The sequence below is a fragment of the Natrix helvetica genome, assembly GCF_964273705.1.
Source record: "Natrix helvetica genome assembly, chromosome: 3".
Lineage (NCBI taxonomy): Eukaryota > Metazoa > Chordata > Lepidosauria > Squamata > Natricidae > Natrix > Natrix helvetica.
Window position 1 is genome coordinate 149393516 of NC_138549.1, and position 130769 is coordinate 149524284.

The 130769-nt window shown below is 39.3% G+C and overlaps 1 protein-coding gene and 1 long non-coding RNA gene across 2 annotated transcripts; one reads left to right on the forward strand and one right to left on the reverse strand.

Annotated features, from left to right (window-relative positions):
• Nucleotides 1–43911: 43911 nt before the first annotated feature.
• LOC309389792 lies at nt 43912–57021 on the reverse strand. The gene is made up of 3 exons (XR_014175006.1): nt 56625–57021; nt 48742–48778; nt 43912–44635 (listed from the first exon to the last, which is right to left on the reverse strand). It is a non-coding gene; the product is annotated as an uncharacterized lncRNA (long non-coding RNA).
• Nucleotides 57022–57150: 129 nt separating this feature from the next.
• TOP1 (DNA topoisomerase I) lies at nt 57151–121562 on the forward strand. Its single transcript, XM_081948606.1, has 21 exons — nt 57151–57319; nt 58149–58173; nt 86251–86347; nt 89270–89405; nt 90429–90487; nt 91259–91336; nt 91900–91975; nt 92973–93073; nt 98193–98308; nt 102718–102839; nt 103548–103670; nt 105199–105386; nt 107532–107676; nt 109317–109460; nt 110039–110224; nt 111253–111321; nt 112594–112708; nt 112938–113065; nt 116142–116236; nt 118657–118806; nt 120151–121562. The coding sequence occupies exons 1-21, from the start codon at nt 57287–57289 to the stop codon at nt 120251–120253; spliced, it is 2289 nt and encodes a 762-aa protein (XP_081804732.1). The 5' UTR covers nt 57151–57286; the 3' UTR covers nt 120254–121562.
• The last annotated feature ends 9207 nt before the right edge of the window (nt 121563–130769 follow it).

The window sequence follows — 130769 nt, forward strand, 5'->3', positions numbered from 1 at the left end:
ACATTTAATTAAAAAACCCCTCAACGTGCGCTTCCTCCACCTCTCTGGGTTAATGAACCCGTCCTCAAGGTGGGCCCTCGAAAGGGCAGGAGGCCATAGCTGCGAGAGGGGGGACTCTCGTAGCTGTAGTAGGTCTAGCCTCGTGTATGACATAATTAGACAGGGCCAAGTTCATCAAGTGGGAGCTGTAGATGTTAATATGTATCAGCAGACGCAGTTCCCACTAAGGGGATGGTCCTGGCAAGAGGATAGTCCAGGCAAGGGGATAGGCTGATGAAAATAGTCCATATCTGGATGGAAATGATGGCTGGTGGAAATATGGTAAAGTAGCCAGCTGGTGGATAAAAGATTGCAGCTAAGAAGTAGTTCGTAATAGATGGTAAGTCATAATAGGCGGTAGGGCAGATAGCCCGTAGTAAGTAGGTGGTAAATGAGTGGGGGGGGTAGTTGTGAGCACAGCAAAGCACTGGGTCTGACCTTCTACATGGGCCTCTGATGTTCCAGGCCTCCGTTCCATGGCCTGCCTTAGTTGAAAATAGTCCTCTGTCCATTTGGCAACCCATAGGCGTTGTTATTGGGCCCGGGAGGGCTGCATCGGCCTCCCTGCAGCCTCCCTGCAGCCCTTCCATCATTCTTTCAACTCTCTACTTCCTCCGGCGCCTCAGGCCTCACTCTCCTTCCTTTCTTCCCTTCGGCGCCTTGGATCTCTCGGGCCTCTCTCGGGTCTTACATTCCTTCCCACAATCGCCAGCCAGTTTAGAGCTCAGTGATCCATAGCTCGTAATTTGGGCCGCTCGGCTCTCCTGGGTTGCCACCATCTCTCTAATGTCTCAGGCCAAAATTCCTCCCAGTCACACAGTCACGCAGACCACACAGACCACCGCCGCTGTCCTCCGGCCTTCTCGCCCCCTCCAATCAAGTCTTTACCGCCACGCTGCTCCGCTGCTCCGCTGGTGCTGGCGCTCCATTGCTCTGCCACTCCGACTCCGACTCAGAGAACGCCAGCCGCCATGCTGGTTTAAAACGCCAGCCGCCATGCCGCGACCGACTGGCATGCTATCTTCCTCCTGTCCGGCTGCCCGGCCGACCCAACGGGCCAGCTTGGAGCCGGGCAGGGTGCCAGGATATTCGGCGCCAATAATCCCCGACCCTCAGGGTGGAAATGAGGGTCGGCAGCGTCCCGCCCGTCAAAAAGCCCTCCGCATTTAGCGGAGCTCAGAGGCAGTCCTCCATTCCCTCCGGAAGCTCCTCCTCCCTTCGCTTAAAGGTAATTCTTAAATGGCTTTTACTGATAAGGAAAAAATAAGGCTTTTGAATTTTGTTTATAATTAAGAAATGAGATATGGGAAGCATTTGTTGTATTTTAAGATAAGATGATAAGTTACTAGAAAATTTTTACTTGTGACAAAGGGGAAGGTTTTGTTTTATCAGCTACTGGGAAACAATCACTGTTAAAAAAAACTTCCCTTGTATTACTTGATCCCAATTTACTTTTTAAAAAAAATATAGAACATAGAACAGAGTTGGAAGTGACCTTGGAGGTCTTCTAGTCCAACCCCCTGCTTAGGTAGGAAAACCTATACCATTTCAGACAAATGTTATCTAATCTCTTCTTTAAAACTTCCAATGATGGAGCATTTACAACTTCTGGAGACAAGTTCTTCCATTGATTAATCGTTCTCACTGTCAGGAAATTTCTCCTCAGTTCTAAGTTGCTTCTCTCCTTGATTAGTTTCCACCCATTGCTTGTTGTTCTACACTCAGGTGCCTTGGAGAATAGTTTGACTCCCTCTTCTTTGTGGCAACCCCTGACATATTGGAACACTGCTATCATGTCTCCCCTAGTCCTTCTTTTTATTAAACTAAACATACCCAGTTCCTGCAACTGTTGTTTATATGTTTTAGCCTCCAGTCCCCTAATCATCTTCGTTGTTCTTCTCTGCACTCTTTCTAGAGTCTCAACAAAAGAGCTGAACAATCATATCTCTGCTTATGAATAAGAGCCCAATATCTGACTGGTGGCCACTGTTGGACTAGATGGCATTTTGATTTGCTCCAGCAGGGTACCTCTTTCTTAAAACAGGACTCTTAGCTTGATTTTCACCATAATGGTTGTTGATGAAGTTGAGATCTGTGCATATGGATAAGCTGGCACCTCTTTGATTGTCACACAGATGTGGGCCTTTCTTTCGATAGTGCTGCACATACATATGAACTGGAGTGACAGTTGGGGAGAGGAGAGGAAAGTGCCCACAAACACTTGAGACTGATTTACAGCTGCAGCTTTCAGGCTAGGCCCCTGGCTGTGATTATTTCTCCAGCTGACTTGCAAGCCAATCGTTTCAGGAAGTAAAAACACTCTTCAAAATTGATGAGGGAAATGACAGCTTGTTGAATACATGATGTTGTGCAATGTACTTATACATTAACTTAAGAGGCACTTATGGGGGCACTATTCATCGTTCCTGTATTATAGCAAGTATAACAGCAAAGGACGCTATGTCAGCAGGATATTAGATCTGACAGTTACACCGTACATGGAAAGCAAGAGCGGCAGGTATGACAAAGAACAATATGGCAGAGGGTTGGGTTTGGGTGGGAGAGAAACTGTAGCAGATCCTCATCTAACTTACCAGTAATGCCCCTTTGAAGGCTATTATACCATACAGCAAGTTTCATCCATCTACTGATATCTGGGTTCCTATTTCTTCTTTCATAATTGCAAGCAATGTTTCTGTATTATAAGTGTAGATATTTGTGCTGGAAATAATTTAAATCCCATATTTTCCCCTATAAATATTCTCTCTCTCTCTCTCTCACTGTCTCTCTCTCTCTCTCTCTGTGTACATGTGTGCGTGTGCATATGTGTGACTCATGCAAATCAAAGATATTGTAAGTAAGTAAAACTGAATAAAACATATCTGCAGAGTACGGATAGGGGTAGGTGTGTGGGTATGTGGGTGTATGCAACATCAGCTTGACCAAGAGACGAGTAATTTTGCATCAAATAGTCCTCGAATAAACTTCATTTGAGCTATTGCAACCCAGGGCTTGAAATCAAACACGCATCTACTGGCTTGTCAAGAAAGAAAGAAAAATCATTCAGACAGCACCAAAGAGAACTGAAAGAAAAAGCTGCTGGGTGGACATGAAGGAAGAGAAGCATGACATACGAGTCCCATTAGATTGAGGGGAAATTAAAAGGATTTATTGATATCAATTATCTAAAACAATTTGTTGCAGTGCAGATGACATGCGATTCACCCTCCCTTGCTAGATTTTGAGCTTACCAGATTTTAAGCCAATCTCAGAGGTTTACAGTAACAATATGATGCTGATTTATCTCTCCTTAATAAAAAAGTGATCAGGAAAAACCTGCATCCATCATTCTATTTATCACTCACGGTGATTTATTAACTAATTATACTTACAGTGGGTCTTTTTCTATAAGTACGGATAATAGAGTGATGTAGTAGCGATCCGAGCAATAAATAATACCAGAGTACAGTATGTTTAATACTTAGTCAGAGATGTTGCCCATAATACAATGCTTTGATTAAGGTAGCCAGATGGTTTTGTTTGTCATGATTTTTTCCAGCGTGTGTGTGTGTGCATGTGTATTTTTCCTATCATGTAATAGCCTAGTTTTTCCATCTAGAAAAAATTACAGATTTTTGTGAAGCGTCTTACAACAAACAATAGTCTAGAACAGGGGTCGCCAACTCCTGGGGGGCCACAGCCCACTACTGGGGCTTGAGCTATTCAGAACCGGGCCACGGATGTGGCAGGCGAGCTCATGCATGCACATCCCCGCTTGTGTGAGCAGCAGGCAAGCACATGCATGTTCCAGTTGCACGAGCATGTGCACTTGCCTACTGCTTACGTGCAACCATCCCCTCTCCACCCCCACCAGTTGGTAAAGCCAGAAATGTTGGGGAAGGTCTGGGCTAGAAGGTAAGATTCTTGTGAGTAAGAATAAGCAGATTCATCACAAGGCAAAGGGGAAGGGGGGATTAGATTGCTGGGATACTGGCTGTGTGTGCAAAGGTCCTCATTTATCAAGACCAGGGGTGAAATTCAGCAGGTTCTGACAGGTTCTGGAGAACCAGTAGCGGAAATTTTGAGTAGTTTGGAGAACCAGCAAATACCATCTCTGGCTGGCCCCAGAGTGGGGTGGCAATGGAGATTTTGCAATATCCTTCCCCCAGGAGTGGGGAGGGAACTGAGATTTGCAGTATCCTTCCTCTGCCATGCTCACCAAGCCACGCTCACAGAATTGGTAGTAAAAAAAATTGAATTTCACCACTGATCAAGACCTTACTACCTTAGATCAGTTTTATTTTGGAATCCCGATTTAATGAGGAAGATACTAGTCCTTATATATGATTGTTGTTGTTAGTTGCAAAGTCGCATCTGACACATCACGACCCCATGGACAATGTTCCTCCAAGCTTCCTCTCCTCTACCACTCTCTGGAGTCCACTTAAGCTCACGCCTGCTGCTTCAGTGACTCCATCCAGCCACCTCATTCTCTGTCGTCCCTTTCTTCTTTCCCAGAATTAGGCTCTTCTCCAGTGACTCCTTCCTTCTGATTAGGTGGCCAAAGTATTTGAGTTTCCTCTTCAGGATCTGGCCTTCTAAGGAGCAGTCAGGGTTGAACTCCTCTAGGACTGATCGGTTTGATCGCCTTGCAGTCCAAGGGACTCACAGGACTCTCCTCCATTCTCTCATATTATATATGATACATGTAAACATATATGTTTTAATTGCTAAAAAAACTTTTTTCATGTTTCAAAATAACACAAGTGTAATAAGACCATAATCAGCCTAAATACGTATTTAGCTGAGATCAGGTTATTGTTTATTTTAATACCCTAGTCACAAGATCAGATCAAGATTATCATTATTATTAATATATATCCAACCCTTGGTGCATAGGCAGCAGCTAGTTACCCTTCAGGTGCTCATTTTTGATAGCTAATTTTGTAACCTGAGCAAAGGCTTAGTCCATCTGCTCCTTTCTTTCCTGTTGATTGCGTGTGCCTTTGAATATCATTCACATCTACATTTCAAGAGTTCTCTTAATGAACTGCAATTAGATACTTGGGCTTTAAAAATATATTATTAGGCCATCTTTTTATCATTTTTAATTATTAATCATCATCATGATTATCATTGTCTCTGTTTCTTGGCTAAATATTCAAAACAATCTAAAAGCAAGCGGCTAGAGTGATGAGCAGAGAGACTATTAAGAACAAGTTGAATAAATTTTCAGATGCTAATTTCCCTGTCTTCTCTTCCTCTTGGTATATGTAGGATAAATTGCTGTGATTCGGACATCTAATTGTATTCTACAATTCTCTCTCTCTCATCTACCAGTTTTATGTATCCAAAACAAGAATAGGACAGATAGTTAGCTTTTATCTGATAAAAATAGCAGTGTTGGTTCGTTATTTCACGGTTTCAGAAATTGTTTCTAAGATTTTCTTAGCAGGAAATAAGAAACATGTCTACCAAAAATTTGCAATCAGAGCTGACCAGTGGTGGGATTCAAATTTTTTACTACCAGTTCAGTGGGCATGGCTTGGTGGGCATGGCGTGGCTTGATGGGCAAGGCTTGGTGAGAGTGGCAAGGGAATTATACTGTAAAATCTCCATTCTCTCTCCACTCCAGGAGAAGATTACTGCAAAATCCTCATTTCCTCCAGATCAGCTAGGACTTGGGAAGCAGAGAATAGATGAGGGTGCGGCCAGTCAGAGGTTCTCCGAACTACTCAAAATTTATGCTACCGGTTCTTCTCAACTGGTCAGAACCTGCTGAATACCACCTCTGGAGCTGACCCTATCAGGAGATGCCTCGACAGCCTCTTTAATAATACATCCTTTTCTTTGTATCTTCAATTGAAACTTTGCTTTCAAATGTCTCCATAGCCCTTTTAATAACTGCCTCCTCTCTTCATGGGGGAATCCTACCAGGAGTGAAATGCTACCAGTTCAAACAGGTTCACCCGAACCAGTAGTAAAAAATTGCTACCGGTTTGGGAGAACTGGTATTTCCAACAATCAGCTGTTTTATATTAGCTAGACTCATCAGATTTCCTGCTTTCAAGCTAATCTAAATTGTGTGGCACAGTGGATTCCCGCCCCACCCCCTGTTCTATTTACCTTTGCAGGCATGCTTGGTAGCAGGCTCCGCCCATGCTCTGCGCATGCACGGAAGGTCCGCTCACATTTGTGAACTGGTAGCGTAGGTACAGTAAGTTGATTTCACCCTTGGATCCTACTCTAAACAGATATGATCAGTGGTAAGCTATACATTTCACTTATACTGGCTGAAAACATACAGGTCAGATAGCTTCAGTATGCATGTCGGCATTACTAGGAACTGGGGAAAGTAAGATTGGAGGGCTATTCCAGATTTTACTGCACAATTCTGATGTGTTTTCTGGCTCAAAATTAGGAGTTTGCTGCACAGGTAGCCCTATAGCCATAATTGTGTAGATCTTAGGTGAGGTCATATTTTGGGTTCATCTCTGAATCCAATCTTTATTTGCTTTAGGGTGGGCATGTGAAAGAGATCAGGCACTTTCAGTGAAGATGCCAAATGAAAGAAAATTCTCTTGGAAAGCTTCATTGGCCCCTTCTCTTTCCACATTTAAACAAGTAAGCAGGCTGTAGTTCCTTGCTCTTTGATCAGCTCGCTCCTTTGTCGCTGTGAATGTTAGAGTTGTCATTCTTTAGGTTTAAGTGTTTCATTTATCACCTGCATTTCCCTTTTGTACAAGATTTCTAATATCTATGTGTTGTCTCACAGTTCCATTTTATAGAAAGGCATGGTTAAAATAAATCAGCAGATTGAACAAATGTCCACTGGAAAAAAAAAAGAAAATAAATAGACATAGGTTTTTTTTTCATTTCTCTGTGAGGAAATCCTTCCTCTATACCCAGCTGTCCCTATTTATTTTATTTATTTACTTGTTAAATTTATCAGTTCCATATCTTAAGCATAGCTCCTGCTGGCTGGGAAAAGCAAAGTAAGGATAAAGCAAAAGAGCTGTTTGAGTGCCGAAAGATGTTGTGTGAAATGCCCTGAAGTAGGGTCAAGTGCCGTTGCCAAAATGTGTTGGCATAAGGTACCCATAGTGATTGGTATGTGGCAAGGTTGCCTGTTCTCTGTTCCCATTTCACTGACATTTTCTTGCTTGCAGCTGTAAAAAAAGGCAAGCCAGTCACAAGGGAGAATATTCCCTATCTTCCAGAATTGACCAAATGAAAACAAAGACAGGTCCAATACAATCTGATTCTCAAAACAGCCATAGCTCTACCATGATTAAAAATGATTGCATATTCCTTTATTTGCCAATATCTATTGTATTTTTCACTGGTTAAATATGCAGGAAATGTAAATGCTCTGCAGCTAAAGCATATTCCAGAAGGTTCTTGGATTTAAGATATTAATCCTGCTGTTCATGATTACCATTTCAGAATGAATTTTAACAGCCTGTAAAAGGATCATATACTATTGCTGAGTTTGATTTTGTTTGGTTTCTGGTTTTTCTAAGTCAACATTTTTTTTATTAAATTATAAAGTATTATAAAGTACAAAATACAAAGGAAATAGAAAAGCAGTGGGAGGAAAGGAAAGAAGTGAGAAAAGATAAGAAATTGAAAAAGAAGCAATGACTTCTGACTCTCTCTGTTACAGTAAAGTAAGGCATCAACATCAAATCACAACTTTTTTGCTTTTTTATAATAATAAAAACCAGCTATAAAGCTCTATCAGTCTAATTGGTAAAACCCAAAGTCAAATTTTCATTCGTTTCCGCATCAAGCACGAAGTTCAGAGGTGATCTCCATGTAGAAACAAAAGTCCTTATGTTCTTTTCTTTAATCAATGAACTCAATTTTGCCATTTCAGCCAACTCCATTGGTTTCTAGTTTTTCTGATCATAATTGATTCAGTCCAGAATCTGGAAAGAGCCTGAATATGCCTATCTCAACACCAGGAGTTGATCTTAATTAAACGGCATCTGTATCTTTATGTATTAATATATGTACCTTCTTCTCAGTAAATTGCCTTTATAGATGTTATAGGCTTTGTTCCTAATCTCAACATCTTTTGCAAACAATAATTCCCTAATAATGCATACACTCCCTCATATGCACACAATTCTCCCAATACATGCATTTTGGTATGAGGGGAGAGAGCTGTTGTTTTGAGTAATAAACTGCACCACAAACATCCGGGGGGGGGGGGCGGGAATCAGCTAGTAAGAAACTATTAGATTACGGTTGATATACGGCAGGGGTGTCCAAACTTGGCAACTTTAAGACTTGTGGACTTCAACTCCCAGAATTCCCCAGCCAGCTGGCTGGGGAATTCTGGGAGTTGAAGTCCACAAGTCTTAAATTTGCCAAGTTTGGACACCCCTGATATACGGGTTATGAAAATGTCAGATTATGTTAGTTCACATTAAAAGGTGAATTTTAATCTGTGCATTGCCCTGACCATATCGAACATTTCTAGGCATATAAATACATGGGGATTTTGTGCATTCCTAAAAGTGGAAGACAAATTGCTGGAATGGGCTTGTCAGTTGAGGTTCACCTTTATAGAATTGTGAGTTTTCCATGCCGATAACTAACAAAAGAAATTCATAATGAAACCTTCCTTCTTTCTCTTCCTCCCTTCCTTCCTCCCTCTCTTCTTTTAATATAACTTGCCAATTTTGACATAATATTATCCTATCATTTGTTCTGATATTCACATAACAACAGGGCAAACTATATTCCCTCATTTTTCTCAAAGCATGCTTTCTTGCAGCAGTAACGATGTATGAAATTCATGATAGTCAGATAAGTTAACAGAAGATTAATGAATCTCAGCATAATCATAAACCTGTGATTCTCTCAATAGCAGCATTAATTTTATTCCAGAATGTTACCATTCCTTTAAAAAAAAGTGGGATTTTTTGCATGGTTATTTTAAAATATGGCTCTATGAGAATAATATACTTTTCTGTTAAGAAAGTTTGAAGATGTTTAAGGAATTGTAATTCCACAGAGGCATTTCCCTTTTGTGTAAGATATACAAGTGAGGCATGTAATCCACCCTGTCCTATACAATTTTCATTATTCTGTACATCCTGGTGGTGAATGTTTAAAGACAACATCTATCCATCAAGGAGGCTTTACCCACGTTTCTAAAATTTTGCAATAGCCTTTTGGGACAGAGTCGTCATTCTTCTTTCATGTGTATTATAAATTATAAATCACTTTTCTGGCTTCACCAACATGAAGATCATGATTTTGCTTTATTTCTGCTCTCTGCCACAACACAACATATAAGTTTTGTCCATGACAAAGATTAGAAACTAACAGCCATGTTCGATAGGACAACTCTAAGTCCTATTTCTGAATATTAGGGGTAAACCTGATTGCTGAGAATTTGCTACATTCAGTCTTCACTTCCATGCTGACTTGACTTTTAGCTGTGGAATTCATAGCTGAAACAATTGGCTTTCTTGATTCTTTCCTCACACAGACACAGTCACACGTACCACACATACATTTTTTCAAACATCTTGCCTGATGAAGATTTTTGGAGTACTCAGACGTTTTCACACTCTTTTGTGCTAGTTTAATTGGCCTTAATAAAAGCATTGCCTGACTGTGCATTTTGGTCTGTCATGTCTATTATTAGTTTTTAAGAGAATTTTGCCTCAGGTAAACCCCTTATGAAATGAAAAAGGCAAGTAGCTTGAATTGTAGAATTTATCCCCTCCAGCACTAAACAGACCTTTCAGTCAGAATACAACAATCCCATGACAGGCTTGGTAAAAATGCAGCTTCTGCTGGCCCAGCTTGTGCAAGATGTATATTGTGTATTTCACTCAGTCATAGGCCAATGCAAATCATAAATAAATCGCCATGGATATTATGGTGGGAGAACAGGACACTCAGCTGGTAAATTAAGTAGCAGCCAATTTCTAAATGGCTCTGGGATAAGAAGATAGCAATAGTGACTCCATTACCACTGCCAAGACCTGGAGGTATTGACAGGCATTGGTTTATAGGTAAAGGGCAACTTTTGGGAGGAGGATTTGAACCAATCTCCTTCCTCCAAAGAAGCAAAATAATCAACCAACCAGTGAAAATCTGAACAGAGTTTCCAAAGAGAGTATCTGTGGAGTAATCCTGGAAATAGGAGTACTTGAGTAAGAAGAGGCCTAACACACCCCAATGCAAACTGGTAGGATACCGGAGGATTAATATGGGCCAAAGTACTTATATTAATCCCAAGGGCTTCCACAAGTATGGATGAAGAGGTACTTGAGATAACTTGGGATTCATTAATTCTCCAAAGGTAAGTATAGTAAATAACTGTTGGCTTTATCAGTCTGTTGTTTGGGAAATGAGGCATAGATTTCTAGAACCATCAACCAGGATGATTGGAGACTAAAACATATGAAGAACAGTTACAGGAACTGGGCATGGCTAGTCTAGTGAAGAGGAGGACCAGGGGAGACATGATAGCAGTGTTCCAATATTTGAGGGGCTGCCACAGAGAAGAAGGGATCAAGCTGTTTTCCAAGGCACCTGAAGGCCAGACAAGGAATAATGGATGGAAACTAATCAAGGGGAGATTCAACCTAAAAATAAGGAGAAATGTTCTCCTTAGTGAGAACAATCAACCCATGGAACAGCTTGCCTTGGGAAGTTGTGGGAACTTCATCACTGGAGGCTTTCAAGAAGAGATTGGACTGCCATTTGTTGGAAATGTGTAGGGTCTCCTGCTTGGGAAGGGGGTTGGACTAGATGACCTACAAAGTTCCTTCCAACTCTGCTAATCTGTCATCTGTAAACCACCGGAAGAAGCAAAGCCAGCAGAAGGGCCACAGGATGGTCAGCCAAGAGCCTTTAGAGCTTGGGCTAGAGGAGATTGTGGGAGTCACTGGGTGGAAGAGGTTATGGAAAACAGGGAGGGAGATATTTCTGACCTGAATGTGATGATACTGTCTTCAGTTCTGATTTTTCTCTGATATTTAACTGTGGATGGCACAGCATCTTACATGCCCAGAAAGAGCACACTATCCACTAATAATTTTTCTCTGCCCTTGATTATAGTAACGTCCAAGACAGGATCAGACACAAATTCAATTCAGCAGTTCGTAAGAGGTTTGTGTAGCTGGTTGCAAAGCATTGGATGCTTCCCAAACTCCAAAGAAGAGTCTGTTAAGAGATGAAAGTGCCAAGCTTCACCTTTCTCTTGTTTAATAAATATAAATTTTCAAGAAATCTAGACACTTTCGCTATTTGGGGAATCTAAATCGCAGAGTCTGACAGAACACGCAGCTATTATTTATCACAACACTGAGAAGAAAGTAACTTTCAAATTCCTCTTTTGTTGTTGTTGTTATTGTTTTGCAGAGCAACAGTGCCACCTAATGGAAACATGACCAACCTTATCCTTCTTTCAGCAGTGAGGTGATATACCCAGCTCATCAGACTGGTAATTACGCATAAAGAATGCTCATTTGTAGCTAGCACTGCACAAGGGAGTGATGTGACCATAGCTATATTTGTCAACCTTTTGATTGCCCCCGTGAATGCACTGCCTTAGTCGGATGCTTACTGAAAATAGTCAGTCAGGGGAATAGAAATGCTATGTAATGTATCTTGCTATATCCAATAGCAAAGGAAAGCTTTTAAAAATAATTGTATATCCCTTCCATCCCAAACATAAAGGGGCTTTTACAATGGGGAGGAACACTATCACTATCTAAGGTCTGTTTAAAGCAGAGTATCTCAACCTTAACAACTTTTAAGATGAGTGGACGTCAACTCTCAACCAGCTGTGATGCCATGCTGGGGAATTCTGGGAGTTGAAGTCCACTCGTTTTAGTTGCTAAGGTTGAGAAACACTGGTTTAACCACCTAAGTAGGACTATACTGGGTAAAAGTTTCCACTAACCCTGCATTACGCTCTTCCCGTAGCCATCCAGATGCCTCAGAGAGCCCAAAAAGCAGCAGAGAACTCCAATATTATCCTCACAGCCATATATTTCTGAGGAACTAAGACTGAGAATCAAGCCACCTTTGATAGTGGAGGAAACATACAGATACCAGGACTAGAAGTCATTGATGGGCTTATCTGCTACAAATTTGTCTAATCCAGAGATGGTATTCAGCAATTTCTGACCAGTTCTGGAAAACCGGTAGTGGAAATTTTGAGTAGTTCAGAGAACCGATAAATACAACCTCTGACTGGCTCCGCCCGCATCTATTCTCTGCCTCCCAAGTCCCAGCTGATTGGGAGGGAATGGGGATTTTGCAGTAACCTTCCCCTGCCACTGCCCACCAAGCTATGCCCATAGAACCAGCAGTAAAAAAATTTGAATCCCACAATTGATCCAATCCCCCTTTAAAGCAACCATGTGTTTTAAGAAAGACAGAAGATAAGTTAAAAGAAAAAAAAAGACCAAACAAGAGGCCTACAACCATTGCTTTTCATAGTTTAAATCCTTTTAAAATATAGTGCATTTCATCCAATTATTATATAGTAAGGTGCTTTACATACATTTGTATCTGAGCCCAAAGAAGCTCTTATCCTATGAAGCAGTGGTAGGATTCAAATTTTTTTTACTACCGGTTCTGTGGGCATGACTTGGTGGGCATGGCAGGGGAAGGATATTGCCAACTCTCCATTTCCTCACCACTCCAGGGAAGGTTATTGCAAAATCTCAATTTCCTCCCGATCAGCTGGGATTTGGAAGGCAGAGAATAGATGGGAGCAGGGTCAGTCAGAGGTGGTATTTACCAGTTCTCCGAACTACTCAAAATTTCCGCTACTGGTTCTCCAGAACTGGTCAGAACCTGCTGAATACCACCTCTGTTGTGAAGCGAATATGCCTTCGTTCAAGCTGTGTGCTCTCTGCAGCCTCTTCTGCAGCATACAAAATGTATGGACACATTTTTCACCAGGCAAGTCAGTTCGGAAATGACTCCTGAAATTAGAAAATCTGAAAACTTGTTAATCTAAGACACAAAGATCAAAGAAAACAGAAGATCTGGTGTAAGGAATAAAATATTTCATGATTTCAGTTCCCAGAAAACCCAGCTGGAAGGACAATACAGATGGATGGAACAATAATTAATAAAGCAATGATTTCTACAAGCAAGTTAAAAGAAAAAGCATTTGTAACCATTTTTCAGTAGACCAGTTGCAGCTAATAACGCCATTGGCAAGATTTCTGAATCATGGGTTTTTCTCATGAGTTAGCAAAAAAAAGCAATGTTGGCTGTTCACGATTTACAGTCTTGTCATCAATTACATTTTAAGACTAGAGTTTTGTATCATCAGTAAAGGCACATTTTATTTTTATATAGCATCTGTAATACACACTTAAGGAGAATGATAGTGTTGTCAAAGAACATTGGGATGATGGAAAGGATGTGGGTAGTGTAGCTCAGAAGGAGTTTAATCTGCAAGGTCTTTGTGGTTCATTGCACAACAAAAACAAAACTATTTTTACTTACATAACAGTAATGCAGTAATGCATGCATTACTATTACTATCTATCTACATACAAAAGGCTGTGTGTGTGTATGTTCCAGTATAACTCTGGAACGCCTCAAGTAATTTCAGTCAAACTTCGTACACAGATGACTTACTCTCTGGAAACAAATACTGTGGGGGTAAGACATCCCTAACACCCCTAGGGGTGTGTGTGTGTGTTTGGTTAAGATACAGCCTGTTGTGCCTTAAAATGGCTTCTACTGTACTGCCTTAAAATGGGTTCTACTGCACAGCACAGTGGAGTTGCTATGGTAACGGCTTCACAGTACTCCACAAGGGAGCTCCCTCTGGTAAAAGGGAAAAACCAACATTAGAAATTACATTTGGTTCGGACATTTGTGAATGTCTAATACAGGTTTGGGATAAAGAAATACCCAGGCAACGCTGGGTTAACAGCTAGTCTTTTCTAACGATGACTCACAAATCCAAATGAAAGTTAGGAAGTACTTCTCAACCATTAGGAATCATTCTTGACTGAAACCAAGTTTAATAGGGACTCCCCTTCTTCTCTGAGGAGCAATTAATGTTTTACTTCAGTGAAGAAAAAGAAACTCCCTTCCCCCCCCAAAAAAAAATGTTTTTCACTGTTAAAATTTTTAATTTTAGGAGCTCTCAAAGCATATCAGCAATCATTCCATTGTAGCCTATGTTAAACTCATGCTGGGTTGTAGTTTGATTAACAATAAATGTTGGCAGGGAAGGACGGGGGTGTGGAAGCACTTTGCTTCAGCTGCCGCCATTTTTGCGGTGGGCTCTTTTTGCGCGGGAGGGAAGGACGGGGGGGGGTGAAGCACTTTGCTTCACCTGCCGCTGTTTTTGCAGCGGGCTGTCTTTTTGCCCCTCAAGCTGTACTGGTGGGTGGTACACTGGTAATGGCGGGGACCGTTTGCGCATGCACGCAAATAGTTGGGGGGGTGGGCTTATTTTCAGGGGAAGGCTTATTATGGCACATGCTCTGAAAAGCCCGATTGGGCTTATTAGCAGGGCATGTCTTATTTTCGGGGAAACATGATATTATTAATATTCCTTCACCTACTACTTCTTGTCTTAGCTTCTTTTTAGTGTTTTTAATGTTCCTTAATAATGATGATGATAATTACTTTAAGTACTTCTTATTTTAGCTTTGTTGTATGTCACCCAGAATTACTTGTTTCATGAGATGGGCAACTATATATAGTGGATAAATACATAAATAAAAATGCTAGGAAATTAAGGAGGATATATTTTGGTCCTCCATTCTCCCACTAATATTCCCCTGTGCCCTTTTAGCCCTTCCAGGAGCATATTGAACAATGCAGGCAGCTAAAATGGAGGCTGTTTATAACTTGAATCACAGTCTTTGCTCCTTTTATGAGTAGATTTAGAGTAGTGGAAAACTCAGAAGCCATTTTTTATTTTATTTTGATTGCTGTGTATATACTGCAGATCTTTCTCATTGACCAACAGAGATGTGTTTGCTTTTGCTTCTTTACTTATCTTATTTTTTTAAGAAAAGTCATATTATTAGACAATAATAAGAACACAGGATTTGATCCTGCGAGTCCTTTGGACTGCAAGGCGATCAAATTGGTCAGTCCTAGAGGAGATCAACCCTGGCTCTTTAGAAGGCCAGAGCCTGAAGATGAAACTAAAATACTTTGGCCACCGAATGAGAAGGAAGGACTCACTGGAGAAGGGCCTAATGCTGGGAAAGATTTAGGGCAAAAGAAGAATGGGATGACAGAGAATGAGGTGGCTGGATGGAGTAACTGAAGCAGTAGGCATGAGCTTAAATGGACTCAAGAGGATGGTAGAGGACAGGAAGGCCTGGAGGAACGTTGTCCATGGGGTCGCGATGGGCGGACACAACTTTGCAACTAACAACAACAAAGAACACAGGATTGCTTTGTTTTAAGTTCCCCTAAAAAGGAGTTCAACTGAAATATAATGAACCGAATAATGCCCTAATTTAATGATCCTTCATGGGTTTCTCTCTTCTGCCTCTGGAACTTTTATTTGCCAAATCCCTTATGCTGTTGAAAGAAACAATAGAATTTTTTTTAGGTCTCATCTGGAATATCTTGGAAACCTTCACAATGCTTATTTTTATATGGGCTAATAATTGACTGGAGCAGTGTGCCCCTGTGCAAGTAAACACCACTGACCATTTTATGAGGAGAAAAATGTGCATCACTGTTTCAAGGTATCCTCTGAAACTGCGTCTAGTGCTAGGTTTGTAGGTCCTTCCTCCCTCTCATTTTTCCCTCCCTCCCTTTCTTTCTTTCTTTCTTTTTTTTCCCTACCCTCCCTTTTTTTTCTCCCATCCAATCCCTCCCTTCTTCCCTTTCTTTCTTTCTTTCTTTCTTTCTTTCTCCTTTCCCTCCCTTTTTTCTCCCATCCCTCCCTCTTTCTTTCTTTCGCAGCAACCCTACCCCCTGCGTTTGGCCTAACAGGCCTCAGGGAAGCCTCCTGGGAGCAAAAATGGATCCCCACCCCCCATTTTTGGGCTAGCAGGCCTCAGGGAAGCCTCCTGGGAGCAAAAACGGACCCCAAATGCTTTTAAAAAGTTCCTACCATGGTGCAGCGCAGCTGATTGTGGAAATCTTTTTTTAACTTTGTTAAGCATTTTTTTTACTACCGGTTTGGGCAAAACAGCCCAAACCGGTAGCATTTCATCCCCGCATTCACCCTTGCAGACACCCCTGTCCTGTTGCATACAATAGAAATTATTAAGGCAGCTGGGATGGGGGAGGAAAGAAAACCAAGTGTTCTCCATTTCCATCCAGAGGAAATTGGAGCTCAAAGGGAGAAAGACTCTTGCTCACTTCCCCCGTGCTGGTAACCTCAATATTTACTGGGGCAGCAACTCCTGGAACTTCTATGTGGCACTGTTGTATTCAATAGGTTGTAGTCCCAACAGAACTGTAGGATTGGAGAAGACTGTCAAAGGTGGTAAGGAGCCCTGCTCAGCTGTCAGAGAAGTTGCACAAACCCCCCACAAAATCTAAGATGTAAGTCCCAGAACTCACTGTAACAGCATTGCCAAAAAGGCATTAAGAGTTGTTAACCTAATTTTCTGATGCTTCTTCTTTGGTAACATTGTACTGCAAACTACGGCATACAACATTTTGCCAGGCCAATTCTCAAATATAGCTTGTCTGCCTGGAACCCAAACTGTATTTTGGACATTAATATAATTGAGCAAGTCCAGAGGTATTTCATGAGAAGAGTACTCCACTCCTCTATTCACAACAGAATCCCTTATGCCAACAGAACAATGCCGACTAGGGTCTGGCCTAAGCATAGTACACAAAATGATCTGCTACAACGTCCTACCTGTCAACGACTACTTCAGCTTCAACCGCAATAATACACAGGCAACCAATAGATACAAACTCAAGGTAAACCACTCCAAACTCGATTGCAGAAAATATGACTTTGGCAACAGAGTGGTCAATTCCTGGAATGCTCTACCAGACTCCGTTGTTACATCCTCAAACTCTCACAGCTTCAACTTTAAACTGTCTAGCATGGACCTCACCCCTTTCCTAAGAGGTCTGTAAGGGGGCGTGCATAAGTGCACCAGCGTGCCCATCATCCCTGTCCTATTGTCCCCATTTATTTTTACCTAGTTCCTGTGTCCATGTCCATGTTTATACTTACACCTGTTATTTTGTACATGTTTGACAAACTAACTAACTAAAATAAATTAATATAAATTAATATAAATTAATCCAATGTGTAATATTTCTCTTCCCAACTGAAAGGCTCTGACTCTTTGCAGATAGAGGAATAACTTGTAGGCATCTTTAAAACAGTAGTTCTGATAATCATTTTTGTTTCACTGAAGCTTTGATGAAGGAGCGGGAGACCTGTCAATTCATTGGACTTGCCATCTTTTATGATTTATTGATTTTATTGTAATTTCTTATTTGATTGTTGCAAGCCCCTCATAGCCATTGAGAGTTGGGTGAGAGATAAAGGAGGAGGAGGAGGAGGAGGAGGAGGAGGAGGAGGAGGAGGAGGAGGAGGAGGAGGAGGAGAAAAGAAGAAGGGGAGAAGGAGAGGAAGGGAGGAGAAGGAGGAAGAGCTGATTTACAGGCTTTCTAAATGTGCTGTATAATTCACTGCAGTTTCTGTTTATGCCCACTAGATGTCTCTTGCTGCTCAAGAAAGTCGAGAACTATTCTTTCTTTGCAGTCAGGAAAAAAAAATGATGAGAGATTGTTGACATTTTTATACTGGCAGATTTTGTGATTATTATTTTTTAACAGCTCTCACCCTGTCTGGAGTGCATTCTTCCTGAACAGAATAAATATTCTGCTTATTTTTCAAAAAGGAGAAAGTACTTCTCAACAAGTGCAAATTATTTTGATAGGGAAGTCTTCTGACAGTTCTTTTAAATATTAGTGAAAGAAAATCGTTTTTGTACATATTTAGAGTTCCATCTTATAATGGATGTAAACTTCCCTTTAATTTTTTTTCTAAATTAGCTGCATATTCTACAATGCAAAATAAACAATAGCCTTACTTCATTCCCTCATTGCCAAAGCCCTCAGTTTGAAAAAGTTTCCGAGTCAGTAGGGCTTACAACTCCAGGACAGTCATAAAAAATGGCTGCAGTTTACTATGTGATTATCACTCAAAAGGAATTCACTTTGCACCATAAATGCATGGAGAGCCAACAATAATGCAAAGAGAATGAATCTGAAGTTCAACTTATCCCAACATTCAACTTCTAACAATAACAAAGCCAAATGCTTACTATTTTAAATCCTCAATATGGTCCTGTTAGTTTACATATAAGGCTAGAGAAATCATTTATTTACCACAGCTAATAAGTATTTATACCTGAATATACCCTGAAAATAAGAGAGGGTCTTATTTTCTTTTGACCCCCAAAATAAGCGCTTGGCCTTATTTTCAGGGAGGTCTTATTATTTTTGAGGTGCAGGGGGCAGCGAGCGTGGTCACCTCATGGCTGCTGCTGTGTTGCAATATTTTCGGGGAGGGCTTATTTTAGCACATGCGCTCAAAAGCCTGATTGGGCTTATTATCCAGGAAGGTCTTATTTTCAGGGAAACAGGGTAGACCTATCTTAACTTTATTTGTCATTTCTGAAAAAATTAAGCAGTGTTTAAATTATGGCTGAGTTTTTGGAGCAAATGAAGCCATGCTTTGCTGAGTCCTGATTTACTCAGTAAGCCACAGCCATAGCATTCTAGTGGATAAGTTCATTCCAAAACAACATTCTAAAACCAACCCAAAGAAATCATATTACAGGTTAGCAAGATCTGTGAACCGAGTCTATGATACTCTGAGAATGTCATCTGACTTTCTGTATGCCTGCAAAGCCTGATGAAAAATTCCGAAGGGAAAAATAATCCAGAACTGTTGTTATATTTGGGTTGCTTCTACAATGCTGGATTTGGAATATGGGTTTTTTTTCCCCTCATGGACTAATAAAACTACCATGCTTTTTTATCAATGATAAGAACATCATTATCATTCTTCTCTGGGGCAGTCTCTTAAGGCTGGAGATCTCAACAGCTACATCACGAAAATTCAAGTTGGGTGAAAACAAGAGAAACGGCAAAATTAAATTATCTTTATCTGTCTTCAGAGCCATCTGTCAGCTGGTGAAAATCTGTGGAGATGTGTCATTACAGAATTAGTTGAATATCTGGCTACACAATGCAATTCTGAGTCCCAAAATTACCTACTGAGGCGACGTAAAGGTTATTTTACTGATTCTTATGAAAAGTACACTTAGAAGTCAAAACACACATAGGCATGGGACATTAATGCAATTTTCTGAAGGAAAAATACCTTCTATTTAATGGTGGGCTCACCAGTATTATTTTTCCAGTGACCTCATAAGCTGCTAAGCTGGCAAAAATGCAGCAGGCAAAGCATTTTGAACATTTTAAGAAAAGCTATTCCGAATAGCTTGGCTGAATTTTTGGCTGGTCAGGAAGGTTTTTTTTAAAGGCACTTTGGAGAGCTAGAAAAGGGAATGTCAGTAGCTATATTTAATAGACAAAAGCAACTCAAGAAAGAAACTGATCCATTTATACAGAGGTATCTTCATGAGAGGTGAAAAATGAGGCAAATTGCCCCCTCCCTTTCTGACTTTTGGAAAAATATTAAAACCAAATTATTTGAGAGGGTTTTCTCTTATATTTATAGTTGATGCCATCTTTTTTCATGTTTCCTCTCCTCCCCATTCTCTTCTTTCTGTGTGTACATACATACATACAGAATGGGTTTTGTCTCATTGTTATTATTATTATTTTCTGGAATTGAGGTTAAGATGTTTTGGACATAGTTTACTTAGACATACATATACATACATACAGAATGGGTTTTATCTCGTTGTTGTTATTATTATTTTCTGGAATTGAGGTTAAGATGCTTTGGACATAGTTTACTTAGACTTCAGCAAGGCGTTCAACAAAGTAGACCACAACCTACTTCTTGGTAAACTAGAAAAACATGGGATGGACAGCTTCACCACCAGATGGATTTGTAACTGGCTGACAAACTAGTAGTTCTTAATGGTACTTATGTTTACATGGAGGAAAGTAAGTAGTGGGGTACCACAAGGTTCCCTCTTAGGTCTGGTACTCTTCAATATCTTCATAAATGAATTAGATGAGGGAATAGAAGGGGAACTCATCAAATTTGCAGATGACACTAAGCTGGTAGGAATAGCCAACATCCTAGGATCCAAAACGATCTTGACAGACTTGAAGAATGGGTCCTATCCAACAACATGAAATTAAATGTGTAGAAAAGCAAAGTTTTACACCTAGGCAGGAAAAACCAAATGTACAAGTACAGATTAGGCGAACCCTATCTCAAAATCAGTAACTGTGAGAGGACCCCTGGAGTCCTAGTAGGCAATCACTTAAACATGAACTAGCAGTGTGTGTTAGCAACCAAAAAAGCTAATATAATCCTTGATGGTATAAAGAGGCATAGAATCAAAATCATGTGAAGTATTAGTACTGCTTTATAAAGCCTTAGTAAAACCATACCTGGAATACTGCATCCAGTCTGGTATAGTGAAATGGTATAGAGTCTGCAGGGTGTTGGACCAGAAGACCTCCAAGGTCCCTTCCAGCTCTATTCTGATTGATTGATTTTTAATTTGACTGTGAACATTTTAATTCCTCCTTGATATAAATCACAAAAGTCATTCAATTGCAGTGTGGTAGAAATCTGCTGAATAAATAAATTAGGAAAGCATCATTGCATCATTGCATGTACAAAAGAGATGGTGCAATGCTGCTTTCGTCCTTTTGATGACAGTACTAGTTCCTGTTATTCCTGAATTCATGCCAGTTTGAATCTCTGTCCTCACCTGATTTCTTTCCTACTTTTGTTAAAAATATCTTCAAAGGCAATTCTCTGCCCAGGTAAATGGCAACACCCAGCCAATCTGGGCCATCTGAAGAAGGTAAGCAGAGTTCAACCTGGTTAACTCTTAAATTCTACCTACACCTATAAATGAGTCAGGGAAGTCAGAAAGACATCCTAGAAGAGATCGACAAGTATTCTGATGCGGTTGCCAAGAAAACAAGATGTGTCCGTATAGCCACGAGGGGCTGAGCTCATCTCAAAGGAAATTTTATTTTAAGTCATTACAAGGGATTTGCCAAGGAAGCCAAGAATTGCTATCTAGCTGAGGGAAAAGAGGATAATGTCTTTCTTAGGGCCTCTTAGTGACTTCCCATTGACTACTTTTGAAACCAAAACAGCACAATGGGGCATTTGAGGGTTCTTGGTTTTTTTAAAAAATAGCTGTGAAGGGCTTTATCTAGATGTTCATGATTTTTTAATTGAAAGAACCCCCAATCTGTTGTTTATTGTGCAAATAAGGAAGAAAACATTACCTCTGACCACTAAATGAGCATGTTTAAGATTTCAGCTGGGGAAAATTATATGGCAGAAAGTTTTAACCTGTTCCCAAACTCTTCTCCCCAAATTGGCAGCTGTCTGCATAGAGGACTTTAAAAAAAAGTCAGAAATCAAATCACAGATGTCCTGCATAATATTCAGTTTGGCCATTTAATAATTAGATTAAAGTAAAGGTAAAGGTTCCCCGTCGCACATATGTGCTAGTCATTCCCGACTCTAGGGAGTGGTGCTCATCTCTGTTTCAAAGCCAAACAGCCAGCTGTGTCCGAAGATGTCTCCGTGGTCATGTGGCCGGCATGACTAAATGCCGAAGGAGCACGGAATGCTGTTATCTTCCCACCAAAGGTGGTTCCTATTTTTCTACTTGCATTTTTACATGCTTTTGAACTGCTAGGTTGGCAGAAGCTGGGACAAGTAATAAGAGCTCACTCTGTTATGTGGCGCTAGGGATTCGAACTGCCAAACTGTCGACCTTTCTGACTGACAAGCTCAGTGTCTTAGCCACTGAGCCACCGCGTCCCAAAATAACTAGATTACAGAAGCTCAAAACTTTTCTCCATCTACCCACCATCACTTAATGGACCTGAGATTCTGCCACTTGAAACATACATAGTGAGAAAATTCCGTTCAAAACTTCATGGGAACTTTATTTTTTAATACCTACTTTAGAATAAGCATGCAAGAGTTCCAGGGAAAAAATTGCAACCTGAAGGTGGCTCCACTAAAAGCAAAGTCAACAATCACTGCAGAATGCAGAGCTGGCAAATAGACTGGCTCTTCATAATTCCTCTCCAGACAAGGAGAGAATTTGAGATTTGAGTTCTGTGATGATGGGGAAGTTTCAAAGCATCAGGTGGAGATGACCACTGACTGTTGTAAGTCAGAAACCTGCAGATAGGCAGCCTTTGGACAAGTAGTCATTCATCTCAGTACCTAGGGCCATAGAGAGGTCCAACAGCATCCAAGGTGACTGGGAAGTATTTTTTAGGATTGCCCCCACTCTTGCTTGAGAGATGAGATTATCAAAAGTTGGGCATCAAGAAAAATTTAAAAAACCCTAATCATAGGAGCCTAAAATATCTGCATATTGATGGATAGAGACAAGATGTCAAGGCCTGAAAGATGAACAGTACTCAGAGTAGTCAAAACTCACCATTGTAGTTAGTATTGACATTGCTGCAGTTACTAGTACCAGGTTTGCAGATGAGGATTCATGCAAGTGGATATATGTTCTTTTGGAAATGAAAACTACAGACTGACAATAGCAGTAGTTTTGCAATCAAAACTACTCTGCTAAGAACATATCTATTCTACCCACTGGAATAAATCAATGCATTATGAAGTTTTATTTTCCTCTCAGCTAGTTGTTACATCACTATCTTCAGCATCTACACATAGATTCTCACATCTCCAGAGGAAGACAAGGAAGCTTTATATTATTCAAACAACCTCCACCAGTAACATCATTCTGGGTAACCTTAATGCTGGGGTGGGACAGACAGCTGGTCAGAGTTTTGGGAGACATAGTGCGTGGTGCACACAACCTGTACATTCACGAACATCATGTTCAGATTTGCAAACTGGATTCTTCCCAGGTCCAAACACTGGCACTACCCAACTATGTCATAGTACATCAGGATGACCTTAAAAGATATTGCCATCACTTCAGCCATGGGAGGTGCTGAATGCTGGGCAAATCACAGGCTGGTGCAGTCACGCCTCAACCTGAATACAGTCTCTTTACACCAGAGATGTCAAATTCAATTTAATCAGGACTATGGTTGACCTTGGGGGGGGGGGATGCATGTGTCCGTGGCCAACTGGGTGGGTGTGGCCAATTGGGTGGATGTGGCCAGCTTGATGTCAAGTTCCAGTTTGGCAAACAAGGAATAAACAAACCAACATGTAGATTGTATTGTTCTCCTTGATGCACCGGCACATTCTAACCATCACCCAGGAAAACACCAGAGTGAATTGAATTCAAAGCTATTGCTGAATGCTCCCCACAATTTAAGTGTTACTGCAGCTCCTCCCCACTTCTTTGGCACACCCCAACAGCTCCTGCAGCTTAATTTGAATGTAGATTGGCACAACCCTAACAGCTCCTGCAGGCTTCATTGGAATGTAGACTTGTCCCACGCACAGATGCTGAGAGCAGCTCAGTTCGCATGTTCTGAATCCGAACAACAGTTCAAGCTATCAGCTGGGAGTCAGGTATCTGGTGTGGTGGTAGAACAATCCCCTCCTGCATGCAGTCTCCTGTCAGGCCCGAGTGAATGGCAGCCCAGATGGAATGGTGCAGCGGGCTGACATGCTGCCCCCCTACCAGGGAGACAGCGTCTGGAAAAGAATATTCACAATAAGACAGGTGCAGCCTGGTGGATTCCCCCCCCCCCCCAGTTTGGTCAGGTTCTTTCGGTTCTTTCATGCTGACCCATTGTTTCCTCTTCATATTGGGTAGACGGGGCTGCAGCAACACAGGCCATCCCCTTCCATTTTCTAGGATGGCCCCACAGGCCAGATCTGACCACATCGCCTTGTGTTTGACATCCCTACTTTTCACCATAAGCAACCAAAGATTATTGGAATAATATTCAACATTGGCAGACTGCAAGATCCAGGCAAATGTTTCAAGATGTACTTAGTGAAAAACTCTCTGGCAATTTACCACTTGTAGGAACCTGCTCTGAAAAGTGGTAGATGAGGTTTAGAGGTGCAGACTGCAACAACTGTACTTGGACTGAAAACTTTGGCAATCAATACTTTTTTGATGAAAACCACAAGACCATTTAAGCAGCCCTCCATGTCAAGAACCAGGCCTTTACATCATCTGTCTCAAAGAAAGAAAAAGAAAAGAAAAAGACAAGTTTGGACTTGTAGTCCTAAGTAGAGGTGAAACTGCAGGAAATTCAGGATGAGTAGTGGCAAAGAAAGGCTGAGAAAGTAGAATGGAGGCCTCTTCTGTGTCATAAAGGCAATTTATGGTCATTCAAATTTAGGATGGTCTCCTTTGCTGACTTATTATAAGTCGAGGCTAATCAAAGACAAGGAAGGACTGAAAAACCAGTGGGCTGAACACTTTTACAACCTACTCAATAGGCTGTCCATAGTTGATCCTGATGTTTTATAGGGGTTTTCTAATCTGCCAGTCTTGGAAGCCCTAGACCTGCCTCTCTCTACCAATGAGACCAAGAAAGCAGCCTCACAGATGAACTCAATTAAAGCAACAGGGTAGGGTGGCATTCTTGCTGAGATCTGCACAGCACTAAGCCCAAACACCTTAAAGTCATTCTAAGACATCTTGACTCACAGAGTAAATACATGATGACTTGTTCAATGTCCTCTTTGTAGCTGTATATAAAAACAAGGGAAGCAAATCTGATTGTGGAAACTACAGGGGTACCTCACAGCTGCCCATTGGAGGCAAGAATTTCGCCTGCATTTTCCTGAACAGACTTGTCACAATCTTCAAAAAAAAAACTTCCCAGAGGCACAATGTGGATTTCAGCCAGAACAGAATACAGCACACATGATTTGCCAGAAGACAACTCCAGGAAAAGTGCATCAAGTAGAACAAACCTCTTTACTCTGTCTTCATTGACCTGACAGGCATTTGATACTGTAAACAGGGAGGCTCTCTGGGCTATCCTGAGACATTACGGATGCCCAAGGAAATTCATGTAGTTGATTCAGCTACTCCATAACAGAATGACAGGACATGTTCTTTACAATGGGAATACATTAGCTGCATGTGCCATTTCCAATGAAGCAAAGCAGAATTGTGTGTGCTCGGCCCCATCCTGTTCAATCTGTTCATTGCTTGCAGTTGTCAAATGTGGTGCAGGGTCTGAAGGAGGAGTGTATATCAAGTACCAATTGGATGGCTGTCTCTTTGATCTTTGCTGCTTGAATGCAGGGATGAAGTGCTTCCATCCAGTCGTTCAAGAAACTCTCCTTGCTGATGAACGTACACTCCCGGCACACAAAGACAGTGACCTACAGTTTGTGTTGAACAAATTCTCAGATGCTGCTATGCTCTTCCACCTGACTAACAGCCTGAACAAAATCAAAGTACTTTATCAGCCCAAACCAATTTTAGAGCAAACAACCTCTGTTGAAGACACCCAGCTGGCAATTCTAAACAGCTTAAAATATTTGGAAAGCATCATCTCAAGTAATGCTTATTTTGACAATAACTTGAGGATCAGCAACACCAGCTCTGGGGCATAGAACGCTCAATCAACACAATGTCTGTGTCTTTACAAAGCTGAAAGTTTACCCAGCTCGTGTTACCTTTTCTTTCTTATATGGATGTGACTCTGTACTGACAACACATCAACAAATCCATGCAGCTCCACTCTGTTGGCATTCCGTAAAATTTGAAGCCTTGGTTATTCTCTCAGGCCTCGGGATGAGATGGATGGGGCTTTTGGGTTATATGTAGTTATGGTTTTCGGTCCGTACAGTATATTTCACTAGGTTCTGCTCTGCATTGTTTCTTTTATTATTTGTAAATCACCCAGAGTCAGCTGATGTTGGACAGTGTTCAAACTGAATTAATAACCATACCCATCGTGCTTAACTCCCCCCCCCTTTTTTTTCCAATCAGCCAAGGCTAGCTAGATGTCATCTGAATTGGAAGGGGCAAACATTTATACTGGGAATCAGCATCTGTGTGGCATATTCTTGAGGTAGTATTTCTTTTACAACAATAATCTTTCCTCATAGGATCACTGGGATTTTTAAATATGTCTTTAAATCAATAGTGAGATAAAACTGTTTGAAATATTGGTACCTACGATACACTTTTCTTGGAATAATGATTTCAAGATCATGAACAGAGGTAAATGAACAGAGGTAAATGCAGCCCTAATTCGTATGGATTTCTATAGATGCATTAGAGTGTATAGGAAGCGTATGCAACTTACTTTAATTAGTTGAGAACGTGATATGTCATAAAGCTGTTGTATTGTACGAATAATATTTAGCATAAATGTTCATAATTATCAATGGGACATAAAATATCAATTCCAGCAGTTTTTATGCTCTGCCTGGCCTTCAGTTATCTGACAAGGCAGGATGGTGGTTCTGACATCAAATTAAATTTGATAACTTGTACAAGACATCTTGATAGGTGAAAAATAATAATTTCTGAAATACACCTCACCGAAGGATTAGAACATCACATTTTAATCCAATCAATTTTTAAAAGACTACATTTGACCAAAATTTGCTTTCAAAAATTTGAAATGCATCATAGCAAAGTCTTTTTGACATCCAATGAGGCCATCACTGTCAATTCCAAAGTATCGGAATATGTAGCATAAATGTCAGTAATCTAATATTATACAATGCTTGTCATATATTTTATCAACCCAGACTTTGCAAGATGAACGGTCAAAAGTAATATATGTATCAGAGTCACTGTCAAAATTTTGCTATCAACGTTTAACAAGGTTAAATGGTTTTCAATGGCTGGCTTGCACTATCAGCAGAATCTTTACCAGCTTTCAAAATTAAGTTACATGAACCTCATTAAAGGAAGTTGGAAAAATGTTATTCAGAAAAGTACCATTATAAACCTCAAACATTATAAGAGCAAATCAATATGTATCCGATCCCACCCAATAGGATATCCATCAGGACAGGAACTTTTCCTGCTTCCATAGATTCATTTGTATCTGTTATTTCCTGAGGAAATAAAGAAGCAGCTAAATAAACTGCTTGGCTATATGTAATCTTTGGAACAGGTAGATAACTTAAAATGAATAATTACTTCCTCAGTAACTTCTGATACAATATTATAATGTTGAATGTTAATGTTAAATGTTATAATATTAAAAATAAGTATTAAAAATTAGTTGGATATATTAGGTCACAGTTTTTAATATACTTTGCTCTGAGAACTTTTAATATAAGAACTGAATATTTTGCGTAATAATTTCAAAAGAGAGGCCCCTAATTTCACAGCTCTTTTCTCCTTGATTCCAACATGTTTGAGATTTATGTGGTTAATTGAACATTCTGTATCAAATGCATAAAGGAAATTGTGTTCCAATTTTACAGAGATAAAACCTTTAGATATTTCCATACCTTGCGTATGTATTCAAAATTTCCTTAACTAATTTCTAATTTTCCTGATTTATTTATTTTTATTTTTCATGATACGTAAGTAATCATATGACCACAACTTTAAAAGTGTCCCAAATACCTATTACATTCATCAGTGTTTATTTTTACAAAATTCTTCTTCAAAAAGCTGTAAGTAATTCATTTTCGTGAAAGAGTCAAGTCTGTTATGTACGTAAGCACAAACTTTCCTATAATCAATGAAGAGAATAGCCTCCTCATCAGTTCATCAGAAGGCTGTTAGAAAGAGAATCTGTGCCTTAATTGTACATTAAGGGTGTTTTTGTTCTGAACTGAAGACATTCCGTTGTTGTAATTCTTGTAACAGAATGCTTCCATTTCAATAAATCTTATTCAAGAGAATTCTATGAGACTCATGTTTGGAAAAGAAACATTTCCATTTTGGATAAATACTAATCTATTTATAAAATATAAATCTATTAGGAATAATGTATTTAAGAACTACCTTGGGGAAAATGACTTTGTTTATAGTTATTGATGGAATAATATCATTAAATTCTGCAGTATAATCCATACTGCAACTGAACATAGGTGGAGCTGAACCATGGAGTCCTTGTTGCTCTCCGAGATTGGTTGTTCACTGGCAAACATTTTGTTACTAGACTAGGTGACAATTTTAAGGCATCAAGTACAGCAAAGGCTATATTACAGTTTTCTATCTGAATAATTAAGAAGTGAGATACTAAGAAAAAATCCAGTTGGAAACATGCCTGATATGAAACTGGAAAAAAAGGATAACCTTGCTGTCTCCACATAGCTACCAAATTAAATTCCATAAAAGATCTTTCTCATGTGGAAGGATACGTGTTTCCTATGAAAACAACCATAAAAATGATTTAAATGACTTAAGTTTAGTATCAGTCTCTTCTTTGCTCATCTAAGGACTTTTACCTCCCAGAAAACAATAAAAGACAACAACATTAGATACCGTAGATCACAGGTGTCAAACTCGCCACGTCATGTTGCCGTCACGTGACATTTTTCCCCTTTGCGGAGCTGGGGTGGCCTGAAAGGCCCATGGGCCACCAGTTTGACACTCCTGCTGTAGATGGATGGATGAATGGATGGATGGATGGATGGATGGACAGATCAATTGACAGACAGACAATAGAGACAGACAGAGAGACAAAAAAGTAACTTTAAATTAAAAAAACATAAGTCACAGTAATTTAAAATATAAAACATTTGACAACAACATTATTTTAACAAGTTTTTGTTCTGGTTTGTTTTTGCTTGTTTAAACCAAAAAAGTTCCCTGAAAACATGTCATAGACTTGCATTTTAAAACACCTGAAAACATGCTAAAATATGTGATATCGACATCTCTTTTGTGGCACTCAGAACAGGAAAAATGTTACTTCTGGTGTATACATGTCAGTATGTAATGTTTGTATACATCTTTGTATTGCAAACATAAACAAATAACAGCGGATTCACAAATCAGCCCATTATAGGCCTCTGAAAAACATACAATTGCACTTTAAGCGTACAGCCTCAATGGAATTATACTGTAATGTCTTCCAAATTGCACAATGGAAAGAGTAATATTAAAAGATCTTATGTCTTCTATCTAATGAACTTGCCTTTGCCATTTTGAACCAATTATGTACAAACTTTGAGATTCCGAAACAGGCATACAATATTTATCATCTCACAATATGTTCTTTTGAAAACTGTTACATAATGCATTCTCCGATATGAACAATTTTAGATTATTAATGGAATTGCTAGGAAATCACTGTGGCTGTTACAAGATGTTTTTGATTTACATGTTGTCCAATGGGGGTACTTAAATTCAAATACTATCCGATTACCAGCTCAATTACTTAAGTACTCATTTCAAGGATATATGATACACCCTCTGTCAGAAATGGCTAGGCCTAATTGTTACCGTCTGGTTTCATTAATTGGTTTTATTCTTATTTTAATCTGCTGCTTTTCATTACAGCTAGCGGTTGAAAGAAATATAACTAAACTGACACATATGACTATAATGATATTTGCTTTGATTTAGGAGTTTGGTATGCATTCCCTTCCTTGATATAGTGTTATTCAAGCCTGCTGAAGCAACATATTCCCAAGAATTGAATTTCACCAGATTTTTTTTTTTTACAAAAACATTATTCACTTTCACTTGAAGTCAAAGGAAAAAAAAATTCATGGTGCTCTCTGAATGTTGCCATATTACATTAATTACTTCTCAAAAGAGCTGTTTGCATCACTACAAGCATGTAGTTGATCATTAAAAACCAAGGACATGGTCACCTCCAGACAAATGGTTAGAAACTGTTCTTTGCTATAAAATACCAGAGATAAGCCGGTTCACCCTTAAAATTCAGACCCATAAGTGGTGACCAACCATCACCATGCCGGGTCTGAGGGAAGAGATGCAGACACCTAATTTGGTTGGGAAACATAAACTGAACAAAATATGGGGTTAATAGACAGTGATTGGCTAAGTATATTAAGCCTAGTATCTTTCAGACTTTTATTATTGTTTGTTTGTTTGTTTATTTGGATTTACATGCTGCCCTTCTCCAAAAGGACTCAGGGCGGCGTACAACATTAAAAAACATACATCCCAAAAGTTAAAAAAAATTTAAATCCATATCCAAAAAAACAAACCGAATTTAAAAGACAATACATTTAAAATATGTTCTGCTCCTACCTCTCCAACCGGACGCAATGCGTGTTGGCAGGGGAGCAGAGGTCGACCCTGAGGCCACTCACTTGTGGGGTGCCGCAGGGGTCGGTCCTCTCGCCACTCCTGTTCAACACATATATGAAGCCACTGGGGGAGATCATCCGTGGTTTTGGGGTCGGATACCATCTGTACGCTGATGATACGCAGCTGTACATCTCCACCCCAAACCACCCCAACGAGGCCGTCGAAATGATGTCCCGGTGCTTGGAAGCCGTTCGGGTCTGGATGGGGGACAACAGACTCAGGCTCAACCCCTCCAAGACGGAGTGGCTGTGGCTACCGGCGCCCCGGTTCAACCAGTGGACACCATCGCTGGCCATTGGGGGCGAGCAACTGGCCCCCGTGGAGCGGGCGCGCAATTTGGGCGTCCTCCTAGATGCCCGGCTGTCAATGGATGACCATGTGGCAGCCGTGGCGAGGGGGGCGTTCCACCAGGTTCGCCTGGTGCGCCAATTGCGCCCCCTATTGGACCGGGACGCCCTTCGCACAGTCACTCATGCACTGGTGACGTCCCGTCTGGACTACTGCAATGCCCTCTACATGGGGCTCCCCTTGAGATGCACCTGAAGACTGCAGCTGGTCCAGAATGCGGCCACGTGGGCAATCATGGGGAGTACTAGATACTCCCACATAACACCTCTCCTGCGCGAGCTGCACTGGCTACCTGTGGTTTTTTGGGTTCGTTTCAAGGTGCTGATTACCATCTTTAAAGCACTCCATGGCACTGGACCTAGTTACCTGCGGGATCGCATCCTACCCCATACATCCCTGCGACCAATTTGCTCTCACGGGGAGGGACTCCTCCGGGTACCGTCCACTAAGCAATGCCAACGGGCGGTGCCCAGGAGTAGGGCCTTCTCTGTGATGGGCCCAGCCCTCTGGAATGACCTCCCCCTCGATATCAGAACCACTACTGACCTCCGCTCCTTCTGTAAGAAACTCAAGACCCACCTGTTCCAATTAGCTGGCCTAGCCCATTTATAGTCCCATCCTTATCCTCCTGGCAGTTATTTTAATTCTGGGGTAGTTTTTAGGGGTAGATTTTAAACGTTGTTTTTAATTTTAATTATTATTGTACACTTTGTATGTCGCCTCCTCTATTTATATTTATATGTATTTATATCGTGTTTTTATTATGACTGTACACCGCCCCGAGTCCCTTCAGGGAGAGGGAGCGGTTTATAAATTTAAATAAATAAATAAATAAATAAATAAATAAATAAATAAATAAATAAATAAATAAATAAATAAAATAAGTTAAAAATTAACAGGCCAGGCCGACTTGCTGGAAAAGCCAACTTTTTAGGGCGTGTCGGAAGGACCGGAGGTCAGGGATTATGCGGAGCTCTGGGGGCAGCTCATTCCAGAGGGAAGGTGCTCCCACAGAGAAGGCTCTCCCCCTGGGGGTCACCAGCCGACACTGCCTGGCCGACGGCACCCTGAGGAGGCCAACTTTGTGGGATCGTACTGGACGGTGGGAGGCTACTGGTGGCAGTAGGTGGTCTCGCAGGTACCCTGGGCCTAAGCCATGGAGTGCTTTAAAGGTCATAATTAATACCTTGAATCGCACCCTGAAAACAACCGGCAACCAGTGCAGGCCGCTTAAAAGGGATGTAACATGGGAACACCTAGGTACCCCCATGACAACCCGCGCGGCCGCATTCTGGACCAGCTGAAGCCTCCGGGTGCTCTTCAAGGGCAGCCCCAAGTAGAGAGCACTGCAGTAGTCCAGGCGAGAAAGGACGAGGGCATGAGTGACTGTGCACAGAGCATCCCGATCCAGAAAGGGGCGCAACTGACATACCAGGTGAACCTGGTAAAAGGCCCCCCTGGTCATGGCCATCAGGTGTTCTTCTAAACTAAGCCGCGTATCCAGGAGGACTCCCAGATTGCGAGCCTTCTCTGAGGGGCTAAAATTTCTCTCACTATTGTCAAAGATGGAACAGGATGTACAAATTGGGATGACGGAAACCACAGCCACTCAGTCTTGGAGAGATTGAGCTTGAGCCTGTTCCTCCCTATCCAGATCCGCACAGCCTCCAGGCATCGGGACATCACGTCGAGGGCATCGTTTGGGTGGTTTGGGGTAGAGATGAAAAGTTGGGTATCATAAGCATATTGATGATACCGTATCCCAAAACCACAGATGATCTCGCCCAGCAGTTTCATGTATATGTTGAACAGGAGGGGTGAGAGAACCGACCCCTGGGGCACCCCACAAGTGACACGCCTGGGGGTCGATCTCTGCCTTCCAGTCAACACAAACTGCGACTGATCCGACAGGTAGGAGGAGAACCACCGTAAAACGGTGCCCCCCACTCCCAACCCCCCGAGTCATTGCAGTAGGATACCATGGTCGTTGGTATCGAAAGCCACCAAGAGGCCTAATAGGACCAGGACAGAGGAACAGCCCCTGTCCCGGGCCCGCCAGAGATCATCAACCAATGCGACCAATGCCATCTCCGTGCTGTACCCGGGCCTGAAACCCGACTGAAATGGATCCAGGTAGACAGCTTCATCCAGGTACTGGGGAAGCTGATGTGCTACCACACTCTTGACAACCTTTGCTACAAAGCGAAGGTTGGAGACCGGACGATAGTTGGCTAAAGAAGCTGGGTCCAGGGAAGGCTTCTTGAGGAGGGGCCTCACCACCCCCTCCTTCAAGGAGATGGGAAAGAACCCCTCTCTCAATGAAGCATTGGTAATCGCCTGGAGCCAGCTTCGTGTCACCTCCCGGGAAGCCGAAACTAACCAAGAGGGACACGGGTCCAGCACACAAGTGGCCGCACTGAGTGTCCCCATAATCCTGTCCATGCCTTCGGGGGTCACAGGGTCAAACCCATCCCAGATTGTCTCTTCAAGATTCATCCCCGTCGGCTCGCCCAAATCTACCCAGTCAGAGTCCAAGCCTGTCCGGATCTGAGCGAATTTATCCTGCAGATACTGAACAAATTCTTCAGCCCTACCCTGCAAGGGGTCTTCCCCAGTTCCTTGGTTAAGTAAGGAGCGGGTCACCCTAGACAGGGCGGCTGGGCGGTTATCTGCGGACGCGATAAGAGCGGAAAAATATTGCCATTTTGCCGCTTCTATCGCCACTATGTCGGTGCAACAGGATACCATGGTCGATGGTATCAAAAGCCGCCGAGAGGTCTAATAGGACCAGGATAGAGGAACAGCCCCTAACTCTGGCCCTCCAGAGATCATCTACCAACGCGACCAAGGCCGTCTCTGTGCTGTGCCCGGGGCGAAAGCCGGACTGGTGCGGGTCTAGATAATCATACGTCCTTGTTATATGTATGTCCTGTCCAGATTTGTATTGTATTGTATTGTATTGTACTTTGTATTTTATTTGTTTTATTGTACGCCGCCCCGAGTCCTTCGGGAGAGGGTGCGGCTTAGAAATAAATATTCTATTCTATTCTATTCTATTCTATGTACCACGGACCTGGCATTAAGCAACACCAGCCGGAGACCAGGGTCCTGTAATCCCAAGCACCCGGGGGTGGGAGAAGGGCGATGAGGGTTGGAACGCGCGATCGCTCTTAAACAGCAAACCCGCGTCCTCCGAACATCATTTGGCCCTCGGCCCCCACCATATCTGCCTCTCCCACAAACAGTAGAGATGGTGAACCCCCCAATGGAATGGCTTAATGTCTCCCCCGGAATCCCAACCCTTCCCAGCCCTCCCATCTCTGTTATCCTTAAGATAAAAGAAAGCATAAAAGCATCTTTTGGACAACCATGACTTGGAGATTGAGAATCTCCATAGACCAGGGGTGTCAAACTCAAGGCTGGATCCAGCTTGTGGGGTGCTTAAATCTGGCCCGCAGAGCCATCCTGGAAAGGACTGGCCTACTATGCCTCTGGCAACCAAAATGGGGCGTGAGGTGCCCACACGCAGCTCCTCTATGCCCAATTTTGGCCAGCAGGGTGCTGCAGGAGGCATCCATCTCTTCTCTTCCCCCACTCCCCGGCCTGCAGAGGGGAACTACAATGCTGATCTGCCCTCAAAGAAATTCACCTTGACACCCCTGTCATAGACAGTTATCCTCAAGACTTTTTCCATTTTTTCAAGACCTTCACAATAATGTCCTCCCCCCCCCAACACCCCCCCCAATCCACAAATCTGGATTTCCCCCTATTGGGGCAAAGGACTGCAATTCCAAATTGCCAGAGTTGAGCTCGGTAGGAGGAGGGGTGAAGATAATAAATCTGGCATCAGTGGGCATCCGTGAATGGGGGCGGGGAGAGAAAGGGGAGGCAACATGAGAGTTCAATTGTGGGCTGATTGTGATTTGTATTTATTTAATTTATTTAAATAATTATATGGCTGCCCAACTGAAAATGAGATTATGGGCAGTATGCAAAGATTAAAAACCCATCAGATAAAAAAAAACCTTATCCAAGGTAAGGATGCTTTCTAACCATCAATAGAGCTGACTAATTTCTTGGTCTAAACACGTGCGGAAACAGCCAGGTCTTCAGAGCTTTACAAAAATCAAAGAGGGTCAGGGCCATTTAGAGCTAAACTAGCAGTTGTCAAAGCAATGAACAAAGGCAGGGCGCCTGCCTTGACAAAGGGGCAGCCAGAAGGCCTTCTTCCCTCTGTATAGCCTCTCCATTGTAAACCTTCAGTTCTCCTGATTTAATTAACTATATATAGAAACTCATTTGAAATTAAGGCACACGGTGGAGTTGTTGTGCTGCAGTCTTATCCTTCTTTCTAATAATTATCACACTCTGGATTCTTGTTTCTTGAATGACCTGTTTCCTCCTAAAGTAGCAGGAGAGAAGTCTGATAAGCTAGTAACATTGCACACATTGTGACCTCAATGCATTTATATCCATTTCCTTGGAAGTAACTCCCATTGCAATTAGTTCTCAGTAAATTTGAATAGGATAGTACTTCAACGTTACTGGCAGTGTTGTACTGTGTACTTAATGGTTTATATTTTACACTGTTAGAGCTACAAAAGCCCTTCTTAGTTTTCCATGCTGGCTGCCCAATAATTAGATTAATTGGGGAGCTCTGATCTACAGTATTAAATCAATACAGGCTTTGCATTATCTCTTTTTAGGCTTGAATTTCAAGAACATGATGTGCCATAATCCAGAAACCACAATATTTGGTTTACATGCTATGCTAACCTATACCAAATAAAACAGTTTATGATACACCATACTGCATGTACCCCAATCATATTTTCTCTTAATCTCCAGCAAATGGATACAGGCAAATTGAGAGTGTAACATCTCAATAGACAAAAAGGATTGTCTTCCCTAAAATCATCAGACTTCACTGTTGCAATCAGAAGCCCTGCTCTTGAACTAAAATATACTGCTACTTACCATTTTGCTAAAGCAAAGCAAAGCAAAGAAACACCATCTCTGTTCTAATTCCCACATTATTACTTTGGAAAACCCATTTCCCAGGTAGATTCTCAACATTTTAAATAGTATGAATCTGTTCCCTGTCTTTGAATATAGAATGATCAGAACAAAGTAATCCCATTCGCCATTCAGTTACAGATTTGGTAACTGAGTTTCTAGATGCTCTCGTTTTCATATAAGCCAGATCTATCCCACCTGTTATTTTCATATGTGAGCACTATCTAATTCCTTGTAACTTAGGCTACAGATCTGCAATACAGTAGCCAAAAGTTCATAGGGCTACCTTGTCATATACAATGAAATTGAGCAGAAAGGAGAAGTGAAACTAGCAGATGTCAGAGGCTCATTACAATTTGGGTAATCGTTATGCACTGCACAAAAACAAGTGATTATCACAAACGAACCTATCAAGAGAGATAAAGACCTAACCCTAGCAGGACAGTTTTGCTGCTTAAGCCAATAGTTCAAAATTCTATGCATCTTGACTTTTGTTCATTTAATAGTAGAGTTGGAGAGCAATTAAACATCTTATTTTTAATATGTGCTTTGCAGATACAGCATCAAACCATGACATTCTTTGGTTCTCATGTTTTTGTATTGTTAGACCCTAGTCACTGCAGCTTGCTCCGCAAGTCATAGTTAAAACAAACCATGGATTAATATGGAGTTTTAACATGGTGCTGTTAAAATTTGTTGATTAAGCAACAATTGACAGGCATGTCAAATTATTAAGAGGCATGTTAACTGTAGTTTAAAAATCATAGTAGATAGATTTCTACAATGCGTTATATTAAAATACAGTAAATAAATCACAATGCCCATCCAATGAATGTTTCCTTTTAGTTCAGCAGGGCTACCATGGGACTTTCAAACATTGAGACCTATGCTTTCTTTCTTGTTTTTATCTCTTGGTGAATTTTCATGCCTCATTTTTAAGGATGTTTAGCATTCTATAACAGAAAGATAATAAATCAGTGTTGATTATGGTAGTTCCAAGAATTTAACCAGGTTATCCCAAAAAGCAGGGCTGTTTTGTGCTAAGGCAGACAAGTGGTAGTTTTAAACCATGCAACAGGAAATACCTCTTTGGTTAGACTTCCCTGTTTTGTGATCTTGCTCAGTGCACTTTTGGACATTAAAAGCATCCTAGAAAATGATACCATCCAACCCTGATGCAAAGGAAAAGATGAATCAAACTCTTTCAACCAAGTGTCAGAGATGTAGTTTGTACTCTACAATGCTATTTTCAGTGGGTAGGAAAAAACAGATTTCCATTTTCTTATAATTGAAAGATAAAAGCTGTGGGGATGGCTCATTTCCTTGTGATGAATTGAGAGCAAATGATTAAAACTCATTTTGGGGTTTCATGTGCGGGGTTTTTTAAATGTAGATTAAATAAAAATAAATATGGAAAAAGAATATAAACTTTCCCCAAAAGATCTCTCTTTGGAAGCCAGTTGGTTGCGTAGCACTTTGTAACACCAATTTTCTTTGAAACTGGGGAATAGGGAAAAAAAAGTGTTAATTTCCTTTCTATACACATACTGAACTGATTAAAATCAGAAACTACTTGTTTGATTGCTAGGTTTGGGCACAGGGCTTACCAACATTGCCAACTTCCTAGGAGGAGTCCAACTCCTAGAATTCTTATGAATGGCAATGAGGAACTTTGAGACTAATAATCCGAACACCTGGAAACTGCCAAAGTTGGGAAATAGCGCTGTGGCAGCAGGTCCTTCATGCATAGGGAAGGAAAGTTTCATTCATCTTTCCTCAGTTGCTTTAAAATGAAAACGTCTCCCATAAATTGTGGCTGGAATAGGTGCCTTCCTATTACGTGACTGGCTTCCGTAAAATGGGTCTTTACAAGGGAGATATGATTGAATGAAAGCTTCAGTGGTTCAAATGATTAGTAAAAGGTCAGTGCCCTGGAAAAAGACTCATCATAAAGTTGATGACAAGTAGACACTCTGAAAGCTATGTGTTTAGAGGCTGGGTGAGCCAAGGAAGAAGAGCAGAACAAAGAACATTAGGAGGTAAAACGGAAGGATTTGATATTAAAATGGGTGTCAGAGATAGGAAATAATTTCAGGAAGTTCCAAAAAGAGAGGAGCTAGAAGAAAACTTCCCTGAAGACTTAGGGAAAGATGAGACATACAGCTACAACCGAAGTGGATAGGACAGAAAGGAGAGAATGGCACAGGACCTAGGTATTTGCGGGATCGTATCCTACCCCATACATCCCTTCGGCCGATCCGCTCACACAGAGAGGGACTTCTCCGGGTGCCGTCCACTAGGCTGTGCCAGCGGGCGACGCCCAGGGGAAGGGCCTTCTCTGTGATGGGCCCGACCCTCTGGAATGACCTTCCCCCTGATATCAGAACAACTACAGACCTCTGCTCCTTCCGTAAGAAGCTTAAAACCCACCTGTTCAATTTAGCCGGCCTGGCCTAATCCCAGCTTACCCACCTCAAGTCTGCATTTTTAAATTCTATGGGTTGGTTTTAGACCGAGTTTTAATTTTTATCAATTTGTACAGGGTTTAAGGTTTAATTTGATTTTAAGGGTATTTATTATGTATATGGTTTTTTAATGTGGTACCTGTACACCGCCCCAAGTCCCTTCGGGGAGAGGGGGCGGTCTAGAAATCAAATAAAATTGAAATTGAAATAGAAAGGGGAATGGATCTCCATGATCCAATGTTAAGGTAATATAATGGGTTTTTTGTGTCAGACATACCTATAAAGCTAACTGAAAAGTGCTTCTGAGTTGGAAGGATTTGCCAATGACAACACTGTTGTCCAGGGAATGCCCAATTACCAAAAATAATGTAGTATTTGATGTCTCCCAGTATATTGAATAAGTCATAATAACCTGGGTTCTTAAAAAAAGCAAACCACCTACTTGTGGTGATGTTGAATTTAGTCAATAAGGAAAAAGATATAATAAGTTTAATATTTCCTACCAGTTCAAAGTATGTTATTTCTTGTTCTCCCTGTAAGAAAAGTCTTCACCAGAAAGTTTTAGAACTCATCCTGAAGACTCTGTTTATTGCATTGATATTCCATTTTCTTTGACATTTAGTCAAGCCAAAATTCACGGTTTTCTTTGTATTTATTCTGACAACAACCCTGCAATATAGATTCAACTACCACGGAACCAATCATCTAAAATCACATAGTAGGTGGACAGTTATTGTATCTATGTCTTCAGAGTCTTAATTTTACATTTTAACTTGTTTTTATCTACCATGCCACCTACTTGCTACCCGATTATGAATGGTCAGGTGAGATTTATGCATGTGAACAATGCATGATAAGTACTATTACATGAGAACAAGTCAAATATCTGTCTTTATACTCCTCCCTGAGATTAATGATACTTCAACAGTCTGATTCATTTATAAAGAAGCAGATAGCAAAAAGTTTTATACAGTCCAAGCCGGCAGTGTTAGCTACTTATCTCAAGGTTATAATTACATGGGATTATACTATGTGCCAGTAATTAAATAATACCTCTTAGGTTCACTTAAAATCATAGAACCATGAAAAAGCTTGACCATACAATTACCTTGTCTTCAAGTAGCTGGAATATTATACTCTGGATTGTATTGTGCATCTTGAAGTTGATATCAAATGTAACCAGAAATGTACCCAGAGCAATCTAATCCCTTGGCTCCAAACAAATATTTCATTTCAAAGCAAATTTTCCAATTCACATATTACATAAATTTACATATTTTGTATATACTGTATAAATTTCAAGTGTTTACACTGTACAAATGATCTCAGGTTTAAGCCTATCTAAAATTCATGGAAGCCCAAACATTGCAATCAATAGATTCCCAAACTATATTAATCCATTAATTGTGAACCCAGAAATGACTTGTTTCATACAACACACTAAACCATAAAAAATATTACAGATTAAACAATGACACACTAAACTACAGACAATACTACCTGTCCAACTACATCACATCCATGATTACATATACACAATTTGTGTACGTACACAATACACAATTTTCCCAGAGTAATTCTGTTTGTGACAAGCATGTAAGACTGAAAATTTCTCATTCAAATTCCATATCAGCCATTCATTCATAAAGTAAACTGGCATACCCTCCCTGCTGCCTGATTTGTAATATTCAGATTAGACATATCTAATTTGCTGTTGGGGATAGGTAGGTGTGCTGAAAGAATATATAAACCTGTGTTTAGATCTACTGATTAAAAGCTCTAATTTAACCAAACTACATTTGATGAGTAATAACAAAGTAGGACAATCATTATTTCCATGAACAGGCAGCCAAAGAATCTCAAACAGGTCTCTATCAGATGGATCTGAAAAATGCATTCAGAAGGAGATCCTAATTACAAATAGTTTCATTTGAAAGAATTTTTGAATTCTTACACCCAAGAGATTTAGGCTGAAAATTATATACAGTAGCTCATACGTTAGCTATATCTGCATCAGGTTCAGAGGTGGGTTGCTCCCGGTTCGGCCCAGATTGGGCGAACCAGTAGTAGCGGTGGCAGGAGGCTCTGCCCACCCACTCAGTCTCTTCTGCGCATGCGCAGAAGCATTGCAAGCCCAGGTGCACCCAAACCGGTAGTAAAAAAATTGGCAACCCACCACTGATCAGGTTGTACGATTAATTGCTTTCACACAAACAAGCGGAGTCCTCATATAAAATCCATCTGTTGAAATCAAAACTCTTCCCATTTTAGGAGACAAATAATAGAATGACTAGACAGACCATGCCAACAACTTGAAATAATAAGTAGAATTAATCTATAACATATGGTAGTTGTCTCCTGTTTAGATGGCTCAGGAGGGCTCGATACATTTAGAAAGACAAATCCATCATAGAATCATATGTTTGGAAGGAAACCTGGAGGTTTCCTTCTAACCCAAACCCCTGCCAAAGCCCAAATTCTCCTATCATTCAAAACAAATGGCCATTTTTCCCCACAACTTAAAAGGGCACACAGTTCCACTTTTAATAACTCTCAGTCAGGAAGTCTGGATCTCTCATTGTAAAGCTGCCACCTATTGGTTTTTGTCTTATCTTTGAATGCTATAAAACAGTGTTTCTCAACTGTGGCTAGTTTTAAGATGTGTGGACTTCAACTCTCAGACTTCCCCAAGCTATAGAAACACTGTAGAAAATAAACCCAAATCCTCTGCCCCATGACATCCCTTCATGTATTGAAAGACTGCTATCATGTCTCCTCTACCTTATCTTCTTTAGAATAAACATCTTGAGATTCTTTAACTTTAGGATTAGGCCTCCAAAACTTCTACCATTTTGTCACTCTTCTCTGCACTGTTTCGACTGTTTAGGAATTTCCCCCCGTCAAATAGTTACTCTAAAGATTAGTAGTGATTGGACTAGATGGACTTTTGATCTGGACAGAGTTCATCTTGTGATCTTACATTCAATGCTTTTAATACACTTTGAATCAGATTTTTTTAAATGGGAAGGCTAATACAGTAATATTCAGAAATAAAGAAATATGGAACAAGATCATTTTCAGGAAATTTGGAGACTTCTATGATCACTGTATGATAATCTTTTAGGATCAGGAGCTAGTTCATCTCAACTCATTAGGAAAATATCAATTTGGAGAAGCCAGGGTTAGAATACTGTATATGTGGTGGTTTTTTTTTCAAAACAGCAAAAGTGGCATTAGAGACTCTCAATTATGCAGCATTGCTGATGATAAGAATGCTAGCAGATCTATTTTTGCTGTGTCAGAAGTAAAGGTTTCTTAATTCAGGTTTATGTCACAGAATTCTCCCCAAATCAATAAATATTTATAAACAGAATAAACAAAGATAAGGATGAGGGTGTTCTTTCAATACGGTTAATGTAGGATAGATAGAAGACACTGAATATTCAGCATAATTGCAAAGATCTACTGCAGGACAGGGTGACCCAGATTCAAGGCTACATTCCACTGACGTGGATAACTGGACTATCTCTTGGCTCAAACTCATGAAGTTGTTGTTATGGGAATAAAATTGAAAGAGTGGGTTATTGGAAAAAGATGGATCTAAATAGGAATTAAATCTAAGAAATGAATAAAATGCATCATGAAAGATTACTTTTCAGGATTACACCCTATTCATTAAAATATTTCTATTCCCCGCTCTTTCAGCTGCCAATGAATTGGGGGTGGGGGTGGGGAGATTATTTCCAATCCTATCGATATTTCCCTCCTATAGATTTATACCTATGAAAATTATAGGGTTCCCCAGTCTGAGTTGATATTTCTCTCTCCTTATGCTTAGATTGTGCAATGTTGGCATACAATGGACTGATAATGTTGTTAGATAATATTCAAGTTATTTGTATCCATGTGGTTTTTGAATAATTTGAATCCGTCTAACTATGCAAGAATAGCAGGGGTGGGTTGCTGCCAGTTTGCTTCGTGTGTTCTTCGCATGCGCAGTTGATTGTAAATTGTTCTGTGCATGTGCAGAACATGAAAAAAATATTAAAAACTATGCCAGCAACAGCTGCGGCGACTGAAGAACCAGTTTGGGGGCGTGGCCAGCCTGGGTTGCTGCGGTTCTGTGACCAAGGCCAATATGACTACCAGTTCACCCAAACCAGTGCGAACACCTCTGAAGAACAGTAAAAAAAAATGTATCACAAGACATATCCATGATTATTGAATATGCAAATCAAGATCAGTTTCTGTATGTTAGTGCACAGAGGCTATGCACACATGCAAGGATGCAAAATGTGTGAGACCAAATCAAAGCATGCAGATAGGGGTGAGCCATGGAACTTGATCCTGAACATTTATATCCTTTCAAGCATTCATGACACAAGCCATTTGAAACCAATGTGCAACTGGAAAATTGGAATTAGATATGTTTCTCTTCTTACCAACATCATAGTAAATAAAACATAATTGCATAAGTATCTAATCTATTGGTGTAATAGCATTAGCAATAGCATTTAGACTTATATACCGCTTCACAGTGCTTTACATCCCTCTCTAAGAAGTTTAGAGTCAGTGTATTGCCCCCAAAAATCTGGATCCTCATTTTACCGACCTCGGAAGGATGGAAGGATGAGTCAACCTCGAGCCTGGTAAGATTCAAACTGCCAAATTGCAGTAGTTGACAGTCAGCAGAAGTAGCCTGCAGTACTGCCTTCTAACCACTGCGCCACCAGGGCTCCCTAACTATTATGGAAGACATGTTCAGGCTGGAAATAGTTAGCATCAGTGTTAGGGATTAAAAGGTAAAAGCTTCCCTTTCACTAGTGTCTAACTATATACAGTTAGACACCAGTGAAAGTCTTAGCCAAGAAAGTCAGTATTGTCCGAAGACATTTTCTGTGTTCAAAAGGCCAGAACGATTACCTTCCCACTGAAATGATACCTATTAATCTACTCACATTTGCATGCTTTCAAACTTCTGGGTGGGCAAGAGCTGAGGCAGGAACGGGAGCTCACCTCGTTGTGCGGCACTAAGGTCTCAAACCTGGGCTGTCTATTTTCTAGCTGACAAGCTCAGTGTCTTTAACTGCTAAACCATCTTTGTCCCCTCATTAGGTTGCCCCCTAATTAGGCATTCTCTAATTATTAGAGAAATGCTTTCCTGTCATTTTTACAGTAATTCTTTTTTATAGTTCTTGTTGGTCATAATTACATGTTCAATATACTGGCTCTACTATTAATATTCTATTTCTACACTTTACTTGTAGATATGTGGGATTAAATAATACTCATACTAATATATATCATACAGATTTTCACTAATCCCATGATTCACTAAAAGACTTAAAGCATGGGCCAAACTTTAACTGTCAAGTTATTGTTGAAATGTTTTGCCAAGATGCCTAGGATTACTGGTTCAGCAAAAGTTAGAAGGCTATTGATTACTACCCTGGTTTAAAACAATAAATTGTTGCCTGACTTTTAAAGCCTATATTTATAACACACACACAGATAGATAGATAGATAGATAGATAGATAGATAGATAGATAGATAGATAGATAGATAGATAGATAGATATATATACACACAATAATCTCACTGCAGATCTATACCTGGTGAAACAAAATATTTTCTCATGCAGTCACACAACTGGCAGAGAACATAGAGTGCACTGTGATAATTGAATTCCGTGAAGAGAAACATTTAGATATGTGTCCAAAAGTAATGTAGTTTAATATTTTAAAAATAGTTGCCTGTTAAAAAAAAACCCTGAACAAAATTAAACAGAACTTGCACCATCAACTTTAATAATCATCAAAAGTCTACATTCATCATTAAATACAAATATGAAAAAGTATAAGGACTTCCTGCCTTCTGTATCTATTGAGTCAGAATTGCTGAAAGCTGGCACTGATGTTCCAGGAATGCAGAAAATACAGACCAGGATTGAAAAAACTGTAAGGAGGCAGACTAGAGGCATTCTGCTGACATCCTGCACTCTTTGCTGTCTGTCCGCATACTGTTTATTTAGAAAAGTGATGAGAAGGGCTCTTAGTATAAGATGTGAGTTGCTGCAAACATAACTGGGAAGAAAGGGAGGGAGGGAGGGAGGGAGGGAGGGAGGGAGGGAGGGAAGGCAGGCAGGCAGGCAGGAAGGCAGGCAGGCAGGCAGGAAGGAAGGTAGGCAGGCAGGCAGGCTGGCTTGATGCAAACATAATTAGACTTTTCAAATTGTCCAAGGCTGCTTCATAAACAGATAAAAAACTCACTGGGAACAAGCAAGGTTAACTCAAGATTTTTATGAAATAGATTAAACTTGTAGTTCCATTTTTTAACAGTAATAGAGTAACAGGAGGGCAGAAAGCAAGTTTACAGGATAATGCAGGCTGCAAGGAACACCTAGCATTGTGTTCTAATATTTCATTTCTGTTTCCAATCCCCAGCATCTAAAATGACAAAAAAAGAGAATGTGGATTACTAAAATTAGGCAAAAGGATACCATTGAACAGAAAATTTGCACAGGCATATGAATACATATAAAAACAAATATATATATAAAGCCACTGTACCGGAAACAGCACTCAGCTATAGTGTCTGCATTACTGCTGATCTGTGGGAAATTACTAAATAGACTGAGTAGGGCTTGTTTTACCCTTTTAATGATTGCTTTATCTTTACATTAGACTAGACCCGTGATGGCGAACCTATGGCATGCGTGCCACAGGTGGCACGCAGAGGTCTCTCTGCCGGCAGGCAAACCCTAGCTGAGCTCCACCAAGCATATGCCGCTGGCCAGCTGATTTTCTTGTCTCTGCAAAACACTATACAAGCCATCAATATACATCCAACAGGAATAGGAAGTGACTCACAGGAGCAAATAGAGGTAAATCCTAAAGAGGCAGGAAATGCATCACTGAACAATGGAGATGAATGCTGGAGGAATAAAGCTGCACACAAGGGCAACATAACTCCTGTAACAGCGTAGGGGGGGGATGCACCGGGGGGAAGCGGTGTGTGTGTGTGTGTGCCCCCTGCGCCACATTTTTGGTCCCAGGTGGCTTCAGAGAGGCCTAGCAGGCCAAAATGGGGCGTGTGGGTACAGTTCCCCCCACACCCCTTTTTTGATCCCAGGAGGATTCAGGGAGGCCTGCTAGACCCAAAATGGGGTATGGGAGGGTCGCACGCACATGCAAGGGGGGCACGCGCACATTATATTACGGGTGGGGGAATATGCGCATGCACTTTCAGCACACAAAAACAAAAAGGTTAGCTATCACTGGACTAGACAGTCTATCATATAAAGATGGTCTTTTGTAACATAGCACTCCTATGAGACCATGACACCATACCTCTTAGAGCAAAAGACAACAAAATAGTTCTGTAACACCTTAAAACTAATAATATCCATTTTTACTGTTTACATAGTCCTTTTCAGGACTATGGTTTTTTAAATTTTTTATCAATTTCTTTATCAAATGTATAAGCCACTCATTTCACAGTGTGCAGCAACCCTGAATGCCTTACAACAAAACCTATGGAAATAAAAACAATTATAAAATATAAAAACAGTTTGAAATTACAGATTAAAAACAGGTTAATAAAAACCATGGGTTTCAAGCAGAGAGATGGTGGAAACTTCTCTGTTGCTATACTAGCTACTTCCAGCCAACAACTTCTCTCTTAAGGCCTAGCCAGGTTTCAAAGCATCTCCTGAAGGCCAGAAGAGTGGGGACAGATCTCATTTCTTACTGTGGCAAGATATTCCAAAGGGGAGGGACTCAGGGAGGGAGAGCGGGGAGAGGAAGAGAGAGAGGGAGAGGGGGAATGAGAGAGAGGGGCGGAGAGAGAGAGAGAGAGGGGGAAGGGAGGGCTCTTCTGAATCCTGCCAACTAAAATTCCTTGGGATCTGCATTAGCCTTTTTCTGCCAATATGAGTATATTTCACTTGATGTATTTATTATCCTCAGCCCCCACTTGTTGTCTGGCATTCAGAGAATGGCATTCTTGAGCAATACTTCCAATGCTATGCACATCAATAACTGCATCCATGTTGTCTAACTTTCTGTTTGAGAACTACTTGTTTTGTTCTTGGGCTAACAAGTCAACTTTGACTTCTGGTGATTGCACTAACAAGGCCATGCAAGGTTCTTGCCATTTGATATGTCCTCCTAGGGAAGAGATTCTAGGCTGGGATGTCATATGGCTTTGGACTAATGTATTTTTTTTAAAAAAAATCATTCACTTTAGATTCAATTATGTTAAGTGTAGTTAATATGGCGATCTCCACTCATATATTTAATGATTCTTCCAGTATGGTAAAAATTAGAACTTGTAACACCAACTTTTGGACGTTTGGGGATTGTGTTCAAGTTTTATGGGAAACAGATATGCCCCAGGTGCTTTGGGTTGTAGATCTCTGTTCTAGATAGTTTCTACAGCAGACTTTTGTTCCATGAAAAAAATTCTACTGAGAATTCTACTTCTGTTGTTTGTTGGTACACTAATATTATTGTGAATATTTATATTTACTTTATGCTCTTCAACAGTTGCAAGCCACTCGGAAGATTTTAAATCAAGTGCAGTACCAACATGCTTTTAAATAAAGGTGTTTTTTTTTAATTGCAGTAAAAAAAATGCTGCCAGATGGCATTATAGGATGAACAAATGGCTGCACACACCATATAACAGAGAGAGAAAGGGAGGGAGGGAGAGAAAGGATGCCTCAATATTGGTAGCTGCATCATAATAAATTTTGTTTACCTGAATGCAGCTTTCTCATTATCTTAATTTATCTATATTTTTCCCATATCATTTGGACCAATAATACATAGTACAAAAATAAACATTAGAAAAAACAACAACTCATGCTTGTGAATACCTTATGCTGTTCTGTATTTTGGTTATATAGTATAAAATGTTGTGCCTGTTCTGCAAACGCTTTTTAAAATGCAACCTTCTCTTTGTCCAAGTAATGGGCCTGTCTACATTAGTGCAGGCAGAGCCTTTCGAACTATACATCCACACTGGAAATCCATATTGTTGAAGCTGATTGTAAATGAGATTTATTTCATTTCTAACTTGAGTTAGGAAGAGCACAGGATAGCAAAACCTGACCCAATTTTAAACAGAGTAAATCAGAATTTGATTCATTTGGTTTTCATTTAATAACCTGTATTTTTATTGTGATTTTATACGTGTGTGTGTGTGTGTGCTTATTTTGATGTTGTAAATTGCCCAGAGTCTCCTTGCAGTGAGAGAGGTGGCTAAATAAATAAATAAATGTTGGTGTGTTCCATGAACCCAGTCAACTGTGATTTTTTTTTTAGTAAATCATGATTAAATAAAATCAATCACTGCTGGATTTATACTTAACCAGGACCTGTTGAATAAAACATAATTCATTTGGTTTGTACAATGTACTAAGTTAAAAAAAAACCAAGGAAATCCTGATGTGGCTTGCCAGTTACCATACCTACTTGCTCTCCATCTAGTATCAATCCCTACAATTGCCCAGAAAAAGCAGATATGGGCAAACAGTAGCACCTGTAATGGCCAAAGAAGAAGGAAAGGCAAATAGAGGAGTAACCTAAGCAATAAGTCACCTAATGAATACGTTGGCTGGCATCCAACTACAACAGGTTAGTCATATCTCCAAAAAGTAGATTGGAAATAGTAACAGACATTTTATACTGCAGTCTTGTTATGCAGGGGTGTCAAATTGGTGGCCCACAGGCCACGCCTACCCAAGCTCCGCAAAGGGAAAAACATTGTGAAACGTCATGTGACGGGCCTTGTTTGACACCCGTGTTATAGAGAATAAAAAGCACTCCACTCAGAACCTCATTTCAGATGGGATGTGGGATGTGGGATGTGTGTGTGCGTGCATGTGTGTAGGATTGAATTTCAGTGCTAAGTCAAAATATTAGTCTCCCGAAGTTCAAAGTTCAGTCCCTTATGATTTACTGGCACTTGATTTTGGAGTTACTATGGTGTGAAGCCATAGTATGTAATGAATGTACATTAACATATTCTTTAAGGGTCATGTCTTACATGGTTAAAACATCACATCTACATACATGCAGAAGAAGCATCACTGTTTGATTTACATTTTGATTTACATTACATTACATTTAAATATTTTTTTAAAAAACAGAATAATTAATAATTATTTGAGCAAGTTGGTTGGCAGGAATGTTAATTGGCGATTGGGATGCAGGGATTCAAATAATTTTAAAAAATGGATGGAGAAGAGAGTAAAACAGAAAACATGGCTTATTAGCTGAATTACTCAACAAGAGGACAACATGCTACATCACTACGTTGCACTTCCCACTGGAGATATTTGCTCTTGACTATAATTTGCCCTGACAGGCTTGTTTGGCTATTATGCCATCCAGGATGTTATTAGCTTCCCTGCCCTGGATTTTTTATTTTTAATTAGATTTGTGAGCCATTGCAGGAGGATATTTGTTTTGCTGTCTTTGTGTCTGTCAGGAGAAAGGTCTCAATAGTCTTCAGTTGATAGTCTGATGAAATGGAATGTTGGTCCTACCTGAACATTTTTCTCAACACCATCAGCTGGAGAACGACTAGAGAGAGAGAATGATAAAGGAAGAAATAATAAGAAAATATACTCTGGCCAGAACCATCATCACACTCTACCACTCAAGAGTCTGGTTTTCCCGCTGGAGATAGTATGATCAGAGAAGCATTTTACCTAATGTCCCTGTATTATTTAAAACCCTACTGAAGTTCTAATTTGGCAGGGTGCCTACAAATAAAACAGGATCTCTTCTTCTGGAGACATTCTTCCATAGTGGGAGGACAAGAATGGCATGACCAGTCAGGCTGCAAGGAAGGAGGCAGGGCTACTGAACGCATAGAGCTCCATTTTCCTCTATGCAGTATAATGCAAGCATAGCCTTAATCATTTGATGGAAACCAGAGGTGCTATTCAGAAGGTTCTGATCAATTCTGGAGAACTGGTAGCGGAAATTTTGAGTAGTTTGGAGAACTGGTAAATACCACCTCTGACTGGCCTCGCCCCCATCTATTCTCTGCCTCCCCCAGCTGATCGGGAGGGAATGGGGTTTTTGCATAACCTTCCCCTGAAGTGGGGTGGGAATGGAGATTTTACAGTATCCTTCCCCTGCCATGCCCACCAAGCCACACCCACCAAGTCACGCCACGCCCACAGAACTGGTAGCAAAAAATTTTGACTCCCACCACTGATGGAAACACATCTGAAATGAACTCTCTAGATATGTTTAACTATCCTGTCCCAGACAAAGACATGATCAGATGGCATTATGCATGTGAGAAAGCCTCACACAACACCATGAATGCCATTGATGCTTCCCATTTATGCTCTGACAAGTAAGCAACATTAGAAATGCAGACGAATAGCAGATATAAGCTGTGCCAATTAACTCCCCCACCCCCACCCATTATGTTGGCCTAAAGAAGCTAGCGGATAATGGACAGGAGAAAAAGGATATCTAGGTCGGGAGCTGGGATACCTCTATTTGAATATACAATAAATGTATTAATAATAGTGATAATAGCAATATAGCAAGCTCTATCACAATATTAAAGCAATAGTAACAAGCTAGAAGCCTTTATAAATGTTAACAAATGAAAATAGTAAAAATATTGTTAGCAATACTGTGGTACCATTTGAAATGTATTTCTTGGCTGAAAATAATCTCTGAAATTGATTTACCTGTCTCTACAAACACACACACACACACACACACACACACACACACACACACACACACATAAGCAGACAGACATAAACAAAATTCTATCTCTATACAAAGGAAATGAGGAAATGTCAAATGCTGGATCATTAAAGAGATCCCATGGTCACTGATTCATACTGATACTAGTACCTAGAGAGGTTTCATGATCATTTAACAGCAAAGTCAGCCTTTTTAAAATCAATAATTACTTTATTGTGATGAGTCTGCATGGTTAATGTAGTAATAGTCTCACACTGACAAGCAACTTGTACTTTTACTGTGCTGGATATTGTTGCACTAAATACTATGCAGTAGAACAGCTCTTGCATGAAATCAGAGAAATGAAGTGAAACAACCCAGCTCAGATTAGATGTCACATTTTGGAGAAACAGTCCTGAAAATAACACAATGGGAAGCTAACAGTTTGAAATATAGATGTTGCTATTATTTATACTATGCTGTAACAGTGCTTGGGGCAGTATTCAAAGGGAAATCTATCACACTAAGTGTTTGTTATATGAAACTATCGAAGAGCAAATGAATGCATTTTGAAATGACTGTCACAGAGACTTTACTTTAGATAGGAATCTTAAGATACGTTTATATAAATGTATACAAATAAGAAATATGTAGGGGTGTTTATACAATGCACTAAAGCATGATTAACCAATCATATTGGTGTATATTTAATAATCCTACTGCACAAAGACAAGAACAACTTGAGTTTCTTGTAGCCCACTAACCCCATGGTGTCATGTTTATATAGCACCTTCTCTTTGCTAAAGAGAAAAATGTTACTTACTCCATAAGTTAATGATGGAGCAAATGAAGTCCTTACTCTGCATATAATGCTACTTGATGGGTTTAGAGAAATCTGCACAGAACATCTACAAGTAAGTTTAGAGTAGAGTTTGGTGGTATTTGAAATCATGTTAGCCAACATATGTAAAAATTAACCTGTACTGACATTACTATTAAAAGGGAATTGTGCCTATAAGTGTGTATTTTCTATATCTAAACATTATGTGAAAGCTTCAATTGATCAAGGCTATAACAAGTGGCAGGTCAAGATCTAATATCATATAAGAAATAGTGACTTGGATTCAAAGAGGAATGAATGACAAAATAATGAAATAAATAATAAGTAAGTTAAATAAATATGCTGCATGTCTGTGAAACCAAGAGACAGTGCAAAGACATTTTTAATTTGAATGAAGGTGGTTTAATCTTATAGAAATGGTAAAATACAAATGAAGGTATAAAATTCTAATCTATAAGATTAAAATCCATAGGTTGTGATGGTCATATTACACTCTGGTGAATGTTTGTAATGGAAGAACCAGAATAAGAAATATATATTTGGCAAACATAGGCATTAGATAAATGGGTTTATGCTTGGATTATATACAATGTTCTACTTTTTATTGGAAAGAAAATACATTTCCTGTATTCAAACTGGATAATCAAACACTGATGTGACTCAGATCAAATCTGGTGAATTTTCTGAGTCCTATTTTTGGTGAGTGCTTTACACAGCAAAGTGAGTGACTATTAGCGCCAGTAAAATGTGGAAATTATGTCCAACATGTCTCCCAATCTAAGTCTCTTGATCTGGTTTATCTAACGGTATCTGGTTCACTGAACTCTATGGAGGAAAAAAAAGTAGAGTACAAACAAACTTAAACGTTTCTTTTCATTACAGCCAATCTTAATAAAATTAGTTTTAGCCATCCTGTAGGTTGATCTGAACTATCTAGTGGGCTGTCACAAGATGAGAATGTATGGGAAAAAATGTCAGGCCATTTTTGGAGATGGAAGAATGGGTAAGAATAGTGACTGGTCATTATTTGTTCAGGAGCAAGTCTCTTTGAAATCATAAATTTATTCATAGATATGTCTGGCAAAGAAAGGACTTTAAAAATATGATTTGACTGGAAAGAATTATGCAAAAAGAATTAGCAAATGATACAAGAATCCAAGCGGCCTTGAATGTGGATTAGTGGAAGTAAAGTAGGGGATTTAGAACCTGCTTGGAACAGAACAAAAAGAATTGTTACACATTGCCACAGAAAGCTATGATGTTACGTTATGCTTGTATAAGAAGCTTAAGGAAGGCTACTTGATGGAATGATGAACTGTGAGGAGTTTGAAATGGAATAAAGAGTTTTGTAATCAAAAACTATTTGAAGAGCCAAGTGTCAGGAAAGATCTAAAAGCAGTTTGTAGCAAAAGAGCAGAGGGAAACAGCTCAGAATTTAAATCCAGGGATATGCATAGAAACACCATTAGATTCTTCACGTAATAGCATCACTTTATTTTTCTATAGCTCCTTGATTCTATAATAAAAGTATCATCTCAACTCCAGACTTTTGGTGAGTGCCAATCTCCAGAAAAGGAATAGTCTAAGAGACCACTATCTAACAGTGCAAGCATACAAAAAAAGTATTGGTACAAAAGATAAAGGAATAAAGGCAGAGATAGTTACAAAGAATCTTATCAAAGAAAACCTGGAACAATGACATTTGTAGATATAAACACATGTATAACTTTGATGTTATGTTGTTGTTGGTGAATGTTGTATAGGCTATAATATTAATTTTTAAATGTACTTTTTGAATGTTTTAAAATTTGTTTTTATGGTTATTTTGCATACTGCCAAATTTTACACTGCCATATATGAGATGGGTAGCCATATAAATATGATCAATAAATAAAACCTATGTTTTGCATTAATTGTTAGAGAAAACAAGTGATTTCATGAGGAGTATAGATATGAAAACAAATTAACTCAAGAATTGTTTTTGAAGGGAAAATAAAATGAATAATCGTATTAATACATAAAGGAGAATGACAGCAAGTAAATGAAAGCAGTAGAATGTTTTCCACGTTAAAGATGGAAACATGGGTAGACCAATTTTAATCAGTGCTGGGGAATAGTAATGACTTGTAAGGAATTAGAATTTGTCAAAGGAAACTAAAATATTAGGTATGTATTGTTTATCAGAAATATTGAATGAGCAGGAATGGGGTATCAAGGAAAGACAGGACGGTTAAGAAAGTTTATTGAGTGAACTTTCAATAAATGAAATGCAATTAAGTATAAAGGCGTGTGACTTTATATAAAAAATCTTGAGATGTTTTGGTTATAGAATGAATGAAGATTCATTCTAGGAAGCAAATGAAGCAAAGCAAATATATACAGAAAAAGTGAATTGATTTAGAGGATGATGAAGAATCAGAAATTGCTAAATGTAGTTTATGAGATTCTCCAAACAAGAGGTGAGAAAGATATTGTAAGCATCAGTGTATCAATATAGTAGAAGTAACTGCAAATGTGGAAAGGGATAAAAAATATATTGAATGAGTTTACTATAAACTAATTTTAGCTGATTCTTTTTCTCATCTTCATGCATTTCTTTAGCTTACTAGTTCTTACTCCATTTCTTGCTTTGTACACCACTAAAAAGGATATATATGACATATTTATTTGGAGACTGAGCATCAATATGAGCACAGAATGGGATATTCTCTTCAATTAGATCAGTTTTCCTGGTTGCAGAACTAAGCAAATTTTCTTTGCATAGAAGACACCACTTTCTTTGGCTTTGCAATACAAATCAGCTGCTAGACAGCTTGGATAATATGAGCTATTATTCTGTGCCTGGTAGGTTTAATTTTAAAACAATTATCTTATTTCATAGACTCTTGTGGTTCCATACCTGGCACAGAATAACAGCAAATCAGTGGTGAAATTCATTTTTTTTTACTACTGGTTCTGTGGGCATGGCTTGGTTGGCATGGAAAGGGAAGGATACTGCAAAATCTCTATTCCCACCCCACTCTGGGGCCAGCCAGAGGTGGTATTTGCCGGTCGTCCAAACTACTCAAAATTTCCGCTACTGGTTCTCCAGAACATGTCAGAACCTGATGAATTTCGCCCCTGCGGCAAATATAATTACTTTAAAACAACTAGATCACTTCTTACCATAACAAACAACACAACAAGGTGATCTAAGAAAGCCATTATGTCTTTCCTTTTTGTGGTATTATGTACACAAAAGTATTTGAACACTTAGTGTAAAATCACAGTAGCAACGTAGCATGCCATCTTCCCTAGCATTACATAAACATTTAGTTGTAGAGCATTAGAACTTTGAGAGCTACTTCACTTCAGTGGCTAATTGCACTAAACTAGAAACCAGGAGACTGAATTCTAGTTCTTCCTTAGCTGGGTGATTTTTAGCCATTCACTCATTCTCAACCCTAGGAAAAGGGCGTTGGTACTTACCTGATACGCCTCTTCTCATAGTGGGGGAGGAGTATCCAGGATGGGTTAACTCATTGATTGGACTGAGTCAGAAAAGCTCTTTAGACCACGCCCTAGTCACCAGGTAATACGCAGTTTCGACGAAGAACTCTATCAGACTCGATGTGTCATCCACTCTTAGACACTGATGTAGTTTCAAACCTTTATTTAGTCATGTATTTCTTTACACTCCAGATGTACAACAAAAAACCAACATTTCCAAACCATCATACTCAGGGAGGGGCTGGGTACTCCTCCCCCACTATGAGAAGAGGTGTATCAGGTAAGTACCAATGCCCTTTCTCCACAGTGAGGGGAGGAGTATCCAGGATGGGACGTACCAAAGCCCACACGTCCCTAGGGAGGGTTAACACTTGGAGCATACCTTGAAACCAACCTATGCTCAACCCTATGCCTGGTGAGATGCCTCCCCTTCTCTGTGTACTGCCTGCAGTACCCTACGTTTGAAGGCTGCCTCCGCCGAAGCGAAGAAGTCTAATTTGTAGTTCCTCAAGAATGGTGAGGGAGAAGACCAGGTGGAGATATCTCTCTTTTCCCCCCCTGCTCTCGGTGCTCGTTCTCCAGCTCCTCCATCCCCCTCCTGTGTCTTAGAATAAGCGCGGGTGCTCTGCGATGTTCCAACGCTGCGGTTCGTCGCTCGACCCTTGAGGGGAGCGGCAGAGCACTCTGGCGCTGTTTGGGTTTTTTTTCCCCTTGCTGCTGTTTAAAGGAGCGGCGAGCCCGCACCTCGTGAGGCTTTTCTCCTTCTCATGGGCTTTAAAAGGCTGAGAGTGGCTGCAGGATTATTCCTAGTGGCCGAATCTGTTCGCCACCTTTGCAGGCTAGTGGCAATAGGCACTACCCCCGCCGGGGTTTTTGCTGGCCACCAAAGTACTCAGGCCTCAGAGGAATAGCAATTTGCGCTTTAATTCAGTCTTTCTTTCTTTCTTGCAATTTTTCAAGGAAATCAGGATGACAGCCATCCAGTTGGGGACTGAGTCGATAACTGGGTATTACCTGGTGACTAGGACATGGTCTAAAGAGCTTATCGGACTCAGTCCAATCAACGAGGACGAAGTTAACCCATCCTGGATACTCCTCCCCTCAATATGGAGAAAAGGCAGTAGCAAACCACCTCTGAAAATATTGCAAGCAATCCAGGAAGTCACCAGAAGTCAACTCAAAGGGTAGTGTGTGTGTGTGTGCGTGTGTGTGTGTTTAGAATTTGAGGGAACTTTTGATATCAATTCCAAGATTGGAAAGTTGGGATACATTAAATAGCAACATCGTTGACCATATTGGCAGCAAAGGAAAAAGAACTCACTTTGTTCTTAGACAGCTTGTTTAATCATGCAGTACTTAAGGTTAAGAAATTTATTCTAATTTAATATGGGTATTTCCCTTCTATTATGTCTTCTTCTAATTAAGAATATTTGGCTTTTTTCTATTTTCATCAAAGAATCTGATTTCTTGAATGTGTTCTTCTGCATATCAGACTCTCAATTGCTTAACACTTGTTAAAACTTGGCACCCAGGACTGTCTAGAATGAGGAAATGTTTTGTGAAAATATACATAAGATTGTACCACACTTGCAATTATATGCATATAGGTAGTCCTCAACCTATGACCACAATTGAGCCCAAATTTTCTGTTGTTAAGTGAAACATTTGTTATGACATTTTTTGCCACAGTTAAGTGAATTAACTGCAGTGGATACATTAATAACGTGGTTAAATGAATCTGACTTAGCTTGTCAGATCACAAAGGGGGTTCACAGGACCCCAGGACATTGCAATGGTCATAAGTATGAACCAGTTGCCAAGCATTTGAATTTTGATCACACGATCATGGAGCTGCTACAAAGGTTAAGTGTGAAAAACAGTCATCACTTTTTTCAGTGCCACTGTCTTTGAACGGTCACTAAATGAACCGTCGTAAGTCAAGGACTACCTGTACTTATAAGCCATATTTGATCATTAGTGGACTTTTCTACTACTGACACAGTAATTCTTCACGTTTAAAATAATAACACAATCTGAAGTTAAATATAATATTTTGTTCGTGTTTCTTTAAATATTTTTATGAGTTTGAATCAACTCTCCACCAGTAGCTTGTCTGAAAACAGCACATTTCCAGCACTGATAACATTTGTTCAGAAAGAAATTCTAGTGCAGCATGAACCTTTGCACATTTATATAAAAGAGTTCATAAAGCTGGGTGTCATTCAAATAATCAAATCAGTTTAAATTTAGCCAGACTCCAAACCCGACTTTATATATTAATAAGGTCCACATATCCAGACTTTATTTTTGTAACTGCGACAGGAACAAAACAAGAAATAAGCACCGAAATAACAAGATAGTCCTTCTACGTCGTTTCCATACCTATCTCGAGATCTCCTAACAGTAAATGTCGCACGTTGAGAACTCAGCTTTTCTTAAAAGTACGTCTCCAAAAGGAAAAACGCGCATGCGTGGCGCACTCGTGCTACAGCTCGTACAAATGTGCCGCAAGAAAATATCTCCCTCATATAGCAATAAGAGGAAGAGGCTTGCAATTTTTTCATTCCAAGACCTCCTCTTATTGCTTATTGGCGGCGAGTGAAGGGGCGTGACCGGATATGTAAATAATAACCCGGCTTTTGCAGACGGAAGCAAGGGAAGGGGGCAAATACAACCGGCATTTTTCGTAAATGGCGGAGAAGGAAGAGGCGTGGCTAGGTAGGAAGAGGCGGGCCAACCAAGAAATGGCGGGCGTGGCCTACATGCAAATCTAAGCATAGATATTATTAATTGAAGGAGAGGCAGATGATAGGCTGGGTTATGGAAAGGAGGGCGTTCTTATCTCGGGATCTGTTGTCTCGCCTCCGAAGCTTCATTTAGCTCCGCCCCACCGTTTAAAAGTCGCGGCGCCTGCGCAGTGGATGGAAATGAGGACTTAGTCTGTTACACAACTGACTGGGCTGTTTAGGGAGCTGTGGTTTCCCTTTGGCTTCACGTCCTCCCCTGTCCCCCGGTTTTTTTTTGCATACGACCGTGGTGTAGGCATGAGTGGGGATCAGCTGCATAACGACTCCCAGGTAAGGGCCTCTCCTTTTTGCAGTAGTTAATGTGGGGGGAGGGGGAGAAAGAAAAGGCTGTGGACATTGAGGCCTTTTCCCTCTCCCCTTTGAGGGGGGGGGAAGCAGAGGAATTCTGATGGTGGAAAAGAAGAAAGGTTTATGCCCATAATTGAAGCCGTTCCTCAGAAAGACTGATGATAATATTTTACTATTAATATTTTCAGGCCGGATACAATCTTGCTAGGTACTTGGGGGGACCGGGGTGCTACTCCCGGGTTTTCTTTTTGTGAAGGGGGGGGGGAGTCACGTTTCCTTGGGTCCTTAATCGTATTCCGAGCCTTTTGGCCTCTTCTCTGTCCCCTCCGAGGTTGCCTTTAGGTTGCGTATTATTCCAATAAGCCCTGATTAAACTGGCTTCCATTCCCTGAAAGGGGGGAAAAAGGGGGTCCTTAAGGTGGCCAGTTCTCTATCTTTGCCGGACATGGCGGGACGGGGACTCATAAAAGAAGGCTGGGGGTGGGGGAGGAAGGTAGGGAGGTCTGAGGAAACCTGGGAATTGAGACCTACGCACGAGGAGGAGGGCAATTAAAACTGGAAGGCAAAACTTCGGTGGGGGGTGAGGGTGGGGGAAGGGAGGCGGTGTTAAAAATCGCAATTCGGTCGCTTCCCCCCCCCTTTAAAAAAATCGTGTTATTGATGTACAAGTCCTTTCGGAATGATTTCTTCCCCATTACCCAGGCTAGCTCGTTTAAAAATTCAGGTAGGTTGTGTTGTGTGAAATCATTCCTTGGTCCTGGGATGCCTTTTAAAACGTATTTTTCCCGTTTCTTTCCTTTTTCAATAATAGATTGATCCAGGTTTCCGAGCGAATGGTGAGTGCCTTTTCCCTAACCTTGTAAAAGTGGGGGAGTGGGATCGAAGGTTTTCTTTCCCTGCCCCCGCTTTCTCTCTTTCTCCCTTCTCATTGCTAAGGATAGTAAAGGACAGACATGGCGTCCCAGAGACTAAGTCCCGTCTCCTCGCTCACCGGCCCCATTGTTCCTATCGAGGTTCCTAATTCTCCGAAATCTTAAGACCCTCGGCCGTTCTGACACAGTTTCTCCGTAGTGAGGGCAATTGAGACCCCGGATCAGTCTTCCTTTGTTTTTTAAAAATCTCTCCTGGGCCTCTGTTCGCCCCGGAAAGTCGCCTTGTCGACGGTCGGGACTTAGTCTCTGCGCCATTTTCTTTTTCTCTCTCTTCCCTGTGTGTGTCTTTCTCCTTCTCCTCCTCCCTCGAGCTGCCTAGAAGGAGCCTTCCGCAGTAAAAACATACGATTTAATCGATGACCATGTTTTAAGATAGCCTTTCTGAAAAGGGGGAAACATCGCTTGGTTTTGGTTTTCATTTTTAAAAGCCTGACTTTGTCGCTGGGTTGTCTTTTTTAAAAAATTCATATCTCTTCCCCAGTTCCTTCTCCCCCAGGTCTGTTTCTTTCAGTCCATTCCGTTTGCTTCCCTTCCCCCTATAACAAAAGGTGGTTGCAACATGTTGCTCTTGAACAGAGTCTCTATCTTTTTGAGTAAGGAACCTATTTAAAATCTAAATGCAGAAACTGATTGGGTGGGGTTTCTGTGTTAATCTACCCGAAATAAAATGCTATAAAACTCCGTGGGTGGTTTCAGAATAGTATCCCACATCACTTTGGTAAAGTTTAATAGTTGATAGAGGATTTTCTTTTGTCTTCAAGGGAGGGATAATACATATATTGTGATTTAAAAAAAAAACAAACCTGTTTATGGTATGTGAATGGGTGGAGGAAGTCATTATTATCTTATGAAGGCTTTGTCACTTTGGATAGCAAGCTTTCCCAGCTCCTTTGAAAGAAGAAAATGAGACACAAAGTTGAAATGGCATATTTTGTCAAAAATGCCATGATGGTTTGCTCCACCTTTTAAAAAGGTGGTTTTGCCTTAGAATGCAGCTCTCAGATGCTGTATGGTACTGGGTATTTTGCTTTCATAAAACATTGCCATATTCTAGGTAACATACTTTAACATTAGTTACTAGTGGACTCTGTCACCTACATTTCTGCTGTTGTGTAAGACATTATTTCTAATAGAAAAACAGTATATTAAAGTATGCAGATATGATTTCTTCCTTTATACAGATATATTTAATTGGAGCGATTTAAAATTTTAAAAGAATATCTTTGATCCCAAAATGAAGTTCATAGAACTGCTTGAATTTAAGCATGAAGGAATTGTTAAAGGGAAGATAATCCTGCACATGAATTACATATTAATACATATGTTTAAAATTTGACTTGAAAGTGTTTCCAGTGCTCTGGCTACCCTTTTTTTAGTGGAATAATTCAATTGAAACTATGTTGAGTCTTTCAGTTTCTGGTTTAATTTAAACCGTATATTGGGGGATCTAACTGATGTATTTTGTTCAGGCACATAATTATCATACTAGCTCTTTTATCTCAACATAGAATTGACACCTAATAATTTGTATCTTGTTCTTGGAGGTTATTATGGTTTATTTCTATTGGCTATTTCAATCAGAAAGGGGTACACATGTTATTTTTCTTCCTATTATAGACCCAATCTTTCCCCTCAACTGTTTTATCATTGTAATTAATAGAGCCACAAGTTTTAATATTGTTCAAGTAATAAAAGTGGCAATAGTCATGTCCTCTGGACCTTGCCGCTAAGACAATTCATGTTATTTTCTACTAACCTATAGTATACACTGTATGTGTGCTATATTATATATTGCTCCTGATTTCTCCATCTATAATTGCCTACTGCTGTTAGTGTTTTCAATATCCAATTTAATGTGCCCTGGTGTTTTACCTAAAAGTAATTTTTACCTACGTATTTGACTTATGTGTGCCAAGATGTTACATATTTTTTATTTTGCTAATTATAAACTGATTTGCTAGTTTTATGCTGCCAAAAACCTAGTAATGAATACTTTTAAATTAGTTTAATTTTCATCATTCTAGAATGTTTATGGAGTTCTCTATTTCCATTTCTTTATTCTCTCTGTTGATAGTTTCTTCAGTTCTAAAATTGCAAAATGTTTTTAAAACTAAAAATTGGCAAGTTATTGTCTTTTTAGTTACATTTATTGAAAATAGCTACTGATTAAAACAGCATTCCTTATTTTTTCAACATACATTAGCTATTCATATGCAATTACAGTATCTGTATGGATGTGATGAATGCTCAATTGATATAGTGTAATGTGCCAGCTTATATACATAGTTTCAGATTTTATAAGCTAAGGAGCTAGAATTTTGTTGTTGTTGATGGGAGATATCCAGGGAATTGGACTGGTATTTGCGGTTTTCTCTGCAAATAAAATGAAACATTTATAGTGGCTTCAGAAACAAAATGATTTTAAATGTTCTGACTCATATAAATTGACTATCAATATCTTAAAGAAATTATCAGTATTCAGGTAGTTTCCTAAAATGCAATTTATGTGATTTTTATTAGATATTCTGTTTTTTAACTTAAGATTCTTCTGTATACTCTTAAGCATTAATATTTATACTTATAAATATCTAATATTTATTTTGGTTATTTAGAGGAGTCTTTCTCACTCCACAGATCCATGTTTGTATCAACCACTTAAGAAATTTTATTAAACATTTGAGTAAAGCACCAAAAAAATCTGTTTAGATCTTGACCATTTTAGGATAAAGAAAGATTTGCTAATTTAGTTCCTTATCTTCTTCCCATTTAACATATATTCACAACCAGCGTTGCCATTTTGAAAGCTAATATACATGTTTAACTACATATAGAGTGTTGTTATCTCGTAGATTACCTCGGCTATATTCTGTCAGTGCAGTTCTGAAAGCACTTTAGCCATCTGCTCATGTTGTGGAACCATAGAATTCAAAGGACTAGAGGTCAACTAGTTCAGTCTGCTGCTCAGTGCAGGAGCCGTAGAACATTTCTGACAGATGACAATGCAGCCTCTATTTGAAGGACTCCTAACTTTGTTTTTGCAGCCTATTCCACAGATGCAGGATGTTACATTTCTCCTTTTTAAAAATCCATCTTATTTATTTCAAGCCTGTTTACATCTTTTTGAATTTTCTCTTTCATCAAAATATTACTGCTACCTATTGTGTCATCTACAAACAACTTTCCTCATCTAAATTACTGATTAAAAATGGTCACCAGGATAGGGCCATGAGGCATTCTATTGAATAGTTCTCTCAAGATGAATCGGTGCCTTTGAGTACTGAATCATCCAACAGTATCATCTTTTAATCCTTATTTTACTATTTTGTAGAGGAGAATTTAAGCAAGACTTTTGAAGGCTTTGCTGAGGTCCAGGTACACTTTGTCTGCGGCATTCCCTTGACCTACCTACTCTGAAATAACAGATTAACTATATGTCAGGCAAACTTGTGCTGGATCTTGTTAATGCTAACAATAAGATTTACTCCAATGTAGATGTCAGATTGACAGGTCTCTAGATCTGTGCCTTCCAGGTTGTCTTCCTTTCTCTTTTTAACAATGGGGTGACATTTACTCTCTTCCAGTCTCCTGGGACTTTACCAATCCCCAGAATAAGTAGATTACACTAGTAAAATAGATCCATTACAAACTTAAAATTTATCATTCAGTTTTTAATTGGCTTTTATAAGAACACGTTCAGTATTTTATTCCAATATCTTTATTCTCTCTTGGAAAACCTGGAAACATTATCCAGTTATGGTACACCATTTGATTCCAGGATTTACATCTTCTTTCAGGATGTAATTGGTTAGAGGACTAAGTAATGTTAGGATTTTAAAATCATTACATGGTGAGCATTTGGAAGTAAATGACTCCTGTTGTAATAGTTGCATGGAAATTACTCCTTTGCAACATGAATTTGCATGTCAAGCCAAGGAAAAATTTTGAAATTATTTCAGCAGTTTTTTCTCCAGCTAACAAGGGTATATGTGTTTGAATTCCTCTTGCCCTTCAATATCTGCATTGTTTGCAAAACATGGCTGTTTTTTTCATTTTACAAATAAAGATTTGGAGCTGTTAAAAGGCAGTAAGCCTGATTTTTGGAATAACTTTTTTTGTAGTGCGTAAGACTTTGTGTGTGTTTCTTAAGGGAATAGTAAATTTCAATTAACTTCCAATGCATTCTCAATAAACATTGAGTGTGATCTGATTTTACAAGATATTATCTGAATGATACCAGTACATAATTTTCTGAGGTTTGAAGGAACCATCTAAACCAACTTTTTAGAAGTTCATATTTGTAAGCACTTTTCACTGAAGTATATATGCAATATAATTTGAACCATTTACTTGGAAATAAGTTCTAATTATAGCAGGATCCATTTCTTTCTAAGTGTTGTAGAGGTCAGCAATTTTGACAGCTTTAAAGAGGGAGTAGATTGACTGTCAATGTTACTACTCAAGAAGATGATAAAGTAATTTCAGAATTAATAGCAATGCAAATTGCAGGCAAATGTAAGGAGTATATTGCTGCACATGTCCTATTTGTAAACTTGCAGCATTTTGTCTAGAAAATTATAATTATAGCACTTTATTACTCAATATATGTAGACCTAACAAATAAGGTCTTATATAAAATATATTAATCTTAGTGGTATTTAATAAGATGGCTAAATTATTCATTTGTAAATAGTGATACATAGTGTAAAGATATTACAGATGATATAGATCGCTTAAATTTGTGTCCAAACTTAATATTCAAACAGGAATATCTGTATTTAATATTCTTAGGAAATGAATTTGTTTGCAGTTTCCTAAATCAGCTAATGTTTAAAAAACCCAATTCTTTTTAAAGCAAAGCATGTGAAAACCTGGTGCAGCAAATCAAATAATACATACTGCAGTTTTGCTTTGCCATCTATAAGCATAGCCCAGGGGTGGGTTCCTACATGAACCGGTACTGGTTCGCTCGCTCGCGCATTTTGTATGCACAATTCACTGTTAATAGTTGTGCGCATATGTAAAGGGCATTAAAAGCTAATAAGATGCCAGCAACAGAGACTGGGGAACCGGTTCGGGGGTGTGGTCAGCCTGGGTCGCTGCCAGTTCTGCAACCCAGGCCAGATTACCACTACCGGTTCAGCCAAACCGGGAGCAACCCACCTCTGGCATAGCCTCTGTAGTGTCCTTTTATATGGCTTTTTAGCTAAGATTGTATGTGACATTTAGCAAGCTGCTAAGGGTTTTATCTCAGTTCTTCACATTTCAATGCAAATAACCTTAAATATAATATCTGATTGAGTCAAAATACTGAAAGTGCTCTATGGTTGAGCTCATTAGCTAAATTGGATTGTTTATTAACTCTGGTGTCAGGGCAAAAGACTAGGGCCACACATGAAGATCCAATTAAAATGATTTATTGCTAAAAATCTAAGCTCAGGAATCTTCCAACTAATGGTCAGCACCTGCTTGGAGTTAGATACGGGCCAACTGAATTCAAGGGGAGCAGTTGGACTTTGTTTGTGGCTATGTGGGAATTCTAAGCTTATCCCTTTTTAACTCCACCCTCACATTCTGCTACTTCTCCTATAGCTGCCTGTGCCAGAGGTGGCACACAGAGCCCTCTCTGTGGGCATGCGCGCCAGCTGGTCTTCGGGTTTCCGAGGCATGCATGCACGCCAGCCAGCTGGTTGTCAGGTTTCCGGCGCTCTGGTGCACAAGCATGCACACCTTTCGGTTTGGATACTCTGTGCCTAAAATGTTTGCCATCACTGGCCTTGTATAACAGAAAGATTCTGTCTTTAAAGATAAATACAGTCCTTTATTTAGGACCACCCCTTCTGGTTTGCAGCATCCCACAGTCTTATAACCACAATTTATGACATTTTTGCTGAAAATTACTGTTTATTTCTGGTGTTCAGCAAAAACACCTCATAGTGAATAATGGGTTTCCTTAACAACTATAGATTCACTTAGTGACTGGTGATTTGCTTAATGGCCATTTCAAAATCATAAAATTGTGTTGGTTGGGGTTGGTCACGCAACTAAGCTGCTTTACAAACATCACGATTCACAACTAATGAACAGACTCCATTACAATTGTAAGTCGAGGATCTGCATGAAAGTTTCATGATTTAAAATTGTGTATATTTGATTCTTTAACCTGTCATTGTTAATATTTCAGAGTCTGGTTTGGATAAAGAATACCCCAAATATGCAATAGGTATTACTCTAGGAGTTTAAGATGCCCCTTGCCTAGTATTTCAAGCATAAGTTTAAGGAGCCCTGGATTTAGCAAAGCCATATGTATCAAATAACATGTGTGTCAGGCCTGGAAGCCATCTTGTGTGTTGTGCCTTCAGGCCTGCAACATTTATTGCTGTGGGAAACTGGGAGGGGCATTATATGGAATGGGATAGATATAGTCAAAATAACATTCCTTTCTCAGAGAGTCAAGGTCATTTTGCCCTGCACCTGGAGTGGCATGAGTAGGAGGCATCTCCAGTTGGGATGATGCTTGATTGGACCATGTAATAGACATGTGGGTGCTGGGCAGGGACTTGAACTTTCATTTGGGTGGGGAAAACCTGGAAACTCAGATTCGGGTTTTCCCAGATGTGCCAATATGATATCTCTAATAAAACGGAACTTTGAGGAATTTCAAGCCTTGGAGTCGTCTTTTATTAGGGTTGTTACTTGGAAACCTGACAATGTGCAAGTGGTGCTTTTGAAAATTTATGTTGGGTTTCTCATTCCATCTTAGATTCATTCTGTTGATAATATATTCTTGTGCTACTTATTACAGGTAAAGGTAACTACTTTGCAGCAATGTAGGTTGTTGCATAACTTACTTTTCTGTATGAACCAATTAACAGCAACTGAAATATTATTGATAAATATAATTATTTTAGGATAAGTTTGCTTCTAATGACATTGAATAATACTGATTTGTCATGTTAATTTGTTGAAGGAAACATTGGATTCATGTTCAAAGTAAACTATACATACTTTTCATGAAAAAAACATTTCTGTTCCTAGTTAGTATTATGACTGGTATGCAAAAGCATATTACTAGATTTTCAAACCTTACTTCACAGGAGGAAATGAAAATTAGGACCATGTGTGGACAAAGTAGAAAAATATTGTGTTCAGTATAATAAGATTAAATATTTTCCCTCTAAGCTTACCCTACTTTAATTTGATTACTGTTTTTTTAATTTTACTAACCAGTGTCACAGTGTAATTCCTTTCAAAGTATTTCAGAAATGTAAAGACTCACCCATTGTGATCAAAAAAGTGATAACTACACAGATTTCATTGCAATTTATTGTTTATATATTGCTGCTTCCCTCAGCCTTTTCTCCTGGCTACTGTCAGGACAAGTTCATGCAGTTTTCTTGACAGCATTTTCAAAAGTAGTTTGCCATTGCCTTCTTCCTAGAGCTGAAAGACAGTAATTGAACCAAAGTTACCCAGCTGGCTTCTATGCCTAAGGCAGAACTAGAACTCATAGCCTCCTGGTTTCTAGCTGAGGGTTTTTAACTTCTGTGCCAAAATAAAAACAAAATCTTGGAAACTGATATAAATTTTCTAGGCTTACTTATAGAGTTTCTTTGCATGTTTTAGAATGCTTCTTTTTAAATTTCTCTTTACCTGGGCTAAGTTTTGTTTATGAATAAATGGTCATCTGATTTCCCCATTATTTTGTGATATGTCTGATTTGCCTACTGTTTATGGATGTTTTCTCTTCCTTTCCTTTTCTGGACTCTTTATCATCTTTTGCAAAGAAGATAGCAAAGACTTATCTTTATAGGCATACTGGATTCTTGAAATACTCCAAACCCAGCATGATTTCAGATTGCTAATACATCCTTGAAAAGAAGCAATGGTTTTATAGGTGGCAGCAAGCTGTAATTTGTGGCCTCCTGATGTGGAGAAAAAATTTCTGAACCTTTTAGAATTATCCATAATTTTCGAGCAGTGTGACTACAATGTGATCAGACTTTTGTCTAAGCTCTGTTAGTAGAAAAATACATCTTTTTAAAAAACATACACGCAAACAGTATATTGTGCCATGATACATAAAGTGTTATATGCAGGGTGAGATCAGCACCAATTTTGTTGGCACTCAGGAAAGTCATCAAGACCTGGTAGTTCTGGAAAGCCTTTAGGGTCTATTGCTATAGTTAGGTTTTCTCTTTGCAATAGCTAGGGCTGTTTATTGCTAGAATTGTTTTCCTATGAAGTTGAATATCACAGTTGTTGAATTTGGTTATTACTTCTTTTAATTCTTTCTATTTTATTTTTGGTAAGCTGCTCAGAACCTCAATGAACTGAGAAGCATCTATATTCCAGTAACAAAATCAATGTCTTTACTGAAGACATTAATTCAATGTCTTTGTTGGAAATGGGTGATGAAGCCCTAGGATAATCAGTCCTGTTAAGTAGATAAGTTGGGTCAGATGTTATTCAATGAGATGTTAATAAGGTGTGAATTTGAGTAGCTGCTGCCTATTAAAAACATGCACACATTGATTGACACCATTAGAGTCTGCTGTTGATGATACAGATTTATAGACATGAATAATATGCCTATCGCATGATTGTGTTAATCAGAAAAGAGACTTGCAAGACTGGGAAAAATTACAAAATTGTTGCAGAAAACTTTTACCTTCCATCATCCACACATGATGAAGAAATGGAGAAAATGCAGCACCATTGTTTCTTTTTCCCAGAGAAGATGTCCATCAAAAATAATTCCAACAGCATAATGTATAATCTGGGAAGTCACAAACAATCCTGATCTGATAACAAAGGATCTGCAGCATTGTCTGACATTAATGTTCAAGAAGAAAAGCACTGGAGAAAAGTGATGTGCATGGGAAGTTAGGAAAGGTGAAACTCCTGTCTACAAAGCACACCACTTCACATCTCAGGAAAGGCTAACTGGATGTTCCACGTGCTGATGGAACAGTCTGTTCTTTTGGACAGATGTAATGAAGTGGAATTGTTTTGAAAATGGAACGCTACATTTCAACAAAAGAGCCACATCCTGACTATGAAGTATAATGGTAGAAGCATAATGGTTTCAGGCTGCTTTGCAGCCTCAGGACCTGGACAGCTCACAATCATTTACAAAACAATGGATTGTACCAAAATCTCCTTCAGAATGTCAGGGTACCTGTCCATGAGCTGCAACATGACAGTGATCACAAATGCACAAGTAAATTCACAACAGAAACAGAAGAAATGGTCTAGTCAAAGCCCTGACCTTAATTTTGTTGCAGAGTTGTAGCTTGTCTTGAAGCAAACAGTTCATGAAAAACTATACAAAAATAAGTTGAAAGCAGTTCTGGAAAAGGGTAATGTGCAAAAACATTTCCAAGCAGTATGATGCAAGTATAGAACCTATTGATATTTATTATATCCTGCCCTTATTTTTATAAACTCAAGGAGGAGAACATGTATATTGATATAATTGTAAGTTAACAATGACATTCTTTACCATTACCCCTTTTTTTGGAGTATAAGATGCACTGGAGTATAAGACGCACCAAGGTTTTGAAGAGGCATTTTAAAAAAAAAGTAGGTAGGTAGATAGAGGGAGAGAGAGAGAGAGAAATACAGTAGGTAGATAGGGAGAGAGAGAGAGAGTAGTTAAGTAGGTAGATAAAGGGAGAAAGAGGGAGAGAGAAATAGAGAGAGAGAGAGTGATAGAGAAATACAGTAGGGAGGGAGAGAGGGGGAGTGTAGGTAGGTAGGTAGAGGGATAGAGAGAGAAATAGAAAGAGAGAGAGATACAGTAGGTAGAGAGGGAGAGAGAGAGAGAAATACAGTAGGTAGAGAGGGAGAGTGTAGGTAGGTAGGTACATGTTTCCAGTTGTATTTATCCACGTGCTGGAGAAGGAAATCACTGACAATCTCCAGCACCTAACTTTGTTCCTGCTGGCACAGCACTTGATCAATGTAATTCTCATCAATCAGTTAAAGAGCTTTCCAAAAGGGGGGAAAAAGTTTTTGTACTCTGCAAACCTCCCAAAAAGGGCCCGATTTTCATGAAAAAGGGCCCTTTTTTTTAAAAAAAAAGGCATGAATAGCCTTGGAGGGGGGGGCTTCCAGAGTGCTTCTGGGGTGTGAGGGGCCAAAAACGAGCAAAAAATCCAGCCCGTTTTTTTGCAAAAACAGGCCCTTTTTGTCAAAAAAGTTGCATGCATAGCCTTATGGAGGCTTATAGAATGCTGCTGGGGACTGGGGGGAGCAAAAAACCCGTTCAGCTCTCTGAAAGCCTCCATAAGGTTTATGCACGGCCATTTTGGTGAAGGGGCGGGGCTTTGGGAGGCAAAAATGCTGTATTCGATGTAGACGACACACCCAGATTTTCTGCCTCTTTTTTGAGGAAAAAAGGTGTGTCTTATACTCCGAAAAATACTGTAGTTTTCTGGAGGAATTTTGCAAGATTAGCCAGGATTGGGTATTGTGATGTCCAGTTGGCCTCGAGACAGAGTTAAAATTGAAGCCACGCCTCTGTGCTCCTTGCTTCTGGTTCCCAGTTTCAACTCTGTCTGGCCGAAGAAAGACGAGTTGCTTTTGATTCCTGATTCTTCCAAAAACAATCCAGTGCCATCCTGCAATTTCCTCCTCCCTGCCTTCTTTCCATTGCCTCCATCTGATACCCAGAAGCCTCCCCTTGGTGTGGCTCACTCCTGGCTGCCGGTAAGGGCTTTAAAAGTTGCTTCTTGGGGCTATAGAGGCAGGATGCCATTACAGTGGCCATTTTGGGGCCTCAAATTCCTGCGGGCCGCATGGGCTGGGGCAGAAGCTACTACGGAGCCTTGTTTTCATCCCTGCCTGCCTTGGGTGGCCATCCCTTCTAGGGTGGTGGCGGTGGCAAGGCCCTGCGGGCCTCAATTGACACCAGGAGGCCCGGAGCGGCGGGGGGCAGCGAGGACCACGTGGTGCTGCTGGCATATGCGCATCTTGCAAAAGGGGGCAGAAAGGTCTACCAGATGCTGATTCCGTCGCATAGAGGTCGTGAGTGATTGGGGAAGCTGTTTTTTGGTCGCTGCTGTTTCTGGTGGAGCCCTGACCTGGTGCCATGGCAGATGCAGAGGAGAGGCCGGATTCCCCCCCCCCATGGCAGATGCAGAGGAGAGACCGGATTCCCCCCCCCATTGTCCCCTGGGGAGAGGACCTCCAATGGGACCCGAGTGAGGCCCACAGCCTCTGTGAGACTGCGAAAAACTCCAGCAGCTGGAAAATCTTCCAAGGCCTTGCAGAAGGATGAGGAAAGGAGGCACAGGGCCCTGGAAAAGCAGGTGTCCAGGGCTGAACAGAGGGGTAGGCCTAGTTCTCCCTTGAGGTCTAGATCGCCCATTAGATCCAGGTCTAGGTCTCTTCACAGGGGGGAATTCCCTAGTGTATCTCAGAGACATTTCACCTTACCCCCCACTCTCCATGCTGGAACAGGGCCCCTATCTAAGGGATCATTTTCAGTGCAAGGGGACCAGGGGGGCTAGTCCCATCAGGCCATCATTGGCTACACAGTCTGAAGACTGTGCCCAAGAGGACAATTTCTCCTATTTGGGTAGGCACTATCAGTATAGGGCCCTACCATTTGGCTTGGCTTCGGCGTCTCAGATCTTCACCAAGGTCCTAGCCACGGTAGCGGCTTCCCTCCGTGAGCGCTCTGTCAGGGTCCAGTGCTATCTTGATGACATCTTAGTCCAAGCAGCATTGTTTGAGCGGGTGAGGGAGGATATTTCGTTGGTGGTATTCACACTATAGCAGTTAGGTTTTTCAGTTAACCTGGATAAGAGTTCCCTCGTTCCCTCCACCACGATTCCTCACCTGGGGACCATCATAGATTCCAGGCTTGAAAAGTTGTTCCTGTCCCACAACCGTAAAGTTAGTTTGTTAGCCTTAGTTAGACAAGTTAGAAGTCAACGTTTTGTTCCTGTAGTGGTGCTCTCCAGCTTGCTGGGGAAATTCATTTCCTGCATAGACGTGGTGCCTTGGGCTCATCTACATGCAAGGCCGCTCCAGTGGCGTCTCCTGCCGCATCAGAGGTCCAACTCCAGCAATTCCAAGGAAAAGGTTCCAGTGACACCACAGGTGCAGCTGTCACTGAGGTGGTGGCTCTCCCCAGTGCTACACGAGGGCTGCGAGTTCAGGGAGCTGGAGCGCCTCATCCTGACAACGGACGCCAGCTTGTACGGGTGGGGAGCTCTCATGGAGTCCCGGATGGTGCAGTGGCATTTGACCTGGCTGGACCTCCAACACAATATAAATTGGCTGGAACTGCAAGCGATTCACTTGGCATTGCGGCACTTCAAGTACCATGTTCGGGATCGAGATGTCTTGGTGCTGACCGACAACGTGGCAGTGAAGGCCCACGTCAACCAACAGGACGGCACACACTCCAGGGCTCTTCAAACCGAGGCGATTGCACTTGGTGCCTGGGTGAAGAGGCATCTTCGATCGCTCAGGGCGGAGCACATCACAGGAGTGAACAACCATCAAGCCGACTGGCTCAGTCGGGCTACGGTCGACCACTGGGAGTGGAGCCTTTCTCCGAAACTGTTCCAGGCCATCTGCTCCAGGTTTGACCATCCAGAGGTGGACCTATTTGCCACACCGCAGAATGCTCAGGTGGATCGCTTCTTCTCTCGGTTCCTGGCTCGGGCAGAGGGAGTCGACACGCTTCGGATTCCGTGGCTGTAGGGCCTACTCTTTGCCTTCCCTCCTCTTCCCCTTCTCCTTGGGAAAGTTCAGAAAATGATATCAGAGAGGGCGGAGCTTAACTTAGTGGCACCCTACTGGCCGCGCCAGGCGTGGTTTGCGGACCTAGTGTGCCTGTCAGTGTCACACCCGTGGAGGATCCCTGGGAGGGATGTGGACCTCAGGCAGGGGAACCTGGTGCATCCTGAGCCACAGTGGCTGCAGTTAGCCATTTGGAGATTGAGCGGGAGCGCCTAAGGGCCACCCAGCATTCACAAGGGGTGATCTCCACAATTGAGGCTTCACGCAAGGGTTCCACCACTAGGATTTATGATTCTACCTGGTGGGTCTTTGCAGAGTGGTGCCGGGTCTCGGGAGCAAATCCCTGCGAGGCTTCGGTACCGCACGTCTTGGAGTTCCTTCAAGATGGATTGGATAGGGGGTTCTCACATGGCACCTCAGGAGTCAGGTGGCGGCCCTCTCCACGATCATTCGAGGAGAGGGGCTCCTTCCACTTTCCCAGGTTCCGCTAATTAAGAGGTTCCTGAAGGGTGTGGGGAATCTCCGTCCCCCGGTAGTTCACAGTTTTCCAACATGGAGCCTCACTACGGTTCTCCAAGCTATGACAGGAGCACCACTCGAACCTCTGAGGACGGTTGACCTGAAGTTCATAACCCTTAAGGTAGTGTTCCTTGTGGCGGTTACCTCAGCCCGTCGCATCTCCGAACTGGGGGTGTTGTCCTCCAGGTCGGATCTTTGTACTTTCCACAATAATCGGGTCGTCCTGTGACTGGATTCGACCTTTATTCCCAAGGTTAATTCCCTTTTCCACAGATCATAGGAGGTGGTATTACTGGATTTTTGTCCGGAATGTCTCATGATAGGGAGCGCCTTTGGCACTGGCTGGATGTCAGGTGTGCCTTACGCATTTACCTGAGGCGCACGGAGAGACTCAGGAAATCTGAGGCTCTCGTCGTTTCCTTTTATCCGTCTTCCCTGGGGAAGAGGATGTCCTTGGCTATAGGGAGGTGGATCAAACTGGCCATTGCATTGGCCTATGCGGTTCAGCATCTTCCGGTGCCCCAGGTCATCACAGCACACTCCACCAGGAGTGTGGCTACCTCATTGACCTGGGCCACACAGGCGCCTATCGTGGAGATTTGCAGGGCTGCCACATCGGCATCTCCGTCTCCCTTTATCAGACACTACAGGTTAGACGCGTTTGCATCGGCTGATGCGGCGTTTAGTCGTAGGGTATTACAACAGGTAGTAGCGCATGAGGAGCCCACGAACAATAGTGCCCCCCCCCCGAGGGACGTTAGCTTGGATATGTCCCAATCCTGGCTAATCCTGCAAAATTCCTCCATAAAATGACAGTTGGTCTTACCTGAACTGTTGTTTTAGGAGGTTGATCCCGGGGTTAGGGAATTCAGGGGATAGGGTGTTTTCCCTTATGACTTGTTTTTAGGTGTTCGAAGTAGTCTTGACTCGTTGAAACTGGGAACCAGAAGCAAGGAGCACAGAGGTGTGGCTTCAATTTTAAATCTGTCTCGAGGCTAATTGGACATCACAATACCCAATCCTGGCTAATCCTGAAAAACCTCCTAAAACAACAGTTCAGGTAAGACCAACTGTCAGTCCAAAATAGGATAATGTTATAGAAAAACATTAAACATTTCCTTTAATTTTAGACATAAATTTAGGGCTTATTAAGGAGAACGTAAGGTACGCGGTAGCTCAGTGGTTAAGACGCTGAGTTTGTCGATCAGAAAGATCGGCAGTTTGGTGATTTGAATCCCTAGTGCTGCATAATGGAATGCGCTCCTGTTACTTGTCCCAGCTTCTGCCAACTTAGCAGTTCAAAACCATGTAAAAATGCAAGTAGAAAAATAGGGACCAACTTTGGTGGGAAGCTAACAGTGTTCCATGCGCTTTCGGCGTTTAGTCATGCTGGCCACATGACCATGGAGATGTCTTTGGACAGCGCTGGCTCTATGTAATATTATTGACTATATCAGATTGTTACAGTTGTAGTACACAAATCATTGTGAAATGTAACTGTCATATGTAAGATAACATTTCTTTTCCTCTTTAGGGGACACTGGCATTACTGGAAGAAAACATATTTTTTTCCCTCATGACTTTAATTTTTTTTGTAAATTTACATTTCTGTTTATATGTTATTTTGGGGCACAAAATGTGTGCCAAGCCATCTGTCACCTGCCACAACACAATGATGCATAGTAGACTAATTAGGGCAGTATATGGAGATGCTTATTGCTGTCCACTTTCTACTCCAACTAGTGTAGAAATGTCTGTGATCAGGACAAGAATTCTTTCTTATATTTAGAGGAGTTAACAAAGCATCACCTTTGTGGCTTCAACAATCCAGATGTATTTCCTCTTTTTCTGTACTGCTCTGCCATGAAAAGAAATACAATGGGGTTGTTTGGTTCTTCTTCAGGGAAGTTGTAGTATTATTATATGCATGTAACATATTCATTACATGATTTCTGAATAGACGGAGATCACGATGGAGATTACAAAACAAGCTTTGAAGTACAATACAGAAGTCAGGACAAAACTAGTTTTAAAAATGTAGTATTCTTCATCTCGTTGACCCTTCACAAGTTTGGCATTTGTTGTCATATCCTAAGCTAAAACATTTATTTATGTAGTGACAAGCTTTTTCAAAAGATGAAAGTTGTCCTGGTGTCTCATGATTTCATGATGGAGTAAATGGTAGAGTAATCTGTCTTTCATTTATGCTTCATGACATTGGAATAATCAACAATTTCTTAAGCACATCTGTAGATGAGATTGAACATTTTAAGAACACTGATACAATACTGAGGAACTATCTGAGCATAAATATCTCAGTATCCTGAACTGCACTTATTCCAGATATGGGATTGCTTTCCATCTATTAAATGAGAACTTCATGCCTAAAATGTAGTTTAAAAGGTCTCAGTTTCAAGGAGTGCCTTTAATTCAACACACACAAATATATACACATATATTTAAGTGTTTATATTAGAGAAAGATTTCCAGTGAAGCCTCAGAAGTTTCTTTAATAGCTCTCTAGATTTTAGTCATTTTCTTGGTGCATTGTCAGCACAAAATGTGAAAATTGCAATGAATGTGCAACATGATTCACAATTTTTCTGTTTGATTTTATTTTAGAATAATTGTGCTGATAAATCTTGGCAGATTTACTGTGCTGTTGGCCTCCAAAAATTCTCCTTATTTTAGTGAGAAGAAAAACATTACATAGAGTATATGAAAAAGAGTGATAATATCATTCTATTGCACGTACAGTTGCAAAACAGTTCACTCAGAAATTAGCTACATTAAGTGCTGAAATGCATTCTTGAAGATGTGTATACTCAATCCTATGCATATGTTTTCATTATGCAAACTAGTAGTTTATAAAATTACTATAGTGAGAGCTGTTCTTTTCACTAAATGCTTGGAGTGGAAAGGGAAACCTGAAACATTGTACCAGGTTTTGGAATCAGCACCATTACAAACTTCTAGTTTCCAAAATGTTCTTTGTTAAGAATGAATACATGCAATTCTGACTAATGAATTCCAGAATACATGAAAAGATCTGAACAGCTGCAGTACTCACCAAACTACTTGAAAATGTATGCAAGGAATGTTTTTTTGTATTACTGTAAGATCAAGGCACTATTGTGTATTACGCATACAAAATATTTTATTCCAGATATGACTTGTTTTGACTGTAACGGCTCTGTTTTAATAGAATGAATTAAGATACCAAATTCTGGTTAAGTTGTACTATATCTTAATCTTAAAGTTGCTTCATCCTGTTCCCTGATAACATTTCGCTGTGGCAAGATCTGTCTTGGGCTTACACATAGCAAAAGGAGATGTCTGGATGTGATTCTTGTGGAATGAACTAGCAGTCTTATCTAAGCAAGCCCTTTGTATCCATTACGATGGGAGAATTTTTCTTGGAGATAAAGTTATTGTTAAGGGGTAAAAGGACTGATAAAAATTACTGACATCAATGGAATTATAAGATTCTTTTGAAATATTTTGGCAAGCTACATTTAAGGGCAAATAAAGTTTTCTGGGCTGCTCTACCCATTTTCATTTTAATCTGAATTATAAAACAACACTTTTTATCCATTGAAATGTACATTAAGTCAAGGATTGAAATTCTACCCATTTTTTGATTTGTTTAATAGATTATAAATTTTGATTATCATACTTGTTTTCCGGTGGACTCGAGGGAGGGGTCACGTGAGGGTATTGTCACAGCCTGATTGGTCCATAGACTGAGGGAAACTTCTTAAATATTCCTTCTTTCCCATTGGCTCCCAGTTTTCTCTCAGTCTTTTGGTCCAAGCACTGCTTTGGCTGTTAGGTAGGAAATAATTGTTTGCAACTGTGATAATTGTGTAAATTTCATCCATTGGATATTCCAAATTCTAAATTAGTTTGGCTGCAGCCCAAGACTCAGTCTTTTCTGCCTCTTGCAGTGAGGGAGAGCCCCGTGGGGCGAGCCTTCTCCCTCTCCGCGGGCCAGGAGCTCTGTCCATATTCCCGGGCTTGCAGGGGTGACGAGCTTCAGAGGGCAGCCTGGGAGTTAGCCGGGTCACTTTTAAGAGGCGTGCTTGCCGGCGCTCACTTCTAACAAGTGCGAAGCCTCCCGCCGCCACCAGGCTCTCTACATAGCGGTCTGCCGCACCGTCCCAATTTCAAAGGGACCGAGTGGCCCGAAAGCGGAGAATTTGTCAGAGACGTGCAATTTGGAGCAGGGAGAGTGAGTGCGAGCCATGGCACCTAAAATCAAGCCGCGGCCGCATTTTTCAGCCGGCATGGAAAAAAAGGAAATCGAAAGCGGAGGCCCGGCGGCCATTTTGGAAGCCTCCACGTGGCGACAGGCTCCAGCTGCCACGTAGTCGATCTCTGAGGCCCAGTCAGAGAACAAAGTGCAGACCGGCTACCAAGGCTACAGACACAGCTCCCACAGGCCCAGGCACCGGTGGAACTTACAAAGGCCTGTTATGAATCATGTGAGTGAGGGCAATGGCTGCAAGATCTGATTCCTAGGCCCTCTATGGAGGAAAGTGGGGAGCTGGCTGATAGGCCCCGAACCAGGGCTGCAACATCCAAGCCCTTAGCTACCCAACGCCCTTCCAGGGCCACTTCAAGGGACAAATTGAGGCGGCAGAAGGCCTTGGAGGAGACCTTTACCAGGGCAGAGAGGCAGGCTCAGACCACCAGGCCTAGTTCAGAAAGCAGATCCAAATCCCCAACCAGGCCCCAATAATTCAGGCTCCCCTTCAAGGGGATTCAGTCCTTCCTCTCCTTCTGTCTCCCCCTCCAGATCTAACAGGTACTCCAGGCAGGAGGTGTCTCCTTCCCCCCGGCCTCTCCAGGGCCCATGGGTGGGGAGGGGGCAGACCCTCTGGAGGGTCCATCCGGGACCTACCAATCCCCAAGGAGATTAGCCCCGCAGAGGCCACCTCCATATCAGGATGATCTGGTTGATTTGGATTTATTGCCAGAAAGCATGAAGAGGCGCATCTCTGCAGCCATCTCTCGGGGCATTGCCTGGGTACCTCACTCTAGCAGGGCCCCAAGTAGTCATAGGCACCACCACTCCAGAGCCTCATCTCCCTCTATGGTCAGCGTGGGTTCCACTCAAGGAGAAGATAACCACAATGATTGGGGGTTTTCAGAGGATGAGGATTCCGCTCCTCCTGATTCCCCCTCTTCTGCTGGGGTTTTCCCCTCAGCTATGTTCAAACCTCTTCTACATAAAGCTAGAAAACCACTAAGATTGGAACTGAGGACCCTACGGTCCCTCAACGTAGAGACCCCGATATGGCAATGTTCTCTAATATGGCAACGAACAAGGAGGAGATCCCTGCTCCACCTTTGTTTATGGAGATGGTAAAGAACCAGTGGGCTTGCCTGTCTAACTTTTCAAACCTGGGCAGTAAGGATCGATGGTTCTACCATGTAGAGCAGATGTTCGCTCAGGCCCTTCAATTGCCAGCTATAGACACACCGATTGTGGCCTTAGTCTCCTCCTCCCCTGTAGTTTCTGGGGATGCGGCCGACAAGATGAAACCGGAGGACAAAAGGGCGGAGCTTACCTTACGTAAAAATTAACGCCTCGGCCTGGGCAATCAAGGCGGCCTCTTTAACTGCACGATTGTAATGTGGCTCCGTCAACTCCAGGATCGCATTCTGATCCAGGATGAGCGCCTCCACCAGGATCTAACAAAGATCCTGGCTGCCTCCCAATTTTCTGCTGACGCAACTCTGGACACAGTAAAATTCGCATCCAGTGCCTTGGCCACGTCGGTTGCCTCCTGTCACCTCCTGTGGCTACGCAGTTGGCAGATGGACAACAAGGCCAAATGGAACCTGGTGGCGGCCTCCTACACTGGGCCCAATCTTTTTGGGGAGACCCGAGAACCCATTTTGGTTGAGAATAAGGATAAGAAAAAGGTTCTCCCTTCCAACTCTAAAAAGTCTGATTCCCGGACTCATCCATACCATACCATACCATACCATACCATACCATACCATACCATACCATACCATACAGGAATAATAATCTGTATCCTACATTATTATGCCACATGTGGACATTGTGGGAAAAAGCCAAAGACAATTGTTTTGTAGAATATTAAATTTATAACGTTTGTAGTTTTATCTTTTCCTTTTATTGTTTACCTAATATGTATAATGGGATACAGACACACATATTTCTGTAATAGAGCAACAAACAAATTAACAAAAATGTGATTGGGTGAAAGCAGGGATCTGCAACCTTAAAACACTCAAAGAGCCATTTGGGCCCATTTCCCACAAAAAAGAAAACACGGTGGGCCACAAAACATGGGTGGGCATGGCCAACTCAATATCACTCACTCCCACCCAGTTACATGACACCTCCCCACAGCCATGTCTACCCAGGTTTTGTGGCTCCCTGTGTTTTCTTTTCTATGGGAAATAGGTATCTCCCTCTCTGTGTCCTCCCTGTCATACCTTTCTCTTTTTCTCATCTCCCTTCCTCACATCTTTCTCTCATTGCTATCTTTCTTTTTATCTCTATCTCCCAATCCCTCTCTCATTTCTCTTTCTCTCTGTGTCTCTCTTTTTCTCTGTCTCCCCTTCCCTCCTTCTTATCTCTCTCTCTCTTTCTCTCCATCTCCCTCTCATCCCCCTCTCCCTCACCTCTTTCTCTCTCTCTTTCTCCCCCGCCCCCCCCCTTTCTCTGTGGCTCGCTCCCTCGCTCCCTGTCTCTTCTCACTCTCTCGGAAAGCCCTGTGTGCTCTCCTTGGGGCTTTTCACTACCCATTTTTCTTTCTTCCTGGGCTAGCTGAAGAATGAGCACAACTGTGGTGAAGGCTTCCCTACCCCCCTACCCCTCCATTGCGCAACCTCCCCGCCACAGCCAGCCAGGAGGTCTTGAACCCCAAGGAAAGCATACAGGGCTTTCCGAGAGAGTGAGAAGAGACGCAGAGACAGGGAATGAGGGAGATATAGACACACACACACAGAGGAAGACTGACTGATGGGTGATGTCTTTAGCGAGGGCCAAATCTGTCTCCCCCCCCCCTTTCTCTTTCGCTGCCTGACTGGTGGGAAATGGCAGGTGGCTACTTCCTGGTTTGTTGGTGCTGGACACACAACCTGCTCTCCGCCCCAGGAGAGAGAGTGTTGCCAGGGGTGAGTGGGGCAGGGAATGGTCTCCAGGAGGAGGAGGGGATCCAGTCTCCCAGATTGTAAAGCACACTTTTGCTATGCTGCGCAAGAGCAGTAGGTGGACCATGGAGGGGGATTAGATCTTCCCCACACCAAAGGAAGACCAGCCAGGCTTCTCCTACCCTTCCCCCTGTTCTCTTCCCCCCACTCAATCCTACTTCGGGACAAAGAAGCGTGCGCTGGAAATGGGTGTGTCTTCTGACCCTCTGGCACTTACCCGCAACTCTCAGCGCTCGAGACCCGGCTTGCTGAGGGAGGGATCAGCCCTGACGCCTTTGCTCCCCCCCCCAATTATTCCAGCCATCGCTGCCTGGGGAAGGCACAGGAAACAGAAAGTGGTGTGTTTCAAAGGCGACAAACAGCGTTCCACTGCACGAACCATGCCATGCCTCTCCGCTGTCCAACTCTCACCAATGGGGGAGTTTTTGACGGCCCATTTCCCCCCCCCACTTCGCTGGGCTGTTGTGCTAGGCACTTGACAGGGGGGAGCGCTTCCCCACGCCGCCCCCTTCTTTCTGCTAGCCCTGCCCACAAGGGAGGAGGAAGGCCAGGCTTGGGGGATGGCTGAGCCAACTTCCCTTGTATTACTTGATCCTAATCTACTTTTAAAAAAATATAGAACATAGAACAGTGATGGCAAACCCTTTTCCCCTTGGGTGCCAAAAGCACGAGCATGTGCACTATGGCACACCCTCGCATGCCCACCCTTTAACCTGTTTTCCGACTTCTGATAGGTCCGCTTTTTGCCCTCCACAGGCTCCAGAGGCTTTCTAAGGCAAAACCTGCCTCCCCCACGGCCCTCTGGAGGTCAGAAATTGCCCGTTTTCTGGCTTCCGGTTTGCATGTTGGAACGTTTTTCCCCTCCAGAGGCTTCAAGGAAGCCTCCTAAAGCCTTGGAGGCAAAAAACGCCCCATACCACAAACCGGAATTTCAGGAACGGACTTCCAGGTTGCCCATAGGGCTATTTTTCGCCCTCCGAAGGCTTCTCTGTGGGACACAGAGCCCTCTCTCTGGGCATGTGCGCCGTCACAAGCTGCTCTTCTAGTTTCTGGCATGTGCACTGGCCAGGTACTCTCCGCATGTGCCGGAGCCCTGGAAACCCGAAGAACAGTTAACCGGCACGCATGCATGTGCTGGAAACCAAAAGTCCAGGTATTCGAGTTTCTGGGGCTCCGGCACACACAAAAGACCAGCTGGCCGCCACCCATGCATGCACCAGAAACCAAAAGACCAAGTGGTCTTTAAGTTTCGGGCTCTGGCATACACAAAGATGAGCACGTGTGTTCCGGTTTGGGTACTTGGTGCCAAAAAGTGCCATCACTGCCCTATAGCATTTCAGACAAATGGTTGTCCAATCTCTTAAGAACTCCCAGTGTTCGAGCATTCATAACTTCTGGAGGCAAGTTGTTCCACTGATTAATTGTTCTGTCTGTCAGGAAATTTCTTCTTAGTTCTAGGTTGTTTCCCTCCTGGTTTAGTTTCCATCCATTACTCCTTGTCCTTCCCTTGAGTGCTTTGGAGAATAGCTTGACTCTTTCTTTGTGGCAACACCTAAGATACTGGAACACTGCTGTCATGTAACCCCTACTCCTTCTTTTCATTATACTCGACATACCCAATTTCAGGAACCGCTGTTTATATGTTTTAGCCTCCAGTCCTCTAATCATTTTGTTGCTCTCCTTTGCACTCTTTCTAGAGTCTCCACATATTTTTTTACAATGTGGTGACCAAAACTGGATGCAGTATTCCAATGGTGGCTTTAGAGGACTACCAGTACTTCCTAGCTTTAGAAGATAATGAATTATTGTCTATTGACTACTGACTATGTGTATTCTTCTCCAGAAGAACTAGCAGTATGAAATTAGTGTTTTTATTCTTGAATGCTAAACTCTGTATTAAACAAACCTAGAGTCATTCCCATACCTTACCAAGTGTAGGTTTAAGAGAGATGTAGGGAGGCATATATAAGACATTGTTGCATATCTGGCTATTCCTGAGCTAAGAAAGGCTGAAAGCCAACCATCTCTCAATAATATTGTAAGCATACAAATCTTTACAGAGATAATTTAAGCAGATATATGCTGGCATCACTTTGATGTTCCAAATCAGTTACCTCTGGAGAATAATAATTTGAAGACTCTAAATGGATTGTTTCTGAAGCTATAAAATTAATTGTACCATCCCTAAAACCCTGGCTAGCAATTGAGTCTTTGAATCATTTGTTTTAAATAGTAACTTACATAGGACATTTTTTAAAAAAATGTTCTCTCCCACCCTCTATCTATCTATCATCTGTCTATAAAAAGAATGCTTTATGAAGTGTAAATTTGATTTCTAATAAGTAGATGATGATACTCATAGCTGTAGCTTCCAACAAGGTAAGTGTATAAAAGGATAGATAGCAGGTGTGTTCTAAATTATCAGCTGGCCCAAAAGAAGAGCTCTCTTGAATACTTTATGGATCATTTATCTGGAACAAAAGAGAAATGAAAATTACACACAGGCTGAAGGTTGATGGAACATTTCTTTATAATTGTAATGCGACTTTGAGGATTGGTTGGGAAAAAAAACCCAGAAAATGTAGCTACATTTCAGTTTAACACTAAATCATGATATTGACTCCAATTGTTCCCATCCAGACTCCCAGAGATTTTAAATAGGGAACAGTAGCAGAAAATATCTGAAAGGGGCCAGCATGCCTACTTTCTTCCTAAAATAGTATTTAGCAGCATGAGAAAAAAAAAAACCTGATCCCACTCATCTTTTCTTCCACAGTTAAATCAATGGCTTGTTTAGTCTAAAAGGGAATTGTGTGTTCATTTGTGAGTCTTCAAATCAAAGTTGACTCCTGCAGAGTATCTGGATAAGTCCCTGCAGTTTTCTTGGCAAGATTTCAGAACTGATTTGCCCTTGCCTCCTTCCTCGGATTTTAAGAATGTGACTGGCCCAAGGTCACCCCATTCATTTTGTGCCTAAGGCAGGAATAGAACTGTCTCCAAGTTTCTAGCCTGTCTTAACTACTACACCAGATTGATTCTCAAAAGGAAATTGTGATCACCTGTAATTAGGTTGAAGAAATAACTTTTATGTGGTCACAGGAAGTGATTAAATAAGTCTGCTAAATTGTGTTAAGTAAAACCTAGTAGAAGATAAATGGGATCTTGATCCCCTTTTTCATTCTTAACTATTCATGTATTCCTGTGTTCCTTCAAATTCATTTGCTATCAAAAATCCAATGAGTTTTATCTTTGTGCAAATATTTTCACAGAATAGGAAAGACTACTTTTTCCATTGTCTTCCAAAGGGAAAACACCAATTATGAAGCAATATTGAAATTAGTACAGGTATATTTTTATTACCATATTTTTAGAGTATAAGATGCACCAGAGTATAAGATGCACCAAGGTTTTGAAGAGGCAAATTAAAAAAAGTAGGTAGGTAGGTAGATAGACGGATAGAGAGGGAGAGAAAGAAAGAGAAATACAGTAGGTAAGTAGGGAGAGAGGGAGAGAGAGAAAGAGAAATAGAGATATACAGTAGATAGATAGGAAGAGAGTGTGTGTAGGGAGGTAGATAGGTAGAGGGATAGAGAAAGAGAAAGAGAAAGAGGGAGAGAAATACAGTAAATAGGGAGAGAGAGGGTAGGTAGGTAGATAGAGGGAGAGAGAGGGGGGAGGGAGGAATACAGTAGGTAGGGAGAGAGAGAAAGTGTAGGTAGATAGGTAGAGGGATAGAGAGAGGGGGGAGGGAGAAATACAGTAGGTAGGTAGGGAGAGAGAGAGTAGATAGGTAGATAAAGGGAGGGTGAGAGAGAGAAATACAGTAGGTAGAGAGAGAGAGGGTAGGTAGGTAAATGTTTCCAGGTGTATTTATCCATGTGCTGGAGAAGGAAATCTCTGACAATCTCCAGCACCTAACTTTGTTTCTGCTGGCACAGCACTTGATCAATGTAATTCTCATCAATCTGTTAAAGAGCTTTCCAAAAGGGGGAAAAAACCTCCCCAAAACATTTTTTTTCAAATAAAAGGAATGAATAGCCTGGGGGGGGGGGGGGGGGCAAAAACAAGCAAAAAACCGCATTTTTTGTCAAAGAAAAACCCTGCATGCATAGCCATATGGAGACTTACAGAGTGCTGCGGGAGGCTGGGGGGGGGGGGGACAGCCCATTTTTTGCTTATTTCTGCCCTCCCCAGCCCCCAGGAGCTCTCTAAAAGCCTTCATAAGGCTATGCACGGCCATTTTGGTAGAACCAGATTCTAACCATCTTCCTCATGGACTATATGGTTGGGACCGACTATACATCCAGGAAAAATATCATTCCAAAAGGCAGATTTCCCATAGAGAAGGCATACTGGGTCTCATAAATATGTCCTCCTTGTCAGGATGTGCAAAACAGCAGATACCTTTCAATCAAAGATTTTGTCCTGTGCTCACCAAAGCGAATGTTGTAGGTGAACACCAGCACTTTAAATTGCACTTGTAAGTCTGTTGGGAGGCATTGTACCAGAGTAGAAATGGGGGAGCTGGGAGGAAGTGTCTGTCCATCCACCTGGATTCTGTAGTGCCTTCCTGTGCACTCCTGTGCTCCATATCACCTGCTTGTGGCACCCTCCCACCTGCCTGCCTGCCTACTTTTCACAGTGCCTATCCATGGCACCTGCCCATCTAACTACAGCTTTTTCCAGCCTACTTGCCTGGGATTCTTCCCATGTCATGGTCCTCGTAAAATGATTCACAGTCCCAGAGTTACAGTGACAGCCAGGATCACTGGGATTGCCATCATTCAGCAATGTGGTCATGTGACATCACACTTCATGATTGTATTGTTTAGCATATCCAATCACAACAGGGACATTTGAATTGACTAAGTATTTTACCTACATTTTGTACAAAGAACTTTTAGAAAAGTGGTTTTGGGTAATGAAGGAAAAAGTTTTTCCAATTCTTAAGGTGTTTATTTTAATTTTTAAAAAACTTAAAAGCAAATATTCTTATATAGACGCTAGAAAATTAGCTTTAATTATCTGTGATATATAAATGTATTTCATTGCCCTCCAGTTAACAACACAATCCTATACATGTTCTTTGAAAAGTTAAATTCTAATGGTTTCCCGGGTTGTGTTCTCTGGAAAATGTATAAAATTGCCTTCTAATTACAGACTTATCTTAGCTAAGCCTGTAGCTAAGCATAGAGTATAAAAATTAAATCATTGCTTATTCTTTTCATATCTACCCACCTCCACCTCATTTTACTCTAAATCTTATATGGCTCAATTGCAATAATAGAAATAAATCCTAGGTTTTTATCTTGTGCTGTAAAGATTACTATATAATTACATTCCTAGTTTATTAATTCAAACAAGGGAATGGAATAGAGATGCTAGTATATTTAGGAAACCAAGCAAAGTGGCTTAGTGAAAACAAATTTGCTACATTAACAGAAGATTTAAAAAGTCATGTTGAACACCAATACTTCCTTATGCCTCCTTATGACTAAAGTAACAATGTGTTAGAAATTATTCTGCTAAACGATCTAGCCTTCCCTATTTCACCATACTTGATTGGGTGGTGATTCCAAAGTAAGTTTCATCTGGAGTGTTTTGATTCATTGGAAAAATCAACTAGTCAAATGGATCTAGCATGAATAATGCTCAAAATTGTAGCATAGTTAGATTTCATATCCCCCTCCCCATCTGCATATACAAAATAGATTAGGAAGCAGTTGCTAAGAGAATAGTGGGATGCTGAGGATAACAGTTTCCTAGCCCCAGGCTTATGGGAGATCAGTTTTCATTAAGGTCATGTGGTACTCTTGAGAAAGTCAGAATTTCATTTTAATCTGTTTGGCAGAGCAATTGCAATGTCAAAAAGAGAAAAATGCTTTGAATTCCAATGAAAGTTATAATTATTTAAAACATTAAAGAGAACATCTAAAAAGAAATATTGGTCAAAGGAATGTTAATAATAACAGAGATACTTAATTCTCCAATCCCCAGGACTTGAAGTGAAGCTGGCTTCATCACTTTGCCAAAGGACCCTCAAGACATTCAAAGGTCCTTTGAATGTCTTGAGGGTCCTTTGGAAAATCAAAAGCTTCACTTTTGCCACCTAGAGCCTACCAAATGTAGCTCTCTAGCCGATGAAACCCATAGCATGTTTTTTCTACTATTTCTGGTGGTACAGGCAGATATAATTGAGGAGAAGCAGTTCCTCAGATAACTGGTCGTATACTATGTAGGATTTTAAAACTCAAAACCAGCATCTTGAATTGACCTGGAAACAGACTGGTAACCAATTCAGTCTCTTGTCCCTATGCAGAATAAAAAATGCTGACTTACACACTACTAGGTATAGCCGGAGAGAAAGAGACAGTTTACCAGAGTTGAAGATTGGACAAGGCATATCTAAGTGCCAAGCTATTAATTATTTTATAGATTAAGGCAGTGATGGCGAACCTATGGCATGCGCGCACTGGCCAGCTGAGTTCACCATTTTTAAAAGCCATTTTTTCGCCCTCCCCAGGCTCCAGAGGCTTTATAGGAGCCTGGGGATGTCGAAAAGAGAGCCCCCCCCCCCCCGAGGCCCTCTGGAGGCTTCCCTGAACACTTAAAATGACCCTCCGAGCAAACCGGAAATGACTTCCGGTTTGCTCGGAGGGTTCTTTTGAGGGCTCCAAAGGCGTCAGGGAAGCCTCCGGACAGTCCCTGAAGCCTTCGGAGGGCCTCCAGGGGGGCGAGGTAGGCTCTTTTCGCCCTCCCCAGGCTCCTATAAAGCCTCTGGAGCCTGGGGAGGGTGAAAAAATGGGGGGGTCGCGCCTGTTGTGCGTGCATGCGCACTGGGGGATCGCGCATTGCATTATGGATGCAGCACGCCCGCACACTACCCCCCTGCACTCTCCCCACTTGTGGCACGCGAGCAAAAAAAGGTTCGCTATCGCTGGATTAAGGGCTGTACTTTAATTGTACCCAGAACTGAATTGGGAGCCAGTGCAGGACCCTTGGTGTTACATGTTCCCAGTTAATACATGAGGTGCTGCATTTTTGACAAGTTTCAATTTCTAGTCTTTTAAGGCACACTTATGTAAATCAATTGCAAGACATGAGTTACTGTAGCTAGGACGTCCTAGATCAGGTAAGGCCAAAAATTACATACCATAGTTTGGCAAAGGCCCTCACTAACCACACAGTCTCTGGCTGCTTTAAACAGGAACAAAGAATACTAAAGGGCTTCCAAATTGTAAACCTGCTCTATCACAGGGCTTCTTGAGAGACAAATCTGGTGTCAGTGAAAAAACCCTGATGTGCAAATAGCAACTCTGTGTTGTTTTTCTTTAAATTTACCTTTTCTCCCATGAAGACCTTTACAATCTCTAGCCACCAAGACAAAATTGATAGTATGTGTCTCAGAGCCTGGGGCGCCAATGTCTAATTAGTAGCATCATAGAAATTTAGACAGCTGCTTTATTTCTTTGTTTTATTTCTTAATTCCTTTCTTTGCTGTTCTGTTCACAGATTCGCACAAACATAAAGATAAACACAAAGACCGAGAACATCGACACAAAGAGCACAAGAAGGATAAAGACAGAGAAAAATCCAAGTACAGTAATAGGTAAGGTCAAGTGTAAGAAAGAAAAAGAAGGCAACCCGTACAAGTAAAAAAAAATGAAGAAAAATAGAAAAGAAAAAAAAAGATGCAAAGAAGTGACTTCAATATTCACAGCGGTTATAAATGCAATTATATTTTAACCTTTAAAGTTATATCATAGTACCCTTCTTTCTATAACTTCTGACTCCAATCTTAGTGTAGAATTTGCAAAGATACAATCAGTCCTCATTTACTAACTGCAATTGGGATTGGCAACTCTGTTAAGTGTTAAGTGCAACACCATGTGATTGCACCAACTGATGACATCAGTTCTGGCTGCAGTTAAGCGACTCAGTATAGGTCGTTAAGCACAATGTCACATGATTGTGACTTGCAATTTCCTGCCAACTTCCCCATTGACATGCTTGCTGTAAGCTGGCTGTGAAGATCACAAATGACAATTACATGACTGCAGGGATACTGTGATGGCTGCAATGAATTGAAGATGGGTCATATTGTACTTGAATGGTCACTGAACAAGTAGCGAGGACTACCTGCACTTGATTTTGGTCTCTAGACATTAGAATTTTGAAGTTTACAATATTGTTAGATTATTTGGGCCACTAAAGATATACTATATTGGTAATTATGATTGATGGAGGAATACGCAATACTGTTAGATTATTTGGGCCACTAAAGATATACTATATTGGTAATTATGATTGATGGAGGAATACGCAATACTTTTAGATTATTTGGGCCACTAAAGATATACTATATTGGTAATTATGATTGATGGAGGAATACGCAATACTGTTAGATTATTTGGGTCACTAAAGATGTAGTATGTTGCTAATTATATATTGGACACTCTTACGTGTTCCTCCATCAATCATACGTAATTAGACTTTAGGACTGGTCAACCTATATACAGTATAACTACTAGTATTCCAGAAATCATAACCAATAACTTTATAGGTAGCCCCAACATATTTTAAAGACATCAGGTAGGTAAGATTTGGCCTCCTATCTTTTTAATGTTTTATGCTTATGAAAGAGGGCATTTCAAAATATAGTTGGAAAGAGCCTGAATGATAATTAGGCTTAAAAGAAAGCCATATAGCCTTCATGGCATTCTTGATTTTTTTTTCATTTTTAAATCACAAATTGAAAAGAAAATATATCTTTGGCAAAGGCATTAAAGTAATATATATCTTTTTCCATAATTCCTAAAGTTCAATAGAAATAAATACTTTCAGAAGAAATATCTATATGTCCATTTATAAATTTGTGTGTGTGTGTGTTAGATATCTATTAAAGAATAAATATTCAGAATACTTGCCTTCCTATGAATCAACACATAGCGTGCCTTTTGGAGCAGAAATGTGGGAATCTTTAGCTTTCATTTTCATTTAAACTCTGTGCTTTCATAAATCACAGGGGAAACATAGCTTACTGACCTGTGCCCTCCACTGTTGCATTTATTTCAGAATACTGTACTAAAACGTCTGTTAAAAACTACAGAAGCAAAATTTGTCTTTCATAGAATAGAAACTAATTGAACATGTTTTTAATATAGTTTAGTTATAAAATGTTAGATAATACAGTATTTCCTCACAGTTAATATGTTTTTATATAATGTTTATGTAATCACCTATTTTAGTTTTTTTTTGGGGGGGGGGGTTCAAAATATTAGCATATGCTTTACTTGTGAGTAATTGAATATTTGTTGGAGTCAGGATAATCCAGGGCTGTCAAACCCCCGGCCCATGGGCCGGATGCATCACATGCTGGCCACACCCACGCCCAGTTTAGTAAAAATGGGGGGTCCTGATACGTCACGTGACGCCACCATGATGTGAATTTGACACCCCTGGTCTAATCAGTTTTAAAAGAGGCTCAAAAGGAGGCAATCCTCTTAAAATGCAAGTTTGTCTTTGTGCTTATGAAGTGTCTGCTTTCTCCATGAGGTCATAATATATTAATATATATGACTGATAACAGCTGAACATTATAGAACATTTTTTTCTGTACTGTGAAGTTTACTTCTGGATAGGCTATCCAAGAGCTTAGACTTGGCCTTTTCTGGATCTTAATTCAACCATCATATTTCCATGGTTTGGAAAGCATAGTCAGTTTAACTATGAATTGGGGTGTGACTTACTAATTTGTCTTCTCCATAAGCATAATTTTGTACATATTGAACATTGTATTGCTGCTACTAAAATTATGTATGAAAGATTTAAAAAATGAAAGGGAAAATAAAAAGCTCCAGGAGTATAAAGTATCCTAAAAGAATCAGCAGTATTTAAGTAGCATCTAATTTAAATATTAGTGGGAAATGCTATTTTGGCGGTGTGAGAACTCAGTAAAATAGTTGCTGAGAGAATTCCTCTGGAGAAAAGACTGGGGTGCCTTTACTCTCTCTGCACACATTTACTGGGTTTCCCTGGTGTGTAATTAAACAAAGATGTGTTACTGAAATGTTTGTACCTCTATTTTTCTTTAAAGAGAAAGTATTGAGTAATTTAAAGAAACTGAATGCACTTGTAGTGTTATAATTGCATTGTTTTCTTTAACTTGACATGCTCCTCACTGAGCTGGGATTACACCATTGAGAATTCCAGTTAGTGTTGTATTGAAGATAATTTAAATTGAGTTACATTAAACAAAGCACACACATGCCTGCAATTATGTCAGAGAAATGCAGTTACTTGTGAATTTTATTGATTTCTCTTAAGCAGACATGGCTTTACTGTTACTAGAGAAGAAATAGAAAGATTAAGCTAATGACAACCAGTATTCCTTCCTCTATAAGTATAAACCATCGCAATAAATTTTTGAAACTTTGGCTTTAGATGCTGATAAGACTATTTGGATACTGATAATGTGTCATTTTTTTCCAGTTGCCTCTTCTCTGACTGAAACTATTCTTAAATCTTACAGTGAACACAAAGAGTTTTCAGAGAAGAAACACAAAGAAAAGGAGAAAACCAAACATAAAGATGGTAGTTCAGAAAAACATGACAAACACAAAGACAAACACAAAGATAGAGAGAAGGAGAAGCGAAAGGAAGAAAAGGTACAGTACTATGATGGGGATATTATTCTTTGGATTGTACTTTTGTCAAGGATAAAGCCTCTCTCTGTTTTCAGGTTCTAAGGTATCTGATCTGCAGCTCTGGATGCCAAGAAAAAGTTAAGGTCCTGAAGATAAGAAAATGAAATTAAAAATTATGTACAACAACATTGTAGTTGAATATTGTGCTTGTTTGTTTAAAATGTCAGAAGGGGAGAGAATAAAGATAATTATGATAAAAATACATTGTCAAAGAAAAGAAAAAATATATAGAAAGTACTTTTTTAAAAGGTGAAAAAATGGAACAACGAAAAAATATTTTAACAGTAAATACTTACAATTCTATTTATACTTATCTAATGTGATTATTCAAGTACATCTGTATTTTTAATACAATCATATAATTGTGCTTATTTTACCTGCTGCATTTTGTATATATAAGTGCCTTATTTCATAACATTTCTCCATACAAAGTCTACATCAATAGGAGATCCGCTCATGATTGGCAAGTGCAACTAGATATTCAATCCATTAAGTGAAAGGGGCCAAACATTTACCTTTCCAATACTGTAATATTAATTGTTTGGCCATAGTAAGGCCATGGAGAATCCAAATGTATTGTCTAGTTTTCAAATTCCAAGTGCTACATATGTAGTTCAAGAGAATATTTTTGTCGAAAAATTTAACTTTTGTCTCACAATTATATTAATGTCATCCACTACTTTCTCCCAAAACTTTGTAAGTTTAGAACATTGTAAAAACGTGTTTTATTGTCACAAACCTAAGACATTTAAAAATAAAAACAAGCATTTACATTGTATTTGAATGTCTTAAGTTTATTAAAATAAATGCCATAGAAAATAGAAAAGATGCAATGTTTGGAATTAGTCTCACAGATCGAAAAGTTTCTCAGCACATGAAGATGCAAAAGCTTCTGGTGCAAGGTCTTTTGTCAGTCCCATAGGAAGAAAATCTGATGTGGTTTTTTAAAAGCGTAATGACCCAGTTCTCATTTATGTCTTTTAGAGTAAATCATCATCTGGTGAAATGAAAATAAAGAAAGAAAAAGAAAATGGCTTCTCCTGGTAAGCCAAGTAACAACTTTGCATGAACATGCTTTCTAAATTTTTCTTCTTGTCTGAAAAGAATAAAATACGTTTCAACAAGAAATTCTGCTCTATATTATTTGCAAATTAGTACAGCTTTTCACATCAGGTGACATGCACAACCCTACTAGTATGCTAAATTGGATATAGCCTATTATATCCTGAATCAGAGCATGAGAAAGCTGATAGATGGCAAAGAACTAATGAAAGGACCTGTTCTAAAAAATATTGAAATAGTGTATCAGATTACCTGAGCTCTGCAACTGGGAGAAGCTCCCATTACTTGCCCCAGCTCCTGCCCACACTTAGCAGTTCGAAAGCATGCAAATGCAAGTGGAATACATTGCATTTCAGAGGGGAGGTAACAGCTTTCTGTGCACCTTTGGTGAATAGCCATGCTGGCCACATGACCACGGAAATTGTCTTCCGACAACAGTGGCGCTCTCGGTCAAGAAACATAAGCACCTTGCCCTAGAGTTGAACACGACTGAAGGGAAACTTTTACCCTTTGCTTATGCTCAGAGGCGTATGTTTTATTGTTGAGAGGTTTTGTTCTTTGTCATGAAATTCTTGCAGGACTTTATGTTTCCATTTTAACATTGAATATTGGAAGCGCTTTATTCCAGAGTAGATAGGAATGCAACAATAATGAGTCAGTTCTTGTTGCAAGTAAAATTAGTGAAGAAGGTCAGCTTCCAGATGATGTTTTAATGATTATTTTTTTTGTAAACGTGTTCCTTCCACATATAGCCCACCATGTATAAAGGAAGAAATAGATGACGATGGCTATTATAAAGAAGATTACAAAAGACCCCGAGAGGATGATGAGTGAGTGTTAAAGGCAGCTGTCTTCCCAGTTCTGAAACTTGATCACTGAGCTAATTAGCTATATCTCTTTTGATAAGATCAGAACACAAATTTATACCTGATCTACAATTCAGAGTACATCAGAGAGTTTTCCAGTTGGTGCATTATCATATTATTTTGCAGAAGTTCTCTAGAAGTAAGTTGACCAATATAAGGAGCAGTGAGGAACAGTAGTCTGAATCAAGCATGAAATGTATGCTGTTTCACAGATGTAGCATAGATACTTCATATTTATTGTCAGATGCTGGGATAATTTTTATAGTCTTGAAAAAGGCATCTAAAACAACCAATTATTAAACCAACAGTTTAATGACAACCTTATTTAAGAATGTTTACTTCTCAGAGCTGTTTGGTGAGATGGACAGCCATACATTTTGAAGGAAGATAGATGGATTGGAGGGTCAGACAGACAAAAAAGTAACTTTTTGAAATTGAGGCAGGGTAATTTTTTCAAGCACTAATATTCAAATAGAACTAATAGAGCTAAAAAGAAATGATTTTTTGCAATTATTTTGCAATTTCAGTATTGACTACAAACCTAAGAAGATTAAAACTGAAGATGTAAAAAAATCAAAAAAACGAAAACAGGAAGATGAAGAGGTATTGTTTACATTTTATTTTATCTTATGGACTGCCAACAATTAATGACAGCCAATCAATGTTAATCCCAGCATAGATTTAAATGTTGGTCTCTCTCTGTCTCTCTCTCTCTATATATATATATATGTATTTATTTATTTATTTATTTATTTATTTATTTATTTATTTATTTATTTGTGTTACAACCCCTGGTATGCCCAAATATGGGAGGAGTTCACTACTCCCCCTTTCTGTCCTTCGGCTCATTACAGAAGACCATGCAGGCAGAAAACCATATTTTTATTTTTAATGTTGCCTTTTTATATTTGTGTTGTATTTGTGCTGATAAATAAATAAAGGGAGACTAGTATAGATCTATTTCAACCTATTTAGGTCTCATCAGCTAGCCATACCTTTACTGGGAATCGAACCAGGGCTGTATTGCATTCATCGGCCTAATATTCAATACAGCCCTGGTTTGATTCCCAGTAAGGGTATGGCTAGCTGATGAGACCTAAATAGGTTGAAATAGATCTATACTAGTCTCCCTTTATTTATCAGCACAAATACAGCATGTGTGTGTGTGTGTGTGTGTGTGTGTATGTATGTATGTATGTATGTATATGTATATATCCTATATTTAGCCTGATCTATGGAGATAATTAAACAAATTTGTAGATGATGCAATATCAATATAGCATATTTACTTTATACACTTTCTCATTTATACGTATAGCATATAAGGGTTTACAGAAAATCAAATTTTACTTTGAGCAGTGTTGATAATGTTGCTCAGACCTATTACATCCACTTAAAAATATTGTTTTCATAATAATCCTGACATATTAATTTTGATGAAACTTTCTCATAGTCCCAGTGTATAAAACAGCTGATATACTTGCATGCTACTTCCTTTTCTATTAAGAATATTTCAGATGTATCTCATTTTACACTAATTTTTAAAATATAAAATAATCTTATGTTGCTATATGGTACATTTTCATTTATCTCTTTTTAGGAGATTAAACCGAAGAAAATAAAGAGCAAAGATAGGAAGCCCCCAGAAGGAGAAATGAAAAAGAAAAAAACAAAAAAAGAAGAGGAACAAAAATGGAAATGGTAACACCTACATACATTTTTATACATGTCCATAAATTTCTTTCTTTAATAATAATATTATGCACAGCATGGAAAAGAAGTAAGAAATAATAAACAGTATGAGACTAGAAAAAGGAAAGGAAATATAGCTAACTTTCTTTTATACCATTCACCTTACATTTCTGTCTTTGCAAACTACCTAACAATAACATTGTTAAAGTCCAGTTTGTCTGCATTTAGGTTACCGGTAGGTAACTCCAGTATGAAGTAACCAAATAAATATGTCATCAGATATTCAGGGAACTCTCACAGAAACATGGGAGAGAACCATTGGCCAATGGCTGGGCCTAGGATTCAAGTGATTACAGCCTGACTTTACCGTTCTAACCCTAACACTGCTCTTGCTTGTCCTAATGTGTACAGTGAGTTTTTGTGGTCAAGAGCACTATCTTGATAACTCGCATTTTCTCCCTCCTCTTCTCTTTTTCTGTCTTTTGAAGATGTGAAGCTATTCCGCTTCCCTTTCATCTTCTATCTTCCTTTAATAGGACTTGTTTTTCATCTTTAAAGCTATGAGCTCATTAATGGCCTTCTCTAAAGAGCCTGTTATTAGCTTCAATCCCGGTTATGAAGTTTGGAGAACTAGAAGCTGTCTCAGTGAGATGAAATCAGTGTGTTATTCCCCATTATTTTATGAAATCCCTTTATTTTTGATTTACAGAATGTAACACCTTTAAAACAATACAACCAACCCCATCTCTAACTATAATTGAGACACTAAGAGCATTAGTTGGTTAAGAATACTTAACTTATTTATTATCTGATTAAATTAAGAATGAAAAACTAAATTTGCACACCACCCATTTTCACATACTGAATACTTTAATGTGTGTTTGTTCTTTTTCATTTTTATTTCCTGTTACAAAATAACTTTAGTGTTTGTTTTTAATTGTTTCAGCTAACCCGCTCTGAGTGTTTAGAAATAAAATTCCCCAATGAGAGGATTATCAAATGATAAGCAGGTGATAACTTTAAAGAGATTATTTAAACATATTAGAATATAAAACTATCAGTTTAATTTTCATTGAGCTTTTTTTTATTTCAAAAATAATAGCAACTCAAGAACAATGTGTTAGCATTATATTCACGTACCTCGTAGTTATACAATACGATACAATAGTAGAGTTGGAAGAGACCTTGGAGGTCTTCTAGTCCAACCCCCTGCCTAGGCAGGAAACCCTATACCGTTTCAGATAAATGGCTATCCAACATCTTCTTAAAGACTTCCAGTGTTGGGGCATTCACAACTTCTGGAGGCAAACTGTTCCACTGATTAATTGTTCTAACTGTCAGGAAGTTTCTCCTCAGTTCTAAGTTGCTTCTCCTTGATTAGTTTCCACCCATTGCTTCTTGTTCTGCCCTCAGGTGCCTTGGAAAATAGTTTGACTCCCTCTTCTTTGTGGCAACCCCTGAGATATTGGAACAACCCCTGCTATCATGTCTCCCCTAGTCCTTCTTTCTATTAAACTAGACATACCCAGTTCCTGCAACTGTTCTTCATATGTTTTAGTCTCCAGTCCCCTAATCATCTTTGTTGCTCTTCTCTGCACTCTTTCTAGAGCCTCCACATCTTTTCTACATCATGGTGACCAAAACTGAATGCAAATATTCCAAGTGTGGCCTTACCAAGGCCTTATAAAGTGGTATTAACCCTTCACGTGATCTTGATTCTATCCCTCTATTTATGCAGCCTAGAACTGTGTTGGCTTTTTTGGCAGCTGCTGCACACTGCTGGCTCATATTTAAATGGTTGTCCACTAGGACTCCAAGATCCCTTTCAAGTTACTACTGTTGAGCAAGGTACCACCTATACTGTACCTGTGCACTTCGTTTTTGTTGCCTAAATGTAGAACCTTACTCGTTTCACCATTGAATTTCATTTTGTTAGATAGTGCCCAATGTTCAAGTTTGTCAAGATCCTTCTGTATCTTTAGCCTATCTTCTGGAGTGTTGGCTATTCCTGCCAGCTTGGTGTCATCTGCAAATTTGATGAGTTCCCCATTTATTCCCTCATCCAAATCATTGATGAAGATGTTGAAGAGTACTGGGCCCAAAACAGAGCCTTGGGGTACTCCACTGCATACCTCCCTCCATGTAGATGCAGTTCCATTGAGGACTACACGTTGGATGCGGTTGGTCTGGTCTAACCCACATTCTTCTACTTTATCTAGTAGTAGGTTATGGTCTACCTTATCAAATGCCTTACTGAAGTCCAAGTAAACTATAATGACGGCATTCCCCTGGTCCACTAATTTTGTCACATTATCAAAGAATGCAATAAGATTAGTCTGGCATGATCTGTTTTTGACAAACCCATGTTGGCTTTTGGCTATTTGTTTGCTTCTAGGTGTTCGCTAATTCGTTGCTTGATTATCTTTTCCAGAATCTTTCCTGGTATTGAGGTCAGGCTGATAGGTCTGTAGTTTCCTGGATCTGTTTTTTCCCCTTTTTTGAAGATGGGAACCACATCAGCTCTTTTCCAGTCCTCTGGTAGTTCCCCGGTGCTCCAGGATCTCTGAAAGATATAGTTCAGTGGTTCTGAGATCTCGTCTGCCAGTTCCTTCAGAACCCTGGGGTGTAATCCATCCGGTCCTGGTGATTTGACCTCGTCTAGGGTAGACAGGTGCTCACTTACCATTTTCTTCCCTATTTCAACTTGTGTTCCTAATTTGATTTTTGTGGTGCTGTTTTTGATAGGTTGGACTTTTTATCCCTTCATGTAAAGACAGATGCAAAACATGAGTTAAATAGTTCTGCTTTCTCCCTGTTGCTTGTCACCTTCTTGCCACTTTCTCCCAGCAATGGACCAATTATTTCCTTAACTTTTTTTTTTGTTGGAAGAAGCTTTTTTTGTTATTTTTTACTTTTGTGGCAAGCCTTTCTTCATTGTGAGCCTTAGCTTTCCTCACTTCATCTTTACATGCTCAATCAGAAGCTTGAAGGTTTCCTATTTAGGAGTTAAGTAAAAACTTAGCTTAATGGCCTTTTAAAAAATGGGTTACTAAAGTTATCTTTGGTAAGATCGGTGGAATACAAGTTTGATAAATAAATAAATAAATGATAAATAAATATTTGTAGCACAATTTGTGTATGGAATGAATATGATATTATCCCTGCACACTATCAGTCCACTGTATTTTTTCTTTGCTTTTTTAGTACTTTAACATAAAACACAGAAGAAAAGGTCAGAAATTAAAAAGAAGAAAACTATAAAGGCAGAAAGAGAAAAAAAACCAAGAATACAATCAGAAACAACAAAAACATATTTTTTGAATGAAGAAATCATTCATCTGAATTTTTAATGACATGATTAAACTTTGACCATATGGCCATATCGATAGTCTTTCAATTATATCAGCAGTCAGTTTACAAGATTGAAATAAAATTATAAATCTGGGATCTCACAGTCTTTCCAACACTGAAGATTACTTTTTTTCCACTCCCCCCAATGCTCAATAAATCCATTATTTTATATATGAATTATATTTGCATATAATTATAACTTCTAATTTTTTGGTATAAAATTTTAAAGTACATTCATGTCCTAAACAATTCTGATATTTGTCATTATACTAATACATGTGTAAAGCAAGATGGGGCAGTAATGGAACAATAAACATGAATAAGTTTTCAGTAAACATAACAAATATATTTTATTGAGTTAGTCTCAGCATTGGAAATGTTTCTTTAAAATCCTGAGCCATTGATGGATTCATATGGGATATTCGAACTCTTATTCTAGATTTCTTGCAAATAACTAATATCCACCTTTGTAATATTCTTAATTTGTTAAAAAAATACACTTTCAACATGATATCATCTGATTGTGGCTTGTAGCCTTTTAATGAATGAAATGCAGCTATAGTAACAATGGAGTCAGTTCCCTGCTAAAATCTAAAAATGTAGAAATTTTCTAATTGTGCCCAGAAAAGCATTTTGACTTGATCACTCGCATTCCTTAGAGAAATTGCAAACAAAATGCTAAAAATCAGGAAAGTTACCCCTCTCTTGTTTATTAATGCACTGTTATTTTCCTGGACATTATATTTGTGGAATAAGTTTTCTTGAATCAGCTGAAGGCTTTCCTTTAAAGTAGCAAACAAAACAGCATTTCTAGAATATTGGAACATATACAGGTAGACCTCAACTTATGATCACAATTGGGGCGAGAATTTCTATTGTAAATTGGTGCAGTGAGTCATCACGTGATTGAAGCTGATTTTATGGCCATTTTAACCACAGTTGTTAAGTGAATTGTGGGATCAATTGTTAAGCAAACCCGATTGGCTTTTTTTTGGAAACCAGCTGGAAGAATGTAAATTGCAATTGTGTTGTCGCAGGATGCTAGAACAAGCTATAAACACAAGCTGGTTGCATTACTTTTATACATATTCTAATGTGATCTAAAAATTGATTATCAGTTTCATTCTGGGCATATAAATTCAGATACTTGGTCTTGAAATTCCTTGGTCAGACATCAAAGTATGTAACTGTTTACACCCCCCTACCCATTTTATATACTTCTCAAAAATGCTAATTTGGGGTAATTCATTGGATGTTTCCTGAGATGTTTCACTTTACATTTTAATGCAGAAATATAGCAAATTTATATTAATATAGGATTTTATATTAATATAAATTATATGTTACTATAGGTTTGTAAGTTCTAAGTGCTATTTTATGTAACTTAGGAGTATTAGCAAGAATGAATTCAGCTTTGTTCTATTATCCTCATTTACCCGTTTTATACTTTTCATATAGTAAAGATCATTGATTTATTGCCTATTATCTTTGAAATTCTTTATTTTATAAAATATCGACTATAAGTAATTTTAACATTGGTAGAGAAAAAAGTTAATAATGTGACATAAAGGCAAATCAATAAATTAAGTGAAGGACATTAACTAATATAAATATATGTTTTTAAGCACAACAGAACAATGGAAGACTCTTTGATTGAGTTGACCAATTTAGATATTCAAATAGAATGCCGTGATACTGCTTTGTATATTCTGGATTTATGTGCAGTAGCTGGATAGATACTAGTCTTACTTATTTCATCTCTTTCTCTGTTTTAAAGGTGGGAAGAAGAACGCTATCCTGAAGGTATTAAATGGAAATTCTTGGAGCACAAGGGTCCTGTGTTTGCTCCCGCATATGAACCGTTGCCTGAAAATGTCAAATTCTACTATGATGGTAAGTTATAAAAACTGGTGCTTTGTAGAAGAGCAGAATTAACAGCTATTTATCATCCTAAAGCTATGAATTTTCATGGGCAGAAATGGTAATGGTTTTGCTTGCAACTGATCAGTATTTATCTAGATTTTATAATAGTAAGGAAAGGGACCAAAATTGCATTATAGGCTGTGTTGTTTTGGGGCTTAAATAGGTACACTACAGAAGAAAACATGGGTACCAGGATTCTAAGTTCTATGATGCTCATATATACTTCAGCCTATTAAATTGGTGGCACAGTGTTTAAAGTGCAATATTGCAGGGAAACTCTGCCCACAGCCTGGAATTTGATCCTGATGGGGCTCATCCTTCCATCCTTCCGAGGTTGATAAAATGAGGACCCAGATTGTTGAGGGCAGTATGCAAAATAATGCTTCTGTATTGTAAATCATCCAGAGAGTACTATAATGCACTATAAGGTGGTATATAAGCCTAAATGCTATTGTTATTCTATTACTATTGTTAAATTAATTTATATATCAAGTTACTGTGGGTAGGGAGGAAAGAAATAGTTGAATGTCTTTTACATTTTCTTTACTTTCCATTTACTTCATTAAATCCTTTTTTATTGTAGCTGCTAACATGCGTTACTACTTCTGAAACTGTCAGCATTTTAGTAATTCTTTTAGCTGTTTTTAATCATTACTTACTGTTCTGGTTTCATTACAATAGTGTGCTCTTGCTGCTCTATAAAACCACCGCTCCCAATCACATTAGAGGTGGTTGTTGAATTAAGAGGCAATCCCACCTCCCACTCCCTCCTACAACCTGTTCCTTCCCTCCCCATCTTTTAATTACCATATTTTTTGGACTATAAGACGCTTCGGACTATAAGATGCACATTAGCTTTAAAGGAGGAAAACAAGAAAAATAAATTGGCCCGTTTGCCGCCATGGCCCATTTGTCGCCGCCCATCGATCGGCGGCGATAGGCAGCAGCAGCAATCCCTGCCATCTAGAACAGCTGATTGGCACCACACCAACACACTCCCACCCAAAAAAATTTCCACCCACCTTTGGGGGGGGTACATCTTATAGTCTAAAATATACAGTATATTTTACCTTGATTAGGAATTCTATTTTTATTCTTTAAAAGATATTTATCTGTTAGGATTTTAATGTTTTACTGCTGGAAGCTGCCCAGAGTCATTTGCAATAAGATGGGCAACAAATCCAATAAATAACTATTTTGTTAATAATTAAATTGGGTTTTTTTCAAACTATACTTTGTTTAATATATAAGTGATATTTAATCTGACAAAAATGTATCACCAAGATTATTATTTTTAATAAATTCTCATTTGACTTGAAGAATTGTCATTCAATTGCTGTCTCTTTATGTGCTGAAAAAGAGTTTTAAAGTGTGGGTTGTGCTTTTTGTGTGTAGGCCCTAGCAAATATTCTAGAGCCATGACAGATATACTAGTATGCTAATCCAAGCCTTTTCCAGGTGATTTTTCAGTGACATAGTCTGTCTACCTACCTGTTTGCCCTATACACTAACTACTCCCCACTTTTGAGATATGAGAATCTCTATTTAGGGTCTATATATCCTTCCATTGTTTAGGGGAATCTGAAAGTTGCAACTGCTTCATGGGCAAGGCAGTGTTTTACCTGTATCCTCTTGTAGTTCATGGGCAAAACTTTTGACCTGTTCTTAATCTATAGATGTGTTCAATATTGTTATTGGAGGTAAAAGCTGGGTACAGTGTTCTTATACACATAGAATACATTTTCAATCAAAAATCAAATTAGATTATAGCAAATGGATGTGTTTTAATGCCTGTAATTTTGTTATTCTTGAGATATTAAACAATATTTTTAAACTTTAAATTAACATTGTTCTTCTAGGTCTTGAAGGCAGATTATTTACGGAGATCTGGTTAGGTTTGATTTGGCATTTGTTTTTCTAGCAATTATATTCTTTTATATGTTGCTTTTTTATTTGTAAGCCACGTGGAGTTGTTTAGAAATCGGATGGTCTATAAATAAATCAATGGGTAGAGGTTGATGGAAAGATAAGTAAGATTATTGAATGACATGAAAGTAGTACCTGAAAATGAATTTGCAAGTCTGTCACAAGAGTTTTGTCTCAGCCAGTTCTGCCTTTATGTTAATGTTCTGCCTTTAACAAAGATTTTTAGTGTCCTGGGTCACTTGTTTCTGGCCTTGCAGGATTCTAAGGAGAGGTAGAAGAGGATAGTTTTAGTTGCTTTTATTTATTCTCAAATAAAACAGAGTTAGCTTTTGCCTTGTATTCCATGCACTGATATCTGTGTGCTTCTAATGTAGCCTGAAAGGACACTTGCTTTTTAAATAGAAACCACCTCCTCTTTTTCTGACTATTTATGTATATTTGGGGGGAAAAACATACCCTCACTTTTCTGTCCTTCAGTATCTATAATAGAGAACAACACACATTAACAACAATAGCTGCTATGTTACTAAATTATCTTTGAATTCATTTGAAAGATACCGTAGGAGCCTAAACCAAAGGTGGCAAGGCATTTTCATCAAACTTGTGAAAACTCTCAGCTGCTTCCCCTAGTATGACTAATATTCTTAAAACTTTCAGAGGAAATTCTTCCTTCCTCCTGCCAAACATATCCAAGAGGATTTAATGTTTTCTTTCTCCCCGTCTCATAATTACACAAGTAGAAGTACTATACTTGTGTAACTGGATTTCTCAAGAATCACATATTTAAAAATGACCTAAAGTATTTGTTTTTTCTTTTGCTATTTCTGTGGAATACTGACAAATTATGCAGCCTGAGTCTGTGTTAGGCATATTGGATAGGAAAAAGACATCGGAGGTACTGTATATTAGTGCAACAATTGCTTACCCTTTTAGCTATAGATATATATATAGAAGCTGCCTTTCCACATATCTATGATTTCATGATGAGCTTCTATTATATTCTTGAGTGAAGGGGAAATGGTTCAGTAACAAATTGCTGAAATGTGAAGAAGACAGCCCTTAAACAACACGTTCTTCGCGGGTGAATTTAGAAATACCAATATTCTTCTGTTTGACACGTCCTTAGTCTAGTGTGATGCTCTAAAGTAGTTATGAATATACAGCCCATTTCTTACTCTCATATTTTTCTGGAATGAAAGCATTCCAATAATCCAGAATAGGAAAAACTGATAAATTTCCTCATGTTGGATTGTATCTTTTATTATTTATTTTTTACTTATTACATCTATATGATGGGCCACTTACAATGCATTAAAATAATAAATATAAAATGATTAAAATTAACAAGGATTAGAAAAAAACTAAAAAGTAGAGGGAAGGGGAGGACAAGAAGCAATGGGTGGAAACTAATCAAGGAGAGAAGCAACTAGAACTAAGGAGAAATTTCATGACAATTAATCAGTGGAACAACTTGCCTCCAGAAGTTGTGAATTTTCCAACACTGGAAGTCTTTAAGAAGATGTTGGATAACCATTTGTCTGAAGTGGTATAGGGTTTTCTGCCTAAGCAGGGGGTTGGACTAGAAGACTTCCAACATCCCTTCCAACTCTGTTATTCTATTCTAAGAACCAAGAACACAAGTGGTATCAAGTAGTTAAAAGTAGAGGTGAGAAGTTTGTACTTTCAGCCTTACAAGATTCTGTTAATGTAGCCTTACATTCGTGTCTCTTGTCTAGCTTACCTGGGAGAGCTGACATCAATCTTGCAAATCTGAAAATACAAACTTCCCACTTTTAACAAATTGATTTGTTATGGTGGGTCCTTCCTAAGTTTCTTTCTCTGATTGTTAACCACTGGGGGCTCCTGCCTCTCTCATCTGATTGTTTCCTAGGCAGCATCTCTTTTCTTCTGCCCCAAGGTCATCCACACATTCTATTACAGCTTGACAGCTTTCTCTAAAACAAAAAAAGGAAGGTTGAAGATCGATAATTATCCAGTACAGGGTGGTCAAGGGACGGCTTCTCTTTCATAGCCAATGGAATCAACCCCCTTTCCAAGAATACGTGAATTACTATTTTCAACTAGCCTCCAATGCCACCTTGCTGGCTTTCACCAAGCCAGCGGGGCAGTGATGCAGCTAATCTCACAAAGAATTCTGTGCACTTCAAATCAATCCCAGATCACCTCACAATATGTTTTTTCTGCTTCTCAGCTGGACTTGACTAACTAGTGACCCATTCTGAGGTCACACCAACCATTATAGAATTGGGAATAAAACTGAAGACATTTGTCATTTTCCTTTGAAACAAAATAGCTTGTTTTCAGGGTGGTTATTCTGCTTGCACTGTTTATCTGCTGGTAAGTGTGCCTCTGGATCTTTTCTAAGAGTAGCTGGAAGCTTGAATATCGTTAGAATGTTGCCTTGTTATTTCATGCCTACTTTCTTTGTGCAGGTAAAGTCATGAAACTCAGTCCCAAAGCAGAAGAGGTTGCAACTTTCTTTGCAAAAATGCTTGATCATGAGTACACTACAAAGGATATCTTCAGGAAAAACTTCTTTAAAGACTGGAGAAAGGTATGAATGTTCAGCCTTTTAGGAAAAGATAGTTTGTGCTGGGCTTCTTTGTCCCTTTAAAAATACGAACATTTACAAACGTCTCTCCCTTGATAAATCAAAAATTCTCTCTAACGCAGGGGTGCCCAACCCCCTGGCCACAGCCCACTACCAGACTTTGAGCCATTGGGAACAGGGCCATGGAAGTGGCAGGTGAACATGTGTGTCCACCCCCCCACTACCACAAGCAGTGGGCATACGCACATTTCATTTTGCTCACAGCTCATGCAGAACCATCCCCTCCCACCCCACCTGCCGGTCCATAAAGCCGGAAAGTTTGAGGAACTCTGCTCCAATAGAACCTTAAAGTATGGGATCCAGCTTCATTTATATGTTTATAAAACTTACATTTATAAAAGCTAAAACACTGGTTTCACATGTCTTTTAGTAGTGTAGTTCAATTTAGAAGGAATCTAGGTGCTTTTTACTGACAGCAAAATTGTTTCTTGTTAGCTTTCTTAAAAAGTTTTGGCTATTAAAATTAACATGATTTTTAGAAATATCCAAAGCGATGTTGGTTTTTATTATTATATGCCTACTTCTATTTTGACATTCAAGTCAGAGTTTCGTTCATGGAGGAAAGACAAGATATAAATATAATAAACCACTACATTCGTTTGTTTTATTTATTTCATTTAACTAATAATACTTCTGTTTTTCTTCTTGCAGGAAATGACTTCAGAAGAAAAGGGAACCATTACTAGCCTCAGCAAATGTGACTTTGGTCATATGAGTCAGTATTTCAAAGCCCAAACAGAAGCTAGAAAGCAAATGACCAAGGAAGAAAAGCAGGTATCTTTACTTAGGATTAGGCTCTAAAAATAGAAGTCAAAATTGGAATGCTCTTCAGCTACACTGCATGTTCTCAGTATATCAGATTTTATAAGTGTCTTTATTCCATTATACTTAGTTCTTGGTGGGGTTGCACTACACCAGATAGAAATCATGCACAATTTGTAGGTCCTCCTAGACTCACAGGTCTTGTTTAAGGAATAGATGGTAATTATGTCCCCAAAGGCTTTTGTGCATATTGGTCTTGTGACTTGTTTTGAACCAGGAAACATTCCATTGCTTATGCCTTGCTGTAATGCACTGTACATTAAGGAGCTGTCCTTAAAAACCACTTGGCATACCACAATATGCCTGTGTTACATGATTCCATGAATTGTCTGGCACTCAATAAGTTTCTGGTAAACCTGAAGGTGCTTTTTTATCACTTAAAAAACCATTCATGTCATTGGTCCAGGTTATTTGTGAGACTACCTTTCCCCAATTGTTTCTGCACAGCCCATTAGACCTGGAAGGGTAGGAATGCTTTTAGACCATCTGTCAAGCAGTGCCATCTAGAAAGACCCAGGAGGTAGGCCTCCTTAGCATCATCTGCTTTTTGGAATAACATATCCCCTGAGATTCATTTGGCCATGATCTTGTGGACATTTCATAAATCTTTGGAAGATCTGGATGTTTCCCCAGGTGTAGAACCTGTCGGTTGGATAAGCCCATCATTGTAGTTTTGTCTGACATGATTGATTATGTGTTTAGCCTCATGTGCTACTGCACTGTTATTTTGGTGTTTTTTAGTATTTACCTTTTTCTTTTGTTCATCTTTATCCAGTATTTTCTGTCCAGAAATATGGTTGCAAGACAGACACTACATAAACTGATACTTTAAAAAGCACACTATCTGAAATAGCTGGTTCTATATTATATATAAAAGGATAAGCCCTTCTTACGGATTGATGATTGAATCATATATTATCTTGTTAGGAATAAAAGGTATCTTGTTACGAATAAAAGGGATGCTAAGGAGAGTCAAGGATAAAGATATGGGATATGGGTCCTTTACCTGTAGTTTGAACAATTTTTTCAGAGCCACCTGTGATGCACTATGCAGAGCACTTCTTGTTTTGAACAAGGAAACCTGAAACTTTCTGGCAAGAGTGAGGGAAATTTATTTTAGATGATGCTAAATTTATGTTCATTCAGGTTTAGCCCTAGATTAGTATATGAGGGCACACTATGAGCTACTTATCTGAACAAACCTACTGAACTAAATGTGATTCACTTATTAGTAGATCTGTATGCAATTTCCTGAGGTAAGTGTACATACTATGGTCATAAAGCACTCAAATGATCTTGCTGATCAACTTTCATGCCCTTTCTATAATATATAGACCAAATGGCATTCTTGTACTGCACATACACTAAGAGTCCTGTGCCTGAGAATCCACTAAACAACAGCTAATTTATTTGATCTGAATAACTGATATAGCGGCTTTAGATATGTTATAATTTTTCATCTTTGTATGTGTTCCTCTAGAGAATTAAAGAAGAGAATGAGCGGTTATTAAAAGAATATGGTTATTGTGTCATGGATAACCATAAGGAAAGAATTGCCAACTTTAAGATTGAGCCTCCAGGTCTCTTCAGAGGGCGTGGTAACCACCCCAAAATGGGCATGCTGAAGCGACGAATAATGCCTGAAGACATCATCATCAATTGTAGCAAGTGAGGATGGGAGATATTGCATATTTCTAGAAAGGGTTCTGATTAGAGAGAACAGCAGCTAAATAGCAGCTTTTCACTCAAATAGCATCTCTCTCAAGTTGGTTCTATCTATAACCTCTGCTAGAAGAGGAAAACCAGTACATTTTATCAGGCAATGCCAATTGTTCAAAATACACAAAACAATACGTCATTAGTATGTAAGGATAGTTTTCCTTTAATATAATGTGAAGTGTTAAAGTACTGTATTTTTCGGAGTATAAGACGCACCTTTTTCCCTCAAAAAAGAGGCTGAAAATCTGTGTCTTATACACTGAATACAGCATTTTTTGCCTCCCGAAACCCTGCCCTTCACCAAAATGGCTGTGCATAGCTTGTAGGAGGCTTTCAGAGAGCTCCTGGGGACGGGAGGGCAGAAATGATTTTTGCACCACCACCACCACCCAGCACTCTACAAGCCTCCTAAGGGCTATTTATGCCCTTTTTGAAAAAAAATGGGCCCGTTTTGGGGAGGTTTGCAGAGTGCAAAAACTTTTTTTTTTTAATTTGCCTCTTCAAAACCTTGCTGCGTCTTATACTCCCAAAAATACGGTAAGTCATGCTCAGGTCAGCTTTGTAAATGGCAATTGCAAGTGGCTATATTTATATCTTTTTTCCTGTAGAAAATTTAGATCAGCTTATATTTGGACACAACACATAGGAAGTTATTGTTCTAATATGCAAACTGCCTTTCTGCTGCTATATACAAAGCTTATAAAAATACCCAAAAATAAAAAAATCTATACAATTAAAATAAGCACTAAAATCAAGACAAAATTAGTATAATTCATCAAAAGGGACACAGTTTTGCCTTTTTCGTAAATATTGGGAAAGTGGGAGCCAGTCATATTTTCCCAAGATAGACATTTTTCCTAGGCCATGTAGATAGCATGACAAGCCCAAATTAAATTTCTGTATTAGCATAAAAATATGATTTTTTCATACTCAAGATACTGACAGGGTTTGATCTGTTGGAAACTTTGATTCAAGACCTAATGCAGTCTAAGGCCGAACAACAGCCTAGCCACAATGCAGAAAAACTTTGGAAAAATCATTGGCAGGTTTATGTCTGAGGAGCAGCATTTTATCCAGAATTTAACAAATTTAAAGGATTGGAGGATAGGAATGGGTAGCATTGGGCATGGAGCAAAACAAGGCATAATAGAGGACAAAGTCATTGTGAACCTGACTTCAACATCATTTGATTTACTGTCTTCGAAACATCATAGTGTAATGTACTATTTAACATCTGAGGGTTTTTAAATTTATAATTCAATCTTACTGAGGGAAATAATGATAGTTAGGCAAAGAAGGACAAAGTGATCTATCTTCTTATCCTTTTTTATTGGCTTGTTGAACAAGTGACCAGATTTACTTAGAGAGTTGCCATAATGGATAAATCCACATGTCACAGGAAAGCAAAAACAAATTGACCACATTAGTGGCTTTGTGCTATTTATAAGCCCTGCCTGTCAGTTTTGCTCAGAATACATTCTCATTTATAAAATCTAGTCATGAACGTATAAAATTGAGATTCACAGTTCAAGCTTGTCTGATTATTAGACATTAAAGTCTACAAATGATGTTATTCATCTAGAGTTGCGAGTGGCAACCAAAAAAATTGAATGAAATACTCATAACAATAGTATTAATAATCAGGCAACAATATCTGCCCATCCTAGGTCCTTGGAAAGGACTCTAAAAGGAGATAAAAATGTCAACTCTGTGACTACCCATAATAATAAGCCAGTTTGGTCTAATGGTTAAGGCACCAGGCTGGAAACTAAGAGACCCTGAGTTTTAAGCCCCCTTAGGCATTAAAGCGAGTTAGGTGACTTTGGGCCAGTCACTGTGTCAGCCTAGCTACTTCGCAGGGTTGTTGGTTGTGTGGAAAATAGGAGGAAGTATTAGGCATGTTACTGACATAAAAATAATAAAAGCAGGGCATAAATAAATAAAATGTCATAAATAGTGTATCATTCTGTAGTTGTTGTTATGATGCCACTATTCATTGCCTGAATTTTCTGAATAATTAATTTGCTTGCTGATATCTATGGCTTCCTTATGAATTTTCCTGTTTTGAAACGTCTTTGTGTTTTTCCTGCCTAGGGATTCTAAAATCCCTCCACCTCCTGCTGGTCATAAATGGAAAGAGGTTCGGTATGATAACAAAGTAACCTGGCTGGTATCATGGACTGAGAATATTCAAGGATCTATTAAGTACATCATGTTGAACCCCAGCTCTAGAATCAAGGTAATTTTTTTTGTCTAGACTATTTCTGTCATGACTAATATGCTTTTGGGGAAAGATATACTGCATATCTGAAGATCTAAACCGGACTTCTTTATTTATTCATTTTTTTAAAAAAATCTTAAATGGTGTTTTAAATTGCTTTTCCCTTCTAAAATCAGAAGTGTCAATCTAGCTTGGAAGGTTTTAACAATATTAAGCATAGATTCACAATAAAGTTTTATTTTCACTTTTCTCTGGTTAAAGATATACTTCAAAGGGACATCTGTATGCTTTTCTTCTTATCACTCTCTATAAACAAGCAGTGAGACCTTGGAGTGTCAAGCCAGGATAATCAGTGAGAAAAGTAAGAGTGTTTCGTTTCCAATACACAAACCTCCAGCCTCCAAGTAGCAGTGTTATTGTTGCAATTTTCTTTGTTTCTTTTTGTATCTTTTTTGTATTTCAAGTTTAAAAAAAAGTCCGATTCTTGAATGAGTTAGAAGAACATCCACAGTAATGAAAGGAGAATTTTAGTCTATAGGTTACAAAGAATAATAAAAGAAAAAAAATAGAAGAAAACTTAATCCATTCATTTTAAAAGACTTGCATAAATTCCATCTATGAACATAGCATTTAAAAAGTAGGATAACCCACTGTCCAAAACCATTCCAAACTTAATTCCGCCGCTTATTTCTTCTGTTCTCCAATTTAAATTAATTTTAAGTTTTTTATAGGCAGTCTCTTTTAAAACTGTAAAAAATCCTCACCAGCTGGAAACACTTTCTCTTTCTGTATCCTTCCGTTTTGGAGCCACCCTGAACTTCATCAGCCTAATGGCTGGATTTTTTGTCGCTGGCTTGAAAACTTCTCTTCGATCGATCAGGGACTTTGCGATGTACTTGAGATCAGCAAGACATATTCTTCCTGTTCACCGTCTCTGCGGGACGGTTTAGGTCCGATTGGACCACCTAGTGGCAAAAGTATCGGCTGCGGTCTGGGAGCATCGAGACTGCACGTCCGTATCGTCCCGACTTTGGCTCCTCCTACATACATACATACATACATACATACATACATACACTTCGTTATAATGATAACGTGTATATATATATGTATGGGTACATCATAAGGAAACTGGATGTCAATTGTAAACAGTGATTTGGAAAGGAGGATTAGAAAATTTTGTTATTAAATATTATGGATGTTTAGCTAGAATAGGACATAAGGATTCAGCGTTATTGGAGGATTTTGGAAATAGTAAATGAAATGCCAGTATGTGGTTATGTATTAAATCTTGGTATATTTTATGATGAAGGACGTTTAAACAATTATAGTCAAATGAAAATGGAGGTGGTATGATGGTAACATGTATAAATATCTGAGTTAAAATACTTGAGTTAATATGAATTATGCTTGATGACTGTGGAAGAGATGCACATAAGCCTTTTTGTAACCAACTGATACACTTTCTACAGTATGTAAAGAAGGAAGATTTTATGTGTTGTGTTTGCTTTGAAAATAAAAAACAATATTTTAAAAAAGTGTCAGTCAAAAATTAGGTCATATCTGATCAAATTAAATGAAAAATTGTATCCCCTCTCTAAATAAGAGCCCTGCTATACTTGAGCAACTCATCACGTTCCCTGTGATTTTCTTGGCAGGGTGAGAAAGACTGGCAGAAATACGAGACAGCGCGGAGATTGAAGAAATGCGTAGATAGGATTCGAAACCAATATCGAGAAGACTGGAAATCCAAAGAGATGAAAGTGCGGCAAAGGGCTGTGGCATTGTACTTCATTGATAAAGTGAGATTCTGACTTTTACAGATTCTTTTTGGTGTAAATAAACAGAACTCCTGAATCAAATGTTGACATGAATGAGGTATAACAGGTATTTGAGAAATCCTTGAAGAATGACAGGAAGGAATTTAAATGGACACAAACACAACAAATTGACTGTTCAGATAAAGCTCTGCCTACTTTCCTAGAATGTACCTGCACAAATTTGGCTTTTTGTTTTGCAGGGGCAGAGGTGTATAGAATATTCTGCAATAGCAGCTCTGGTATTAAAGAATGAAAAACAGAGTAGAAGCATCTCTGCTAGTAACCCCATGTTGTGCTTCTCTTATTTACATCAGTTTTCATGTCAGTTTATCTAAAGTGCATATACCCATGGATCCAAGTAGTCTAAATATGCATAACTTTTAAATTAATGTAATCCTTCTAGTGAATTTGAAGATACCTCAAATCTCATCCTGGAATTTCAAATAAATAGCTTCTTAGCTTAGTGGCATAATTTCCTACTGATCAATTACATGATTAAAATGTTTTCATCTGTTTAAACTGACCTCTATTTTTTCTGTCTCACTATTCAATATTTGTAGCTTGCTCTGAGAGCTGGCAATGAGAAAGAAGAAGGGGAGACTGCTGACACAGTGGGCTGTTGCTCCCTCCGTGTGGAGCATATTAATTTGCATCCAGAATTAGATGGTCAAGAATATGTAGTAGAATTTGATTTCCTTGGAAAAGACTCCATAAGATACTATAACAAAGTACCTGTTGAGAAAAGGGTAAGGGACTCTACTAAATAAATCCACAAGCTGAGTAACTTTATCTTTTAAATCTCCTTTATCTTTTGGTTGCTCTTCAAGTATTCATTCCATTTGATTGAATCAATGTATCATCAAGTTCAGCATCCATAGTGCTATAGCTTTGTGTTTTTGGAAATCCTCAAAAGTCCCAGAGGCAGATTCACTTTGTTCTGCTTTGTCTCCAGCAAATGCTGATAATAAAATCCACATTTGTTTTTCTATTAAGCATGAATAATAATTGATTTGCAGTCATAATCATTGACATTCTTCACTATTCCTACCTTTAGTATTTTTAATTTCAAAAACACTTACATTCCTTATGTTTACCCACTCTTTATTTTATTACCAAGTAAAAATAAATGCTTTTATCTGCTCTCATAGAAAATGGGCTTCAATACATTGATTCATCTTTAGAATTCTGTTGTAAATCTAGGAAATTTATTAACAGTGAATGAATAGCCACCTGACTTTTGTTACATATTACAAACATAAGTAGCACACTGCAGATAAAGGGACTCAAGTAAAATCTGATGCCACATCTGGTTATGGTTTGCATAGCCATGGTTGGTTGTACACATTAGGCCATCAATCTTGGTTTACAAACCACAGTACTTGAGTTTGCACTTGTAGCCAAAACCAAACAGTCCATGTCATTCATAACTTAGCAAACTGTGTGTCCAGAAACCATTTTAATATGGTATCAGGTAATATAGTGAGGAAAGTAACATGCAAAGGTGGGTTGCAATCGGTATGCCCCGGTACAGATACCGTACCAGTACGGTGCTCCGAAAGGCCCACCTGTCCACCCAAGCTCTTTACCAGTCTTAAGTCTTCGGTGCTTACGCGCAGAGTGCGTACAGTGTCTGCACAACACTCTGCTGAGCAGCTGAGGCTCATGGAGGCAGTAAGATGCATGCACGCGCACCGGTTGGAACGGGATCTGGAACACACCGGTAACATGCCTGTTTCTTTGCTTCATGTTTCTGTCCTTTGTGATTACTTTTCAGGTATTTAAGAATCTTCAGTTATTCATGGAAAATAAGCAGCCAGAAGATGATTTATTTGATAGGCTTAATGTGAGTATCTTCTTACATTTAAAAGCTGTATGAACCACTGTAAGCATCAAAGGATGTTTCTTAAATTTTCTTCTGTGAAATTAATGCCTATTGGTAGTTCTGCTATGGCTTGGAATAAGAGACCCAGTTTGATCTAGTGGTTAAGGCACCAAGCTAGAAACCAGAAGACTATGAGTTCTAGTCTTGCCTTAGGCATGAAAGGCAGCTGGATGACTTTGGGCCAATCACCCTCTTTCAGCTTAACTTCACTCCACAGGGTTATTGTTGTGGGAAAAATAGGAGGAAGGAGTAATAAATATGTTCACCACTTTGAATTATTTATAAAAAATGATGGGTTAAAAAAAGCTTTTAAAAGATGTAATTTTGTATTTAATAAAAGATACAGAACTGCCCCAGTATGCATTAGCATTATATTGTTAGTAGCCAAGATTTATTTTACAAAACATTGGCAAATGAAAGTATATCTGTCATTGGATCAGGTAATTTAGAAAAGAATATTTGTAGCTCAGGGTTGAACTGTGGGTCCTTGGTGTTTTCTGGGTTTGTTATTTTCTTGCAGACATTTCCTTACCAAACTAGGCAACATCAACACTAACATCAGCTCTGGTGAAGTTAACTAGTTTGATAATGAAATGTGTGCAAGAAAACAACTAAGCTCAGATAGTACAAAAGTCCATACAGCTAATTTGTCAGCAGTGAGAGAAAAAAATAAAATGAATTACTTTGTTTTAATTAACTCCTTTAAAGAGCTTTCCAAAAATCAAAACTATCGTATTTATATCCTTTAAACTGTTTTATAATGCATTTGAATAATCAGATAGAAGATGCAGTAGTATAAAGAACTTTGGTTATTTATCTTTCCTTTAAAATTTAAGGAAATATTGCTGTGGCTGTCATGCATTTTATTCATTTCCACTATCTCCTTACATTTAATAGCCATCATGTTAATATCACACAGACATCAGCAATTATCCAACTGAGTAGAAAGGAAGCAAAAGTAGAGGAGTCATCCTCTGCTTTTAGGTCCGCCACTCCCCTTATTTGAAATGGTTGTAAGACCAGGTTGAATAAGAATAAATTAATGAAAATATCTGGATCATATGAAAAAGAATGCAAGCCATTGTACAAAATGCCTCAACTTTATAGCTACTCTTGTTTGGGATAAAATTACTGTTTCTGTGGTTTGCATTTCTCAGTTAAATTTGTTTATATTCTTTACCATTTGTTGAATTGGTATATAATTTTTTCCTCCCTTCCCTTCCCATCTTCCAGACTAGCATTTTAAATAAGCATCTTCAAGATCTTATGGAAGGGCTGACAGCTAAGGTATTCCGAACATATAATGCCTCTATTACGCTACAGCAACAACTGAAGGAACTCACAACCCGTAAGTATCTTTGAAATAGCCTGTCTCATCTTTTCTATGTTAATTGCAATACACACTTCAGTTTTTTTTAAGACTGTATATAGTAACTTCTGGCCTTCATAATTAGGGACACAACTGCTATATGTGCTCAAGGCTCCCTGACATTCTTTTTCAGTTGTTGGAAGTTAGCTTTTCATAAATGTTCATCTTGCTATATAGAAAGAAATGTGTATCTTTTGAATTCTTCCAGCGGATGATAACGTCCCAGCAAAGATCCTGTCTTACAATCGTGCCAACAGAGCGGTTGCTATTCTTTGCAACCACCAGAGGGCACCTCCAAAAACCTTTGAAAAATCCATGATGAATTTACAGACCAAGGTAATTTGACTGCTACGTTTTTAGTTAAAAGATGAACTATGGTTAATTAACCTCTATTAACTCTCTTGTCATACTTCTCAAAGTACTCCACAAATTGCTTGGGTTTGTTTTTACAGACTTCCCTGTCTGTATTCTATTTGGTTTTGTCACAGAAATACCTTCTTTGTGTGCAAGATCATCATATTCAGCCATTCTAAAATCTGTGGTATCTCTGTGTCTGTAAATTTTAACTCTGAAAAACAGAAATAAGAGATAGTAAAAGCAAAAGAAATTAGGTATATGTTCTGACCCCCCTTCTCGTATACCAAAGCACTCCAAAACAAAGTCTCTGCAAGATGTTTTATTTACACACAGTTTAAAGCTTGGCAGCAATCCAGGTACAGATTACACCCTGGCAGCAACCCAGCCTGCCGAGGTACAGATAACACCTTGGCAGCAATCCAGCCTGCCGAGGTATGACACACATTTGAGAGCGTCTCCAACTCTCATGATAAGTTGATTCCTGCAAAAACAGCTTTCGGAAAGTCCTTCCTTAAATAGCCTTGAGAGGAGCCTGATTACGATCACTTGAGTCCAATCATCTTTTGTAACTGCATAGCTCTCCGGTGCCGGGCATCCAGAAACGACTCCCTTGTCTCCTCCTTACTGCTCCACGGCATGACGTCAGGAGCACACTCTCTTTGGCTTTCACCACTGCTCCATGCCTCAGGCGCCTCCTGGTGGCCAACCAGCCTCTCTGATCCCTGCTCGGAGTCAGAACCCTGTCCAGGGTCCTCCACATCCTCCAGAGCCGACTCATAGGGACCCTCGCTGTTGGAGTCTGGTGGCAGCTCCAACGGCTCCTGCTGGCCACAACAGTATACATTAAGAATATGTGTAGTAGTTAAGGAGCTGAATTAGAAGCAGGAAGATTCAGTCCTCTCTCAGGCATGGAAGCCCACCCTAATGGGCCAAGTCGCTCTTTCAGCCCTAGATTGGTAGACTTTTTTAAAAAGATTCCCAGTCTGTATTCGACCAGCATGAGACATTCATTGAACAGTGAGTTGATTTGTAATAGCAACAGCAATATAGAGAAAATGCGTTTGGTTCTCAGGACATTGTCATTTTAGATGTAAGAGGTATTCTGGCTCAGGGAAAGGCAGTTAATTATTTATGTGTGTATGTGTGCGTGCCATTATTATATATAATTATAAATGTTACCGGTTTCACTAATTTACTGATCATACCTTTGTGAAATCATTGTATACCATTTAACAAAGAAATCACCACCCTCAGGAGCAGTTTGAGGTATAAGACTCAGATTTCAGTTATCATGTAACAAATGGAGCAGTTTTTGCTCTGTAGCTCCAGGAGGCAAAAGTTGGCATTAATAAGCTGACATTTTAAGAAAATTGTTATTTTGAAGTGGGGGGAAATGGTAACAGCTGTTTGACAGTATAACTGTGCTTCCTTGGAGGATTAGTTCTTTTCTACTATTTAAGCAGAAACTAAAGAGTCATCTTCAGCTACAATCAGAATTATTTATTCTGTATGATGACATTAGATTTTGATGGCGTCCAAAGTCTTTTAATTCTAAAAAGTATATATAAGTGTCTTAAATGTAGTGTTTAGAAACCTGGCTCCTCCCCTCCCAAGGTGAAATCTGTAGAATTTTGTTCTCTTCTTTGATTAAAACAAGAGGGAGATGCTCATTGTGAGGGGCCATAATTCCAGATAATTTGCTTGGTCTGCCTGGAAGGAGGACAGTTCATGATGCCTCTGATGCAGATCTACTTTCCCAGATTAAGGCAATGGCCACTGGTACCTTGTAGCACATTTGATTGATATACCAACTATGTCCTTGTCTGGATAATGATGACTTTAAAATTGTGGTAGGGGTGCTGATAGTCTATAATAATGTGTTCCATGTGGGTTACCCTTGTGTTTGATTAAGAACTCAGTAGTCAGGTTGTCTTGGGAAGAATGCAAAGAGACTGTTATTTTTATACTGATGCCAGAACTGATATAAAGTGCTGCACCCTCAATTTGTTTCTGGACAAAAATGATCGAAATGATAGTTACCTTTAATGCCAGAAATGGCTTAGATCCAGGCTATCCGAGAGAATACCCCGTGTTTATTGATACCATTTGAAGAGATACACTGCTTGTGAGCTTGTTTAGCAGTGACCTGAGGCTGAGCCTTTGGGAAGGGGAGAGTTGCTGCTCCAGCTCTTTGGAATGCACTGCATGAAAGTTAAGGGACTTAATATTAGCTTTTTAAAGAGCCATTTAAAGCACATATTTTTCTATGGAGTTAGTCATTTTAATTATTAATTGTATTGTTTACCTGATTATTTTAATTGCAGTTTTAACTGTTTTAATGTTTACTGGGATACCTTGGTAGCTGATGATACATTCTTTTTTTTTCTTAACTTTTTTTAGCAAGTGCAGTGTCTGCTTTTTCAGATAAACTGAGTGTTGATTCATTGTTTGATAGAAATTGATCAACCAACTTGTTGCCAGAGCCTGACATTGTAGGCTAAGAGAGTGAGTGACTGGCCCAAAGTGCCCCAGCCCTTTTCATGCATAAGGCAGGACTAGAACTTACAGTCTCCTGGTTTCTAACCTGGCACTTTAACTATTAAAACATTTCTCTAGTTTAATGAGCATCATAAGACTTAGAATTTTGCTATCCATGTTATCTGCTATAGTCGAACTGTATAAGCCCCCCAAGAGCCTATTGCAATTTTGCATCCCCTCCACACTATTATAAAATCTAGATTCATTGCAAATAAAACCATTACCATTTCTGCCCATGAAAAAATAATAGTTTATCCACTTTAGGGTACTGTAAACAGCTATTAATTGTGCTCTTCTCCAAATATCTTTTCAAATTTCAAAAATAAAACAAATAAATATCAGGCTTTATTATTCATGACATATAAGATGGATTCTTGAGAGTTTTATTTTCTTCTAGATATTCTGTTACAGAATCAGAAAGTAGAGCCTTTAAAAAATAGTTGTCTAAATGTTTCAGCTTTTCAGTTGTAATTCCTTCCCATATCTATACTATGATTTATCTGTTTGCATGATCTAGATTGATGCCAAGAAGGATCAGTTGGCTGATGCCAAGAGAGAACTAAAAAGCGCCAAAGCTGATGCCAAGATCCGAAGGGATGAGAAGTCTAAAAAGTAAGTCTGACTGCTCTGACGCTGCCACATTTACTTATTTCATATTGACCCCAAGTGAAAGATCTTTTAAAATGTCTGTTACTTGAATATTTATTCAGCTTTTGAATGTGCTGTTTCAGATCTTGGCCTGCAATTTTGTGCCTATTGATCTGAGCAAGAAGTCTTCCTTCTGAATAAATTCATACAGGTTGCCCTGCTCTTTTACATCTGTTCCCAGCACTGTACATGTAAAAGGTTTTGTAGGCAAGATATCAAGTAGAAGTCTGTAGTTAACTCTCATGTTTTGCTTTTATCTTATAGATTCCTCCTACTCTCAAAAAGCTCCTAGTTGGGTTTTTTAAAATATATTTATGTTGGTATTATTGCCTTTGGAATAGCAATGTTCAGTCCTTCCATTTCCTAAGATTTCTTACGTCCTCTATGTATCACATTTATTGAATTTGTGCATATATTGTCTTGAAACTTGAAAAGTTAGCTTTCTGGAAGTAACTTCCCTGCAGAGGTGGTTTTTTCCACACACGGAAGAGCACTGGAAAGCTAGTGAACATCATCCCTTTGAAGGTTAGAAAGATTTCTAGTCTTCCAAACTATGACATTTGCTACCTTGTTTCCCCGAAAATAAGACCTCCCTGGATAATAAGCCCAATTGGGCTTTTGATCACATGCTCTAAAAACCCTCCCTGAAAATATTGCAACCCGGCAGCAACCATGAGGTGACTATGCTCTCCACCTCCTGCACCTCAAAAATAATAAGATCTCCCTGAAAATAAGGCCAGGTGCTTATTTCGGGGGTCAAAAGAAAATAAGACCCTGTCTTGTTTTGGGGGAAACACGGTAGCTTTCTGACCCTCTTTTCAGCAAACATCACCGCTCTGAAGACTAGGATTTCCTAAGCTAGGAAAGCTAGTAAATGTGATTGTTATCACAATAATTTGGAAGGCCCTTTCACCAAATCATGGGAAATCAAATTAAATCTTGCATTTTTAATCCTTGAGTAGTAGAGGAAATTTAAAAGACATAACTTCAGTTGGGAGATGTTACAGAGTTTTATCCCTTCATCTGGCCACCCTAGCTATGTGAAGAGCTTATTAAAGACAGCTTTGTCTTCATATGTGTAAAGGGCAATATTGTTAAGCAATGGGATATGACAGTGTTAAACTGCTAGAGAATAGGCTTTCTCCTTTCTTTATATGGTTCTGAACGCAAGGGCAGTGAACACTGACATAGGACTGTTCAAATAAATACTTGGATACACAAGACATGAAAAGTTATCACTGGCAACTATCCTGCACATTTGAGCCAGCAGCATTTCAGCCTTCTTATACCAAGTAGAAAGATGTCCAGGTATATCTGGAAAGATGCTTCAACTTTAGGGTATACTAGACATCTGACTTGTTGAGTCATTGTTTCAGAGATATTCTTTACCTAAACAGAAATAGAATGACCATGGGTGGGCAAAAAAATAAGTGACAGTGGTAGCTACCTCCAACTTCCCAACAGCTTGATCACTACTGACCATAACTCTGGTGGCTGATGGTAGGATCAGTCTACCCAGGCTAGGCAGGGCTAGGATAGAATCAGTCTATTAAATCTTCAGACAGCAACATGGTAGTGCAGCAGCACTGAAGTGGCCACAAATCTGTCAAATTTCAAGTTATGGCTCCTGGATTTTGGACATAGAATTGTGGGTTAGCCCATTTGAGGTCCGTTGGTTCAAAACCTATTTCACCCAATTGAAGGTTATAGACATCAATTTTTAGTAACACATAGATTTCTCATGACTCCAAGAAATCTGTAATACACATTGCCCTCGCTGGGCAGATTTCCCTCATATCTGTACTGTTCAAAAACATACATCAGAATTGGCTAATCAGATTATGAGTAACATTTTATCTATAGCAAGATAATTCATTATTCCTTGCTTTAGCTATCATATTAAGATCAGTTATACATATTCTCAGTTTTAAAAATCTATACAAAAGAACAAATTAAAGCAATAGCCATGGTCTTCCTAGTGTCTGCAGTTTAAGCATCCTGCAAAAGCTGGAACTTTTACATGGACATTAGTTGGAATGAAGCCCAGAAGGCCTTTGATTCAATTTCCTTCCCAACCAAGGTCTTTCTGGGCCACTTTGGATAAATCATCTTATCTGCCCGTTGTATCTATATAAGGGACATAGTCCTGACCTACCGTAAACTTTGGAGACCATGGGAAATAAGCATTGTTAAGCATTTTACTTCTAATACAGGGAAATGACGATAATCCCTTCTCAGATCTGCACAAGAGTAAACTTAGCATGTGCTTAGCAGTCCACTTGAGGGATTTTTTTTCCTGCATGGATACCTAATTCCTCTTAATAAAATATATTTCAAAAAGTTAATGTTCTCACCTCTTATTTATTACTTCTCATCTTTTACAGGACTGTGGAAACTAAGAAAAAGGCTGTACAAAGGGTGGAGGAACAGCTGATGAAGCTGGAAGTTCAAGCAACAGACAGAGAGGAAAACAAGCAAATAGCCTTGGGTACCTCCAAATTAAATTATCTGGATCCTAGAATTTCTGTTGCTTGGTAAGTTCTTGTTTGAGAAAGGAGGATAATATTTTGAAGTAAATTAGGCTTATGTTTCATGGGTGTGAAGGTCTTGTTTGCTTTTGTTCATATTTGGCTTTCCAAGACAGTTCAAAAGACTGATGCAGATAAACTTCAATCTGTATGAAGCCTGCATCTGGTAGGAGCAAAATAAGATTCTGGGAAGTAGAATTTGGGTGAACATTTTCTTCTAGGGACAAAAGAAGCATCTTAAAGCAAAGACTTTTAGTTGGTGGGGTGTCTTTCATTGTGCCAAAATACTCAAAGAAATGCTCTACATCTAGTCAAAAATTGTCTATCAAACTAAATATCTTGTTTGCACAAAAGAATGCCATTAGTATTGCCCTTAACTGTGGGAACCTTGTAAAGCTCAAAATAAGTTCAGGAGAAAAGAAGGTGAGTCAAACAAGTGTATTTACTTATTCTGAAGAAAAAAAATGCTTCATATTATGGTATGAAAAGAAGGTAATTGAATGATGCCCTTGAGGTTTTTTTAGTCATAGACTGGATGAAACTCATAATAGTCCAGTAACTAAGTAAGTTACTTACTTACTTAGAACTTACTTACAACTGGATTAAAGTTTCTGTGTGCCCCAACATAAAGCCAAATTCCCAGTTTAAGAATATGATGCTGCCTAAGCACCACTAGAATATTGTTCGATGCATCTGTTTGTACTTCTTCAAACATTTTAGGCAGCGTACATCCTTAAAACAGAAAAAGTATAAATAAGTTACCTATAAATAATACCAGTTATTAACTTATCACCCATTATGTGGGTGATTCTTATAAAATTTTTAAAAATGGAAAATGCTACATTGAACATAAGGATAGGGATTTGGTCACACTTGCTTTCTAAATTTAATAGCCTTTTTCCTCTGTGTGTGTGTTGCAATTTATTATATGCAGGTTTATAAAATTTAAAATCACACAGTAGTTTAGGTATGGGAATAGATACCTCTACAGGTATAGAAGTATCCTCTAGTGATCTACAGTTAATTACAGTTAATAATGAGAGGGTTTAGCAACAAGTCATAAATTTGCCCATGTATATCTTAAATATTACAGTTTAAAGCATAATTAGAAGCTTTTGCTCCTACTGTCTATGAATGCCTATTTTACAGTGTCCCCTAAGATTTCAGGCAAGATTTTAAGAATTGGTATTAGACATGATCAAGTCATGTATATATTATTGATTTGGAAAATGTATCTCTGAAATTTTGACTTGTTTTGAGAGTACAGTACTTGTTTTTTGTTGTCATCAACTGTTTCTGATTTCCCTCTCTCTTTCTCTCTCCACCCCCCACCCCCTTTCCATTTTTAAGGTGCAAGAAATTTGGAATACCGATAGAGAAAATATATAATAAAACTCAGCGAGAGAAATTTGCCTGGGCAATTGACATGGCAGATGACGACTACGAGTTTTAATGTGATTTTAATGGGCTGGATTTTATGGAAGAAAGTAGCCTGATTTTAGGGAGATTGATAAACTGTGAGCCTTACTTGTTCTTTATATTGGGGGGCGGGGGGGTGTCAGAGGGGAAAGTGAGTGATGAAATACCCAACATCTTTGAGTAAAGATATGCCTGGAAATATTGTAGAGGAGCCAAGACAGTTGTCCTATGGACAACTTATTTAAATCTGTTTCAGAGACCTAAATTCTAGCTGTATGGTTGTGTTTTATCTCTGGAGTACAGTAAGGACAAGTGAATGGAGGAATTTGTTAATGTTCTACCTGACAAATTTGCCATTACATTGAAGAGCTTGGAAATCATTATCTACTGTATACAGAATCCAATGAGATATTGATATGTTTTTACAGTTAGGGTTTTGCAATAACTTCTATATTTTAATAGAAAATGGACTCCTTAATTTCTCCCCACCCCACCCTCATTAATTTAACACAACTGAAGCCCTTAGCACACTGGTTTTGGCCACAATGGTCCTGGAAACACCCTGTTGTTTTCATTTTTACTTGTCGCCATCATGGTAATGAAACCTAGAATTAAAAATGCAACATCTCTTCAAAGCAAAGCATGATGGGAAGATCCTTCCTGACTTGAGTGTTACTTTTTTTGTTAATGTGAATTTTTAGTACTTTTAATTATTTTAAAATATTTAAACTTTTTTTTTCTTCTTGATCTTAAAGATCATGTAGATTTGCCGAAGATAGGAGGGAAAGGGCTGGGGAGGGTTAATAGATTATGAGTACAAACAAATTTGTGACAAAATGTATTCCCATCATACTTTGTTCTGAGTACATTATATATATATATATGTATAGATATATATATGAGAAATATCCACATTTGTGGGTTTTGTTTTGTTTTTCCTATGGCAGATTTTTTTTCTCCCCTCCACTTTTTTTTTTTAATAAAAAAGCCTTTCTGCTCTCTTTTACTTGAAAGATTTTATTGTGTAAAAAGAACTTTCACAGGTCAATAAAATTTTGAGGGAAGTGAGCTTTGGTCCAGAAAAGAAAAAAAAATCAAGATTTAGGGCTTTTATTTTTTTCTTTTGTAATTGTGTACAAAAAATAATAAAAAAATAAAGCAGAATTCTAATGTGAACCCTTTTTTGCTATAATCCATTAGTTTTAGAAGTATTGTTAGCTTAGTGTGGTGCAAAGGCAAGTTTCCCCGCAGTCTCTCCTTGACAAGTATCTTCTATTTTTATCATGAATTCCCTTTTAATCAACTGTAGGTTATTTAAAATAAATTCCTACAACTTAACACAATGCCAGCATCCGTGTGTTCTTGTACCCAGAAGGCCACTGGTTGGCTGCAAACCAAGAGCTACAAAATTCTTTGTGGGGAAGAGGTGTTCCAGAATGGATTGCCCCACAAAATTCGGGTCAACACTAGAATTGGGTTAACTCACCTTTTTGTTTAAATTCTTCTAATTCTCTCTTAATCAAATAGTTTTCCTTCAGCATTTATATTTCTGTGAGTTTGGTGATAGTTTTCAAATTTTAAAAAGTGTGTATTAATTAAAAATATCTTCAAAATACACTCTGAAATGAGGAAAATACTGTTTACTAGACATGCATACAAATGTTAGTGCTATTTGTGAACTGTTCAGAAATTGATGCTGAAATTGGATATAATGAGTTTCATATAAGAAGATGAGAAACTGAAAGTAACAGATTTGCTCATTTAGCTGAGGAGTAGTCCAATTTCCGTTGGCTTTCAATATTATTTGCATATTAGCCCAACCAATGTAGGCAGAGTTTGCCTGCAATACAGCACTTTAATCAATGTGCTACCAATAATAGGAAGGGTTTTTCCTTAAGTTGGATGTTCTTAACCTGAAGACTGCTTTTACATCTAATTGTACTTAAATCACATCTTGACTAACTCTCAATTTTCTATTTAATAAATTAAAAAACAAATCTGCCTGCTAGCCTATGGCCATGATGCTTTGATTCATCTCAATTTGCATTTAGAAACCACATACTAAAATGACATTTTCAGTACTGTCAAGTAGATGATTAAAAAAATCAGCAGGAGTCTACTACCAGGTTATTTCTTATTTTTTGCCATCATAGATTAATATGGCTTTCCTACAATGAGTAGGATAAAGAAATACTTACATAGAAACAATTGCAATGGTAGGTTTACAATGCAAACAAATGTGGTTTTGCTCCATTTCTCTCCAAAGTCACGTTTATGTACAAATAAGTCACTTCATATAAAGAACAACATGTTCTTAACATAGTACATTGTGTTGTTTAGTTTGATCTGTTTGTAGGAGTCAAACAGTATTCATTAAAGAAATACTGAATTATCAAAATGGACAAATGGGATTAGTACGAGGAAAGGAAACTAGACACTAAACAATGACAAAAACATCTGTATCCTTGAGTATTAGAAACCTTGCTTTTTCTATATATGTAATGGCTTTCTTACTATTTTCAACAGCTAAAACCACCTGAGAAATATATGTGTACTATTACAGGCAGTCCTTATTTAGAGACTCATTTAACAACTGTTCACGCTAAAGATGGTGATGAAAAAGTAATTTCATGACCAATTGTTACATTTTCAATCTTTGCTAGTATGAAAGCAAAAGAAAGCTGCACTAAGATCACAAGCACAGTCACAGTTTCACTTGGAAACTGCTTTGTTTAATGACCAAATTGCTAATTGCAACTGTGGTCACTAAATAGGCCTACCATACAGTAATTGTGCACATGTAGGTAGGTAAGTTTCTTCCTCTGTTTTTATTCTTTTAGCTATTTATTCAATTAATTCAATGTAGACACCAATCAACTCCAAAATGACTCTGAGAAGTTCACAAATAATGTTAGCCCTCCCAGGTAAACCAGACCAGAAGTCAGCCAAGAGGACTAGCTCTATATTAGAAGTTAACGTTAACAGAATCTTACAAGTCTGAAAGTATTTCTTCCTTCCTCCTTTTGCTCTGCAAAGTAGGGAAGGTCCCTTCTGAAACATTTCCCACAGTTATCTCCTTTTGGGGGCAGAGAGATACTTCAGATAATGGTTGTCTAGTCTATGACTCTGCTACCGGTTTCCCACATACCATTGCAAATAATGAAATCAAAACCAAAATGGGATCTCAATACACAGACAAAAGGAAGGAACACACCCAACAAGGGGCTCCATCCATCACATACCAAAGTCTGGGAAAACAACTAGCTCTTCAAAACTTTAAAGAATAAAGGTAATCTTCAAGTTATAACAGTTCATTTAGTGACCATTCAAAGTTGTGGCACTGAAAAAAATGACATGACTGTTGTTTGCATGTATGACCATTGCAGCAGCCCCATGATCATATGGTCAAAATTCTGATGCTTGGCAACTGGTTCATATTTATGGCAGTTGTGTCTTGCAGTCATGATCACCTTTTGTGACCTGACAAAAAAAGTCATTAGGAAAGCCAAGTTCACTTAACCATGTTATTAACAACTGCAGTGATTCACTTAACTCTGGCAAGAAAGGTTGTAAAATGGGGCAAATTTCACTTAACAAATGTCTTGCTTAGCATCAGAAATTTTAGGCTCAATTGTGGTCGTACATCAAGCACTATCTTTACCAGCAAGATGGGACCACACCAGCGGTGGGATTTACTTACCTTCCCTACTGGTTTGCAAATGTGAGCGCATGCGACACGTCTACACATGCACACCACCTGTCCATGCGCAGTACTCGCGCATTATGTCAGGGTGGGTGGGTGGAGTATCCCGCAGCCGCCACTACTAGTTTGCCCAAACCAGAGAGAAATGGCTGAATATGACCTCTAGACCACATACATTTCAAGGTGAACTTATTCCAAAAGGCAGATACTGCAACAGAGAAGGCACACTTCCTGGGTCCCAATAAATGACATTGTTTCATTGAAGAGACTTGGAGAGTTCAACTCTGCCAGCACATATTGGACAGACTGAAACCAAGAAGCTAGGCAATTGCTCAGCCTGGCCCTGTGCTATGTAAGATTTTACAGCTAATAACCATCACTTTGAATCACACTCGGACTGGCAACTAGAGCAAGTTTTCACATTGGCATACCAAGACATGTCCATAACTGCCCGTGTCACTGAATTCTGGGCCAACTGAAGCTTCTTGCTGCCTTGCAAGAGCTTGTCTCGAGTACAATGTATTGCAGTAGCCAAGTCTTAAGGTAGGGCATGTGACAATTTGAAGGGTCTCCTAATTCAGAAAAGCATGCCACTGGCTCATTAGAGCCAAGCAAAGCCCCCCTTCCATTAACTACAACTGCTACCTGTTTAAGCAAAAGTTGTGAGTCGAAAAGGCCTCCAGATGGCACACCACTTCTAAGTATGGAACATCCAAGATTATGGATTGAAAATCTTCAGATGCAGGACATCCTAATTTCCACAGGTACTTCATCTTGGTAAGATTGAGTTGGTTCCGTCCCATCCAGGCCTTCACAGCCTCCATTGGTAAGCCAGAGTTACACGGTACAACTGGGTATTATTAGCATATTGTATATACTGAACTTCAAACCAATAAGTGACCTCACCCGGCAGCTTCATATAAATGTTAAAGAAGGGGAGAGCGTGGTAAACCAGAAGAGCGGTCTAGGGCAGGGGTCTGCAATTATAAAGAGATTGCAATCTCAAAGAGCCATTTGGACCCATTTCCCACAGAGAAGAAACACGGGGAGCCACAAAACCTGGGTGCGCGTGGCCAACTTGATGTCACGCACTCCCACCCAGTCACATGACACCCCCCAGGCACACCTACCCATGTTTTGTAGAGCCAGAAAATGTTACATACTGTATTTTTTGGAGTATAAGACTCCGAAGTATAAGACTAGCTTTTGGGGAGGAAAACAAGAGGAAAAAATCTGTCTCTGCCTCCCAGCAATTTGCTTCCTTGAAACAAACAGCAAACAGTACAGACAATATACACTGTAGTGCTACATTTCAGACTACTTGTACAGATCCTGTTAAAATTGATGTGGCTTTCTGGAAGTATAATTATTCTCTGCTATTTAAAAGAAGATACAATAGCATTGGGCCTCTTCAGATCAAGCATTTATAAAAGCTTCTTCATTTTGTTGTCTAGAACAATAATAAAGCAGTCTTTAAAAAATAAGTAATAATTTGAACATTCTATAGGCATTTATAGTTATTGACTTACCTCCTTGCAGCAAACAGCCTGATTAGTACAAGGAAAAAAAATCTGCCTCTGCCTCCTAGCAATTTTCAGCAAACAGCAAGTTTCATGTTCAATTTCAGCAGGGGCCTCACCGATCATCAGCTGTTTCAGGCTGCAGGAATTGCCATAGCCTATTGCTGTCCCTGCAAGCCCCATTTTCTCCATTTGCTGCAAGGAGGTAAATTGCTGGGAGGCAGAGGCCAAAGGGTGGGGGGGGGCTACATTTGGTGTATAAGGCGCACCCAAATTTTCACCCTCGGGGGGGGGGGGAAGGTGCATCTTATACTCCAAAATACGGTACATGATAAATCTAATGTTCTATTCTTGCTTTATCACTGCTGTTTCAGCTTGTCATAACAGAATATTTGGGGGAAATGGTGTAAAAATATGTCCCATGGTGGAATTAGGGATCAGGCATTGATAAGAAACTTTGTAAGACTAATTAATAGTGTTCCAGGTTTCTGATGGAGCATGATATATTTCTACCCCAAAGTAAGTTTTTCTTGTTGCAAACCGTTATGTTGCTTGTGCAGAGCTCAAGCCATGTTTGTGATCTCTCCAGAGATAACCTTCAGTTGGACTATTTTAAGCAGCATAATTTCCTGTGAAATTGATTTTATCTTGCCAATTCTAAGCACACATGCAGGCCCACTGGAGGTGAGGAACTTTATCTAATCTGTTTGGTACAGTACAGGTATTCTTCAAATGAATTTAGCAAGAGCAGCACAGCATTTAGTCTTCAGAAAAACATACTAGCGGATACATGAATTCCAATTTTTCTACCCAACTACAATCATTCTACCAGACTGATTTTAATTTTTTAACCTGGATGGACCTCCTTAGTCTAACAATAGTTGTTTTTGACTCTCTCTCAGTTTACTACAAATAGAAAATTTGTGGATTTTCTAGCTCATCCCAAGTTCCTGCTGTTGTTCCAACACTCTTATGGGCATCACATTTTGCTGCTGGAGAGCCATTTTGTCTTACCCTGCTTCTTGGCTCCAGTCAACCACTAGAAAGCAACTACAATGCAATTTCTAACTATCTTGAGAATCAGCATCTTGTTATTGTAGTTTCCACTGTTTCTTACTGTATGTGTTATTTGAAATTTACTTCAGGTTTTCCCAGTTCAGCAACATACTATGTTCATAGTTGTTATGTAAAAGCATCCAGTTGGCATGTTATTGTGCTACTATTATAATTCACTGGACTGATGTTCTTTGTGTCTAACTATCGTATCAGTCAGCTAAGGGTGTGAGACAAGGTTTAGAATGTTCTCTAGGAGTTATTGACTCACAACGAAATGGCAATGCTGAATGCATTTCACTATTAGAATGATTTATGAATGGGACAATAATGGGTTGGTTTCTAGTTCCTAGATAAAGGATTGTAAGATGGAAAGGATGGTGAGGTATCTGGGCATTTTCATATAATCAGCTACAAAAAAGGACACTTTCCTTGACATAGTGGTCACAGCAGAAGCAGTAGAAGGAAGATACTATAAATGGCACTTAGCACTTAGATTTGTACTGTGCTCCGAAGTGCTTTACATTACTCTGTAAGCAATTTACAAATGTCATCATATTGCTCCCAACAATCTGGGTCCTCATTTGACCGATCTCAGAAGGATGGAAGCCTGAGTCAACCTTGAGCTGGTCAGGATTGAACTTCTGGCAGTAGGCAGTCAGTCTGCAATATTGCATTCTAACCACTGTGCCATCATGGCTCCTGTAAAAACATAAAAAGTAAGAGAGTAAAAAGTGTGTAAATTCTAGTGCTCTGTTAGGCACAGAAGGTAGCTGCTTACTTGACTAGTCATTCTCTCAGCCCTAGAATGAGAGGCCAAAAAACCCATCTACCTAATAACCCATCCTAGATAAGTGATGTAACTACCACAATGAACATGGGATTTGGAAGGATGTTCCAAAGGTTTCTTTCATTTAATAATCAAAAACAGAGTTGCCTTTTCTGAATTAGATTTGATTAAATTGTTTTCTTTCATAAGATTGAGGAATGGTTATTATCTTGTGGTTGTTATTTTTGCAACAGCCAGGTTAACAATTACTGTATACATGACTGATGTCCTGTATTTGGACACACACCCTTGAATTTTTATGTTAAATGAAGACCTATTCTGGTGCAACCTGGGAGTGACCGAGTCTGGTGGGAATGATTTTGAGTTTGGAAAACAAAGAGAAGTGGGGTATTTTAAAAGGAATGGAGACAATCAGTCTCTGAAATGTTTATATTGTTCTTCCATACAGAGTGCCTCTTTCTTCTTACAAGTTTCTTTTTGTTCTATTTCCAATGCTGTTTTGCAATTGGCTGGGCATTTTCCAATGCTACAAGAAAGGTGGTGTTTAATAAAATAAATCTCTCTTCCATCCCAAAATGATTGCTGACTTTTACATGATCCAGAGAGGAAACTTTGTTATTTTTAAATGAGGTTGTTAAAGGCTTATTTTAAGATACCATAGAGAAAAATGAATTTCTGCTTCTTGAACGTAGGACTCCTGTCTCACACTCTTTCTCTGCCACATACTTGTTTTCTAAATTTGAAATTTTATCTCTAGCTGACAAGCAGAAAGAACTTTAAAATATTAAATTTGTGTAGGAAAAGAGGAAGGCTTAATTTGTTAATGGCTGCTCATGTATCCATTACCAATGACTAGGAAATAGCACTAGGAGACGAACTGCGCTCCTGTCCATCTCTGTGTACTGCTTGAATGCATCTGGATGACAACTATGTAAAAATGTACAGTATTCTGAACTAGATGAGATTTTGGCATGATACAGTAGGACTGTTTAACACATTTCACTGCACAGTAATAAAAATTGATACTTCATGATATACTCATTTTTAATTAATTTATACTTTAACATAATTTTGGTTTTGACCTAAGCAGAATCTGAAATCATTGATGGAAGTTCAGGAGTTATTGTTTAATGCAGAGTTTACGTGGCTTTGATATATCTGTAATACACAAGCATTTTGATAATTTCCACCTTAGACCATCTATATCAGAAACTGTCTTCAGTGTGTGGTTTCAGTGCACATATTGTAAAAATTACTGTACTGTACAGAAATGGAAAATAATCCCACCTCTTTTATTACAGTGTAATCTCTTGGAGAGGCTGAGTGACAATTTAAAAACTAATAGTGTGTATGTGTGTGTGTGTATTAACTGAACCATTGTTATTAATGGAAAGACATTTTCAAATTTGAAAGTTCATTGGAAAGCTTATCTAGCATTTATTCAATTCCGTTGCAATATATTAAGATGATCTTCATTGAAATTATATTTTCCCCCTTTCTTCTTAGTTTCAAAGACACATATTTAATTTTATTAATTCATGTTCTTTGCCATTTACTCCTCTTACATTCCAAGTTGAATCTTCCATGTGTCAGGATCATAATCTGATATCGACCTCTGCTGCTCATCATGGTTTTAATCAATCAATCAAGTTTTTCACATTTATTAGCAAAATGGATTAGGTGTTGACTATATTTCCATCCTTAGGTTATTTCTGTGCTATTTGTTGCATCTTCTGGAGTCATCCAACCATAATTGTGCCAAAATAACAGTAATAAAGATAGGACTTACACTACTTCAGCATCAGCTTGGTAATGTTAGGAAGTCTATCCAAGTCACTAATATGGAAATGGCCTTAACTGAACATGACACAAACAGTATTCCTCACTAACAATAAGGACCATTCAGTACCTGACATTTTTTGTTAATTTTGAGAAGTACCGTATATTCAGAAGCCCAAAGAAGCATTTAGAGTATTTCATCCAGCTAGAATCTTTCCTGCAAGCCAACATGCCATTGTTCATATTCCAACTACCAAGACATATATGCAATGTACAAAAGAGGAAGATGGGTGGGGTTCTGGGTTCTGTTACTGCCAGTTTGTTCAGGGACGTGCTTTGCGCAGAAGCAAAAAAACAAGATGTGCCACCAATAAAACCGGTTCGGGGTACGTGGCCAGCCGAGTTACTACCTACTTGGCGGAATCGATAGGAACCAACTTCTGAAGAGGAATAGACCACAATCTCCTGTGTTCACACAACCTTACAGCATGGAAAGACAAAATAAGCATAACAATGAAGCAATGTTTTCAAATGGTGTGTAATTTGGAATTCCTCTTTTCTTTTTGGTTTTGTACTAGGTTTATAGTAAATATGTCATATTAATAGAAAAGCTAATCATGCCTATTTGATAGGATTTTACTAAAAATTGTTATAATTATTTGACATTCTGCTAATTAAATTCAGTGGCACAATCTTGAAGGGCTTTCAAGAACTTCACAAAAAAGACTTGCAAGGGCCCTGCACAATCTGCAGTTTACTTACCTTGATAATAGAGGTTCACAGCATACATATTATTTAATTAGGGGAACCTGTGGCCTTCTCACTGTTGCTGAAGTGTAACTCTTAGCATCCTCACCATTGAGCACTGTTGCTCACAAACATCACATAATGGAAAGGGGGGACGGGGACAGACACAAAGAGAATTCTCTTCCCTGGATTCATCAGAAATTTATTTATTATAATTATGTTTCATATTTCTTATCCCCCCCCTCCCTTGGAGAAAGGCTCTGGATGGTGAATGCTTGTAATATTCTTTTAAAATGGATTGAAATCAGTTCCTGGAAAATTATTCCTTTGATTTTTAGATGCTAATTTAGCAAATTTGGAACATGCCTCAGCATACTTCCAGTAATAAATAAGCAAGCATGCAGGCTGTGAAGTAAAATCTTTCCCCCTCATTAGTCATTATTGATGTCACCCAGGCAGAAATGGGAAATGCAGATCAAATGATTTGCACCCAAATCAACTTGAATGACACTGAATACAAGTGCCTTTTTGGGACATTTTTTTTTGCACTCTGGTGATAAAGTAGATATTTGTTCATCTAAAGGGGATTAATTAAATTAATTTTAAAAGGCACTTGAGAGCATGGAAGCCTTAAATAGGGACTGTGAAGCATGGGGACTCTTCTATGCTTAAAAGTTCCCATCTATGACCTCAAGCCAGAAAACATTAAGGGGACCGTGGGATATGCACAAAGGTGTCTTGAACAGGAACATCAAGCATGAATCACCACTGCTTCCTCTTGTCTTTCTTCCAGCTCTTATGAGTGATGATCTTGTGACAAACCGCTTCATCCTGAGCTGTTTATTCAAAGAGTGCAAGACAATGAAGTTGACACATCACTATAAACCTATCTTTTACTGTCCCTAGGGCTGAAATGAAAGGAATGGCTGTATTGCTTGGAATAAACTTACTGCATTTT

Coding starts and splice junctions, on each gene's coding strand:
- TOP1 (XM_081948606.1), top strand. CDS start 57,287: ATGAGTGGGGATCAGCTGCATAACGACTCCCAG. Junction 93,074..98,192: donor GAGGAACAAAAATGGAAATG/GTAACACCTACA, acceptor TCTGTTTTAAAG/GTGGGAAGAAGAACGCTATC. Junction 113,066..116,141: donor TGATGAATTTACAGACCAAG/GTAATTTGACTG, acceptor TGCATGATCTAG/ATTGATGCCAAGAAGGATCA.